Genomic DNA, 120,000 nt, shown 5'->3' on the forward strand with positions numbered 1-120,000 from the left:
AACTTGTATTCTCATTTACATCTTCCTCTATGCTATTGCCTGGTTCCCAACAACCTGAATTAGATGAACCTGTCACTAATGCAAACTTGTTCATTATTATGTAAGCACATGTTGTGGATGGTAGCGTGGCATTGTATGGCAACACTGGTGACAGAAGCTGATTAATTATGCAACACGCTCTTTTTAGAAATCCTGGGAAGTTTTTAAAAGTATTCCTTACTTACTTGTTCATTAAATGAAATGTTCTTTGGTGAGGTAAAGATATATTATGTCCATCTGCTAATCTTTCAAGCTGTTTCCCATCTTTATACAGTGTGTGTGCAGGCTCTGTGTGTGTGTGTGTGTGTGTGTGTGTGTGTGTGTGTGTGTGTGTGTGTGTGTGTGTGTGTGTGTGTGTGTGTGTGCGCGTGTGTGTGTGTGGCTGAGAGCTTCCTCTTTCCACTTCATCCCCTTCTCCTTAAGCCGCAGAGTGTTGCTAGGACAACCACTCGTGGTCCTTGCAGCATCGCAGCGGTCCTCAATGCTAGCACTCAGGGAACCTCCTCGCACTGGGAAGGCAGCATAAAATTGGGATAATCGCCGTCGATTATGGGACACAATGGGCTGGCGCTTCTGAAAGATTCATTCATCCTGGAAAAAGACACTGTGGAGGGAGAAAGAGAAAGGGGCGCCTTGGTCCCTCCGCTGCTCTCCCACGGTGGGCACAGGCATGACATCAGTGGCCTGAAAGAACTGGCATTCTGGACATGCCCACTGCCCTCACCCCCTCGCTATACCCTTATACCCCCTCCCATTCGAACCCCCACCCTTCTTTTCTCACCCCTGCCAGTTTGGATGCAGCGCTTGGCCGGGCGAGTTGGGGCCACTGCCGCTGTTTGCGTGTGAAACAAAGCCCCTCAGAAGGAAGAGAGAGGAAGCAGCGAGCTTCACATGGTACCAGCCAAGAGCAGGGATGGCTGCCTCAGCCTTCCCCTCACAGGCCCCTCTTTTGGCTGAGAGATGCTGGTGTGACCCCAGTACCCCCTGCCCCTCTAGAGTCCCTCTTACTCCCCGTGTAACCCCTTCTTCTCTGTCCTACTCTCTCACTCTCATCCAGAAAATACTCCCTTTTCCCTGAGAGGGCCCTTTCAATGTGTATGACATGTCAGGGGATTTAGGATGAGTGATTTCTCATGACACAACCTTTGCCGACAGGGATGGGATTCCTCTGGCTTTTGTTGTGCAGTTGGTCATTTGTTTGAAGAGGAAATAGCTTTCCAACACATTTCCCTAATTAGAATAATGTGATACTGCTCAATACGATGTGAAGTCCCATGCTGCTGGGAGACTGGAGGGAAATCAGCGTGACACTATCCTCACATGAATCACGTTGGTCATTTGGGCTTTGGAGTTCAGCACTTTGAAGTTTTGTTAAATAGTGGGGATGCGTAAATCTATATGTTGGAGTGTGACCTGAATGTGTGGATCTCACTTTTGGCAGAACCTTTAAAGACAGATATGTTGTCCCTTTTTTATTGAGGTTATTGAGGTCATTATATATCTATCATATCTTTGAATCTAATGATTTGGGCCTTGTTGTGTGTGACGCAACCATTCATCTCTGATCTAAGTTTACCTTTATAATACAGTATACAGTATATGACCACTGCGGCTACATAACTACATAACTACAGAGAGCGGCAAACATTCACCTCTCATCTGCTGTCCATCAGGATGACCTCAGAGCTAACCAGCTGCAACATTAGAACATTAACCTTACCACTCTCATTCCTTTGTCGTTTATTCCCCTCTCAGCAAAAGGGCTACTACAAAGCACTACTGTCCGCATTGTGCCATTAGCAGGCGTCATCATCTCATCTCCCTCGCTATCCCATGTAGCTGGATGAGTCTGGGAGCGTGCTCTCTGGGGGGATTACAGTGCCTGGGGAATGGAGGGTCCCTGAGGGATTTGACTCTTAAGCTCAGATATTGACTCCTCCCTCCACTTCTTATTTTTTGTTATTTATTTATTTCTATGTTTGTTGGATGTGTGTGTGTGTGTGTGTGTGTGTGTGTGTGTGTGTGTGTGTGTGTGTGTGTGTGTGTGTGTGTGTGTGTGTGTGTGTGTGTGTGTGTGCCTTGGTGTGTAGCTGGTTGGTGGAGTTAGGGGGTGGAGGCTGAGGGGGGTTTGCAGACTTTAGGATGGGGCAATTCAAGTTGCTGTCGTCTGGGCTGTATTGACTCTCTCCTCTCTGGATGCTTTGGAAGAGCTGGTGGACAGCTGAGAGCTGCTAGCTGTCAGCAGAGCTCTGGTGTTTACCTGGGACCTTACCTGCTGACATCTGACAACAGCTTTGTATGGAGCTTTGGATGGAGTGCTGATTCACTCTTTAATACCAAAGGCTGGAGAATACCAAAGGCTGGAGATTTGATCCTGGTCAATGTATATAGCATTTACCTCAACTCCAGCAGATATGAAGTAAGTCCATGTATCCCATTTGAAGTTCTAGGCATAATTTTATTTTACTTTTCTCTTCATTGTCTTCTTTTTGATTCATTGGAAGCAATCTTATATTTTTGTAAAAGAGTAAACTATGAAATGCTGTTGTAAATTTAGTGAGCAAATCAGTAAATAGTCAGCTAAAGATATAAGGGAACATCTCTTTTAGCTGTAAAACAATAACTTTTTGAAACATTATAACATTCTTTAGTTTAGATAGTACATCACCTGGGTTGACACCAGGTGTTGTTTTATTAAGACCATCATTAATCCTTTGTGGCTTTACGATCCTGTAATGCAATTAATCTGAATAAGCCCTCGACCAAGATTAACCGGTTTATAAAATGATCCCATTAGAGACTGAAGAGAGTAAACTGTGTGGATCAGTGTGTGTGTGTATGTGTGTGTGTGTGTGTGTGTGTGTGTGTGTGTGTGTGTGTGTGTGTGTGTGTGTGTGTGTGTGTGTGTGTCTGTGTGTGTGTGTGTGTGTGCATCCTTTGAATTTTTAAGATTTTGTTTGACTTTTTGTCAAATCCATTTATGATCACATAAACTTATTTTGCAAGTAACTATTATCATCTTGTTTTTCATATGTTTTATACTCACAGTTTCTAAAAGAAGCAAGAAGCAGCTCAGATACATTTACCTCTATGGATGCAGAACATCTAAGCTTAATATCTTCGATTTATTCTAAAGCAATTCATTCTAAACTCATGGCATATAAGTCAAAGCTAAAATTATGTTCAGCAAGGAGATTTTTCCATCCAGTAAAATAATTCAGTAACAGCAAAACACCTACTAATGTGAAAAACTTTTTTCTGCTGCAGTTAATTACTTTTATTGATGTACAATTTCGTTTCCATCTATCATTGGGTCGCACAAACCCACTCTCTCATCTGTCCCTGACTTGGTGAGAAAAGCACTAATGAGAGGATCACGACAGAATAATATCCGACCTCGGTGATGTCCAACGTCTGCTTCCGCTCTCTCTTAGTGCTAAAAATAATGATAGAGAGAGAAAAGTGTGGAAATTCAATTAACAGCACTCATCACTCTTATGGAATGGGATTACATGGTAATGCCAATTTTTCACGGTTTTATTCCTGGGGTTTTACTAATTCATCCAGCTTTCATCTGAAGTATGGAATAATGGCGGCTACTGTTTGCCTGCTGTTTGCATGTTTTTTTCTGTATTTCACACTTAACTTTGAAATAAATAAGAGGAGACAGGACTGGTCCATCTGTGTGCCTGGAAGCTGACCAGGTGGTCTTCCTATAGCCAAGCTTACAAAGCAGCAATACACAAAGCTGGGGGAGGTGTGTGTAAATGTGTGAGAATGTGAGTGTGTGTGTTTGTGAGTGTGGAAAAATTAGAGACTACTTACACAACAACAGTAACGCCATAAGGAGTCTGTGGTTGTGAGGAAGTTTTCCAAACGCTGCCTATTGATTTGAGCTCCCTGTCTTGCCTTTAATCAAGTTTCAGCTTTGAAAAAAAAACTTGACAGCCGACATGATTAATATCTATGAAGTGTCCTGACTTCATAGTGGACTATGGGGGGAGGGTATGGAGACAAACAACATGCACTTCACCGTTGAGGCTTCCATTAGTGAGTTTTAGGCCATGAACCCCAGAGGTGAGGTGAAAGGTCAGAGCTCATTATTTCTTCTTTGCTTTTCTTTGTAATTCTTCACAGCAGTCATTTGCATGGGCTTATTGGAGATGAAAAGGAACACAGAGACATTTATTTTTTCCTCTTAGACAAAAAAGAGCAAGACAATTTGATTATTCCTGGGATTTGCTGAGGGGACGATCCATATAAAGCTCTGACAGAGTTATTGAACACCTGCCTAATTGGCATGTGACAGACACAGCTGGCTCTCTTCTCGCTCACAAACACATCCACACCTCGCCAGAACCGCACGAATCTTCTCTGTGCCGCCTGTAATGGGAAATCACTTTTCATTCAAATAATTAGGCTGCGTGACAGTCCCCTCTTCCTACCATTGCAATAGAGGTTTTGTGCGCTTCTAAATTTACTGTCACACAATCATAACTGAGAGAGAATGTATAAGTGGGAGTGTATGTCTTAACAGGCAATATGTTTGCTCCCTCTCTTTATAATATGTATCTATATATGTGTGGCTCTCTGGTTGTCTACACTGTGAACCATCTAATTCAGTAATGTATTGGAAAACATACACATGACATGATGCAGTATTTATAATTTGAATATCTCCATCATTTAACTTTGTTTGAAACTTGTCCAATCTGATGTTCTGTGTATGTCAATATAGTCCAGAAAGCAGTACTTTTTCAGAATCTTAAATTCATGCCATTTCTTTGTGCAGGATAAGAACCATCCTGGAAGTAGTTTTAATGTACACATGCCTGTAAATTCTTATAAAACCCCAGACGAGAATTATTTGATCAAAACCCAGAACTTCTTCACATAAATCTTTTAAATAAACTGACTGGAGATGCTACGTGTCTGAAGGATCGCCCCCGAAGGAATACCATTTTAGAAGCAGCAGCTTGTAGTCAGCTTCCAACTGTTGGATGCCATGGTAACCATGGACAGTGTTGGAGTGACAGCTTGGCAACACACTTGAATGCGTAACATGTTTAATCTTGCACTGTTTCCTATCAAATATATCAGACATATATCTTCAGAGATCTGGTTTCCAAATGATGGTTCTGTATTTTATTGTAGATTCTGCAATAATTAGTTATGACGAAAAAAGAATAGCCTGTCATATGTGGTGATATCCTGCTTTATCTATTTTATATCATATTAAACTGAATATATGTGGGATTTGGACTAACAAAGCAAGACATTTAAAAACATTACCTTAAACCTTTTCATTTTTCACTATTTTCAGTAATGTTATAGACCAAACTATTAATGGATTAATAAAATTTAAAAAATCAGCATATTAATTGATAATGAAGAAATTGTTAGTTGCAGCCCCAGTAGAGTCCACATAATGCCTTGTTCTTACTCACAGTGACAGACCATGACCACATTATACTGATTAAAAATACTGTATAGCCAATAGTGTGTTTTTGGAAGGTGTTCAGCTTGATGCATTTTGTAACTGACAGTCTCCCTTGTTCTTTCTCTCTGTCCCAGTGCCAACAGTATGCCTAAACAAGTTGAGGTGAGGATGCACGAGAGTCACCTGGAGCCCATTGAGGCCAGGCCTCAGTCCAAATGTGCCAAAATCTGCTCCAAGTTGTGCACGAACCTTCTGCTCACACTCACCATCCTCGGTAAGTCACCTCGTCCCCGTCATATGTGTGTTTCCTTCTTTCTTCCTCAAGGACTTTATAAAAAGCAGGGCATGCTGAAGACGCACCGACCACCACTGAGCTCAAGGTTTTGTCGGAGCTCGATTATGCAGCTTGCTCGTAATATGAGAAGGAGATGCCATCTGTGCTTGTTCAGTGTACCAGACAGTAAGATGACTGGGTGTCCTGACATTCCACAGCTCCGTGCCACCTGTTGCTATCAAACGCTCTCTGCAGCACTGGACATCCAAACAGCCTGTGGTGGTGCATGAAATATTGTGAATATAGCGGTGGCTAACTGCGCCACAGGGGGAGATTTAATGAAAAGAGGAAAGGGCACAAAAGTAGGGATGCAATTTCTTAGTATATACCTTGAATTAGATTTGTGTTAACAAGCACATATCATTTATAATGTGATGCGTCTGACAGCTATGTGGTTGCAATTGTATATATCATTTTCTAAGCATAGGCTGTGAACCTGTTAAAACTGTATAAATACGTATGAATCTTTCATTTAGCCATGTGTGTGCCTGTCTATCTGTATCCTGCTTGCATGCGTGGACGTGTGTTTGTGTGAGCATGTGTAATGTGTACATCTCACCCCACTTGGCCGGACTCTCACAAAGCAAGTGAGCCAGCATGATCATTGATCATCTGTCACTTGGCAGATACGAGCCTGAATGGGAACTTGCAAAATGGCCAAAGAGAAGGCACAGGACAGGAAATCAAGTGCCATCCAAAACCATTGGGTGTGCAGAATTCACAGGATGCTGCTAGACTGGAGGACAGAGGACAGCTTACAAAAAATGAATACATTTTTTTTTTTGATTCCAGTGTGTGTTATTAAACACTGTCTCGGTCTGTGTGATCTTTGGCAGTGGTGTGGTGGCAGAGGAAGTGCAGCCTAGGGGGGGGGGGGGGGGGGGGGAGTTTTGTGTGTGGCCTGAGATGGACAGACACACATGGCAACCACCGGACCTAATAGGCTGGGCTGCAGGGGGTGTTGGAGCAGATAGAGGTCATCTTTACTTTTGGGGACAGAAACACTGTGTGGCAGGAAAATAACTGTTAGTTGGAAGAGGCATATGTCAAGGGTCAATAGAGGATTTGTTGGGGAAGCGCTCAACCTTCTAGAGAGTGAATGGAGGCCAGAGGATAGCTAAGGTAACAAAGAACAAAGAACTGGATAGCAGAAATATCCAAGTGAGGATTCAGGTCAACTACCTCCTTCTCCCCCTTTTTGTTGAATCCTTGTATTAGTCTCTTTTACTTACCCTGATACAAAGTGAAAAAAATCCTCGAAAACATTTTGGGTTTGCAGAGATTACAGATGCTTCACCAGGGAATCTGACTTGCTGCCTCCTCCCTACTGCTTCAAAGAGATCTGATCTTAATCCTCCTTGAGCTTTACTCTTAGCAGGTTTCCGTTTTATCTCCTTAACCCACTGTCCTCTTTAAGCATGTAACAGACAGCCCCTTTTACACTTCCAAACAACTGAATTTATAGTATAGTAGTAAGTTATTGAGGCTAATCTAAAATCTAACATTTTCCAATTGGCACATAATACAGTCATTAGAAATGCCCTTAATTTGTTTTATTACAATGTAATATCTGATGTTCCCTTTCTTTGACAATATCTGACTTCATTCCCAATTATCTTCTAGTTTGTATTATACATGCTTGCAGTCTCACTCACTCACACCCTTCCTTGCACTTCAGGTGTGATCTTGGGAGCTGTATCAGGGTGTTTGCTTCGTGTCGCCTCCCCGATCCACCCAGATATTGTCATGGTGATCGCTTTTCCCGGAGACATCCTGATGAGGATGCTGAAGATGTTGATCCTGCCACTCATCATCTCCAGTTTAATCACAGGTGCAGTATAAATGATCAGTTATTACATATACACCTATTATCTCAAGAATATTGGATATGTTCAACATTTTACAGTTGATACTATGATGGAACAGCTCATGTGCAGTTGGGCAAACAATTGAAGTCTTCCTTTAAGGAAAACAAGTGCAATAAGTCATGCAAACCTAAGTCATGCAAGTCCAAAAATAGTCTTTTGGCATCCAGCCTTCATGGCCCGTACTTATTAAGTCAACATTTCCATTAAATAAGTCCAAATAATTACCAGGTAAACACGATCTTGCTTGTTTTGGCTGCAGGTCTGGCCGGTTTGGATGCCAAATCCAGCGGTCGCCTCGGCACCAGAGCTATGGTCTACTACATGTCCACCACTATTATAGCTGCTATTCTGGGAGTCATCCTGGTGTTAGTCATCCACCCTGGCAACCCGAAACTGAAGGAGAATCTGGGCCAGGGCGAGAAAAACGACGATGTGTCCAGCTTGGATGCCTTCTTTGATCTGATCAGGAACCTGTTCCCAGAGAACCTAGTGCAGGCTTGTTTCCAACAGGTAATGGAGGGTGACAATAACAAGATGATACACACGACTTAGTGCTGAAGTTTGACTGTCAGGTGCTAGATGCTTAGAAAGTTTGTCTGTGATATCTGAACCTCGCTGTTAGTTTTGGATGAGTGGGATCACTTAATATAGAATATAATTTCTAGGCCAATATTAAATAAGAGAGACTGCCAAGTGTATTTCTCTGGAAATAGGTGGGGTTGTACAGAAAGAGCTTCCTTGGACTGCCTTTATACTGGATAACCAAGGGTTTATTATCAGAGAAATCCAAATATGCATTGGAATGCAAAGACATACCATAGAAAAACAGATTTGCAAACACATCATATCTGAGTCCAGTGTTGGTAATCCAACTCATCACTTTTGTCTTTTCCTTCTTTATCTCAGATCCAGACCGTCACAAAGAAGGTAGAGGTGGTTATCGCGGAGGATATCAATGCCACCACCGTTGAAGGCCTAGTGGCTAACATGACCAAGGAGCCTCAGTTTCTCATAAAGAAGACCCTGCAGTTCAAAAGTGGCATGAATGTTCTGGGTATGTAAGCAACTGAAAACAACCACAGTATGTACAATTAACGTGACTGAGACTGACAGTCTAGAGACATGCTAGCGGCTCTGTGAGGCTAATGCTAACATGCTGATCTTTTGTAGGTACAATGTTTTGCATGTTCACCATCTTAATTTGGCATGTTAGCATGCTAACATTTGCCAATTAGCCCTAAACATGAAAGACTGCTGATGCTAATCAGCATGTTTTGCAGTTATTCAGTCATAATCCAATGTATACAACACATTGACATTTTCGATATATTTCGATATATTTCGATATATATATTTCAGCCTCAGCCAAATTTGTGGACCAACCAACTGATAATATCATCCCTCGGGCCATGCTGCTAGCATGGCAAAACATGAAAGCATTATTTACAGTATTGCATTTACATAATTTCATAGTAGTAAATATCTGGACGTAACTAATGTTTTTGGCTGTAAATGTAAAACTTCTTCTAATGATATCCCCTTCATGTAATAGTCAACTCACTTGTCCACACTGGTATTCAAAGTTTGAAACATTTATGATTTTCTGTCACAGGTATGATTGGTTTCTTTATTGCATTTGGCATCTGCATGGGCAAGATGGGAGAGAGGGCCAGGCTCATGCTTGAATTCTTCAACATCCTCAATGAGATTGTGATGAAACTTGTCATCTGTATCATGTGGTTAGTATCACTTAAAAATCTCATTGAAACTCATTTTGAAACTCAACTATTTTGAGTCAGAAATAACTGATAGTGCCAAGTTATTTCTCAAGCCATTACAGCATTAAAAACAATGTAATGCTGTGGGAAACAGAATTTGTGTCCTGATAAATTTGTTGTCTGAATTTAAAGTATCAACTAAAGCTTTTTTGTTTCGCCAGGTACTCTCCCTTTGGTATTGCCTGTCTCATCTGTGGTAAGATCATCTCCATTAAGGACCTGGAGGTGGTGGGAAGGCAGCTGGGAATGTACATGGTTACTGTGATTGTTGGCCTCATCATCCACGGAGCAATCTTCCTGCCTAGTATCTACTTTGTTATTGTCAGGAAAAACCCCTTCACCTTCTTCCTGGGCATCTTCCAGGCCTGGATCACTGCCCTGGGGACAGCCTCCAGGTCAGCATCAAAATGAATTGATAGTTGTTTGTTGATATGTATACAGTTGACACACAGTATAACCTACCTTCTTTTGTTTGGCCATCCAGTGCCGGTACACTGCCTGTCACCTTCCGTTGTCTGGAGGAGAACTTAGGTATTGACAAAAGAGTCACACGTTTTGTGCTCCCAGTCGGTGCCACCATCAACATGGATGGAACTGCTCTGTATGAGGCAGTTGCAGCAATCTTCATTGCCCAAATGAACGACATCCACCTTGACCCTGGTCAGATTATCACCGTCAGGTCAGGAGACACTCATGATACTTTATCCTTGTACTTCAAACATAACACATTGTATTTATTTATGTCATTTGCACTGTTAAAAGTCAATGTGTGCAATGTCAATATCCTTGAAACCTTCCATTATATTTCAGCAATCTCTGTTCAAGAAAATATATTGTTAGTCATAACAGTAAGACTAGTCATTCCTATTATTTTAAGGGTGTTTCAATGGAGCCCTGGGGTGCGGTTTAGCAAACACAGTTAGCTTTTAAAAAATGAGGACAAACACAGCAGCTGAGTAGAGGCGTTTAACAGTGAACAGAAAAGCCTCTGTGGCTTAAAGCAGCAACTTCAGAGAATATATTTACAGTGGAAAAAATAAACCACCAGGATGACAAACACCAACCAAGTATCTGTAACTATCTCACCCAAATGCTCTTCTGTTAATAGAGAGAGTCAAGGATGGACAACCTTCACCTTGACATTTATAAGGCAAATCAATCCACGAAACCCTCAAATTAAACATGCCATCTGTCACATTTGAACCTCTCTTCATGTGCGATGGAGGACCCACTTTGACGCTCTTCAGCCACTGCTCTTTATACAAGTACGATAGATAATGAATATCTTCATCTGTAGCTGTGTAGCGCAGCAATTTCACGTCTGTTGGCATCTGAGGAGTTATGTCAGGGCGTGGGGTCGGTTGTGGAGGATGTGCTTAGGAGAAATAGGTTTGGATAATGTGGTTCAGTGCTGCTTTGCTGTATCTTCATCCAGTCTGACAGCCACCCTGGCCAGTGTTGGAGCGGCCAGTATTCCCAGTGCTGGCCTGGTGACTATGCTCTTGATCCTGACCGCTGTTGGCCTGCCAACTGAAGACATCAGTCTGCTGGTTGCTGTTGACTGGCTGCTGTGAGTTTTACAAGACAAATGCATATGTTGTGGTTTTATATTGATTCTTCTCTTAGTTTTTAGTTTTGCATGCATCTTGATATCCCTCTTAGTATATTCCTCATTTGATAAAGTGTCAAAACCATGTTTTTATCCTGGTTTCTCTCTTCTCAGGGATCGATTCAGGACCTCAGTCAACGTGGTTGGTGACTCCTACGGTGCCGGCATCGTGTACCACATGTCCAAGGCTGAGCTTGAGGAGCTGGACGCGCACACGGCAAAGTCCGATGACATCGAAATGACGAAGACCCAGTCTTATTACGATGACATGAAGAACCACCACGAAAACAATTCCAACCAGTGCGTCTTAACCGCTACCGCTACCTCTAGTACAACCGCTACCACCACTGCTAACAATTCTGTCATAGTAGATGAATGCAAGGTACAATTAATGCTTACAGACATAGAGACTTGTATATAACCCTCTCTGCTGTTGCACGCTCACCCTGCACATTTTCTTGACTCTTATTTGTTTTTATTCATTGCTTCTCTGTACATAATAATAGAAACACTCACTGTTATTTTAAGACAGAACCGAAGCATGAGAACAACAGATGCATGTGAACGTATGTATTTCATTCTTCTGGAATAGCAGCTTTTGTGTTAAATGAACATCCAGAAATTACAAGCGCTCTTGCCAAAAGGTTTCCAAAACTACACAAACTAAAGAATTATGCAGTGCATGCAAATGAGGGACAAATCGGCTCTATAGTTAGACTAATTGTATGACTCTAACCTGTTGGGGATTGGCTCTAATTTAAAAAGGCAGAGCCAGATAATCCCCATCATGACCCTGAGGAATTATTTAGCATCCCTCCTATCTATCAAAAATTCACATGACATCCCCTTCTCCAAAACAAAATGTCTCGATAGAATAATGTCTTCCCTTTTGTTCAGTTTACTGTCCGGTGCGTTACATTCTGCTTTATCTTCAAATCATTCAAATGTAGGTGATTTAAATTTTATTAAAAGGTTTATTCCCAAAGCTTCACCCAATCCTGTATAATTTTGAAGAAGAGGAAAAGTGTTAGAGCTAATTAGCAGCTCATATATTCCCTACATATACACGTCTACCACGCTGTCAGTGAGTCATTCCCAGCGTTTGCATTTTAACACCAGCTATTTCTGCACATTGAGAGAACTGTGTTGTGAAATCGAAAGCTGTGAAGTAGCTCCCATAATGTAAAACAAAATGCACTTTGAATACCGTCTTTTAATGTATTCCAGGCTTTTAGAATAATATATGGGAGTTCAGAGTGCTTGTTCCCTGACACATACATCCAGGTGGAAAAGGTCTACTGATGAGCCTATTCATTTATTAAAGGACGAAAGGTGTTGCCTGGCAACGCTGGCAACCTACCACACAAGTAGTCTGTCCATCGGAAAAAAGTTAGATCCTCCTTTCTGAGTCTCTTTTTATTAACGGACATTTAAAAACAAATGCTTGCTATTTCAAATATTTGTCTGTTTTGCCTGTAAATAGTATGACTACTTTCTAACCCTTTTTTTAAACTGTAGAGAGTTTGCACAATAGGCTAAAAATCTAACAATGCATTCATTCTGTAGTGTTTGTACCTTGTTTTCAATGTATTTTGTCTATTTTGCATTCATTGTTATATTATTTATTATTTTTCATAAATGTGTGCTGTGTTCCCAGGTCAGTAAAAAGAAACTCCACGCTTAGGACTACCATAAGCATGATCATCAGTGGTCGTACTGGAGTTCCAGTATTCTTTTTTATTCTTTTTTGTATGTTGCATAATAGCTATGATACCTAAGAGGCAGTGTTTTAATTGCCAAAGTACCATCGCTACAGCAGCCAAAATTACCAAAAAGAATTTGTTAAATGGTATGCTGGCTTCACAGTTATACAATGTTTACATCTTTGTGAGTTATCTAAAAGTTACCTCAACGTATGACATTTAAAACCAGAACAAAGCAAAATTGATTGGTAAAGTTGCTTTTTTTGATGTCATAGCAAGCAATAAATCATAGTCAAACATGCTTTATAAGCTTTGTAACTTAAATGGGAGCACTGAATCAATTATTAGTTCTTTTTGATCCAAAGTTTTATAAGAAATGAACTGTGATTTGTGTCTGTGCCTTGGATCTACTGTTTAGATGTCCCTGCTAACTGCTTACAGGTAACCTCAGCCACTAACGGCTCTGCTGCGGAGTGCACGCTTGTTGAGGAGGGACCATGGAAACATGAATAATGGCAGCACAGAGATCCCCTGCTCCTGGGCTCCACAAGCTTTCCTATCTGGTGATAAAAAAGAGTGAATGAAAAAAAAGTCACACGAACAGAACTACTAATTGTTTTTTTATGTAGTTTAGTTTTCTTTTTTTTTATTAGTCCCTTTAAAAGGTTTTTGTAACTGTCTATCTGACTGATATATAATACTAATTCACTTAACCGTGAAATGATAACAAAGGTATACTTAGAGCACAATTATGTCCGTATAGCAGATACTTGCACAACATACTTCAAGGCTTGGGGAGGGAAGTAAGGGAAAAGGTAGATAAGCTATTCTTAGCAATACAACTCGGTTCTACATTTATGAGAGGAGTTATTAAGATAAGAGAAGAAGTGGCTGTGTAACATGGGATGTACTGAGATCATCTTCCAAGTATCATAAAGGTGATTCATTATTCTAATGCCAGAGGATTAGTGGGAGTTAGCATTAATCATGACAACCAACTGTTTGTACTGAACTTCCTTGCTTTACATCCCTGTCAGTACCATCAACATGTGTGCATAAGGTTGCTGCTTTTCCTCGTCTCATATCTAAAAACAACACTTTTGATTCTTAAACTGTCAGAGACCTTAAAGTGCATCTGACTGCATCTGCCCAATGTTACCCTCTATCCCTGAGGTCCAGCAAACTGATGAAAGGGTAGGAGGCAGGGAGAACAGTAATGAGCAGGTAAACCACACTAAGCCTCATAATCTACAAGCACAATACAAGTCACAGTGGAATTGCAAAGCACAAATTATACCATGGACGCCGTTTTTATCCCCTTTTTGTTTTCCTTTTGTTTTGTCTAAAAGGGATGTTTTTTTTCTTTTTGTCACCTGTTGAGTGAGATATACAACTTATTTGTGTGTGTGATAGAGAGAGAGAGAGAGAGAGAGAGAGAGAGAGAGGGAGAGGGAGAGAGAGAGAGAGATAGCGAGAGAGAGATAGAGAGAGAGAGAGCGAGAGAGCAAGAGAGCTGGGGTTAAGAACATGACCAAGTCAACTATAGGGACCAAACAGGCAGAAAATCAATCAACTCACAGAAGCCTTTGATCTGCCTCCATGACGTCACTCACGACACATTTTCCGAAGCATTGATGTCCATTTATAACTGGCCAGCACAGCAGCGGATATTACCACATTTTCTGACAAAGCTTCAAAGCTGAAAAAAAATCACTGCCCTAAATATGAAACTTTTTACTTTGCCTTCCTCCAAAAGAAATGACTTTGTGATGCCAATGAAATTAAAAGAACATTAGCGCCAAAATGATTATTGTCAAAACAAACAATAATTGACATATCTGAATAATTTATAGCACAAAAAAAGAGATTATATAGAGCACAAACAGCACAAATAAAGCCAATGAGGACAATTTTGAGTCGGTGGCATAATCAAAGTCAAGCACGTTATCTTTCATGTCGATGCTGATCATATTCCAAGTTTTAATTTTAGCTTTTAAATACACAATAAGGGACAGCAGAAGACACTCAGGCTTGTATGTGTACTCTTTTACAGGAAAACAATTGGTTTTATTCCTAAAATGTTTACTTGCTCACTGTAGAGCTTTAAAAAAAGAAATGGCCTCTTAACAGCACAAGTGTTGAAAGCATGGTGACAGTTTACTGCAAAGGTCTTTGTTGAAAGACAGTCATTTTATAATATGATAGTATTCTGGGAAGAGATGTTCTGTAGCACATACAGGAAGCACACACATATATACACACAAACACATATTTCAGACAACATTCCAGTAGTTGAATGATCCTCAACCTGAGTACTCTCTGAAAGCACAGACACGGTTACTACTGACAGAGTACACAAGGTGAACCACCACCACCTTAGTGCAGCAGCGCTCAGCTGTCAGATGGATTCTTGGCTTGCACAAACAGAGACAGATCATTGATATAACACTCTTCTGGGTAGCTTGCCAGCCTCTTGTTTAGCCAGATCTAAAAAGGTAAACAACAATATATTTTAGCCACCAGAGCTCAAGACTGTTTCTACAAACCCTAGATGCTGCAGCTGTGTGTCCATATAGGTGCAAAGACATTTTTAGGAAACTCTGAACAGAACAATGGACACTTCACATGCATTATGCCACAATGTTGCCAACTATCAGGTAATAAGAATCCTCTCATAAAACAAAATGGTTTAAAAACTGCAAACTGCAAACACAGAATTAAAGCTAGACTAATGGCTGTTTGTTAAGCCTGTGTGCGAGAGAGGTGAGACTTCTGTGACGTGTCTGTGGATTTGTTTGTTTTTTATCAGTATTGTGTCCTTCTCTCCTGTCTTGTTTCTTTTAATTTGTGCTTAATGACAACCTTGCCTTGAAGACAACAAATGCCAATTAAAGTAACAGTACTTAACAAAAACACTTATCGCAGCACTCTGTCTTTTAGTTCCTGAAACACACTTTTTTTTTAAAGCTCGGCCAACAGAAGTGTGCTTTGATACAACAAAGATTGCGCTTTGTGTTTTGCCTTACACACTGCACAGACTGATGCACACCATACACACAAAAACATGCATGCACAGACAATTTTTTAAATGCACACATATAAGCACACGCACAAACACTCTCAAACCTCGAAGGTCACTATATTCATAATTGTATTTGGCGAGCTGCAGAGCACAGCACTGACACCCTAACAGTCCCTTTGAGCCTGATCTTTTGACCTTGTGATCTTCAGGAAAAGAAAAAGAAAAATCTCTCCAGTAAGGAGACAATGTAACCATAGTGTCATTGATGGGGATTGAGTGTTGGACCACTATTATGTTCAACCTAACGGTATTAGAAGCATGAATAAAATAAAAATGATGATTATTTTTTTGCACCACTATCTTAAAAGCATGATATTTTGAAGTGCCTCCTTGCACTTTGTGTATATATTGTAGGTAACAGATGTTTTTTGTTTTTTTCCTATTGTTTCCTTTTGGGGGGCATTGAAATGGTAAATAGGAATATAGGTTCATTGCTGTGACATTTTTTATGTAATCCTCTAGAAAAATATATATCATCTATGTCCTGAGTAAAATTAGATTAGACAAAATGTATAGAGAGGAAATTGTGTAATAAATTGCTTGTTTTTTTTATTCTCTAATAGTACTTAATACTTACCTGTCACACACCAATATATAAATATCTTTTCTTTTTTAATCTAATGTAAGCGTTTTGAATGTTTGTTCCATGAAGATATAAGCAGTGTGCATTCATTTTCATTGTACATAAATAAATATATAATTGTTCTGTTCAGTGGCGATGCAGAATTTATCGGAAATTACAGTGAACCTGACGCAAACACTGTTTGCATGACTAAGAAAAAGAAATAGAGAGAGAGAAAGAGAGCGAGCGAGGGGACGTTTTTGGTTTGGAAAAAAGGGGGCCCCAACATGAGATATATTTTGGTGGGAATTACTATGATAAAGGTTGCTGAAAAGAGAGACAAACAAAGAAAAAGGTCAAATTTGCCCTCTATGTAGGATAGAGTGAGGAATCAAACACTTAGTAGTTGATTAGAGCGAAAGAAAAACATTAGATGCATTCAGATGCCTGTTACAGTTTAGAGCAACATTCCTCAGGTGACTCATCTGAACCATTTTGTCTTTTCAACGAAGGATACTGGCTTTAGTCTCAGGCATCTTTGTTTACCTGGTGCATGTGCATTTAAATCAGCAAGACATGGATATCTAGACATTTTGGATTCTGTTACCCTGTCTACATGCCACATCTTCACATATTTGACCTCTGACATAACATCATGGAGGTTTTTTAGAAATCCCACTCGGTAAACTGCCTTTACTCCACTTGCCTTTTTGTTCCTTTCTACACAGAAACTTTATGCACGCACAAACACCAGGAACTCGCTGAGCTAAATGGTACAGATGAAATGGAAATTAATTGACACAGTATTTTAAACAAAGAGCCAGTATATCTTCGAGCTTGTCCTTTTCTACTGCAATGTGTCTTTTTGAAGAAACTCCCAAGCAGAGCTGATAACCTGTCTCACTCCTGCCTACAACGTGCTTTCCTGATCTTACTTTTCTAGGCCTGCCCTCTTTGTAAAGCTGTTGTAATTTTGATGTAAAGGCAGAGCGTATGTGTGGGGGAGATACACTACTGAGAAAAAAAAGGACAAAAAAATACATGAATTCTTTACTCGGTCTATGGTATACATAAACAAATCTGTTTCTACATATCAATAAGTGTTGTACCTTTGGTGTACATATACAAATATAACTAATAAATGTTGATTCATAACTAAATACTGGCTTTTTGACTGTGTGATTTTTACATATTGTCACACACACACACACACACACACACACACACACACACACACACACACACACACACACACACACACACACACACACAAATACATATTTAAGGTCTCTTTCATTTGTTCGGTTAATGTTATTATGACTCCCAGACAGTCAGGACAATGTCGTTTTCACTGATGTATTATTCTAATTTCATTTCTGAATGCAGAGCATTCAACGATGCATATTGGAACACTGGCACATGTCATTTATAATCATTTTGATTACTGAGGTAGGGGCTGAACAGATTGAAATTGACAATAAACTGCTTATTGGCTATTTCTAAGCAACTCCAGTCAGCCTTGTCATTTATGCCAAACCACTGAAGAAATGAATAATTATTAACAATTTTAGAGATGATGCACATGCCAAAAAAAGATAGAGCTGAATATTGACAATATGCTGTCATTCAGACCACAATGTATGAACTGCACACTCCAACGCCAATTGGGAGGGTGTATGAAAAACATAACATTTGAGATAAAAGAATATTAGGTATGAAAATAGAAATATGCTCTGAGGTGGAGTCTCAGTTGAATTCTATCATGAGTGATGACACTGTGATGTGCACATTGGATATCCAATTTAGCAAGAACAATATCTGAAAGAGAGTGAAAAACAAGCTTAATACTTTTGTGCTTGGAAGTCAAAACTTGAGCAATAACACACTTGTCAAGCATAATTCTTCACTGCATTATAGTAGATAAAAATATAAATTAATGTGTAATACTTTTATGAAACTATTGGCATTATCGGGGGGAGAAAAAAGAGAGTATGTTTTTATATACAACCATGTTTTCTGCTTGTGAATATATATGTCATTAGTATCCTCATTAGTCCCTACTGCATTACATAAATAACTAATGCAAATGTAGAAATATATACTACAAAATGATGAGTGGGAATCGCAGAGAATGCAGGTGCTTCTCAAAATGAGAATAATTGACTACATATAAGTCATTTGTGTTGGCAGCTTTACGTCTGAGCAGCTTTAGATCAGTGCTTAATGATTGAGCGCACTGTACACTAAATGCATGCTAAATAAGCGGTAATTGTGCTGCTTACAATGTTTGTCAATGGGAACAGCTTGATGCAGTTCAACACTATATGGAAAGATGCCATCTATATCTTTCAAAATGGCCGTCTTTATCTCAGTCTTTGTTTCCCACGTTAACATGCTTTCACATCACGACCCCGGTGCCATGGAAACCTCACTTCCTCTTATGTGGCGGCAATGTACACTCGCTCCCTGTCATGCCATTCACTCGCTCCTTTTTTGTCTGCACACATACAGAGCAATCAGTGAGTGAACACACCGCATTCCTGCCCATCTTTCTATACACATTTATTTTTGTTCATGACTTTACAAAGCTTTTCAGCAACATATTTTGCAAATTTGTCATAAAACCTGCCTACACGAGTACATTTGCTACTTCTCATCAAATTGAATCATAAGAGCAAAAGTAAGAGAAAAAAAACGGAACAAGTCAGAAACAGAACAGTTTGCAATCGCTGTATGTAATTCAGCGTTTTCATACTGAACCAGGAAGAATTAGCTGTCACACAGGGAATAATATTGATATGACACAATGTATGATATATTTCACCAATGAGAAGGTCAGTAGAAAAACTGCAGCATTTTGTTTACATGTGTGAAATGTACATTTAGGCCTGGGCAAGCACACAAGCATCATTTATCACACCCCTCCCCCTCGGGAGCACACAGACGACGTTGTTACAGCCCCTTTCTTATGAAAAAACCTTTACATTGCTATGTGTTTACAGCAAATGGGCCCCCCATTATCATATGTGCCACGTAGTTTAGCATCTAAAGCTAGGTTGCTGTCACTCACATTGTCACGGCAGGAAATGTGTGTTTTGCTCTTACCAATTCAAAAAATGATTAATGTATCCAATTATTAATTTTTCTCTATCTTTTTTCTTAGTCAATGTACACACTGTGTATATAGTATGTATACAGTACATCATCTTAATCGTTCTACTTATCCTCAGGATAACATCAGGGACTTCATATCATCATTTTCCCAACCAAATATAAATGTATACCATAATAACTGACTTCAATGGTGCATCAATTGCACAGTATTGGATGCTATACATCAAGTTGATTCATACAATATCCACTCCACTTTGACTATTGCAAAAATCTATTCACAATTGTTTACATCAGATGTACTGTTTTCTAATTAAATAGCTCTCAAAAAATGACACATACCTTTATTTAAAAAGGAAACAAAGCCCCCTTTCTACCAAAAAACAAAAAGCACTGGCAGCTATTGCTAAGGTATTTCCAAAACATATACTTTATATACAGGCAACAAGAAAAAGGGAATCAAAGCTGCATAAATTATGTGACATCCCCAGTTGTCTTGAAAAAGAAAAAGAAAAAAAACTCCAGTCCACAGGTAATGTCTGAAATATACACAAGGTTATAACAATAAGCGAACAAAACAGAGAAATAAAACATCATGGGTTGTTTTGCTCAAGATAATATTTTTTTCAGTATCTCAAACAAAATGATCCAGTTCTAATCATTGATTTATTATTTCCCATTATGGCTTGAAGGGCCTACAATTTAGGATCCACCAATTCTCTAAAATGTTTTTCATCAATTTGTTCTTTACAAATGTGACCCTCCCCACCCGCTCCCTTTAAAACCCATGTCTATCCAGCCCTGTCATCAAACACAAACACATCAAACACATTCACACAGCCTGCTATGCACCAATGCATGATACCCCACCATGCATGACACTCTTTGACCGCCATTCAGTCCTAGCTAACCTGGCATACCACACAAACAAAATGCTGCACATGTTGGTTTGAAGGACCTACTGAGAGTCAACAGCTTCAGACCCAGTACAATACTTTGTACCTCAGTTAGACAATCTTTCTCAATAACACAATAACACACCCTCACAAAGCAGTTTTTACCCCCAGTGTTTGGAGCCCATAGCCCTAACCCCCCCCAACCATCCTCACTCTAACCCTCCCTATCCTCACCTACTCTTCCCTGTCTACCTCTACACTCATGTCTCATGCCAGCTGCTCTTTCTCTGGCGACTCCTCTAGCTTGATGACGGTGAACTCCTCCGTGTTGCCGTTCTCCTGGATCTTCTCCTTGTTCATGAGGGTCACCATTTCCTGCTCTCTCTCCTGGGCGTGGGAGCTGGATGCTGATGCTGCAGCACCGTTCCCCTCGCCGCCGTCTTTGGATGTGATAATCAGGGTCTGCTTTGTGCCGCACCAGCTGCAAGAACACATTCCGACATTTATTTATTATTGTTTTTCCCCGGTTTGCAGCAAATGATATGAAAATTGGAACACTGACTATTGACTACCGTGCACAGTAAAACAGAGAAATCATATTAAATGAATACCTCTTTCTTTTGGCAATAGCCACACACACGAGAAGAATAGCAGCAACTGCCACAATCACTCCAAGGATCACCAGCCAGTCTGAAGAGAGAAATAACAAGTCATGAGTCGACAGTATTAAAGCTGAGTCAGTAAGAAATTAAGATTGGATCCAAAATTGGAGTGCACTTTTCCCAACACGGTCTTATTTGACTGCAATCACTATGGATTTCAGGGTGTCAGAGGAATATGTGAGGTAACATGGGCGCTCACTCAATGAACCGCCGCTCTCCTTCTGATTAGGCTCAGGCACAGCAGTACCCTGTACCCGTCCCTTGTCATTAGGGTGTTGTGGTGTAGCTGCATGTAAATAAAACAAAAAGGTAAACATTTAAAAACATAAATGCATTTAAAACAAATAAAACTACAACAAATATTCAAATGTATTTGTGGCTATATCACAGCGGATGTGTTTCACTTTAAGTTGCCTTAAATATATGCATTTTCATCTCTCTGTGACGCTGCAGGCTTTGTAGCACCAGGTGCTGCAAGCTGCATGATATGTTTATTTTGCCTTTACATGAGCTGTGTAAAATTTTTTATGTTTTTGCCTGAAAATCAAAGTCCTTTGATTTGAATTTACAACATATGCTAAGCCTGATTGTAATAGAGGGACATAGAGGCAAAACCACTGAGGCCTGTTTTGTAATAAGTCCACAGCACAACCTAACACAAGGGGGCGTCATGTGTTCTTAAAGTAACTTCAGTCCTCCAAAAACCTGTTGCATCCGATGCTAGTGTCCATGCATTTAAAACATGAATTACTTCAAGTATCTGTATTTTCGATTATCACATTTTCAGATATACAGAGGGTAGATGAAATAACACGAAAGTTTCAGTGTAATGCATCCAAGAAATGTTGATTCAGCACTAATTCTCTTTGATACAGTCTCCAAAAACCGACTTATTAGCACCACAGAGGTGGTTTTTATTGCATGGCTATTATAAAGGAATACTTGTACTACTACTTGTGCTTTGTGGCAGGTATGTGTTGATTTGTCCTTGTGTTTTTCTTACACTCTGTTCCGGGCACTATTTCTCCTTTCTGCTGCTCATTTTCAGTGGTAGGTTGTTTTTGCTCTGGCTCTCCTACAGGTGCCGTTGAAGAAGCGTCCACCTCCCCAGAGACGGATGGCATCATCCCAGATCCAGTGGACTGGTCAAACTCTCCAGGTGTGAGAGTGACATTGTCGGTTTCTTCCTCAGCTGTGTCTTCAGTGGTAGCCTCTGGCTCGTATAGACTCAATTCTATGAAAGGAGTGGTGGCTGACAGGGTACTTTCTATTACCTCTTTCCCAGGGGCTGGCGTGGGATCACTGCCAGAAGCGTCCTCGGGTCGTGTGTTTACTTCCTGGCCTTCTGCTGTTGTTGAGGCCTGAGGCTGGGGTGAGCCTGCATCTGATTGGAGGATAAAGAGGATCATGCATGGTTACAGTCACACGTAACTTTTGATATTTTTTGTGAGAACATTTTTTAATCACTTCTTAACGATTAATCTTATCATGCCAGCTGTAATGTTACAATAATAATACCAGTAAATACAAAACACATGCATATCAGCATGCATGGTTGACTTTCTCTGTGCAGTAATGTACAATACCTTGTCAGACAATACAACCAGATAAGTCCTGCTTGATGCACTTTACACCAATGTGTCATTTAGCTCTTTTCTATCTGGATTTTAAATATTAAACATAATGGTTTTAATTTGGTTATGCTTCTTACAAGTCATGTTAACTGAAAAAGTAAAAGCAGGAGTTAAAGTCTTCTTCTCTGAGAAGGACAGTTTTTATTTCAGCGTTTCACTGCATTACTGTAAATGTTGTCAAATCCATGTACATACATCTATTTTTCATTATGAGTTGACAAATCATTATTCTGTAATTCCAATAGATCTCTGTAGGATAATACACAGCGTAAACACCTGCAATGAGGCCATGTAAAGTGTTACCACTGTGAAAGTGAAAATGGTATTAGTTGAGCAGTTTAAAAAGAAAAAAGGTAATGTTGGGGAAACTGAGCCCTCATCAATGTTGTTGTGAAAAGTAACCACACACAGCTGTCTTCTAGTTCACCCAGAGATGATTTGGGTTAGCTGTACTGTATGTCCTACCTCAGGTAACGTTGCTAGGAGCTGAGTGGATGTTGGTGATGAATATAGAGATGAGATCATTTGGTAACTCGACCGAGGTGTTGAGGTTTCATTTATATTGCTTACAATTGTTCAAATACATGTGACGAGGGTTTGTGAGTGACTACATTTGTTTCTGGGGAATTTCAATGCGGTTGTGACAGATATGAATACAGTTTCATAACTTGAAAATTCTGCATGCTTTTAAATGTTGACAATATTACACTAGGTCTAATTAGAAAAACATATTACTCTGCTTTCAATCTGTCATTTTTACAAGTCTTTAAACTTTGAATACATGGTGACGAATGGGCACTAAATGGTTATATTGTACTAACCTGGTGCATCTAAGTTTTTTACTTGAAAGGCTTCTGTACAGTTCTTCTCAGGCCCAGCTGGGGGAACAGGAAGTAGACGTTAACAAAATGGAGAGGAAAAATAACAATAGGTTTATGACTTGATATTTACACTTTTTGAGTAATAATTGAGCCTGCACTGATAAAGTGTATTCCCAGTGGATATAGTCACCTGTTTCATCATAGCAATAGGCATCATTGCCTTCATCACCATTTTCACGTGGATAAATAATCAAGCCAGTCGCGTTCTTTGCACAGTTTTCATGCTGTGTTTGTCTGAGGATGGCAGTGCTCAGATTGCTGGTCCAGCCATTCCTGAATGAACAATATTATTATTAGAAGACATATTTTGACACAATTTGTAGCACATTATGAGTCATTTGTTGATACAGAATGCAACCTGTCTCCAAGTAGCCACGTCTAAACACATTACATCACACAAATAAATGAAGTAATTCACATTGCTCAGAGAAGTAGAGGAAAACTTGGGGAACAGTTGGTGGTTTCTTTTATCGGAAGTCTAGTGATGTATACCACATGACAGCAATGGAGTATCCGTATTGTTAAACTGAAAGATCTTCTTTCTCTTTTCTGGTTTTACATCTGTTGATGAATAACGGACACCAAGTGCATTTATGGCTGAAGTTGAATTGTGGGATTTAATTATGAAGTCTGATTATGAATAAAGGTATTCCCTGTGACATTTTAAAACGGAATATTTGAGATGTTGAAATGGAAAAATCTTAAAAATGTATTTTATTCTGTATTTATTTAACGTTTTACAGCTTAAATAAATGTACGTTGCATTTTACAAACTCTAAAACGATTCTGAAAAAGTATTCAGTAAATTAAAAAAAGAACAATTACTTTTTCAAACTTTTAAGAATGAATGAAAATAAATATTAAACTTGTGGTTTCACCTGCATGTCTCCATGTTTTTATCAAAGGCCTCCTGGACTTGTTGTGGACTCGCCAAGATGCTCTGCAGCTTCTCACACACCTTTTGAGCCATGTCAAAGGTCAGGGAGTGACGGCTTTCCCCCTCAGCCAGAAATACCCCGGCATAGCTGCAGCTGCGAGAATTCACTGTAACGACAGAGAAGGAAAGAAAAATACAAGTTCATTGACTTATCGGATTGAATCATTATTTACAATATATGGGGGTGGGAGTATCCTGCAGTTTACAGAGTATGTCATTGCTTATGTTATGTCGCACTTGAAGTTTTAAATTTAAATCATGTCCAGCCAGGAACAGGGAATTGCAGTCTGACATTTTGATTTTGAATGTTCTGATTTTGACTATGGCTATGAATAGTTTGGGATCAGATGGTTGTTCCAGTCATTCTAATAACCTAACAAGACATTTTTTCTTTTCTTTTTTTAAATCAACAAGACATTTCATTTAATTTCATCGTTTATGTCGTCAAAACTCAATACCTCAAATGCATATTTATAGCCAGCAGATAGTGGGATAGCATAAGCAAAGCACAGAAGTATCATGATACAGTGTGTGGCCCTTTTTTTGCTCGTAACTAAGTGTGCAAACAAGTGTATACACACACAGACATACACACACACACACACACACACACACACACACACACACACACACACACACACACACACACACACACACACACACACACACACACACACAATGCTGTATGCTTAAAATGCCTGTCAAAAAAATATGAAATCCTGCCATCACAAGGAAAAGTTTCATTCCACTTTCCACTACACTAACTGACCTCTTACTCAAAAGAACAAAGAACACAATGCCACAACACATTGCACTGACAATGGTGCGCAGTGTGTCTCTCGTGTAATGCTCAGCACATTTGCTTAAGTTTGCTTGACTAAAGGAGAACCCTTGGGGAATGACTTTGCCTCAATGAAATGAAAACGAAAATGCAAACTAGGCCTAGCAATTGAGCAGATGAACAGGCAGCATGTGTATGTGTACACTGGTAGACCATTTTCAAATAGCCATATGTTTATTACAAAAAGAACGTGATTGGTAAGAAGTAGATTTCAGTTTCAGCACCTGGGCTTTTTCCTCATATGAGCAGGTGATCATTTGCATTGAGAATGAAAGAGAGAGACACCACCTGGGATATGGGACACACCTGTCCCTATGCTGAATATTTACTGTGACTTTGTCTCCATGGGGATCTTTGTGTGGTTTCCCCCTCCCACATAGAAGAAAGAGAATTTCAGTGGAGTCTCCATTTTGTGCAATAACACTAAAATCCCATCATTGCAGATTACATTGGAAATAGAATAAGTCATAAAATGTATTATCAACCCTGAAAATGTGAAAAATGGTAGAGGCTTAACAGATAGTTCTGAGTAAAGTGTTCAAAACAGGCACGAGACAACACGACCTCTCAATACTCACAAAATAAGTGAAAGAAAAAGTAGAATCCTTTACCACAAACACCAGATGTGAAACGGAGATTAATCGGAATCCGTACTGTTTATGCAGATAGAAAACCTTGTTTTGTGTTACCATGGTGAAAGATGAATAGGATGCGAACAATTTTCTGATGCAAAGTCACACGGCAACAACACCTTGTACAGGAAAACACCAGGCATAACATGTAAAGCGTCATTTTAGAATGCTGAGCTTCATACAGGAAAACTAATCTGCAGCCACATCTGACACACAGTTTTGAAGAAAACAAATCCACCAAGTTATCATCTTCCACCGTGCTTATCGTTTCATAAAGCTATTAGAGGACCAGTACAGAATTGTTTAAGACATGTGTTGAAAGTACTCTCAACACATACACTAAACATATAGAGCCTTATGTTTTCTCATCTGGATGATATGTCTCACAGTTTCAGGGGAAAACAGAAATTATAAAGGAAATCTTGCTGGGGCACCACATTTAAAATATAAATAGCAATGTTATTCTTTATTCTTTATTCTAAGGCAAGAATGAAAAGAAAAAAAAAACTAAAATATTGAGAGCATGTATTTAAATCCCACTTGGAGATGCAAGATATGCCTCAACTTTTAATAAAAGACCCTATGTGGCTATTTGCTATGTTGTAGCCATGTTTTACCCTTGCTGTAAAGAGAACCGACTTCCAAAAGACTAGACATACTAATAAAAAAGATTGCTGCACTGGCTGTCATGAGTAAACAGAGCGCTCGCAACAGCAGGAAGTCGAGCTCTCTGCTGTTAGTGGCAGTTGGACAACAAGAGTTAGTGCCAACTCTTGTTTTGTCAGGGAGTTTCAGTGTACTTCTTTCTCCCCTCTCTCTCTCTTACACACACACACAGACACGTGCACACACTCACACACGCACAAACTGAAAGAACCTCGTCACATGCTGCAACATGGCACAGTGTCCCTGAAAGTAAAGGCGTGAATAATAAGACAACAGTCCTGGCCTTGCAAACCTGCCCAGAGAGATCAAAGACAGCTTACCATCAGTGAGCTGAAAAGAGGGCTGACATGAATCTGAGGCGCAATCATTAGTATGCAGAGGGAACGGTCATGGGTGTCTTTATACAGTTGAGAAGCCATGCTATGCCAAGGCAATGACTCTCCCAAAGACCCCATTGTCACCTAATAGAGTTGAAACCAAGGATACTGCAAAGTTTGGGTGTACTGAACCTGAGAGAAAGGGAGCTTTAACACAGTGTCTTGCCAAAACCTCCAGCTGCTCTAGAAGTAATAGACAAGACTGACACTCCACTCCTTCACTGTCTCCCCCCACACCCCCCTCCTTTTCTCTTGTTTTCTCTCATTACCCTCTGTTTGTCTTTTCTATGCCAGCAATAAAGTCCAAATTACCCCCCACATGCAGGTGCGCAAACACACAGACAGATCACAGATGCACACGCACTTGAACGTTGGCTAGTCACTTCTTGAGTCATAACCTTTCTAGGGCCACGGCACAGCATGGAGCATGGCGAGAGAGCCTGTATGCTGTTTCCTGATAAAACACTGGCTTATTTATTATCCTCTTGTATGCATTTTTCTCTTTTCTCCTCATTCTCAGATACACCATCGTGAAAATGTTCTCACTAAAGCTTCCCATAATATCGTGCAGGAATCCCATGCTAGAACAGAAAGCCGACTGTATATGTCCCACTACTACTGTAACATCCTGTTAGCCATAGTTCATCAGCTGGTTTGGAGAGAGACCTTGTCGCCGTCACTCCCACAATGCTCCAGTGTCCTGCATTATCACACTTGAGTGACGTTGCCCACTCAGCAGGTATGTCTTTCCCTCCACTGGTCACAACAAAGGTCCACCGGGCCAGTGGGACAGGTGAAACATGAGATATGGTGCAAGTATGTTTTCACGCGCACGCACACACACACACACACACACACACACACACACACACACACACACACACACACACACACACACACACACACACACACACACACACACACACACACACACACACACCACCTCAAAGTCAAAAGAAGGACTCTCGCTATCTGATTCTCTTTCTAATGTGGCATTTCCTCTCTCACCTCCACCCATTATATACAGTTTTGAAAGCAGCTTCCTTTCAAATAAACAGGCCTGTGCACTTGTTTTCCTCTTAATAAAGGTTAGCATTAAACGATTAAAGTTCTCCTCTAAAGGAAAAAGAAGGTTTCAATGAATCCAACTAGATAATCTGATAAAACATTGACCTTCTACATTAGACTTTAAAACATTCCTGACGGTGCAGAATTCATTGGCTGTTTTTGTTAGCACTTTTAAGCTATGTATTAAACTGATAGTTCACCAAACAGAAAAGCCATTTTCCACCATATTGTGTGCATATTTTCATGAATATCTGTCTTTTGTTTGTCGTTATTCTTCATGTAGCAACCCCATGTTGGTTTCTATGCTACAACACTACTGCCTGAGTCCTAGTTTTGAGTGAATGTCATTAAATAAAATCCAAATAAAGACTTTATTGGGAAGCAGTAGACTATTTGTTATTGCATTTCATAAAAATAGTTGGTTTAGTCCTCAAGCAAGACAACTGGAATGGGGCCATATGTGGATATTCAATGTGATAAGCAAATGCAAAAACTCATTACAAGTTATTATAAAATAAGTAACATACAAATTGTCAAATGACACACAGAGCTAATTCTCTTTAGACAGGTAACATGCATAAAAACTACATCCCAACTAAATAGCGATCGCTAATCCGTTACGTGCTTGTGAAACTTTCAAGTGCTTTGGCTTAGGTTTACAGAATGGCAGCAAATATTAGAAATGGTTTTAAAAACCTGACAGCCATGTGCAAACAGACTCTGAAATGAGCAACTATTAAAGAAAATATTGTTCACTTTATACATACACAAATAAAAAGGTTAAAACGACACTTTGGACATTGCCAAATTAGCTTTCAATCTGTATGCCACATGGATGCAATGGGACAAGATTTTGATAGTCTGAGTAGTATTGAACAATAACGTTTCAGCAGACTTTGGTTTAATGCAGGTAAATAGTTTGTGCGGAGAGCAAAAGTGGCTGAGCACATTTGCCGAAATGCAATTTTGGAACCCATCTACCATCGTCTGACGATGATTTAGCTTTGTAATAGTCTGTAAAGTGGCTACTTGTGAAACATCTTGTCATAGACGTTTTCTCTCAACTCCAACTCCAGTTGATAATCGCACTGTAAAGAATAAGCAGCGCACGGAAAAGGAAGTCTTTGCACAGATATCCGCTGGCTATTTTGCACCTTGCACCTTCAGACTGATAGCCGGTGGGTTCCTCAGTCATCACACCCTCGCTTTAGTTTCTCCAGACTTAACGTAACTCAGTTAGACTTAACTCAACAGAAAGCAAATGACTTTATTTCCAAAAATCTCAATGCCTATATAGTGTCTTGTTTGCAAAATGATAGGATAAGTGACCTCTTCCTTTGTGTGTGTGCTTAACATCTAAATATAGATCCAGTATAATCTGCTGCTATGCCTGATGATACAGTGAGTTTGGATATCATTGCATCGTGAAGGAGGATGTGTGTACATTACAGAGCTCTTTCTGAGCAGTTTTCCCATGGACACAAAGACTTTAGTGTATATGAAGAGGCGAAGCACGCAGGGGGAGAGTAGGTACGAGCATGAAACTCACAAAAAAGAGTTTAAAAAGTAATCCCATGGTTTAACAGCACAGAAAGAAATAGACAAAAACCTGGAATATAAGCACCCCTGCACAATTTAAGAGCAGTTCAATCAATGTCAAAGGCACTGGGTAAAGAAGAGAACAATTAAAACAGGAGAGAAGTTAAACAAGATATTGGTGCAGGGCCATTCGGCTTCAGGGTAGTTGATTTGCAGAGGAGGTTGGTAGAGAAGGCAAACACGTGTCTGAGAGTCTCAGGTGGCAGGAGATGGTACTCAAAGCCTGTACAGGCACAAGCCTTCTTTGTAAGGGCCCAGTCTCAGCCCACAGAGCCCCTGACCACCCCTCACCTTGAAACATAACACTGATGCATGCAGGAGGGGTCGTTTCGCCAAGGAGGCAAATACGGCCACATTTGCAGGAAGTCCAGCGGTCAGGTTGGCCCGAGTGCATTTGAGTTTGTGTGTGAGAGAGAGAGAGAGAGAGAGAGAGAGAGAGAGAGAGAGAGAGAGAGAGAGAGAGAGAGAGAGAGAGAGAGAGAGAGAGAGAGAGAGAGAGAGAGAGAGAGAGAGAGAGAGAGAGAGAGAGAGAGAATGGACAATCTGCACTTGCTATCTATATAGGAAACTCAAAAGATACAATAGCAGTAAACTCACACATAAGATAAAGTTAGTGAGAGTTTTGGATGTGTTGAAAGCTCTGCATATGTTGATAAGACACACATTTGACAATCTGTAACATTTGAAAGATCATCACAGATAATATAACTCTTTGCATTTTAATGATCAACTGAATTATTAAAGTGCAGTAATGAATTTGAATCATACCAAATTGGGCTTTTATTACACTCCTTGCAGGGGACATAGTTGCGTATGATTAATTAATTAATGGATGAAATTAATTCAAACAACTACAGAGGGAAACAATTATTTGAATACCTTTAAGGCATTTTCAGTCCAGTTACCAGTCAAATTACTTTTTTTTCCAAGACATATTTTGTAGAATCATACATGTTCATAGATGCTATCGGTGGGCAGACCATCAGTGTCGTTAAAAGACTCCATACATCTCATCTTGGTTAACTGGTCAGGCCACAAGTCCATGAATCCTGCTCTTAATGGTGTGCTTTATGCATAACACAACCACAGGTTTAAGGTTCAAAGACAACATCTTGACCAGGACACTTCTAGCCAGACACCAATCACTCTCGACACTCAAGCATAGAGATACAAACGCAAACACAAAAGCTCACAACCCCTCAGCACACAAGGTGTCTTAAGGGGGTAAACACACGTTGAAGCACAAGGGGGGGGGGAATCGCCTTTCCTCTTCCAACATACAGTGCACATACAAGCTGTTTAGGCAGCCTCTTATTTGCCTTTAAATACTGGTCAGATTTATGCCCTGATGCTGATCGTTCAAACCTGTTTGATTCAGCACCAACTTCACCTCCAAAGACATATCGCTCCGAGCAACAAATCCAATCAAACCTTACACAGAAAGCACATGTGAGACAGAGAGAAAAGCAGTAGACATTGAGGGAGGGGGGGGGGGCTAGAGCGATTGCTGAACATCCTTTGTGTCAGAGAATAAAGAATTAAGCATGGCAGCACAGACTCTAGCTGTATCAGCACAGCAAAGAAGGGGGAAAAACACCTCTCTATTTCTGCTTCTACCTGAAAAGGACTGCTTGTGAAAGCTACACTGATCATCCAAAAGCCTGATGAATAAGGTTCACTTCCCAGCGTGTGAAAGTGTGTGAGACAGAGAGTGAGCAAGAGCCTCCTTTGTGTCTGTCAGGAGTCTCAGACTGCCAGACGTAAGCCTGTCTGTGCTGGTGTAGCACGCGCGCTCTTGCCGGCATTCACTCATCCATTCTACAAGCAGCAGCAGCAGCAGCAGAGCACAGCCTCTGTCTTACACTGTCTACCCTTTACATGAACGCTCACTCAAATACTCAACAAGGATCAAGAAGGGAAACAAAAAACAATACGGACTGGTCCTAAAATCTGAAAAGAAAGGAGAGTTGCCAGCCAGGCACCATTTAAGCAGAATAAGGTTAAAAAAATAATTTAAAAAAGCCCAAACAAAGAGCCATCCGCTGGGCGAAGGCACAGTCTCCTCACCTTCAAGTTGGTCCGACCTGGAGGAGGCCAGTAATCCAAAGGTGACCCCCAAGAGAAGCGTCCACATCCTGGGCAAAGCGTCTGGTGATGGCTTGTTGAGGAGCTTAGGAGTAAAGGTGTGTAACAGTTCTCCTGTGGTCCTGTCTTCCCTCTGCCACGAGTAACGGTTGGTGTGTGTGTGTGTGTGTGTGTGTGTGTATGTGTGTGTGTGTGTGTGTGTGTGTGTGTGTGTGTGTGTGTGTGTGTGTATGTGTGTGTGTGAAAGGGAGAGAGAGTGAATGAGTGAGAGAGCAGCAAAAAAAAAGAGAGAGAAGAAACCTGTCACTGTGGAGGGAGTTGCTGTGACTGTCTGGTAGCTGCTGGAGCTGACTCAGACTTTGCCCCAACTTTTCTATTCTCTACCCGAAAGAGACTAGTGGCACACACGCAGAAGGGCACGAGTAGTTCATGTGAGCACACACCCTTCTGCCTCTCCCACACTTGCCCCACCTCCCCTCCCGCCCCACCTCACACAGTCTCTCTTTTCCTCTTTCTCTCCCCTCTTCCTGCCTCTACATTTATTAATGGTTAAGAAGAAGGTGATCTCTCCCTCTTTCTGGCTGCTTATCCTCGTCTCCCTCCTTCCCTATACTCCCTCCCCGTCTCCCGCTTCCCCCTCCCACCCCACCTCTTCCTCTTTTCATGTTCCTGACAGGAACAGTTTCTGAGAGCCCATCTGGTCTTTTGTTCAGTCCTCACTCCATTTTCAATTCATCCAATTTTCTTGTCTCTGCTCCTGTGCACTTTCTTGTCTTTCTCTCTTGCTGTATGTCTCAGTGTGATCATGTGCCACCAATTGAAAGAGGTCACATCCATTTCACAGAGACACACCTCATCCTCCAAGTTCCTATTGACACATGTCTCTGTATCTAGCATCTGTTTTTATTACCAAAAGAAAAGCAAACGCCACTAAAAAGTTACTTATTTAAATCTGTGTCTACTATACATAAGAATGACACAAATGATGGTTAGGTAAATCTGTTCCAGTTATGCTTTTAGCTAATAAAGTCATAAAGAACCATGGTCAATGCTATCTGCAAAATCTTCCTTCCTTAACCCCTTCCATCATGAGAAACTTCTCTCCACTTTAAGCTCGGGTAACAGATAAAGTCATTTTAGGTTTCTGGAATCTCCCCAATGACAACATATCTTGTGTTTTTTGCATGATATGTGTCAAATAAACAACTGTGTTAAGAATGTGTGACTGTAAATGTGTTGCTTCCTTAACAACCAACAACACAGAATGTCTGACTGCTCAGCATGACCAGTAACATCATAGTCATGGGGACAGCACTTGAATAAACAGATGTAACCTGGCCTTTTAGGTGAACACAGTTATCATTCCACTCAACGGGTGAAGAAATGGCTAATGGGTAAAGCTAATAATCGCAAACACAGATTACAGATAACTACTTAAGAATAGATATGATTCTCAACTACAAACTTATTAGCCTACGGGCTTCAACTGTGAAACAGAGGACATATAAATGAACAAGACTAAGATTCTACAGCCATGATTGAAGTTATATAAGGCTGTAGGCTACTTTAGCACAATAGTGCCTTGAGCTAAATGCTAATATTAAAATGCTAACATGCTAAAAATCCCAAAGCTAACATGCTGATCTTAAGCATGTAGGCTATGTGTTTACCATGTTTACCATCTTCGCTTAATGTGTTAGCATGCTAATGTTTGTTACTTAGCACAAAGCACAGCTAAGGCTGATGGGACTTATTTTTGCAGGTATTTAGTTATAAACCTAGTTATAAGCCTCTCTCCGCTACATATCTTGTAGCCTACGTGGGCTATAGTCTGGCTCGAATAATATAGCCTATGGCTAAATACCGAGTCTGCCAAAACACTTTAAAATGTATCGTCGTCCATAAAATCTTCTTTATATTTCAAATGCCATTTTTGCTGTTGGAAAAAAGAGCTAGTTTGCAATACAAGCAGAGAGGTCAAGGAAGTTCTGAATGAGCAGCATCTATAGCACGCTCAAGTCATCGCCTAATTTGCATAATTGTACATTTGCATGTAATTGTAGACACTGTAGGAGAGAGGAATAACGTTGTGGGAGAGTAAAAAAAACCTAAATATGTTAAGAACTTCAAATGAACTTTCTTCTGTTGATTCTTGGTTTATATTTTTTGATTTTGCCATTGAAATAGGCCATCACTTCTCAAAATAAAAAGTCGCTAGATTTGTCACTAGTCAGTTTTGACAAAAACAAAATCGGCAGGAGATTTGGAAAGTCGCCAGATTTAGCGAGAAAGTCGACAACATTTGCAACACTGACCCAAAGGCACAGACTATAAAACCAAGCTGAAATAGCACGTAGTTCTTCCTTGCATCGAACCCTTCCCTGTCACGTCAGATTTTGCAGCTTTTGCTTCAATCAAACACATTAATCATCAATGCTGATTGGATCATCTATATAAAAGGTGTCAAGTTTTGACTTTAGGATGCAGCACCTGGGAACCTTTACTGTTCATACAAAAATCTTACCAATCATCAATCAAATAGTTGTTGAGATATTTCAGTCTGGACCCAAGGGGTGGACCAATCGACTGACCAACTGAAAGACCAACAGACGGACATCCCAAGAGACAAGCATTGCTAAAAATACCAGAATACACCCGAACGCAAAGAATGCCATCAGAGCCCCAAACCTAATCACCATCACACAGCTCATAATGACATAATCATGCAGGAAAAGGAACAAGTGGAACTCATTGCGGAACACTACTAAAGACATAAAGACAATGTACTCTTGATAGATCAGGAACAGCCCCTCCACTTCCCTCAACATTCTCAACCAACTCACCTCCGGTTTAAGCACAAACCACTGATTAGAACAATAAGCTATGTGGGTTTTACAAGGGGCCATGAAAAACAGAGAGAACAAAAAGACTAAGATTTAATTGAAGAATGTTTGGAATTAGTTTGGAGAACACATTACAGAAACCTTTAATACTTTCATACTGACTGTTGGCTATGATTTCACACGGATTCAGACATAATTATCTTTTCTGATGACTCAATTCTCACACATCCATGATTTCCCCCAAGTAATAAAGGTCAGAAAGAGAACAGAGTATCAGAAAGATTCACACTTCCTACTCTACAATTAAAAATCACTTCCTGTTTTAGCTGTTGTCATAGTGAAACTTGTTTATGGTTTAACAGCAAAGAAACAGGCATGTTTAGCATACATATAAGGAAACCCATATAAGCTTGTACCTGAATTTGGTTCACGTTTTTTTTCTTCATGTTAACCAGTTAGTGTTTCCCCTAACATGTGCTACATAAATAAAGTTAGCTTTGCCTTGAAAATAAATAGGTTATCTTTGATATAAAGACTAATGTACATTTTTCTAAATTAAAAGGTATTTATCATCCAATATAATATGTAAAGCTGAAAATAAAACGGTACAAAAGTGTCAGTTAAATTCTAGCCGATAAGATGATGAAAAATAGAGTGTAAGAGACGGAGAAAGCAAGAAGACAAAGAGACTCTCAAGACAAATGATTATCCAGCCTTCCTTTGTTTTGGATCCCTCTTTTAGAACAAAGTCTGTCCCAGTTCCTCTCTCTGGAGAAACAACATTGAGACAAACTGCAAAGAGTTTTTTAATAAATAGTTGGGTGAATGTGTAACATTTGCTGTGATTGATAAATCTCTTTTCACACGGTCCCATGTAGGGAAGACTAAATATTAGGGTCAACACTTGAGCTCCGAGAAATGCACAAACCTCTCAATCACTGTCAGTCTGAAGAAGTAAAGTAAACTTAGACACCTTTGTTACACTCAACATGTTTAAGGGGCTGTGTGAACATGTACGTGACCTAATGAATAGGTAGGTCATATGTTTCTTTTAAGTGGCTTTGTAAGAAGATAAAAAGACAAGAGAAATAAAGCCTATTTGTAAGCTAAAAGTGAACCAGGTTTCAGGGTAATTATCTGTGTTGCATGACGTTACAGCAGCACAGAAAAATAAAGAGAAAATATAGTAGTTGAACATCTGTATACTGGGCATGACTGGGGCCTAAATAAACATCAGACTGCTGAGTCAGCCAATACGCATCCAGCTATGAATTGTTTTTTTCCATGATAGCTTTTCAATGAGGACACACACACATACGCTCTCACCAGACGCTCTTGTGGTTGGGACTACTCGTGGTAATGGCCGACTAATGGCACCTCCTTAGCATTCCTGTTAGGTAACGTCCCTTTTTCCTTCCGACCAGCGCAGTCCCTGGATTGCGACGAGAAGAGTTTGCAAGATGACCATATAAGTACAAAGGAGCAAAATGAAATAAACATCCAGCGAATATGAGTGTTTGCACAGATGTGGTGAAATGATGAGAACTACACGGTGTGTAAAATATCAGCTGGTGATAGAGACAGCATTACGTTTCCAAACACTTTAATCTGAGCTTGTGAACATGTGATCTCTAGGTATTTATCAAACAGAAGTTTCTGACAACTTCCTGTCACTACTTCCTGCTAGTTACTACTGAGAATTCAATCAGAAGTGTATCTATGGGGGTTTCTGGGGAGGTCGTCAGAATGGGTGCGTCCTTGTTGTGTATCTTTGGCCGATAGATGAGCTCTGCTTCACCCTGCAGTGTCGTCTCAGGCTGAATGAGCTATCTCGGCGTCACAGGATCATGACTGGACTGCTTCAAAAGGCTGGGCTTTGTGCAACAACAACAAAGCAAGGGCCTCGCTTGTGTTTGGGTGCTGGGACAGCAGAGGGGCGTGTTTGGATAGTGAGTGTCACAAAGTACTGTATAGCCATCTGGAATGTCTTTAGTCATCCCCCATCTGGGTCGGACTCTCAGTCAGCACGGTGATGATCAGCCACAGTAATCTCACCGGTGAAATGTTTGCAGTTTCTGGTTAATTTACACGTGCTTCCTTTCAGAACACTCAAACAGGATGCCTTAAGTTGAGTGGTAAAAGAGGCCTTTTTTAAGAAATTACATAAAGGTTTCAATGTTGTGTAACTTGGACAGAAGAAGGAAATGGAGGTACAAGGTTGTAAATTTACAGCAAGCAAAGTCTGCATCCCTGTTTAAAGAAGACTGAATAGAGAAATGCTGGGAGTAAGGGAAAACAGGGAGACCAGAGGAAATCCTGTCAACAATGGTTGAACAAACTTGAGCGTGAGATAATGTGGATGAGAGCAAGCCTCTCACCAACCCTGGTGATCATTCACAAAGCCTGTTCACACAGGGAAATATGTGTCTCTCTGTGGGTGTGAGACCAAAAAGAGTCATGCAGAGACTCCTGAGAGGCAAATCAGACTAAAATGGGTAATTATTGGATGATTCAATAGTAATACATTTAATAATATAATATATATATATATATATATATATATATATATATATATATATATATATATAATAATATTTCATTTGTATTGCGCTTTTGTAGAGACACAAAGACGCTTTACAATTTAGAAACAAACCTAGACAGAGAGCAGCTGAAACAAGCGGGGTCATGAGATGTGAGGAGGAAGTTCAGCAGGGGAAAGCCATCTTGAAGAGGTGGGTTTTAAGGGCTTGCTTGAACGATAGTAGGGTCATCAAGTTCCTTTGATTAATCATTGATCCTTTTTTAATTCTCCACAACACTGCCTTCCTTGATAAGACAGAGAAATCCATAACAAATCTATTTGATTTCATTTGCAAGCTTTCGGACTGTCAATATATAAATGGCTCCAAGCTTTGATACTGCACAGGAGGACTGGGCGGGGATGCATGGAGGCTTAGGGAAAGAACTACACCCCCCCACCCTCTGTTGACTACTTCTGCAATTTAGACCGACACATTCATCAGATGACCTATCTGAAGGATATCAATATATCAGCACAACAGAAGTGCACATTCGCCCACTTCGGTCGCCATAGCAACTGCCTCTTCTCTGCACGCATGCTGTGTGTCCATGAGTCTGACCTACAAGCCCCCGCAATATCTTCAAGACTCCATGCACAGTTCATCAAAACCTCGGCAGGAACCAATCTGATTCCTTGTGTCTGTCGGCTTTCTCGTCCAGCTCTTTCACATAACAAGATTGCTGGGTAGAGATTGGAGGGCGGCAGTCAGAGGAGTAAACGTCAGACTGTGACAGGAAAGCCAAGGAAATGTCAGAATCTGTTTTGCTGCATTTTCAGAGCTAATATTTGGAAGGGCATTGTTCATCTGCTCTGCTTAACAGTCCCGGCAGTTGTCAAGCTGATAGCAAAATGGGATATAGCAGAGAGGTCTAATAACAGAACTTGATTTCACCATCTTGGCAAACAGTAACAACCGAGGGCACATTAGAACAGAAAGAAGATAGTAAGAATAGTCTACTTCATCAGAAACATTACGCCTGAAGGATATCGCATACCAGTGACACAAAGATGCTTTGTCCCAAAACAAAGATATCATTACGCTATAGGGGGTATGGTAGCACAAGACCATGACACAAGAAATCCGCGTTTCAAAAAAAAAGAAAAAGAAAAGACACGTGGTTGTCACTCGCGCTGAGTTTCCTGTCAGTTTGTTGCTGGGGTTACAGATCTGCCATCTCATCTAAGAGTGTTACACAACTCAAAGTATCTGCACAGTGTATTTGCAAACATCTCCATCCTTTCTGTCATTTTTTTTTATGTGCTTTGATGGCAGTGTGTATATTGGCTTTGCCTTCTTAAGCAGCTGTTTCAATGTCTGCATTTGAACCTGACATCAGGTTGATCCCTGGTGAAGCGACTGTATCTCTTCCCAGCAGCTGGTGAAGTAGTGCAACACAGATAAATACTCGCACAACGCAGCGGATGGATTATGAGGGCTCACCAAGTAATAACACATTTATATTCAATAAGGAGGAGATAACTGGAAGAAAAGGGTTTATTCTGGCTGAGCGGAGGTGTTGTCAGGTGATGGAATATGGTGTAAATAAGACAAACAAATGTGCAAAGATTAAAAAAGCACATTAAAAAAAAAAAATCGGTATGACTGATTAAAGAGTGCAATGTTTACAGTAACATTTAATGTTTATTAAATCACAAATAATAAAAAAAGACATGACAGGAAAACGAAAAACTGCAGGGGCACATCACGGTCTCTTCTCCACATTGCCGTACGGTGATTATGACTCGAGCTTAAATGTTAAAGGGTACAAGGTTTTGTCCTCTTATTTCAGTGTACCTTCCATCACCTTGGTAACTAGCTCTGTGAAACGTGTATGTGTGTGTCTGCAAATGGCTAGCAGAACAGTGGGGATACTGTAGAAAACAGTTGCCAGATGCAAATCACTGCCCCCCCCCTCTGTATGTTTCCTTCCTCATTGCATAATGCGCATCTGATTCTGATTCCACAGCAACCACAGAACATGTCCGTCCTCCAGAGTGACTGACAATGGGTTAAATATGTGAACAGTTGCAGTAAAAGCAGAATAGTAGTAGCATCATAATAATAGTAATAGAAAAAGGCAATTTTTGTAAGTTATCAGTGATTTTCCCTGGCTGTAATAGTATTAATTATTAATGCATATCCTGTACCTCTTATAATTTCATTGCCACCAGAATAATCTACAACTCATATGAGGTTATTTATATCCTTAATAAAACAATTGAAAACCCAACTTTTAAACCAGCAGCAGCTCATAAAGAAGAGCCATGAATTCAAAGGTGTCTCAACAGCAACGTCTTTTGTTATTTATTTCTTTAATGTTTTTTATTGGGGCGTTTTTCCTTTATCACATAGTAGAGCCGAATTAGGCAAAATATGGGATAGAGGGGATGATGTGCAGTAAGGACTAGGCCTCAGTACATGGGTCACCTGCTCTACCAGGTGAGCTACCAGGGAGCTCGAGAGCAACGTCTTTGCCTTGTCAAACTGCACTAATTGCACTAATATTTCCAATGTGCTGCCCTTGTTTTAGTGTTTGGTGTGTAAAATGGAAATCTAAGCCAAAGACATGAGAAAGTATGAGATCACAACTTTCCCCATTTCAGCAGCTTCTTCCTTCATCTCCAACAGAAACAATACCAAACCGTGCTCACGCATATCCAAGATAAGCTCTGCCCGTGTGGTGCGGAAACGTATGTAAACAGCTGTTCTGCCCGCAAAGATAAACATCTGCCAGCAGAGACTGACCTGTATACTAAGCCCAGCAAATGATCCTAATTAGCTTAACACACACACTGTGTGCATGAGGCTGGGGATAAACATGTTGTAATGAGGCACACAGACATTTCAAGGTTGAACAATGTGTTTTATTGGCATCCAAGGAAATCATAACCTAAATGATTGTATTTATTTTGGATACACATGGACTTGGAAGATTAGTTTTCAGGGATGTCACAAGATCTGTTTTTAAATAAGTTAAATGTATTGACTTTGAACAATTAATTAGGTTCTTGAACTCTGTTCGAACACAGGAAATGGTTCATATGGGTTTACTCTCAACGGAAACTGCGTTGCCACTGATGTTCAGTAATAAATATAGTTTTTCTACAGAACAATTTGCATGTGTATTAATAGTAACACAGAGTAGATGCAATGGGACTGAAAAATAGAACTTAAAGTGAAATAACCACTTCATATATATACACACAACACTGGTGTGATATAACAACCACCCCTATTACAGTATGCCACTTCTGTCTTAATATTTGGCACCACTGCAAGAGTCCTCTACCACTCTAGCAGAAGCCCAGTTTAACTCCTGCATCACAAAGCCTGGCGATTTTATATCAGTAGCAATCCACAGATACAAGTTTATACCATGTACAAGCCTACTTTGTAAGCCCTGATCCAAGCATGAACTCAAATGAACTTTTTAAGAGCACAGGCTTCGTTATGCAGATGTTTCTTACTTTGTCCTCAAAAATCAATTTCATACAGCTACCTCACTTTGTATTTCAGGCTAGTGCCATGCGTTGCGGTTTTTCTAGGTTGCTGCGGAATTTATCGAGAAACCGCGAGGCTAATTCGTCATCCACTAGTCGTCCGTCACTGGACAGTGTTACGGTCATCAGCTGCTCGGTGCGCAGGGTCTGGTCATCCTCGCACAGTCGCAGCTCTGACCTGGAGGTCCCGACGGCAAGGATACATGCCTGAGGAGGGTTGATCACTGCGCTGAAGCCACTGATACCGAACATCCCCAGGTTAGATATACTGCCAGCGAGAAAAATGGAGAAGGGAGGGCGGACAGAATGTGAAGAGAGAAGAGACAGTACACATGTTACATCATTAGTCAAGCTCAGCAGGGAAGAAAATGCATTCAAATCAACTAAGCGGGCATAATGGAGACTCTAAAACCAGCTTCTTGATGCAAAAAAGAACATAACCTCGTGGAGAGAGTGAATAAAAAAAGGGGGGAGGGGGAATTATGTATTTTACTAAATAAAAACAGATCAGTAAAGATTATTACAGCAGCACCAAGTCTCTCTCTCTAAATGTTGTTGATGGTGAGCCAGACTGACCCGAGGGCAGGTTGCGGTTTTCCTTAATGAGAATTCTAGCTCAGGGGGATGGAAAAACGAATAGAGTAAGGGCGTACATATATATCCTCAGGAGGACAAAGAGGGCTGCATCTCCAAAGAAATTCATCGCTCCTGCCTGACACAGAAACCCCATTTATGGCTAAATGACACCATTAATTCTAATGAGTTGAAAAGCCTCCCTTCCACTTTTCTGCAATTGATGGCACAGTAACTGATGGTACTTGTCGCCCAAGACCACATTCAGTTGAGGCCTGCATTAAATGTAGAATATGCATAATATATTGAATATCTGTAGAGCCGGATTTGAGTCATAAGTCATAATGGCGGATATTTATGATGGCTATCTTACCGCCGAGAGGAAATTGTGAGATAGAATCAGTTGTTAGAGATTAAAAAGGCCACGCATGAAAAGGCAGTTTATGGAATTGAGTTACACTACATACTGCAGAAGAAAGACTGGAACATATTAAGTTACGCCAAAGAGATGATGTGTGTGTTAGGTTTACCTGAATGAGCCTCCCTGGTACTCCTCAGGTAGAAGTTTTCCATCGCGAGCCTTCTGGGCCAGAGCCTATGGAAACATTAAATATCACTCAAACTCAAGCAGATTCTTAGACAGGATGCAGGATACAGAGAGAGATGAGGAAAAACAATAATATTTGACAAACATGCGAGAGGTCACCAGAGTTAAGCACACACAGTATTGGGTAGAATCTATAGGCGATGGGACAAGATTTTGATGGTATCGGAGCTGCGTTTTGGTCCGAGTAGTATTGACCAATCACATTTGAGCAGGCTTTGGTTGAATGCAGGTAAACAGCCCGTGTGGTGGGAAAAAGAGGCGGAACGCATTGGCTGGGATGCAATGACACGGTGTCGCATTATGTTTCGGGACTGTACCTTAAGTCAGACTTTTTGGTATGACCTTAAATCTTTTTTTTTTTTAAAGATCATTAGAATCTCCACCCAAAATGTTATTGTTTTTGTTTGTTTTGATAATGAAGGTGTAACACAGGGTGGGGCGAGGAATGCCTCTAAAGAAAATGTATGATATAAATCGTATTGTTTTTTTAGCAACATTCCATATTCATACCAGAACATTTGCAAAATAGAAACCCAACCTTACGGTCTTCATGTCAAATTTATCCAATTTATTTATATAGCCCAATATCACAAATTACACATTTGTCTCAGTGGGCTTAACAGACTTCCTAAAAGGAAACCCCACAATTAAAGGGGGGAAAATGGAAGAAACCTCAGGGAGAGCAACTGAGGAGGGATCCCTCTCCCAGGACGGACAGACGTGCAATAGATGGCGTGTGTACAGGATAAACAACAAAACAAACAATGTCCTACATAAAAACCTGGACACACTAAAATACTGCATACCATTCAGGCCTTTTGATGAAAGGTGACAGGGGTCAACTTTCAAATATCATGTTCAAGAAAATTGAATTGAAGAAATGAATTGATTAAAATATCTAATAGCAAGAACACACTGCTGCAGCCACGTTCTGTGAAGTCAACTTCCATCAGAGCTTGAATTTGAGTGACAACCTTGGAGAAAACACAACGTATCTGGTGATCAACTCAACTTTCTCTAAGAGTTTCACTGCGATTCTCTACACAGTTGTAGCACAGATCAATTATGCTACAGACATTGCTGAAACAACAAGGCTACAGTTAAAGCTATCGTTCTAAGCTTTTTCTTTCAGCTGACCCTGCTGGGTGGCCACCGCATCTTTGTTCAACGTGAACTTTATTCAAATGGTAATGTACTTAAAAGGTTAATGCGGGGGCACAACCAACAGAGTCCAAAGTGACTCACAGGATCGTGAGACACAGTGGGATATGGTGGGCACATTTGAGAGAAGAGCTCTTCATGCAGCAGCGACCTCTCCATGCTTCATTCAAACCACATGTTGATTTTAATTTGGGACCAATAAGTAGACAAATGTAGATTTAATTCAAGGCAGTGGGTGGCAAAGCTCATTTTGAAGGCTTAAGTGGACTGCAGTGTTAGTGCCCATGCTTTATAGAAGCTGCTGTATGTGTTTGTGCACTAGTGATGGCAAATTCTCCTGCAGTGATTTGATCCTTAGCACCAACAAACATTACATTATTTAACTTGAAGTCATCAAAATTGTTTAATGAAGACAATGTATAATAAAAATGCAGCACACGATATTTTCCTCCATGGCTCGCCATAGGGGCAAACTAATGTTAATAAGAGTGCATTTCAAAAGTATAGAAGACAAAGATAAAGACCAGAAGAATTTAAATTCTCTGAACTTCCAACTTTGACCTGCAGTCTAACCTACACGTGCACTTTGGTGACTTGGTTCATTAGGAAACTTGATACCCACTAGACGTTATTCTGGAAGCAAAAATTACACCTAAAGTAGAAACAGTAAATGTATGCATTTTCCAAATAAAATATATATTAAAGATTATTTCTTAATTTGTTGAAGAATAAACAATACCACGTTTACTACTATTACAGCTGATCCTGCTACTGTTACTGCTGCTGAGACAGACATTTGATGTCAACGCTGTTCAGACTAATATTGTGTCATCAGGTCAAGAAGCAGTGTTCCAGTGTTTTGTTGCTCACAGCTGTTGAATCACACTTCATATCTTCACTGAGACATAACAGGCATAAATAAGGGCCTTGGACATTTGGGAATATTACACCTGGTCACTGCTGTTGAGAGAAATTACATTCATTACCCTCATTGAGAAATTCATCTATTTGATGTGTTTGTGTATGTGTGTGTGTGTGTGTGTGTGTGTGTGTGTGTGTGTGTGTGTCTTTAATGAGAAAGAGAGTGAGACTAATCATCGAGTGTGTGTCTGTACATGCATATCACATTTTGAGGGCACATTTATGCGTTTGTGAATAAATGCCTGAAAGACAACTGTAAATACAATATCTTCTCGCCAGAAGGTGAGCAGAGCTCTACAAATGCGCACAGAGTTTGTTTTTTCCATACAGTTGGGCTGCAGTCAATCCCAACTCCCTTATTTATTCCCACGTACAAATCAACAACAAACGCCGCCGCAGTTTGAAGTCATAACGAACCAACAGCAAAGGAAGTTTGAAAAACAAATGCCCTTGCAAGAAGGCTTTAGGGGACAACTCTAACGCCTGTGTTACCTCATAGCATATCACAAGATAATGGTTCATGATCTTATTTTTTACCTTAACATTAGCTGAGATCTCCTGGACTCCTTTGTTTGCAGCATCCCTGATGATGGGGGTAATGAGGCCTTTGTCAGTCGCCACTGCGATTGAAATGTGGACTGAATCAAGAGCGCAGGGTCCATCGCCAGACCAGGTCACATTCACTTCCGGCATCTCCTGGGATAGAAAGTCAGAGGTCAATCCTGGTTTAGTCAGATATTAACAATGAAAAATAACAAACAAATAGAGATAAAAAAAAGCCCTTCCTGTTTAGGTTTTACTGTGCTTCCATGCAGTTACTGAGTGAACAAAAAAAGCATTATATTATAGTAAATGAGGGGAAATCATTCATCGATTTGGGGGTGATTGGATACACCTGTTATCAGGCCAGTGAATCTAAAAGACAGATGCACTGCATATAAGGAATGTGTAGAAATCTATGCATACATAATCTGATATATCTGGATGATCTTGATCTTGATGAATCTGTTGTGGTGAAGGCTGAAAAGCTAAATATCTAAAGAATCTTTTGCACATAGTTCCCAGTAAATAACTGGGATAACCTTTCAGGCACAACTAGTGATTTTCTCACACATGCACTACATTCAGGAACATTTGTCTCGAGTCTGTTCACACATGCCAAGGTAATGTCTGAATAGACAGCCCAAGGGACAGTCCAGCAGATGGTTGAAATGCCACATTTATGGATACCAACCACCCTAAAACTCAACAGAAGACAAAGAAGATGGGGCAAGGCCGCAGGTAGGTGTTCGCTGCGGAAGACATCTCTTATTTTCAGGAACACGAAGGGAACATCTTTTTGTTAGGTGCCGATGTTCTTGTAATGTAATTAATATACAACAAGTTTGCGAGACAAGTAGCCCACTGTTTTTCGTGATCAACTTGAATCAGAAACACATCAAAAGAGCTTGGGTGGCAAATATGTCATCAGTGGAGTCTTGTGATAGGTTTGCTCGCTCCACGTGAAAGCGTCTTTCGTCAAATGTCCGTAACCTGTTGCCTGATCCTGCAATGTTACTGCTTCATTGACAACACAGTTGTACCGGCATGTACCAATATCCTTATCGATCCCTGCTTCCATTCACACATGAGCCCAGGAAATGATTCTGAACATGTCAGAGATAGACTGCATGTGGGAAAGGGACTTATGTTGAATTCTTGGGTTATCTGCCTATAAAAAGTACAGTCCAGTTTGATAAAAGTAAATCATTGACCTCAGATGCCTCGAGGGAAATTTACAGTTGCTTTTGGCAATGAGTCACATATCTCAGTTTAGTGCAGAAGCCAATCCACAGAGGTATTGTGACCAGGGACATAGTGTGTGGACTTATGAGAGAGCCATGTGGTGCTTTGGCATTTTACACTAACATTAAGTAACTGGGAATTGTACACATTCCTCACATTTACTGTAACACATGCAACAAACAGCCAGGTTTCTCAGCTGCTGCTTGATCTTCATAGAGCAACGTTTCCTACAGTGTGCTTGGGACAGTCTCCAGTGCCCATGACGTTGGGCTTAAGGCCAACGCAAATTCACTAAAGCATATACAATATTCCATTTTAAGTGAAAAGAAAACCATATGATTAGGATGTTCTTACCGGATGCCCCTGGCTGGAATAACTAAATCACCAGAGGACAATATCTATTTCTATGAACACTTTCCTCAAATCTGACAACAGTATCTTCATTTACAGCAGATGTTTTGTGTATTTCTAAAAGTGCTTAGGGAGATGGATGGTTTGAGAGACAAGACACCAACATTTAGTCTCGTCTTATAATAGCATGACCACCTGAATGAGCTAGCAACGAGGACCACAGAGAGCCCTTGTTGCAGCAGAGTTATAGAAATTAGAGACCTAATGATGTAGCCGGAGAAATCATTTACAATATGTACTACAGGTTGCTGCGTGTGTCAAGCACTGAAAGACATAAAACACCAGGTACTTGTAGGTATACAAGTTGAATAACCATGCATGTGCTTTACGTACACGTGTGTTCAGGGGATGAAGATGAACATGTTAAATGAACAAATGACGACAAAAGAAGTGATTCTGAACAAGACTTACTTTAAGTGTAACAGCAGCTGCTTTGATGATGAAATCATTAACAGACACTTTGATTTGTTCTGAAAAGACAAAGAAGAAAGCCCAATTCAAGCAACAAATGGACATATGGGCTTGTATTCTGTACGAGGCCTGTGAAGTGTGACGCTGTTCTCTTGCAAATGTAAGATTAGTGATATTACACCTTCCCTCAGGGGGAAAACACATCTTCTACATCCCCTATATCTTGTTGACCAGCTGATCAGAATCAGTCCCTCTCTATATGACTCAGTCACTATTTGCGTCTCTCTCCTCTCCGTGTGAATCACATTGGGCCAGGCGGGCTTGGCCTGGCATTGCTGCCAACTTGTACTAGAGTCCATTAGTGCAGTACCAGACGGTTATGAATGCTGTGAGCGGCATGATTAACGAGCTAACCGTGAAATCGCGCTGCTCCTGAACAATGAGAGTCCACAAAAACAACCGGGGAGAGAATCCCTCAGTACACACACAACCTCGCTAATAGGTCTGGAATGGCCGACCCCATTTCCTCCATCACAGAGACAGGACACGGAGAGATTTACCATTTGTTTGACAGCTAGGCAAAGTTTAGCTAAATAAAGCCAATTACGTGATTCAACTAAATGTTTAAAAATAGGAAATTGGCGAAGCACTCTTGCTATATCAACAAACAAATCTCCCTAAGTAAGCATGAGTTACATTTTAAGGAATTCATAAAAAGCAGCCGTTACGGAGCGACTGTTGAGACACAACAATGTTCCCTTTCTCTGGTTGTGGTGTAAACCTCACTTCACCTTCACCACACACACGCACATCCTGATGTGTGTTGCACAAGAAGCTGCGGTTAGCTCAATAACGGTTGCTAAGGAAGTCTGTGAAGAGCAGCTTGCCAAAACATGTGGAAGAAACTGCTAGTATTTTATTCATTCTCCAAATACTCTAGTTTTCAATCCAGTACCAACCTAACTGATACTGTGCGGATGGCCTGATCTCTTTACCGTTGCCCTCACACGTATCCTTTTCTACAGAGGCCTTTAATGCTTTTCCAGAGTCTTTTAAATAATTTATTCCTCTTGAATACTGTCATTACACAACACACCGAGAACAAACACGACAAAGAATCAATTTGAAAGACTTTGAACGGGAGTGAAATGATTACTCTGGTTGAGTGCTCTCCTCCTGTAAGCACAAAGGAACACCTATACAAACACCGTCAATTAATGAAAACCGGTTTCCTTTTCTACCGCATTTTGTCACTAAACTCGTTTGCTGATATGATTTGTTTTATGAATAGGTGCGAGCCATTTCAAGCTAGCAGAGGGACCTACGTGTATGACTTAATGTGGGCTGTCTTATCAGCCTTACATTGAGATGTGCAGTGTGAAGAAAGAGCAGATCGGATCAGTGTCAGATATTTAGCCATTTACAACCCGTACAACATGTGACCTCTCACCCAACCACACCGTGCCAGGTTATTCTTAGACCCTCTCTAGGGGAGAGAGAGAGAGAGAGAGAGAGAGAGAGAGAGAGAGATACTGGTTTGAACCAAAGGTACATGACCACCCTGAGATGACATGCAGCAGAGCTTCTCTCAATGCAGAAGACTATCCCCTTTGTCGACTGAGCAGTCATGTGAAAAACCCTGAAATCCACATCTTCATGGAAAAGTTCCCCTGCAAATGTTACTGTCAGACATTCCCTGCAGGACATGACACTAACATATGCATGTACAGTATAGAGTTAAAGTGTACACACAGTGTTTTATTACATTTTTATACCTTTGGCCAAGTTTTTGCGAAGATGCATGACGGCCGCCATGTCACAGTCAACAGAGGCATAGGCATGGGGGATGGTGGTCTTCGATTGCGTTAGTCTTTGAGCAATCACGCGGCGGATATTTGAGGCTGGGATCTCTGTGAACGTGCCCTGGGGAGGACAAGTGGAGGGAGGGGAGGTAAATAATAGAATGAGGAGAAAAGGGCATTTAGATTTAGAAGGGGGACAAGAAAAGGAATGTTAGTCGGACAGATCTGAGCTGCCATCACTCATGCATGGGGTTAACAATGTGAAGACGTTAATGACAAGCTTGTTTCAATGTGTTAATGATTGGCGAGGAGTGACTAAATGATTTTGTCTCTGAAAAAGGACATTAAAATTGAATATTGGTGCCAAATAACGGACAGATTGATAAAATCTGTACAGGATTGTAACACCAAAACTATCAATGTCCCATGTCCAAGATAGTTTTGGGTTTTACAATCCTCTAATCACAAGTTTCATCAAAATATGATATTACATCGACTCTTTGGACAACTATACGATATTTGCTGATATTCCAAAGTCTGCCAAAATAGAATTTTGATTCAATTAAATTCAGGGGCCTGCGATCGATATGAGACGATATCATATAACACAATCAGTTACATCAACTCACAAAAAGCTATTATTTGACAATAGTATTACTGGGCTCTTTCAGACCTTTAAATAAAAAAACAACATAATCTTTTTAATAAAAATAAAAAGTAAATAGACCTCCTATTGTTAAGAACTTGAAAATAAGAGTGCATCTTGAAGCGGATGATATTCATCGATGTTCAACACTTCGTATCGATGATATTGGATGGTTAATCATTGAATCAGTATATATTGGATGGGTCGTTACACCCCTATCAATGAGCCCAGTCTCTGTGCTCAGAGGCAAACAAATACATAAAGGGATAAGATGACGACTACAGCCGTGGAATACTCAAGATGAGCAAGTATTAATAGGCACTACCACCAAACAGACACCCTGTTGTGGAAATGTGTTTGTGAGAGGGCGATGGTGTGGCGAGTGCTCACCGGTGCTCCTGGTTTCCCTGGTACAGAGAGAGGAGGGATGTTGGGTCTGCTGCCTGGGGGCGGGGGGACAGCTGCCGGGGCGGGGACAGGACTCGGGGCAGCCATGGCTGGGGTTGCTTTCGGGGCAGGAGACGTTTTCAAGAGATTCAATGCATCTCTGTTAAAGTAAAAACAAAACAATAAAAGATATAATGCGAGCATCGTTTTATATATTCATTTGAATATTTATACACAATGAAATGCATACAATAATTTAGAGACAGAGGGGGGACAGGAGTGGTGTGTGTGTGTGTACGTGTGTGGAAATAAAGGGGCAACAAGCTGTACACGCATCCCATTGGAGCATTGGCTCAGAAAACATGTCAGGATAAGATTATATATTCAAGAAGTTAACACATGTTCATTCACAAACATTTACGTAGGAACAAAATATTTTCCAGACTGAAATAATGCTTTTGAGTCTATTTTTTTTGGGCCATCTTTTTTGAAAAAAGCACATGTGAGCTTCACTGATTCCCAGTATTCCCCTGTTTAAACAGATGAACTGTGCTTTTTCAAGTGTCTCGCAAACTTTTTTCTTTTCATCTTTCTTAATTTCTGGAATTTATTAATGATGGCCTAATTTCTACTGTGAACAACTAAATCAAACACTATTTCCTTCCGCTGTTGCTTTGACCATTATAAATGAAATTACAATTGTATGAAAAACAGTGGCATAGCTTATGATGGTACAACAATACATTATTCACGTATACGCTCCCGCTTGGCGAGCTTATGGGTGAATAATGTAGCACTCGGGTATGTTTTATCTGGATTGCATTTGTGTCTGGCTTGTAGAGAGAGGTAACTTTCGGTTATCCTCCAGTGGATGGGCGTCATGAGAATAATTTGCATTCACAAACAAACCCCATCAGGGTAAGGCTAGGCAGGATCAGGTGTCCGCTGCAGCAAGGGTTACAGTCATTCAAAAACCATCCATTGTCATTCCCACCAGCATGGTGAGCCATAGACATCCATACTTCTTAAAACAGTATCTTTTTCCTAAGGCTCTACAATTATTTTTTGCTACGGGCACCTAGTGTTATGCTGCATAGTTAAAAGACACACTTTACATATCCGAATTCCCTATTTACAGATCATCCCACAGCCAACTTGTGGGATTACAACTAACTACAAGGTTAGAGTAAACAATCCAGAATCAGAAGATATCATTTTCTGCATTTCACAGATTAAGGTTTCTTCTACTGCTACACTTTTGAAGGTATGAAAAAGGTAAAGGTAAAGAATCATGATTAAGTAAAAGATCTGCCGTGATTTCTTTTTTTCACCCATTCATTTTGGTTTTAGCATCAAAAGAAGTGGGAGGGGCAAGTATCAGGTGCGCCTACTTGAAGCTCTCTGTTTCATGTTTTGTGCACTGGGGTCCACCAACCCATCCAGTCTTTTGTCTGGGCCAGCTGCCTCTGACCTCGACATGTAGCCGGGAACCATCTGGGCCCCACAGCTATTTTCTCCATGTCCCTCTCTGAGCTGTATGTTTTTATTTCCATAGCACAAGAACTCCTCCCTCTCTCTCTCGCTCTCTTTCTCTCTCACTGGTAGGACTATTTGTTTCCTGAGGGATTGAGGCAATTTGGAAATCCCCCCAGCTAACCTGAGTGGAGCACATTGACGGTTTAATGATTACAGACCAGCATATTAAAGAAAGTGCAGCATAGGTGTATACTGCATACTGCATACTGCAATTTGACTGTTTGTAAGAGAACAGAGTAAGCACATTAACACAAAAGGTAATACAAATTATATTGAACATTACAAAAACAGAAAAAAAGGATCCAAAATGCGGAGTTGTGCAAACACAGTATTATAAATTCAAGAGTCAACAGCAGCCTACAGTGGACACGATGACGCCATAGAGACCGTTTGTGTAGCCGGTTGGCATGTGCTTTTTCACACTGACCATTTACACCCCAACTAACAGCCGAGGCAAAGGAGCCTCTGAAAGACTGAGAGGGCGAGCAGAATATTAAAAAGGGAATGAGGCCACGCACACACACACAAAAGCACCAAATGTACATGATTAAACTTTGTCTTCTACTGCCACCTAGGACAGGCTGAGAGGGGTGTCGTAGTCGTGGGAGCTGCTCTACTGGACTGCTGTGTGCTCTGCCTTTTTACATTTGTGTTAAAGAAAATATAACGTATGAATTTTTAAAAAATATATAAATATAAAATACATAACAATTAAGAGATGAAGACTTTAGTAAAAACACTAGAGAAGCATCACATGTACACAGTACGTACAACTACAATACATTTGCATAGCAGGAAAAGAAAGTTTTGCAGTCAAAGTGTTGCAGCAAGGAGATGTGCTTTTAAAAACAATGACTTTACAAACTGTAGCAACAACATTGTAGGGGGACAATATGACAGACTTTGCCACTAAAAAGGTAGTAACAGTCCTCTTTTAGCAAACGTCAATACTGTTACATTGTGTTTGACCTATAACATGGTGTCTGCATGGTTTTTATGTAGGTCCTGTGTGTATTCTTATAAAGTGAATAAAGTGCAGCTCTGGTGCTGTACATGCCAGAGAGCCCGGGATCAAGAACATCTCTCTTTGTTAGTGAATACCTGTGTTGGTTAAGGTCAAACAAAACTACTCTTTTGAGCCAGGCCCCATTGCTATTTAACCCCTTTTTGTGAGATTTGCCATTCATAGTATTAAACTTCTATACAGTAGGACTCAAACAGTGAAATAAACAGAGATACCACAGTTAAAAAAACATATATATTGTTTTGGTATGTTGCATAGAAATAACATTATATACTGAATATTTACATTTAAGATAGACTTAGTTATTTCAAACCAAAACAGCTGCTTGTAGCCAACAGTAACCGTTAATATTGGACATAAGCTGGCTACGAGAGGCTGACAGCTTACAGCTAATTGACTTCCCTCTTGAAGTTTCAATGTGTATCCTGCTTTAACTGACGTAATACTTCATGCCGAATATGTGAAATATAAAGCGTTATGCTGAATGTATACGGTTATATAGCAGTAAAGAGAAACCTTTCTTTGTTGTTTATAAACAGAATAGCTTTTCACACAGTGAACGCTTTATTAGGAAGATACTTATATACTTCATGGGTTTCTTAAGTGCCATCCTCTCCACATAAATGGAAGCGTTTCAGCTGCATTCACACAGGGCCATACAGTCATTCTGTCAGGAGGACAATACAAACAAAACACTAGTGCTAAAGCCAACGGTGAGATACAAATCATTGAAACCCTTACCCGACATTGGCTAACATTGCTATTTATGACGTTGATGGGGGAGACAAAAAGTAGTAACAGAAAAGTGTTTCTTTGTACCCAATTTGTATTTAAACCTCGTTGGGATTATGTAACATGCTATGATCTCATCCCTGGGTTGCGTGACCTCTTGGTATTCATGCCCACTATAGAGCGGCCTCACTAGAGCAGAGGGTGGAATGGGAGGGGTACCTTTCCCTGCTTTCAGTTTTATCTGATGTACCAAAAGGACAAAGGAAGGGAAATTGGGTCTATTCTGCCCTCTCTTGAAGGAGTTAAGCTTATGTGAAACTATTCTCACCAAGGAGATTTAGTTTCCAACAAGAACAGAACTGTTCAGTAGCACAACATACGTAAGCTATATCCTATAGGTTCAGCTCTGGTGGGACGTCAAAATTAAAATATTTACATATCCAAAAGACATTGGCTAAAAAGGAAAAGGCTTAATCTCACCACCTTAACAATGTTGGCATCAATTGGGTACTCAATAGGTCCCAAATATCCAGGGAACCTTTTAAAAGGATGTTTCCTTTTGGTAATTATATTGGACACTTTTGTTATGGAATTATTAGCAGGTTTCTGACCTAACAAACATTAGTAATGTATTCAACACCCTAGAAATGCACTGCTTTTCCAAACAGAAAAGCCACATGAATAAAGATAAATAATACACCTTTCATTCTCGAGCTAGGTCGTGCATTAAAAGTGACGCTCTGTATACTGTAACCGTTTTGAACAGCAACCAATTCAGAAAGCTCTCTTAGCAAAGATATGCACTGGTTTTTGTTAAACCTCTTGGCGTCTAGAGTCTTTTATCTCCTGCAGAAACTTCCTTTGCTTTCCTCCAGCATAAGCCTTCCTTTCTGAAGACTTTCTGAGCTAATTAACTAGCCTAGGTGTCAGTAAGTGATTTGGAGAGCCATTCATGCAAATCTTGAGTCCAACAAATGGTTTAAAGAAAATGAACTGAGCAAGCATGCCAAATCAAATCATTGGGATATAATTAAAACTGCATTACTAATTAACCAGTTTAATCTTCACAACCTAGAATTCTTGTTGACACAGAACATGCCCATTAACCTAGACAATTACAGCTTAATGACAAAGGAACGAGAGACAAAGAAAATCTGAAACTGCCTTTTCTAAAGAACATTGTACCTTGAGTTTTTAATTTGTCATTAAAATCATTATTCTAAATGGGTTAGATAAGGGTGCATATGAGACGCTTTCCCAGCAACACATTTGTATCTGATAAAACGGGTGTTAGTAAACATATAAATTGTAGTGGTATTAATAAGCTTTAAATGATCCTATTTATTTGCATTAACAGAAAAGGCTTCGTTTAATCTCTACCATGTATTATTCCTTACTGTGTTTGGTTTATGAAGCTTCATATACATTTCCCTTTTACTGTCCAAGACATACATCCCAGAAAACATATGGTCTGCGTTTCCATGGTCACCAGTGGGTTCTGGAGACTGGGTTGCTATGGCAACTGAAGTTGCTTAATGAGATTTCCCAGCAGGGAGTTCGGTGGTAACGAGAGTATTCCATCAGGTCCCCACTGATAGCAGGTAACCATTACAGCGGTGTGTGTTCACAGCTTTCTGTAGTGTGAATTCACCACATAATAGGATAAAAAAAATACAACTTAAAATCTTAACCACCTCAGTCGCATTTTTTCACTTATCTAGTCTCCCCCACATATTCATTGTCATTCACACTGCCTGCACTGTGGCTATACCTTCCCTTGTCCTGACTGACATCTCTTTCCCTCAGAGATACTTCAGTGTTACGATGGCCACAAGGGGACCCTTCCAATCTGTGCCCTTAAGCCTATTACTATGCTGAACAAGCACCTACTGCTACTGTCACATCGCTTCCTGTGTAAAACAATGAAGTAAAACACTTTCAACTCAATTTGTCAACTTTAATTCTTGACCAGTTTAAATTCATCTCAATGGCTTATCTTCTTTTATATAAAAAACTTTTTTTGCAGTTGAGAATTTAGCATTTCTTTCTCACTTTTACTAAATATAAAAAAAGCTTTTCAATGGAATATAGAAACAAGGAAGTAAAACAGGAAGTAAAAGATAAAAAGATAAGGTTAAAAAAACCTTGCTTATAATCTCTAATATATGACGCTTTCTTCAGTCACCAGTGGTACTTTAATTCATGTGAATATTAAGCATGTGATAGGCCATATTAGAAACCATTAATAGGCTTCATAAATCATTACAGCTTTGACCTCAAAATCCTAAAGAAATTAAATTGTATTTACAAAAAATACATAGTCAAAACATTTCCATCAAGAACAAGGCAAATTGTTTTGCTTCTTATAACTTCAGACTGGGCCTAATGAAAGAGATGTCTGCTTGTGTGTTAATGTAATCAGGGAGGTTCTGTATCATACCGGCTTGCATTAAGAGGCCTTAACTAACCCATTCATCCATACTCACTCCTTGGTGATAAGTCCTCTTGGTCCAGTGGCTGTGGCCAATTTTGGGTCTAAACCATGAGTGTCGAGGATATGTCTTGCTGCCGGACTTAGACGTAAGCTGGAAGAGGAAGAGAGAGTAAGCCACAAAACTTTACACTCTAGCTCAGGTCGTGAGTTCAATACCAGGGCTGCCACCATTGCGCCCCTGAGCAAGGTACTTAACCCCCAGTTGCTCCAGGGAGATTGTCCCTGTAGTTAGTTCACTGTAAGTCGCTCTGGATATGAGCGTCCGCTAAATGACCTGTAATGTAATGCACCCAATTAATTCCGGGTCCAATAAAACGTTACATAAAACATTTCGGTCTAACTTTAGAATATCACTGACTAAGTGTTCATAAAATACGTTAAAGAACCTATTGCTGAGCTCAGATACCATCTTTTTTCTCAGTTTTAGTTCTACTTGACCTCACTGCCTTTTAATAGCCCATTTCTGTATCGAGCGCCTGATAACCATGCGTGCTACACAGCACATCCACCTTTCATCCCCGTCAAGCTGATGCAGCCGTGGTGCCAATCTGAGAATGTGGACGGGCTCAGCGTAAAGTGTTTGCATAACAAATAGGGTCTGTTTGTTCTGTGGCAGCTCTTTTGCTTTCCACAAGAGTATTTATTGTGTAAACAGGGATCGGTAGAATCTCACACATTTTGCAATGTGAACAGAGCAAGATCATCTTCCTCAACGTTGTTAGATGGTGGTAAATTCAAGACCTGAAATCAGCATGGCTGTATAACCAAAAGGAATGAGCTTTAATTAATGTATCGTGTCACTTATTTTAACAAGCATGGCCTGATATTAAAGCTAACATTGAACTAGTTATTAGTATTACCTAATGAATTATACTGTGGGTACAAAATCAAGTTTATTTAGGGGTAAAATGATCAGTTTTGAGACTGAAATGGGCTAAAGAAGGCTACATTGTAAGTTTAAATGTCCACGACTGCTGCCCAGAACATGAGACCTTCCATTAGGAAAGGAGGTTTCATTCACTTGAATAATCTATACAGTGTGCGATTTCTGCAGCTAAAAAGAAGGAAGGCAACACTCACGGTCCTGAAGTGGCTCGTTTTGGTGGAGTAGCTGGAGAGGGAGCAGCAGGGGGCACAACTGGGGCAGCGGCTACATCTGTAGCAGGTGGAGCTGCAGATGGAGCGGCAGCATCTGGAGGGGGGATCTCAACCTGCTTCCAGTCTTGCCCTTCGTCCACCATGAGGGCAATGAGAGTGCCCAGGGGCACGTTGCGACTTCCCTCCTCCATCTGTAAAGAGGGCAAGAGTTCACTTATACAGTAAGCAACTGAGTTCACTAGAATAAAAAAAAGAGATGAAGGGAAAGTGAAACTGAAGTTAATCAGTTAACTAGTGGTCATTGAACATCAGATTTTGACAGGCATTATTAGGGGACCTCTTGAAACATCACAGCCTACTCACTCGCATCAATTTCCATCATTCTATTTTCTCCCCTGTTAACTTGACAAATCTTACAAAAACCCTGCTGTGCTGGAATAGGTTTTTGGAGTGCAATCGGTTGTGTTTTCATGCTGTTCAAAGCCGTCAACTATTGATTCACTATCTTGTTGAGGAGTAATTCAAATCCACTGCAAGCCTTATGCTACTCTCCCCAAGCTGCGCAAGGTGTTGTTCCTCAGTCAATAGCGAGTTTAAATCAAAGGCCAGGCACAATACACAGGGTTTGGCTGCTGCACTTTATCTATATAAAAAAGGTATCCACTTAGTGAGCAGCCTCTGAAAAGGTGTAGCTCGATGTCAGTAGAAGAACAGGAAGAAGAAAGAAAAGGAGGCAAAAATATATCTGCTACTTCTAACAATTGACCAGATGAAAAAAGAATGTGCAGTTTCACACTAAAATGGTAAAAATTGAAAACGCCATGAGTAAATCCACAGTAATCAACCACCCCGACCCCCTTCCTCTAGCAGGCTTGCAAAATCAAAAGCTAATAAAAGATAATCATCTCCACCTAACTGGAAAGAAAAGCTGAACATATGAACACCTGCGCTCACGAGTAGAAAGAGCTGCTCTTCCGTGATCATTCTGTGCTAATATAGACATGCAGCTCGTGCCAGTAAGTATCATTGCAAAGCAAAGCACTGTCGTACTGAGGTACATTAACCTAGTAGATTGAATCACTACTTTTGAAAGGTAAAGTCTGTGAAGCGAACATTAACAACCAAAAGGACGGTGGCGAGCACAAAGCTTGTAAAATGCATCGATGACGGAAATTTCAGATAAAAAAGGTATAAACTTTAAACAAAAAGGTACGATGTGTGATTAACATACATCTAAAGAGATCAAAAGACGGGATCCGTAATATACTACATTTATTCATTGCCCACACCAACACCCACCCCCACACACACAGTTTCAGTGTATAGGATAGTCATAAGAGATTGTTTTAAAATTCTAGGTATCAGTTTATCAACACAATATAACACAAATAACATCAAACATTACACAACACGTATTTAGAAAACCCTTACAAAAAGATTCAAATATCCATAAATTGTGTTTGTAAATTCTGTGAGGAAATATATTTGCAAGTACTGGCAGCCCAGCAGAATGGTGCACTACACAATTACTAGTTAGCTTGTGAGTTTAATGCTGTTTTGTTCCGTTCTGACTTTCTATCCTTAGCTTCATCCTCCACCTCGCGGGCTGAGAATGTATTTGTGGTAGTTGACCCCAAGGGAAATATTAAAAACTAAATAAAATACTTATTGTAGTCTAGATCAGTGTCCATCTAGACAATCTGATTGGATGTAAACCTTTCAGAAAACATGGACATGCAATGTGTAAGGCCTATCATATCAGCGTAACAGTTAACTTTACTGGCAGAATGTGTCGTTGAGCAATATAAGAAAACGATTCCAAAGAAGTGTGATAGTGTCAGCAAGTGCATTTCGCACAAACAGGGAAGTTGTGAAAATGGAACACAAAACACAAACTGCATCAAGAGTGGTTTCATTTTAAGACCCACCACACACACACACACTGCACACCTTAATGCTAGCATAGCACTCGGGTAGATTCTGAGTAAAGTCACACGCACTGTAAACAGTATACATGCTGGGAAGTTGCATAAACGGATGTTTAGGACACTGTAGTGGTGTGGGGCTCAACACTGCCATCAAATGGTTATAGAACACATTAAAACCTATTTGAAGTATAAATGATGCTCAGACCTCAGCGTTTGTAAATATTCGCTGTGTGTGGTAAATTTAGTTTCACTTCATGCCCGAGGATGTGCTGCTGAAAAAGCTTATTGTACGATCACATTTTCACCGTGCGCACGAGAACTTAGACAAAACATTTATCACAACTAGAGCGTGAAAGACTTCTAAAACCATTTATGCGATCAAAGGGAACAATAACCTACACCCTTTGGGCCAGATACAAATATTTAATTGTTTTAAAATATTTGTGTATCACTGTGATCAGATTATGTCAACAATTTGCCAAACAGTACATTTTGAATTCTGTTCCATTTAATAATTAAATTTACATTTTATCTTTTTTTTTTTTACATGGATGGTTGATCCCTTCTGAATAAACTAATTAGTTAATGTTTGATCTCTGATCTTCATGTCATGTCCTCACAGCCATCCTTTCTCTGATGCTTAATGAAAATGGGCTCATGACTGAAGAAAGACAGTTAGCCTGATCCAGTCTTTAGCCTTTCCTGTGGCCACATTCTTATTGTGAAACGTTTAACACATCTGAAAAAGGGCTTTTAAGGAACATCTCCAGAGACCATCAGCTAGACTAATGATATTACAAAGTCAGCCCACATTTATGTGGAGGTTTAACCTACTAATCTCCAAACTGTTATCATACAGCCATACAAGCCCCCCCCCCCCCCCCGAGTCTAAACAGCTCAGTTGCAATAAGCTTGGCATGGACAATTATCAACATTCCCTTTAATTTAATTAAGATGGTTGGCTGAGGTAGCTGTAAAGCTTGGGATGTACGTTGTTACAGGGGCATCAGATCATGGTCAAAGTGTCCATATTATTTATTGCTCTCCACTCTCTGTTCTCGCTATAATGTGTCACTTCTATCCCAACCACTTTCCCCAATGCACTGCCGGTCTTTATTTATGAACTGTAAAATAAGTCAGTTCAGCCTTTTTGCCAAAAGCCTAAAAGGCTATTTATTCTCATTTTTTAATAAAAGAAAACAGGTTTTTCAGCCATTTTGACTTAAGATTGCTGCACGGGTAGAAAGAAAAATTGATTTAGAAAACATAGCTGTAATTGTCTCATTATATCCCTTATATGACAGTGTGTGTAGATGAGGACAGGGAATAAAATGGGAAACTGAAAGGTTAGCACTGCAGAATCATCAATACATCCTTATATTCACACATATCCGTCAGTCCCTTCTGCCATGTGATTCATGATATCAATCACGAACTCATCCACAATCAACTCCCTTCTGATGTTCCTATTCTTACATTTCTAGACCAGTATTCTCCATTTAAAGCTCAGCATTCATCTTCATATACATCTAAACACAGAGAAGCCATGAGCATCAATGGTATGTTTCTGCAAACACATGCGTGTCATTTTCCAAAGGCTGTGATTGATTGTACCCAGGGCTGATTTTCAGATTGAAGCCCTCGGGTCGGGGAAGAGCAAGGCAGTAAGAGTATGATGAGATACAGTAATCTGCGTTCATAGTGCTGGTCCCCCTACCCCCACATCCTAATATCAAAATAATCTATCCCTTGTTCGCTCACCCCCAAGAGCCGTGGTTGGAAATTGGTAGAGGGCCAAAGCAGTACTTGACCCCCATAAATAACCCCTGAGGAGCACAGGAAGTCCCACGTCTACTGAAGCCTGCCCAGGCACTTGGCCACAGGCTGGTAATTATGGTCGCCTCTAAATTAGAAAACTGCCTAGGTGCTTGGCAAGCGACAATTACACTACTAAGACCTAACACACTCTATCCCAGACAAAGCGGATGCCACATTGCCCATGCCATGTAATGGTGCACACATCTCTGAAATATTGCCACTAGCTGCTGATTTTTTTCATTAACTATACAAACACTCTCTAACACAGAGCAAGAGAGAGCTTGGGGGCTTATCTAATGCAGACCATCTTTCTCTGCCAGCTGAAGCTCTAAAGCCCCTACCCCCAATTCTTGGGTGGTTGCTATGGAAACTACCTCATCCCCACAGTGGCAAAGACAAGGATGGAGTAAGGGAATGTGAACTAATGTGAAGTGAAAGGCAGGACACAAACAAAACCAGAGATATAATCCTGTAGATTATAATTGACAATCAACCCTCCGGTTATTCATTGATTCATTTAGTTATTTCTAGGTTTGTGGTTGTGCGTGAAAAGAGTATGTATTGTTCATGAACAATGCATCTGTGTGCTCATTCGTGATGTGCATTTGCTGGTGAAGGCTGGCTGTGTATTTGTTTTTTGTTGCACAAAACGGAAACGTCGGCTAATTAAACCCCGCTCCACTCGGGCGTCGCCAGAATGTGAGCATGTCCAAAATGACATGGCTTGGGAACAACTTGTGCTATTAGATAGGGCACTCTCTGTGACATGGAGCATGGGTTTGTGCTTTTGTGCATGCACAGGGATAGACACAGCAATACATCACTGTACCCTTGGTTTTTAAAATAGGGAAGCAAAAAAAAAAGGTTAACTTAAATCTTGCATACAAAACTAGGAAATCCTCCCCCTACCTCCCACTTCACATGCTGTATTCAGATCTCTCACAGATCAGTGAAAAAGCAAAAGAAGATAAAACGAACATGAGGTGGACTACGGATGAAAGAAAACGGATCGCTCTGCCTTTGGCAGCCTATTAAAAATTCAACCGACAAACCGCACAATGGAGGCGGGGAGAAATATTTGTCACTGAAGACACCTCGTCTAAGCTTTGCTGTCACTGTATAGCAGATTTAACAAGCGTAGCCAATTAGCATAGGCAACGAGGAAACACTGAAACATTCACACTATGTGAATATAAACTCCATTCAAAAACATAGCCATTACTATGGCAAATCGCTGACTTTACATAAGTTTGAAGGCGTAATAAATAAAAAGAAAATATCACAATTTAAAATCCTGGTGATGACACACACTTCCAATTCAAAACATTTACATACTCCTCCAACCAAACACTGAGTACACCTGTATTCCTGTATCTAATCATCCGCTGGAGAGGTGTATTTGTGTTTTTGCTCACTCACCAATATCTTTGCCATGATACCATCGTCATTGGATTCCAGGGTAACAACAGCCTTGTCCGTCTCAATCTCACACAGGGCATCACCGGCTGCCACTGCCTCACCTGCAAAAGTGAACAAACACATCCAGGAAATCTAATATCATTAATAATCCCTAATTCCCAAAGCAACGTCTTCATTAAGGGGTTTCTGACCTAAGGTGCAAATGACTAATATTAGCTATGGGTTTGGGTTCACACACACACACACACACACACACACACACACACACACACACACACACACACACACACACACACACACACACACACACACACACACACACACACACACACACACACACACACACACACACAACCTTTTAACCTTCAATTTAAAATGTGTGTGAGAGAAAACATCTGCTCGGGCTTTGGACTACATATCAAATGAAGAGCCTAATCAATGTTTCATGGAAAAGAATGTGAGATACGGAAACGCAGCGTGTCTGAGAAGGCGAGATCGTCTCCCAACCTTAGAATCCTAGTAGATTCCCAGTGGTCCAACCCATGAGAGAGCTGGAATATATTAGCATCTGCTTAGCAATGAAAGAGGATGGCAATTTGGAGCCACTGGTTCAATTCTTCCACGCTCATATATCCATTTTGTGCTACACCTGTTTTGGGCAATAACTTAAATGGAGCTTCCAATGGAATAATACAAAGACACATGGACCTTATTGTCTCCTTGGACAAAAAGAAGAGTAGAAAAAAAACCTACTGTTGTCAGTGGTACAGCTCTGTCGTACAGGAAATGCATTTTAGAAATCAATAGTTCAGTGTTGAAGATACAAAATAATTTGGTTACATTGTAGCCCTCACATGTAGAGAGGCAAGGCGCGGTATGATTGAATCGTCTTCGTGACATATGTCCATGTGTTAAGAAGCAAGGAGGAGATAAGGTACATATGAGATAAAGGTCAAAGGTTATCCAAATCTGACATCTGGTCACATCTCTATCTTCTGGCAGAACAAGCTGTAAGAGGGTGCATCATCTGGGTGGGCATGTAGCATTGGGAAATCAAGGACAGCACTATGACAAAGACAAAAAGGTATCTCGCAAAACTTCAAATGGTTGCCTCAATTGAAAAAGAGTTTGTAAGCTATTTTTAATGTAGAGAGATGCATGGGAAGGAAAACGTAGGAACAGGGTGAGTAGGATGGGGATGGGTGAGGGGAGCGTTGAAAGAGCACAGCGAGTATTGACGTTGGAAGCCCTGAGAGCAGTAGTAGAGTCAAAATTGGATTTGTATGATGCTTTAACACCGTATGACCCCAGGGGTTAGGTGTGATGTGTAACATTAAAGATTAAACAGGCGACCTCGAACCTTTTCCCCTCTGCTCAAAAGAAAGGCAACAAACAATATATATTTAGACTACATAGGTATGCAGATCAGGGTTATGTTAACATAATAAATCTGCACAAATAAATAAGATGCTGAAATTGTTTCAATGCGGGAAAAACTGCTTCATTTAATCACATTCAAGCGAGATGGTTTTATTTTATGTTAAATTATAGTTTCGCTAGCTATAAAATATGTTTTCTACACTATAAAAACATGTCTTCAAAATGTTTTTTTTACCATGATATAAAATAAGAGCTTTTAGCAAGCTCTCTTAAAACCCTATAATGAATTTAGGGGTGTAAAAAGTAGCATCCCGGATGTGTTTATTTTTCTTTCCATTTCTCACTTTCACACTCAAGTACATATCTCACCCCGAGTAACAGAAGCACATGGCAACACAGCGAAGCGTCCAATCAGAATTCAGTTTTCTGCCTCCTGATAAATGAGAGTGTGGTTGAGGCGTCTGGCTGGGCAGGGCTGCTAAGCCGTAATGAATAATGACTGTCGTGTTTCCTTGAGCCAATTAGCCACCAAAGGCCCTCAGGTGCTTCCAGTGCTCAATCCTCTGCATTACAGAGCAATGTGATGTCATCAAGTAAATGACTGGTGCTACAGTTGGTCCATCATTGTGGGAAAAAGGAAATGCAGAGCTTTTTAAACCGATGAGCAGAGATGCAGAAGGTGTTACTGTGAGAACTGCATACCTTTGGACCAACCTGCTGAATCTACTGACCTGCTAAACAGTAGATGTAGCAGATCAATTAGAGGAAGTGAAGAAAAAATGTGTGATAATGACAGCTGGGAAATTAAGTCTTAGGTCATGTGTTTTTTTACCTTCCTTTTTCAGCCATTTGACTATGTTTCCTTCCTCCATGGTGGGGGAGAGTGCAGGCATTTGCACTTTGACTGGACTGACACCTACAGGATAGAAAGAGAATAATACAATTTAAGTCAGGGCTCATCATGCTTAAAACTACAGCAGACACATTTCAATAAAAATCATATTCAGAACCATGCTACGGCCTGATCTTTTGGCATCAACTAGTCTACGTGAACGTCTAAATAAATCAAGCAAGACACCCACAAGTAGTGTTTGGCAGAGGACTCAGGGGGTTTCAACATGTTCAACTGGGCAGCAGGGCACAGGAAGAGACCGTGCCACGATGACAGGAGAACACTGCCAGGCACTTATGTCATTTTGATCGTTGCTGACACTGCACCAGAGGCTGCAGAGGCACTCGTACTCTTGCAGGCCTAAAATCGACCATCAAAGCCCCCCACTGTCACCAGCTGCTGCCACTCAGAAGGCCAGGGTTCAACTGGCTCACAGCACTGTGGTGGACACCGGGTCTCCACTCTCACGGTGGCCAGAGGCATCACTGCTAAAGCCTGCAGTGCTAAAGATAAAAGAACTGCCAAGCGTATTGTTTACATTACACAATTCAAACAGGAACACGCCTTTGTTAAGTGTATTGTATATGCTAAGTTAACTCCTCACATGACACAGACATTTATGATGTATAGAAAGGTATGGTAGTATGGTCTTCCAATTTTACAATGCATGTTATTACCAATCAAATCCAATAAACGACTAATCTCTCAACCCAGCAGGTTCCTCCAATTATTCTATGAATCAGAACATGACACTTTTTTATCTAAGCTATTAAAATAAATAAAATAAAGTAAAACAGACAAAAAACAATACATTTAATTAAAATTACAAATTGAATCTGGAATCAAAGAGGCAATGACTAAGACTTTTTTAAATGATCACATTGTAGAGGCCATGTAGGACTTGCTGCTTTTCATGTCAATAAACCATTTTCAATAAAATAATTGAAATCCTGTGTGTTCTCTGGACATGTTGTGAGCTGCTGCCATCTGCTGGATATTTGGCAATGTCACAAAACAGAAGGCTAATATAATCCAAATATCAATATTTTTGATACTTTACTTTTTTAATTGTCCTCTAGTGTTTTAAGATTAAGAATACTATTAGCCTAACTGTTAAACATGTCTACCTGCCCATTTATGTGTGTGTGTGTGTGTGTGTGTGTGTGTGTGTGTGTGTGTGTGTGTGTGTGTGTGTGAAGAACAATCCGTCCAACTCCATATTTACATATTCATATATCATTCAGACTTAACATGAATCACTCCTCTCTGTCTGTGTGTGTGTTTTATATATAGTAAGTATTAAGTAATATATTTTCCCAGCAGACACTCTGACACGTCATAGTAAGAAAAAGCACAGGTACACTTAATAACAAGGATAATAGCAGCAACTGTGCAGGCTTGCTTACTGGCACAATTTGGAATGGAGCCATATTTAATGTGATTAGTTACACTAGTGCTTTGCCTGCTATGACATGTAAAACTGTCTGCAGTAAAACACCTACTAAAATGATGAGCAGCATAGTATCGATCCAATAGTCATAAATAAATGCCACATTTTAAAAGAAAACCTTTTAAACATTCCCATAGCTCTGGTTCTCAACATTCCTCTCACATTATCCTTTAGTTTAGTCCAACAACTAATTATTTATATCCTGAATTTTTTCCCAGAGCCTATGAATGGGGTTGAATACCTGCCAAGCAGTAAGCTGTTCCCGACTGGTCCTCCCCCTAAAACTTTAGTCTCTTTTAAGACTTTAAGATGCATACTTGCCGTGTATTGTTGTGTAGGACTATGATGTGTATTGTTGTGTTTGGTGTGTGTTGTCTTGCCAATGCAGTGCCAAAAACACATTTCCATTTTATGCATATCTAAGGGATAATAACACAATCTGAATCTGAATAATAACAACCTACTAAAGAGTGTTAAATACAATAATTTTGTGGAACTGACTATTACTTCCCAAACCTGGTTGTGAGTATTACTCAAATGTTTTGTAATAAAGGAACTGGACTCACTTTTGCATGAAACCACAGGTGATAGATGCCATACAGAGAGGGAGAGCAACGCATTGGTAAATAAGATTGTGTGTAGCCTTAACTTAAAAGGCTTTCGGTCAGAGAAAATAAAAATGTGTCACTCGTATTTGTTTTACATTAAAAAAGGATGCAGCTAGCATAGCTGAACGACTTCAACCCAACCCCACACACACACACACAACTGTAGGTTGCGGTTTGGTGACAGTCCACGTCTATCGCAATTTGATTCCCAGTTTGTAACAGGTGTGGTAATTTGACGAACATTTTAAAATGTAGCCTACGTTACATGTTCCCATCATGTATGGACTCCGCTCTCTCGTAATTTGAGGTCAAATAAAGCCCTCATTATTCAGGCAGGAATTCAACACACAAGTCTGCCCCTTCACCAACACTGTTATTACTTATCATGTTATGAAACACAATAACAAAGTAACCTCATTACACGGTGAACATTACTGCAAGTAAAACAAACGATGATAGCAAATGCAGCAGCAGCAGCAGCAGCAGCAGCAGAGAGAAGGACAGCTGTGCTCATAGTACTCTGTCAACACTCACCGAGCATCCATGGTGACCGAAAGAAGTGTCTGACATGCTCCTGACATGGGTGCGTGGCCCATAAACATTTCTTAAAATGAGATAATCTAAGGCCAAAAGAAATCCCTTGACGACCCAGACGCAAGGAGGCCGCCATGTTGTCGTCCTCCGTCGGTGAGAGGTGTCCGTACAAATGCCTGACAGTAAAACAGCGGAGAGGTAGAAGTATAGTTACATTTAATAATTCTAATTAATATTGTGAACGGTATTGATTTACAGAAAACTTTTAAACATTTCTGATGATTTTTCCCCTATTTAATTTACACAGAAAAATGTAAAATGTATTTATTTAGAGATAAATGAGCAGGCTTAAAACAAGTAGCTATATAGGGTCCTGCGAGGTCCTTTTCACTGTAGTTCTATTGTGTTCAAAAGTTGGTCGAAATTTCCAGTACTCAATGATTTACTGCCCTCTGCTGGGGAGATGGTAAAAGATTCTTGTACAACTTGTAAATTAAAATTAATTTCACACCGTTATATGAGTATAAGTGTAATGTTCATAACTGAACTACTATCACTATAGCCCCATTTGTCACTGCATAATGTTTTTAATGAACGTACTTACTGTGCATTATGGATATTGATGTCGAGGCCATGTCAGTAACATCTTATATACATATACATATATATGTATATATATTACAGATGACAACAACACTTAAATTACAAATATTTAAATTAAAGTCTGTATGTACATATTGTATATATATACAACAATTATTGAAGTTAAAGGTCAATAGTGCATGTGTAAAAAAACATTAATGGAAAGGCCAGAAATCTAAGCAGGAAATTGGCTTCACAACGAGACGACTTGGAATCTTCATGAATACTTCCTCATTTTTTATGTGAACACAGTGACTTTGACTTCAGGTTTTTTATTTTTTTATTCTTAACCCATGCTAATTTTATAGCAAGGGTTTCACACACACACACACACACACACACACACACACACACACACACACACACACACACACACACACACACACACACACACACACACACACACACACAAAGTAAAGCGGCATCAGTGTCTGTCTAATCCATCCAAATTACAGTTAGGGCTGAATGCCTCACGGGTCCATTTGAGTGTGAAGAGAAAATGATAAGGGGGCCTGATAAGCTGTGGCTCTGTATCTGCTGAGAAAACACAATAGCCCCACTGAGCAGGCACGGGACACAGACACAAAATTCCAGCTGGTTGTCTCAGCCTATCTGTCATCACTTCCCTGTTCTCTCTCCAGAATCTATTTGATTTAATTAATGCACTACTTTTAAAATAGCCCTTGCCATGGCTCATTCAAATCTGAAAATAGTCTTTCTCACAAAAGAGATAAAGGCGCTCGTGTGCAGATATTGCATATTGTTTTTGTCAAAAGAAAAGCAGCCATTGTTTCATCTGAGCAGAGTACAGAGTGTACTGAGCTGAGTACATGTTTTACCTGTACATACATTTTGTTATCATCTTGCTAAACAGTCTGTGCTATTCTTTTAATCTTTATTGTATCCCTAAAGTTAATCACCTGGATTACATTTCTCTTCTCAGCTGCATTTGTGTGTTTTTGTTCCTTCCCAGATCAATTACAACCGGTTCGGGTGCATTTTTGCCGAGGTGCCATCAGTAACTGCCATAACTTCCCGAAAAACAAATGTTGTAAATAGTTGTTACGCTGGTTTAACAGTGCTTTCCCAAACGACACACTATCTTCTTTCACTTACAGTTGATAAGAACCATTGAAGGCACAGGCAACAGTGATTCACAGACTTTTGTCTCCTCATATGTACTATTTTTACATATTCAAGGCGGCTGATACATGATTTTTAATCAGATGTGAGTGACCATCATGGATCCTCACACACTGAGGGTATATGTAAAGCCTGGGTTTGCATTAGCAGGGCAGTGATCTGTTAGGGAAATCCAGCTTCTGTCTCTTTGTGCTGCAGGTGTTAGATTAGTCTAGACAATCTGTTTAACTGTTAATTTATCTTCACCCAGTCCCATCAAACATGTCCTCATATCGCAGCTCACAGCATCATTCACTTCAGTGGAAACTGAGGCCACATTTCAGACGTCTGTCTGTGTCTCTGATTAGATGTCCATTTCTTTGTGCTTTATTAATATTCATTTACAATGCTTAAATGTGGCTAATGGTATGGTTGACAAATACAATGAAGCATTTGAAGGCCCTGTCCCACAGCTCCATATGGCAGAAACATGCCGGCGTATATGAAAAGTAGCTCAAAATGTGTCAGAGTCCAAATACGTCCAACTGTTCCACAGCGGTGTTGTAGCTGACGTATACATAACGAATACAGAACAAATTATTATACGTATGTCTAACCTATTGATAGCGTATCACTTACCTATTTAAAACGTATCAGAGCATCTGGCCAATGGAGCTGGAAAAGTGCCATTTGGTTCACGTCATGCTGATGCTGGAGAACAGAATGTACTCTTGTCTCAGCCTCTCAGCATCCTCCATGCTCTGTGATGATGGGTTGATGTATTCATCAAGACGTGTTGTGAAGAAGTGAGGATGAGATACTCACAGGGACCCTTAATACTATATTCAAACCCCAATAAGCTCCCAAAACGCTAGCTGAACGCTAGCTGTACTGTAGAAACACATTTAATAAGTTACTCCGTCGTCAGGCATCATCTTAACATAGGGTAGGAATAGGTTATCCACTCGTTATCAATAAGTTGGCTGTAGGATTCACCGTCAGCCGACTTAAACGTAACATACCTCTAACGTAGTCACGTACGTATTCACGTGTGTCTAACGTAACGTAACTTATGTGTAACGTCTGCATAACTTATGAAGCACACGTTGGGTACGCTCAAAACATTTTCACAGACTCAGCATTCAACAACGCACCCCAGCGTAACACAGCGTGCTCTTAACAAATACTACTTGTACCTTACCTTATATCTACGTACACCAGTGCGTTGCTGATATTTTGTTTACACCATATTTTTGTATATCTTATGCATTCGTCTGATACATTTTGTAGAAGTAAGTGATACTCTATCAATAGGTTAGACATGCGTATCTGTATACGTTCACTTTTCCGATCTGATCCGATGAAAAGTTGGACGTATTTGGACTCTGACAAATTTTGAGCTATTTTTCGTATACGTTTCCGCCATACGGATATGTGTGACAGGGCCTTAAGGTAAAGGGTAAATAAAGCTCAAATACTATTCATAACGCTCTACCTCATTTGTTTGGGGCCTGCTTAACAGCTACATTCACACATTCACAATTTCCTGTCATTATATAATGTAAAATGTTGATGTAAAATGTATGCAACTTATAATCAAATTAATGCTCATGATTAGTGTTGCTCCAGAGACGCTACTAAGTGTGGTTTTATGGAACAACTCAGAATCTAAACAATGGAATATGATGGAGATGCACTTCAATTTGAATAGCATTGCTTGCTTGTTTCATGTAATATAACAATATGACAATCAGTAGCTATTATACCAATCCAATCAGGAGCAGTCGCTGTTTATACCATCTCTCTGTTTGCAATCTTCTTTATTTCATTCAATCGTCAATGGGAAACAAACTTATAGCAAACTCCTCTCATCAGAGACGGTTTCCTGCTGTTTTCCTGACACAATCAGATGTTTACTTCTTGATAAAGGACATGTGGTGTAATTTCCTCACATCATCACAGTGTCGGTTAGTGACACTAATTTGAGTGATAGCAGAGTGACAAAACTGAAAGGTGGTGCAGCGGGCACATTTTGTAAACCGTTAGGAAAGATAATAACCGTTCATGGTGTCAATCAATGCCACCGTACTATGTAAAGAAGGGTTACAAAAGGCAGATAAATCAAAGTGAAGATTAGACCATGTTTGCTTGTGAACACTACACAGGCCAAAGAATGGAGCCTTATATTGACACTGATTGTATCTTGTTGGCCACTCTGCTGCCTGCAGGCACCAGCGTGGCAGCTGTGGAACGCCCTAGCACGCCCCGGCGGACAATTAACTATGTGGCATTTTACACTGTCACGATAATACAGAAATGGCCTACACCTCTGAGAGCATGGCTTATCAGCGTCAAGCTTGTAAGAGATTCAGTGGGAACAAGGCTTACTGCTGCGGATCTAAGTAACACTCGGGGGATGGACGCTATTGATCAAGTCTGGGCAAGAATAGCTGCAATTTGGGTGGTAGATTGGACTCAAAATACAGATTGATGTGATGATCAGAATAATACTTCTTTGACTGGTAACAATTGAAAGTCACAGGAAACGTCCTCTTCTTGATGCAAACAACGACACCCAAATTGTACGCATGTAATCCAAAAAAAAATGACTTTCATAAAATGAAAACAAAGAGCTTTATTTGCATCAAACATCAGCAAACATTTACAGACTTTCTTTACATGTGGCAGCTTTTGATATCCTTTTCCTCAGTGACATCTAATGTAACCACACATGCGTGAGAGAGGTTTGACTGTGGTCATGTTGGTCATGTTACAATAAACTATTATTTTATAAGGCACAGTAAAAAACATTTCACAACAAGGGAATGTATTTCAAGAAAGAAAAATAACGAGGCCAACATATAATTATCAACAATGTGTAAACAGTTCAAACATATATATATATATATATCAAACACGGTCACTGACAACTACAATAAAACATTACATTTGCATACAACATCAATGAAAACATAAATAAATTAAAAACAGTCACTTGTCTGACTCCCTCCATCCTCTTGCATTCCTTCCAAACTTATAAACCAGTCTGCGTCCATCTACTCGCTCTAGGATTTCTCTTTTGTAGTAATATCTGTAACAGAGAACAGACGAACACTGTCAGACAGATTCTAAATAAATTCATCACAGATAATCTTAAATGTGTTTGAAATCGTAAATACTATACAAAAATGCAGTGTAATCATTTTCAACTGTTATGCAGTATTCATTGACTTGTGGTTGTTTTATCTTACGTCTCATAAATCTTAATCAGATAAATTACAATTATTTATAGTGTAATATGAAGAAAAGTGTTTTTATATTTAAAGGATAAGTCTGGTGATGTTCTACAGTTTTTGATAAATAAAAAATCCCATGAAAAGACTGAAAGCACCAATGAATCGGTCCTAATAACAAGTGCTTTCTGTGTATCCAAAGCCTGATGTGACCTGATATAACCTATTCCTCTGAGCTATAGAGCTCCATTGTTTTGTACTGTTAAAAAAATAAAAAAATATGAAAAACACATCAATGAGTGACGCAGTTGCACTGGTTCACATGTTCCTTGATTCCAATCAACATGGACTCTATTTTGAGTCGATCCCACTTACACTGTAGTGGTGAAACAAGCACTGCAGATCCAAGGCTACAAATAATCCCTAACAAATACCGAATTACATCTGGGTTTGAGTAATGTTTACATAAACCACAGCTGTTTTAGTCAGTTCCTTATTCTTTTTTTTTTACAATTTTCCTTATCTTTTTTGAAAGATTCATGTCTTCAGTATAGGAAGCAAATGATTGTGAGCTTACAAGCGGCTGAAGTCAGAAAGTATTGACAAGGACTAATGCATTGTTGGTTTGTTTTTTAATGAGATTTGTGAACAATAACAAAAAATAAGGTTCGCCAGCCTTATCCTTTCACTTTTATCATTAAATTATGTTTTCCTTTCACCACAACAATGTATATCATTTGTGATTCCCCCCATTCAGTATGAGTAACCTAAATGAATTGATTATTATGCTTTTATAAAGCAAGTGTATTATAGATACTGCTTTACTCAGATTACTTTAACAACACGGTGTGTACTCAATCCAATATGTAATGAAATAAGAGAGCGGCATCAATTACTCCAGGTTTAAATTTGATTCTTATTTTTTTTGTTTAATACCGTCATGACATGGATGATAGATAACTTTGTCAGTAGAGTTTCTTTGTTGTTGTTTGTTTCTTTCAAAATATAATTTTCAAATTTCCTCTAAAGTTCAATCACATGAATTCAAAATGAAATGAAACTAAGTTAGTTTGGTTGTCATTCCTTTGCTTTTGTTATTCATAACAGATACCGATCTGTTTGGTGATCCCATCAAGCTGCAAATTCTTCTGCTGCATCACAATACATAGAAAATCAGCTTTTGTGGTCACAGTGATAATACCTGCGGGCACATCTTGTAGTTCCCAGTGGTTTGCACGACAATGACATTAAGCTCATTGGATGAGCTGATTTGAATGCTGTGACTATTGCAGGAGCCAGATTTTAAAGAAGGCCATTTCAGTTCATGGTTCAAGAAAAGTAAAATGAGTCCATTCTACTGCAACTAATCAGTGATGGCTTTAAAGGGTTCATTTCAAAGTAGATTTAGTTGTTTCTGTTTCAGTAGCATTAAGTCATTTGGATTAGGAACAATGCCGTGTAAAACTTCTTCCTCATCACAGATTTCACAAGCGTTTGCCAAATTAAAGAAATGCCCTGTGTGCGTGTGGGATGTTTACTGCATTGAAAGTGCAGGAACTTTATTTCTGCAGACAAATTTCACTCCTTCAGGTGGAAAGTAAAAACTTATATGTTAACATTTAGAGGCCATGGTCTCTACTGAATACAGTGCATTAAAATCAATGAGAGCTAAATGTCAAGACTGTCTGATTCAGATCTCTACTCAAATGAACACTTTTAGCAGATTCAATATTTGGATTTGCAGTATCCCTCCAGTGATTTCTAACTTATTATCTGATTTTTAATATGTGTAACTGCCTGTGTGAAAGCTGCAGGTGTACCTCATTGCCCGGCTTAGTTTCTCATATGTCATGCTGCTGTTATTCTTCTTCTTGCCCCATAACTGTGCCACCGCCTCTGACTTAAGGAAGCGGAAAACCCCCTCTGACCAATCCTCCCACTTGATCAGCCCTGGGTTTCGCTCTGGGTTCAGCAGAATGTCCCTGATGAACTCCCACAAGTGGGTCCCCCTTGGGTCTGTGGGGACAGAAAGTAGATTTAATGGTATAAATAAACATACTGTATCATAGCACATATGTTATGTAATAATATGTACAGATGTGTTGATTAAACTTACTGTGTTTTTTGACCTGACGACTGAAAGACCTTTTGATATCTGAGAAAAAGAAAATCTAATTATTGTTAATCCTTTTTTACTTCTTTTTTTCTTTTGTCATGCTCATTTTGCTGTTCCATTAAATAACACGTTGCATTGTGGATTCCTCACCAAGAGTGGAAGGGGTGGGGTAGGCAGCAGGGGCGAGGGTGTGAATCAAGGGATCGTAGATTTCTAAGTTAACAGAATAATAATCAAGTCAACAGTTAATTTATTTGGTACATGAAGCATTAGTATGCAGAAATGATAAAGCAGACTTATACATGAACAGTACCTCCAGGTGGATAGCTGACATCTGGAAATGGACAAATGGAGAAGTTTACTATAAAGGGGAACAAAGATGGACATAATGAATAATCAGATGTATCTGAACAACTGTTCAATCTGTTTAAAAAAAGAAATGTTTCTTTCTTTATTGACTGACAACCAGTTTGAGAGACTCTTACATTCTGGTTTGACTTCCAGTTGTCCTATTTCCACATGGTACTGCCCTGTGCAGGGATGAGAAGGAACAAGGACATTAAATATTAACACAAATTAGGGAATTCAATTTGTGTAATATGTAACGATTGATTATTGACTTCCACATTCATGGTACGCTATGAACCAAATCCTTGCCTAAAGCCTTGGAAGCCTCTTTAGGGCACTTTATTGCACATGAGGCAGATTTAGTAGAAAAAACTATTGTGTTGCTTTATGTCATATGCAGACAGTGAACGGAGAGGAAGGGAAAATACAAAATCTGAATAAAAACAGGTAGAGAAGAAACAACAAATATTGTTCAACAAGAAGGATCATGGGAGCTCTAATGATACCTGTTGATAAACACTGACACTCGCACATTCCCCAGTGTTACTCTTTACTACGGCCTCACGATTTTGTGGTAATTCTACCCATCGCAATCAGTTTGTCAATGATATTTGATGTGTGAAAATGTAACACCTTGTCACAAGAAACTGAGTTATTCTTTAACACCTTGCAGCAACAATAGTAGCATTGTGCTCCAGTTTGTTTCTCTGCTAAAACCTGTTGTGCCTGTTCTCCTGCCATTACTGTTGTTTTAAAATTCCATTAAGTTTTAGATGTCAGATAAACTATGGTGTGATGATGCAATTTGCCACATCATGTTACACAAGTATCATTGTATTGCTTTAATTCCCTATAAGCTACATTTAACACATAGTAGTTATAGTTAAAGGCTCAAATATGAAGCCTATGGACTCTAGTTTCTTTACAATAATCCTAAAACTCTAATTAACAAGCCAGCTTGTTTCTCAGCTTTTCACCCCCTCTGTGCTTTGTTAGGAGACCCACTAGAGCGAGAGCAGACAACAAATCCATCATCTCCCTTGCTTTAAGTGATCTTTCACCCGCTCTACAGCACCACACAGTGCATCCTCTGACTGGCTCTGTGATCCCTCCTCAACAATACCCAACTTGAATCACCCAGCTTCTCTTTTATTGGGACTAATCATCTTCCTTTTTCCCCTTCAGCCCCCTTATCAGACACTGAGACGCACCACTCCACTTGAGCTCTGTGATGCTTTGGAAGAGAATGGGTCCCATGCTGCCGGCAGCATGGATGAAGTCCTGGTAGCTCAGGTTGCAGAGTTGATGGCCGTCCATATCAAAGTTTTGGAAGGGAATGCTGGAGGTATTGATCTGGTTCATGTCCATCACCTGCTGCAGCCACTCCCACACCTGGTACTTACTCCAGAACTGAGGCTGGGAGTCACAAGTCCACAGGCGACCTGTGTAAGAAGACATCCCTGTCGGATCTGGAGACAGACATCAATGGTTGTGCGTGAAAACATTGTAAAAAAACAACAGATTTGTCTACATCAAGGACTTCCTTTTATTTATTGTAAATCTGCATCTTAATAGGGAAACTTGAATTCCTCTACTGAAGGTATTTGTCAATAATTACCCCACAGAGCGGTTTACTGAAACAGTTGTTGAAAGTACTTCTCAGTCGGGAATTCTTAACTTGTGTCTTGTGTTTCAGAGCTCTGGGCTCCCCAGGTGAGCAATATGTTCGTTGCTAATTGTTAAATGCATTTCATTTTTGCAGTTTCATAACCAGTGAGAGAACTGCATTTTTGAACAGAGAGCAATCAGAGTCCTTTCAGCAGAACAAATTAGCATATTTTCTTGAGGCATTTTAGGAATTTATTCCGACAATTTAATTAACCGATTTATTGAGGAGTGCATACATTATGCCAGGACAGCTTCATTAAGAGTGTGTTCGTGTTGGGTCTTAGGCCTCACCATCAGGATAGGAGTTGGTTGGGCCCCAGATTGTGGTCAGCTGGCTGTCCAGGGTGGTGGATGGAGTTACACTCATAACTGCTACACTCTGATGTACCATGGCCCAGCGGCTGAGGCAGGAGATAATACTTCACTGTATGGGTCAATTGAAAATGAAACAATAATCTTTAGGATATCCAACAACACACACAACAACTATTCCTAAACAATTCTATTGCATCGTGATTCCACTTGATTGCAAAAATGATGCAATAATCCAGCGCAATCTTATCACATTTTTAATCTGCGCCATTGTTTACAGTTTGCTCTTTTTATACCGTGTCAGAGCTGTATTAAGTTTCTGCTAAGGCAAACAGCAAACCCTACAAGCTGGAATGCCACAGGAAATGCAATGTGTTTGTCACTGCAGTAAGCACAAAGAAAGATTAAATAAACCATGGCAATTCAATTGTTCAAATAAGTTGATTATTTAAATTTAATGTATTTATCCAATCATTCTTAATAAGCCATTTAAGTGCACTAAAAAGTAGTAACACAAAGGAATTCTATGCCTGCACAGTTTATGGGTTGTGTAAGATGTCCATTGGACATACAGAAATTACAGATGAAAGGGTCAGTTGGGTTTTATGTTTTAACAGAGGCTTATTTGCTGGCGTAAATCTTCCATTTAATCTGTTTGCCAGTTCTGTAATCACATTTCTTTTGGACTACTTGTCGTGTCTACAGTTCAGCAAATGCCCAAAATGTCTTAAGTGACATACACTTACATGCTGCTGCTGTTTGAGTGTTATTATATTTTCTACATTGATTTTACATATTACAGCTGCTTATTACATTGTCAGTTGATTTAGTGTTTAGTAGCCTAAAGGACTGCACTCACACATTTGCAGTTACTTCAGTATACATTTATTGAGGTAAATTAAAGGCATGTTTCAGACTTAACCACAAGTATATTTGCATCCCATGTAAATGAAGTTTGTCAGAATTTTAGCAGCTCCACTGTTTTGCCAAGCAGGATGTGTTGCACATTCACAATAGCAGTCACATGAGTCGTGACAGTCACATGCGAGATACTGTTCACTGCCAATATATTTGATAGGTTTCTGTTCCATGTTAATGGATTCTGAAAGTTTGGGACATGAGATATCCATTTCCAAACGGTTACTGATTAGTTAAGTTATCAACACTGCTGCCAAAGTAGAGGAATGCTCCGTATTCCACAGTAGCTTACACTGTTGTTCACACAATCCACAAGTCTTTTCGAACGGTAACATTTTCCAACATTTAAACAAAGCTTTATTTGTTTTAAAATGTGCTTTAAACTGAATAATAGTTTTCTGTCTATAATGAGAAACGTGACAAAATGTTGTTGTAAATGTCAATAAGTTCAAAATCTAGCTGTCAAAGGTCATCATGATGTGCAACACCTGCTTCATATGGCCTCACAATGAATCTAATTATTTGCACAGTGACATACACTTCACCTGTTCCCTGGAAGATCTTGGTCACACTTTTATGGCAGGTTATAAATAGAATTACACCAAGCCCTGTCATACATACTGTGCAGACATACAGACAGACATACTGAAGCTTAAAGATCTGTCAAATCACTTTTATGACAACCTAAAGTTAACATCGCTGAATGAGATTTTCCCAGGAGAAAGGTGACACATGCCATCATGCCAAGGTAGACCAGCTCCTCAGTTGACAATCTGTAGTCTGTTCAAACACCTTTTACTGTGTCTTAACCCTCACTACTGTCAATACTGTCAAGTCAACAAGGCAGCCAGTAATGTATCAGCGCCTAAGAAAAGAAACATATTCGCAGTTATAGATCAATATCCTATTAGCTGAGCCATAGTAAAAAACCACTCCACTGCATATGACTTGGAGATGAATATTTTACCTGTCTACTGTAAATATGGCTTTTGAAACTATCACATAATTAAAACTTAGGTTGATGCGATGGCATTAAATATGCAACCTTTCTGCGACACCAACAGCTGAAACAGAGTGAGGAAGTTCAGTGTTGACAGTGTGAAAGTGTGCTGAAACATTGCAAGTACAGGGGAATATATTAAAGTTAATGCATTATTTTGCATAGCATTACACAAAACTTATTTTAGTCATTTGATATTCTCTCAGTAAATATTCAAGTGAGGGGAAATGGGTCAGTTTGGTTGCACTTTTTAAGGTTCCATTTTCAAAACTCTACATCCTTTACTGTCTCTAATTTTCCTTTAAAAACGTGTGTGATTGCACAGATAATCAAACTGTTAGCATCTTGCTACAACACAAGATACATGTGAGACACCTGGAGGTTTAAAGCCACTGAAAAAGAAAATGTAAATATTTTTGTACATAAAAATAAATTGCAATATTCCCCCCCCCCCCCCCATATCTTTTCCAGACTTTCCACACCTGGACAGACACCCTGCATGGAACAGATCCAAAGTCCAATGAAAACAAAAAAGATCATTATAATCTTTGAATTTGAATGGCATTAAAACACACTGAACCTATTAGACTTGCCTTTAGTTAGAATATACTGTGCTCAGTCATTTAGAAAAGCAGCGCTGGTTGCCCAGAGCTGGTACGGCAGCTTACCAGAGCAGTAGAATGGGGTCGAACCAGGCCTGACGTAGCTCCACTCTCAACGCGGCTGAATAGAGATCAATACTAATTTCTGGATATTCCAATACTCTAGAGGACTAGTGTTTAGAGTGAGACAAGGTGAGTCCTTTTGCTTCTCAAATCTATTAATTCATAAATGAAAGCATGCAGACACACTAGGTGCTGCCCTACCACAATGGCTTTTTTATCCTCCTAACTTCCTTATCACACACCAATTGGCAACCTGTCCATGCTCATACCGGTCATATTTGCATAATGCACACCCACACACACACACACACACACCTCGCATAACCTTTATATTCCCCTTTGGCACTGTTCCCTTTCACTTGCTCTCTCAAACTAACAAACACACACTCACTCAAGCAGTAAGACACATACACAGGCTTGGATTCAAAACACACTCAATAGTCCATAGAGGGAACATAAAATTCCTTAAAGTCATTCTTAAGTTAAAATAGTGCTTGACCTTCAGAGAAAATGTTGCTGTATTATTATATTGCACAACATTTGTTTTCCTTATTTCATCATGATAAATGAGGTGCTGACAGTTTAGGTAAGAGGCCCTAAGAGAATTTGTTCCTTTTCCTGTTTTGAAAGTTGTTGGAAAGGCATGGTGGATAAATATTAGTGTTTGCGTGCCTGCAAAGACTGTATGAGAAATACTTTCACCATGGTTAAACATTTACAAATGCCTTAAATTGGTCTTCTCACACAGTAGCCTTTCAGCTTTCAATTTGCAAATGAAATGTGCACTTTGCGTCTGTTTGAGGGATGATCACTATTTAGGGCGAGCTTATTTAAGTCTCACTTAAAGTTATGGATGGCCTCACCTCGTCACAACCTCATCCGACTCTTAAATTAGTTTCCACCGACATGCAGTGATCCAGAGACGTCTGAGTGCACACTGACAGATGACAATTAGCTTTGGAATGCGTCCCTTAAATCCCTGAGGAGCAACGCACAACAATGACACGAGTGGACAATCAAAAGCGACTTTATTATTATATGTTGCCACTTCCTTGGCACATGTGTTGTCTTTGAAGAAGACATCAAATAACATTGACATGTTACATCGAGTCAATGCCAATACTGTTATCCTAAAGATAAAATGTTGCTTCTATTCAAATCAGTCAGCGCACACTACATGGCAGTACTACAGTTATGAAGAAAGGGAATGTGAAAATGAAGATGATTACTTTTTTATAGTTTAAAATTCAGTACACTTTTCCAAATCAGAAGCAGATAGATTAAATAAACAGTAACCATGCAGAAGTAAATGTGTCGAAAAAGCATTTTTACTGAACTTTGCCACCCTTCATATCCGCTGTTGACACAATCAGAAGGAGTTCAAACATCCTATTTTTACTTGACGCCAATTAGGGTTTGGGCAAATTGTAACATCTTTGATCTGAGATCTAAATCTGATCTGTTGCCTTGTACCACTACAATACCTCCTGGGACCAGAGGCACTAACAGTATCATGTTGATAATTGAAGTGACTTTGAGCAGGGTTGAACTGTATAATAGGCTGAAGCAGGGAGAAGTCTGTGAGAAAGTGTGTCAGGTTTCTTTCAGAGCTCAAGTCGTGTGGAGGGAAACAAGAGGGGATGCTACACAAATAAAGTCAATTAATTTGCACTTATATAATTTGAGATCTATCAGGAGTTAATATTTAATCACCTCGAGGGGCTGACATTAATGGCCTTTCCTCATTCCATAGATCCCTGTGATCAACAATGTTGGCTTAGTTCTGCGCTCGCCACAGTTTACACCGAGCTCACTTTGAAAGCTCTCACTCTCTCTCTGTGAACGTGTGTGTGTGTGTATGTGTGACTTGGACTCCTGCTCACAGCTCAGCCTCAGAGGTAATGAGGGAATTCAGTGTCAGCATGATTATCTCTGAGAGTTGCCCTCATCTCCCCATGCATGCCAGATCGCTACAGTCCTGATGGTAAAAGCCATCCCCCCCCCTCCTGATCTCCCTGAGACTCTCTGACACCATCCATACCTGCATGGTTTATGGATAAGACGCCTCAAGCCATCCCCACAGCCCGTCTGTTGCCTATTCGTAGCACAGGTGCTATTTTCAGGGATTTTTCTCCTATTTTCTGTTTCTCATCCTCTTTTTAAAGGGTAAAGTGCCCCCAGGGTGTAATTTGAGACCTAAGCCGCGTTTGGTGCCGTCCGACTGTGAATGCCTGCCCAGATTTTATTGCATTAAGATTAATATGCCCATCAGCAGTGAACTGAAGTCACACACTTCCCATTAACGATTTGGCCTGCTTCTTTTCTGTTTTTTTTGTTCTTTCTCTATCACGCTTTATTTTTCTTGCCGTGTCACAAGGAGAGCCTAGTATTTGGCATCTCATTTCATGGATCTTTGTTCTGCTTTTTCAGGGTGGATGTGGGTCGACATATGCAGAAGTCCACTGGGGGAATAGCAACAGAGATAGAGAGGGAGAGGGAGAGTGGGAGAGTGCAAAGTCTGTCACACCAACCGTGTGTGAGTCAGCCTACCAACATTGTGAGAGGCAGTGAAGACATCCTCCCCGACACAAGAAAATGTCATCAAAATGCTAACATTATAGACAGTGTCATCTATTTTTAAATAGAGTCAAGTAGAGGCTTATGTCACCCTCCAATAATAGTACACTACTGATCCATTTAAAAAGAGGCTTATAACTTGCTTAGTGGTGCTGTGAAATATTAATGCTTTATTTGAGGATGCGGTCAAAAGTTTCCCTTTGACAGGAAAAGCTGTCAGTCAGAAGAAACAGACATGACAGGAGGAGGGTACAGTTTGCACGCTCTAATGAACAGGAACTTATTAGCGGGAGTATGTCTATTACTGTCCCACTTGCCTCCCCTCTTTCATTAGCTGCTTATCACGCCAGTTAGTGTCTTCTTTAATACTTCACATTTTGATTAGCATATGATCCGAGGGGAAAGACGGAAAAATCATTTTATTAGTGTCAATTACTGCTACAAATGACATTTTCACTGCCTAAATTGTAATTTCACATTTCTTTCCTGTCAAAGAACAATGGCTGTGTAATTACAGTAATGAGAAGTGCAGGAGAAAAAAATAATTATTCACATTCCTCTTCCTTTATTGTTCATTTGAACTGCGCCATGTCTGTTTGCTTGTCATATGGCTGGCTGTATAAATCATTCTGCTTGGAGAACACGGGTTCTGCATGTATCTCAAGTGATATGTTCAGGTGCAGCAATCTTAGATCTTTGTATGAATGATTTAAAAATACCTTTTTTTACCTGCACAGTGTCCAAAAGTGCTTCACTGCACTTCAATGTGGATCTCTCCTTTGCCCGTAGGGGACACTGTTGTCTCATATACTGCTGGGGATCTCTGAAAGCAAGTTAATGTGATGAGTGAACAACACAGATGTGATATGAGAATATGTAGGGAATGAAACTTGCTCCCTGACAGCTACTGACTACGATGCCAATGGGTTGTGCTACCCATATAGGTTACAGTAACTTATATACACTATCTCGCCCAACTCCTGAGGGAAATATCACAGAGGTGTAAGAAGGATACATGCTAGGTAACGAGATAAGAGAGGAGAAGGCGGGTCAGTGCAGGACCAGTTTGTTGTGACACAGCTATACTGTACAGCCAAGGGCAGCCCCTTGTGTTTCAATTAACACATCTCAGAGATGTACCGCCAGCACAGTTTTTCCTTGACATCAATGACTGCTTAACTACTGCAGGTACATTGCATCAAAGAGACATTTTGTCATTTAGAGGGATAGTTTGGATGTTATGTAAGAGGTACTTATCCATAGTCAGTGTATTAGGTACATTGCTTAAGGAAGCCATGCAATGTAATGCTGTTGACAAGGCTGTATTTTAGCGACTTAAAAGAAAGGCCCACCTAATATATTTAGAATGTTTTCACAACTTTATCTTGCAGTGAAACAGCTATACAGTATATGTTTCCGACGGGGAACTGAAGTCTTTTTCTATGCTCTCGCTAAAGCCACTCAACTTCACTTAAGTAATTTGACCTCGTAGAAAACATGGGTTGCTTTTGCCTTGAAATGGCTGTCTCACGGCAAAGTAAAGCTAAAAAAATGTTCACTTAAACTGATATTTCTTTTAGGTGGCTAAATTATGTTTTGATGACGTCCCCGTCCACAGCAGTACATTTCTTAGCTTACTTCCGTTAACACCTGTCTGGCTTCTCCAAGCCGGGGACATGCCGATCGCCATCTAGTGAAGGTAATACACTGACTAAAATACCTCATACATATACTTGAAAACATCCAAACAATGCCTTTAAAGGTTCAAGGTGTAATTATGAGCCACCTGCTCCAAAGAAATAGGGGGCAGCATTTCACCTCTAAACTGGATCCATACATGTGTAATTTATATATTTTATTTGTAGTAGTTTGGCATATTTATTGTATTCTAATGTATTCTTTATATTGTTATTACAGTTACTCCTTTGTAATGCCTGTCAGTCAATCAGTCAGTGGGCAAGAATACCAACATTTGACCAAACTGCTGAAACTCTGAGAGCCGGTTTTATAATCTTCACGTGGGGCTGATCCATCTGTGTCCAGCTGTAGTCCGTGTAATGTTACGTTAGTGTGTTTATTGGACTAAATCTGGGCCAGCCAGGGGAGCACCCCGTGGGGGAAGAGAAAGGTCGGCAGATCCGGCACTCAGCAGCGGCCTCCGTCAGACGGAGCCTCAGTCAGCAGCCGAAGAGTCTTGAGCTCAGCCAGAACAAGCCCCAGCGCCAGCAGACACAGCGGGCTGGTGGACCTGTGTAACGACAACAACAGAGAGTTTTCAGTTCCCCGTTGCTGTGGCTGAACTCGAGCTGACTGCTAACTGAAGCTACTCCGTTTCGCGGGGCTGCCGACAGCTATACACTCGGCGAAACAGCCTCCTGGCAGCTGTGAGGACGAAGCGAAGGTGGTGCGGGTAGTTTTCTGGTTTCTGCCACTTTGAATGTAATCCAATAGACAAACTATAAAACAGACACGAACATGGCTGTAATATTTACAAGTGAGTCAGGCAGCTGTACTTCTTCTCCCTCTGTACTGAGAGCAGACTGGAGCTACAGTGACTCACTATCGCCTCTAGAGGAACAAGTGGTATTACAAGACTGGACGGGCCGAGTCTAGTCAGTTAGCATGTTAATGTCAGTAGATTTCTCTGCAACACAATAGATGTCTTTGACACAACGTCAACACTGTTACGTCTTCACATTCTGTTTATAATATTAGTTCATTGTTTAATGTTTAAATTCTGGCACATCTTACACATTGAACCTTTAAAACAAGACACTGAAACCTACAATGAGGCTGTAGCTCCAACATGAATATACAGTAACATCTAGAAGACTGTTCATAACTAAAATAATTTATTTGCTAAGAACGTATTGTTTTTTATGAGGGAATAACTCTGTAATGTTTGTGGTTTGTCCATGTAAGTTACAATTATTAATAATTAAAGCTGCTATGATTAATATTTTTGTATTAACAATGGATCAAACTAATTGAAAGGGGTCGTGTGTAGTGACAAACCCACAGATAATTATCACTTGACTTTGCAGTTCCGCTCAGCTTTATAGAGCGGAGCCATCAACAGTGAGTGATTGTTTTGGTTTTGCATTTCCCCAACTGTACTGTTTTGGTTCCCTCTCACCGCGCTCATCAGTCAAACACACAGGCAGCTGTTTTCAGTGAAAAAAATACTCTAAAACTCATTGTATGCTACCAAAAATCAAACAAACAAAGTTTGTAGCGAGCTGGTGAACAAAGTGGAGCATTTAGCATTTAGGATTATTCATCAGGTGGCCAGAAAATGGACTCCAAATGAATGCTAATGTTGATCTGCTGAATGTGTAAATAAGTATTTAACAAGTTCACCATATTGGATGTGTGAAAATATTTTTATTCACACTCTTGGAGGATTGATATTGCTCTCATATCGGTGTGTTGAATATAAAGGGGTGGTGATGGCGTAGTGGTCTAGTGTTGGAAGTGTGGTCTTCCAAACAAAACACAGGATGGTTGTGAGTTCAATACCAGGGCTGCCACCTTTGTGCCCCTGAGCAAGGCACTTAACCCCAAATTGCTCCAGGGGGACTGTCCTTGTAGTTAGTTCACTGTAAGTCACTCTGGATAAGAGCGTCTGCTAAATGACCTGTAATGGAATAATGATACAGTCAGCAGGCTTAGTTAGCAGAAAGACTGGAAACGGGGAAACAACTAGCTAGGTTCTGTCCAAAGGTAACAAAATATACCTACCAGCTTCCTTAGAGCAAACTATTTAACACACTATCTCTTGTTTTTTTTATAAGTAAGAATATTAGTGTGAAAACAACACGTTATGGGTTTATAAGGGGATTTGTGCTGAACAATGTATTTGCCCGCCAGACATGAAAGTGGCATCAATCTTCACATCTACAGTTTCTTTTTGGAAAAAAGTGAATAAGCATATAGTCCCAAAATGTTGAACTATTATTATATTATGATCCTACTAATATTTTATCATTATGAAAAGGCTTGACCATACATGTATTCACAACTACACACCCAGCATTGAGACCAACACTAGAAGAACAGCCGTGGGACAATATCAAACTGGAAATAAAAATGTCTTCTTAATAGCTGAAGTTGCTTCCCTCTCGTAGGAAAATAAACATTCTTCAAATCTCTTCAGTTCTTATACAATTAGTATCGCAGTGCACTTCCAGACTTCCTTAAAATCACTGGGTATTCATTGTTAATAAAAATGTACAGGACCATGAATCATTTGACCTTAAATGAAAAAAGATGTAAACATTCATCAATGAATGTAAGAATTACATGTACTTTATTAGTCAATATGCATGCAAGCAAACAATTTCCATTTCTTTCCTTAAAAACTACCATGAAGTTTCTGATATAAGAGCAATGCAAGGATACTGGCCATCATTCGGGTTGAATCAGTGATGAACACAGCAGTGGAAAGGACATTCAAGTACATGAGCTGTCAGATTGTGTAATTAGTCAGGCGTTGGTAAGGCACGTGGGTATAGTAGTTGCCATAGAAACATACGGTGTGCAGTTTATCTTTGTCCACCAATCATAAATAACACACCTATTTACAGGTTGTCCGCAATCAAGAACTGAATAAAATGTGACGAGTGGCTACATTTGAAATGATCAGTTGTGGAACCAGAATATCACGTGATTACTGGTCTAAAGGTTGGGACATACTGTCAGCTAACCACCTGTGTAGGCAGGGGGCTGATATTCTGCAGGGAATTAGTTGTAGTGCCTTCAGAGCTGTCAACCTTTTCCTAAAATTACTTAATACCCCTTGCTGTGGCATATGATTCTGGCAGTATGATAATTCAGAGAAACCGCATGTTGGAGAGCAGAGTAATCAATTCTGACCCCCTCCTGCTGAGCCAAACTGCTGTTATACTGTAGGATAATTTTGCAGATTCACACTCTTTGCACGTGAATATGAACAACAGAAATCACACATTACGATAATTCTGCATAATATTTGTAATCTTTTACATTTTATAGATGAAAGAGAAAGTGGGGGTCATGATGTTTGCTTTCTGCGTGAGTAGTAGTAGTGATATTTATAATTATGTAGGAAATCTGTTCGCACAGTTGCCTTGTGGGCACTCAAGCCCCATCTGGGGACCTGAAAGCTCAACTCAGGTTTAAAGAATAGGTTCAGGTTTTTTTTTCAAGTTCAAGTCTACAATAATCCCATATTGTAATCCACCGTCTTTGTTGTGATTGCATTCTGAAGTTCAGATGAAGCTAAAGGACTGCCAACTCTCACACATTGACCGTTACCAGTAGTTGGAGCAGCCAAAAAAGACAGAGAAAGACTTGCATATCACCAATCAATTCTCACATTTTATAAAACCATCATTGAAGAAGTTCTTATTTGTTAAAACAGTTTCAATAACAGGCTGATAGGGATGGATAGGGAAAATGTGCACAAATTATATTGTAACATATTGGAAATGTCCTCGTTTTTAAACTCAATCAAATAAATAAATATTTTCCTTTTCAGAATCTTCTTCAGAATGCCTCTGACTATGACCATGTACACGTTGAAGTTATATTAGTACACATTTTATTTTATTTTTTCATTATTTTTTCAAATTCAAGGGAAAAACCCCTCCAAAAACATATACATATATATATGTCATGTTTAAATGCTCATAAAAGATTTTCCTTTAGAGGTTTGCTGAAATGTTCAATCCCTGTTCAGGGTGACCCTGACTGTGACCATGTAATATTTGAAGTAACTTTAATATCTCACTCCAAACTAAATTGAAAAGTTGACAGCCCTATATATTCAATAGTCCTATATATAATAATGCTAGGAGCGCAGTTTACAGCTTTCAGTGGGGTTTTTATGACTCATAGATATATGTTGAATGCTAATGTCCTTCAGCAAATTTATCTGCTATTTTATCTGCTATTTTATCTGCTATTTTATACAATTTTAATTCTTCTATTTTTATAATGGTACTTCAGACTCATTTACATCAGCACTGTGATTATTGTACTGTAAATGCTCTTATTCTGTCTAATCTTGTACTAATTGTTATGTTTTTTCTGTGAAGCACTTTGGGCTGCAATTATTGTATGAAAGATGCTATACACATGAAGCTTATTATTATTATAATTATTATTATTATTATTATTAATGGGACTATGTTCAAGATGGATATGTTTTTTACTGGAAACGATGTGTGGACATCGACAATGAACCCGGAAGTGTTTTATTTTTATCATTACTGCCTACGGGACAATAATGAGACCTAATAGGTAAGTTATGGGCTTGACTGTGAGTGTGCTTGCTTATGTGATATGCCTACTGTACTTGCTGTTGTGATTTTGATCTCAAAACAGTTTATCTCACTAAATAGATGAGATTCGAAGCTTTCTAAAAATATGCGACATTGCGCAATAACTCCAACTACAGCTGACTGGGCACAGCTGCAGTTCACTGTTACTTAATGATTTGCAGAAGAAAATATAATGCAGGACTGGACTTATACCCTTCAATAACTGCAAATACTCAAAAGACTGAGGAGCTATGCGATTACAGTGACCCCTCCCGCTGACCATCACCTCATCAGTACACTCTTTGCTGACTTATTCCCCTACACAAGCAGCCAGCGATGGATGATTGAGTGAAAGGCAGATAAAAAGGAGTGTTGGTCCAGAACATGTCAATAACACATTTGAAATTTAAAAGTGAGTAACGTCTAAGCCCATACGTTTACTATCCCTATGCCTTTCCCTTTATTTTTGTGTCACTCCCACTTTCTCTCTCTATTTCTCTGTCTCCCCTTATGAAGTTAACAGGTTCTCAGTGGGGAAATTTAAACTGTAATTTGAAAGCTTTTCTGAACAACTTTGACAGTCTAAAAGTGGCACACTATGCCACCGCTAGAGCGAACAAACGAGGGAAGGAGAATGTGAGATACGATATAGAAAGAGATGAGCAAGTGGGGGGAGGAGAGCAACAATTACCATTCCTGAGGCTGCATGTGTAACTAATTACGTGTGAGCATTGTGACAGGGAGGCTGTTGAGTGCAGTAATGGAATCCCTGCTGCTTAATGAACATGTCACAAGCTTTTGTCTGAGCTAAAGGAAAGAGACAATGCTTAATGACCAGTAGGTATCCTGTGGACGTTGTGCCGGTTGCATGTGTTTTTGCACGTTGTGTCTGCATGCCTCTGGGCCTGTTGGCTAAATTGATTGGTATGTGTTTGTAAACTCTCCTGCAGAGAACCAGTCATTCTCTGTTGCATTAACATTATTTACGTTCATCATTTTGTTTGAGTGTTCCATTGTTACATAAAGTACCAACTGTTGCATTAGGACTTTTAAGTGTTGATACTGTGAATTATTACCCACAAGAAAGTACTTTAAATTCTGTATAAATCAGTTTTTCTTTTCATAATCAGCATTGTATGGGTGTCAACCACTAAAACGCTATAGAACTATCTTTGAAAGTGTTTTTGTAATTGTTGAGTGAAAAAATTATATGAGCAAGAGTGCACAAAGACATCTATAGAAACAGGAGAAGGTAATGAGCTGTGTATGGATCTAAATCTTGAAGTCTACAGAGACTTTCAGACTTATAAACTTTGCCTTAAATAATGAATGTTAATCTTTGTTATTCCTAACTTTGTTGCTAGCTCTGTCTTGATCGATAATGGTTACATTGTTTGCAAGCACATAATCAATCAATAGGAAGTCAGCAGTTAGTTAGTATTTGGGATCTCATACAAGGAATTTAGTGGTTAAAACAAATAAAACAAAACCGAATTGTTGAAATCTGTAAAAACCACTGGAAGCTCAATCTGGACCAAAAATACTAAACTGCTTTTCCTTCCAGGGAAGGGCTCTCCTATGCTTACTATGAAAATCTGCACCTTGGTTGTTTCCCTGCAAGGAATCTGGGTGTGACACTGGACGACCAACTGCCCTTCAATGCCAGCGTCGCTGCAACAGCCCGCTCCCGCAGATATACACTTTGCAGTATCAGGAAGATATGTTCCCTATTAACCCAGAAGGCGACACAGGTTCTGGTCCAGGCTCTTGTCATCTCACGCCTTGACTACTGCAACTCCCTCCTTGGCTGGACTCCCTACATGTGCCATCTACACATCTACCTCTACAGCTCATCCATAATGCAGCAGCCCGACAGGTCATTAACTTTCCCAAGTTCTCCCACAATACACCGCTCCTCCGCTCCCTTTACTGGTTACCAGTGGCTGCCTGAATCTGCTTCAAGACACTGGTGCTGGCCTACCGTGCTGTGAATGGATCAGGCCTTTTCTACATCCAGGCCATGGTCAAACCAGACACCCCAGCTCGCTCTCTTTGCTGTACATCGGCCAATTGGCTCGCTATTCTAAGTCGCTTTGGACAAAATCGTCAGCTAAATGTAATATTCTATCCTAATGATTTTGGTGATTCCTCATTTCTCAAGCGCCACTACAAGGTTTTGAGATTTTCCAACAATATTGACAACTACCAACAAAAGTGCTAATTAGCAAATGTGATAATGCTAACACTAACATTATACCTGCCAAACACCGGCATGCTAGCATTATATTACTCATAGTGATGCACCTACAGATATTTATCACCAGAATATGCAGTTCCTCCAGGCTTTGATGACTAACAGGAGGCAATTTATTTTATGCTCACAGATACAACTGTGCCTTGGTTGAAAGCAATCCTTAATCTTTTGGTGTTAAATGATCAAACTGAAAACATTTGACACATTTATCAAGCATTTGAAATAAAGAAATTTCTTATAAACGTCATCCCTGGGGAGAAATGCCGCTAATCTACGTTTCCAAAGTTTGACAAGACCTCTTATATGGTAAAACATACACAATGTAGAGAAGCTCCTCAAATACAATCAAGTCACCATAATTCCTTTCTCGAGACGACAGCGAGAAGAGAAAGATTAATGGTGTGGAAGAGCTGGGAGGGAGGAGACGTATTCTTCACCATCTTGCCCCTCTCGCTCACTTCCTTTCAGCCCCCTTCCTTTTGAACAGCTGAAAAGTCTGAGATACATTATTGGAGCTAATCAGAGTCGAATGAGGAAAGCGCTGAGGTGAGACAGCAGAAATTACCTCCCTCCTCAGCCTGCCTGTTCTCTGTGCCCTCTCTTTCACTGAACCTCTGTCCACATGTGCTCTGATAGAGGTAGAGAGATGATGGTAGTGGCGGTGCAGCTGAGGTGTAGTCGTAGAGCTGCGACTATTGCACTCTTAAGTCAAGAGGGCTGAAATGACTCTCTAATATAATGAAGCGAGAATAAAAAGAAATGAAGGTTACAATAGAGGGTGATTAAGACTTAATATAATTCAATTGTTCTTCTCTATTGTCCAGATGGCGGCAGCTCTTGTGGCACAGCCCTTCTAACCAACATACCAATGAGTTTACAACATTTACTTCAACCAGTAATCTTGTAAAACATCCCCTCAAATAATGAGAAGAAATGACCACGTAGACTTTATAGTGGCTGCAATCCTCAATTAGGTTTACATTTTGCCATGTTGGCATCGTCTCTGTCAGCACAGAGCTGGAAATGGATCCAAGCCTCCTCTGTGTTGGGGGTCGATATCCAGAGGTAGAAGGATGACAGGTGGGAAATAATTGAGCCTGTGCCATGGCAGTTCTCCTAAATCGAGGTTTGGGGTCAGGTAGAGTCAGCAAGCTCCTACATGCTTACAGTAAAAACACTGCAAGATTATCCCTTTATCATATCAGCACTTACAGAGAATCTTAACTTCCTCATTCCTGCCTTGAAGATGTGTTTCCTCATTCCCTTGAGTTACAGTGTTGCCGTCTTCCCTCTCAGCAGAGGCTTTCTGATGCTCTGCGAATAATAAGCAGAGTGAAACCGGAGCAGTTAAACTGGATAAAGGGGCTGAATTCAAGGTCTGAAGGCTGATCACAGAGAGGATAGATAAAAGAAGTTTGTGGAAGTTTGCTAATTTGAAGTTTCCACGCTGACAGGAGTCCGAAGCAGAGAAAAATGAAGCGTCTTCAAACGATTGTTTGTGGTGTTTATCTTGTAGCGTGTTGACCAGCCATTAACAGCTAAGGGGTTTGAGAGTAGATAGACGAGTAGACACTTCCGTACTTAGACAAACAAACAGCATCGACCTATGATACGTGCACCAGTAAACTATCACCTCCTCAGTATCTGTCACCACAGAGGATGATCACCAGGTTTTACGAAGCAGTGACAGCCCCTCTGTCCGTTCTCATTGTCGCTGCTGGCAGCCCACTTCTCCCCCTGTCCCCTTGCATTATCTCTTTACACATAGCGCTTCTAGCCTACGGATGGACAAGAGGGCTTAAAAGGTTCATTAGGATTTATTTTTGTTCATTTCGTGATGTGCCTATGGAGTGTTATGGTGCCTCCGCAGCAGGGCTGACCCGGCGGTTCAAACGCTCTAACAGCCCATAAACAGAGACAAGGCCTGCAGATGACAACCTGCCACTGCCCGGGCTTTGTCATCTGCAGCTCACCAAGCCCTTTAAATAGGTGTCTGGGGTGTCATCGTCTCTGTGGGCTGCCTTATGGGGAGGTGTATAATAAAACCAAGACTATAAACCTGAATGTAAGTGGCACAGCCTTGCCTGTGGCGTATACTGCTACTTTTGAGCAGCAGCAGAATACAGGCTGTGTTAGTTGTATGAGAGAGAGAGAGAGAGAGAGAGAGAGAGAGAGAGAGAGAGAGAGAGAGAGAGAGAGAGAGAGAGTAATGAGGAGGAGAGAGAAGTAATGAAAGAGAGGCTTTATGACATTAAGACATGAAAACAGTAAATCAGCATTAATCCCAGACTGATGCATTCTTCGCACATTCTTCATGCATTCAAGTATTTTGGTTGTCCTGTGGCTGTGCTGTATGGTAGATTATTATAGAATCTAGAATCTAGAGGTTTTAAAAAGACTTTTAAACATCTGTATGAACATTTCATTTGAACACAACATTAATTGATTCTGTCTATCAAAACCTCAACATATGTGATCTTACGTCTCAAACCACTGAGCTATCTTGTGTCTCTGAGGTTTACCTAGTTTAAGGTTGTGTTCCACAACAATCAGAGTGCTTGGCAGTTCTTGCAGCCTGGCCAATAATAATGTTTGCTGTGCTCACAGTGTTGAGAAAAGATAGCCTGTCTTAAGCTTTGGTTGTTAACAGAGGGCTTTTTTTTCCACCAGCTATAAGTGTGTATTCGGTTTGATCCAGGGAAAGAATGGCCGGGAGCCATCTGCCAAAACCAGAATATCATAAGCAGCTGCTATGCTTTTACATAATGTTCCTGGTGTCTTGACCCTCACATCCAGATGGAAACATTTAAGTTGCTGGGAAAATAATAACTAAGGGAATGGAGGCTATTTACATTCCTCTTGCTGATTTATGAATAAAAATGCTGTAAAATGGCTGGTGCAGGGATTTAACGAGCTATGGGTTCTGTGTATCTGCAGACGATGAATGACTGATGCGGTTATTTTTCCCTCAAATCTCCTTTCTCATGATGTGTAACGGTGATGGTAAGGGGGAGATGGTGAGGAAATGATGCACTGCATTACACAACTGGTGGCAGATCTGGTTCTCTTTTAACACCCGTATTGTAGCGTACAGTTCACCGTCACATGGATGGTGTTTGTGGTTCTTCCACCATATCTGCGTTATGACCACTTTCCTGTAAAGGGTCCCTGCGAGAGTCATTATCCCTGATCCGAACAACGATGACAGGGGAAGGGGATGGAGAGGACAGATGTAAGATGACAGGCGGTGCTTTCTGATGTCCTCCTCATGTCTCCAGGGGGAAGACTCACAGCCCCCACTGATACAAAGAATCCACAGAGCAACAAAAGTAATCAGGCCTCTTCAGCGTCAAACTTATGCTTTCTTTTCTGGGGAGCCACATATTTACTCACTGATGTGCTCCTTGAAGAGCAGCCTGACAGTTTTGTACAAGATAACATCCAGGTCAATGGGGTTTAGAGGAAAGCTTCCTGACACGCCACATGTTCTATGCCATTTAGATATGATTTTTCTATTGTGAAGGGGCTAAAGCCTTTACGTGACCCAAGGGCTGCGTGCAAGGCTTTGTATGCATCAGCAGGCTTTTTTTTTTTTTTTGTGAAAATGTCTCTTTTACTTTAAATCAAAGAGCACACATAGCACATATATTTGATTGAAAAGTGCTTATTTTAAATGTTGTATAATAGCCGTTACAGAACACAATAGGAGATTGAAATGCATTTTGTATTGTACGTTTTAAACAACAACTTTAAAACCACCAGAATGCTTACAAAGCATCGACAAAACAGAAACATGTACAACTTTAGGATATGGTTTTAGTTGCATTACATTAACCATACCTTAATCATGTTTTATTACTTTGTAGCAATACATGTCAGCAGGGAATATTTTGCAGATATGCACAGTAAGACCATTCTGTTTGATACGTTGATTAAAAAAATGTAATCTGAAAAGGTATTGTATCTCACCTATGGTGATGCAAACTAGTTGCATTAATTTATTGAAGAAAAAACTGGATGAATTATGCCACACTTGAGAGTACAGCTGGAGATGTTTGAGTATTAGCTAAAATACTTTGTCTTGTTTTCTTTTTAGAGCTGGCTTACTCTGCTGTAGGGAGCCATGTTTTCTTATATCAGCCAGGCTGTACAGCCAGGCTGTGCCTGCTGACTCTGTACTTTGTCACAGTGGCTCTGTATTTAATGACATTCTCTATAGGTAATCTGCCACTCTGCTCTGTCTTTCTAGGGCTGCATAGCACCGCATTTTGCTTTGTGCTTTTTCCTCAGTGTTCAAATACATGTTGAAGTTTTATTGAACTGTGGTAATTCAGTTCACTCTCAGTAGTTTGAGGGTCCTGGTGTCAGGAACAGTTAATAGAAGAGGCTTTGTGTAGAGTTTTGTGGTGACAGGAGTTAGGGTCTCTGGTTACCTGCATGTTATGTTATGTTTTCGGTTTGGTTTGTTTGTCTATCTGTCTGTCAGCATGATTACGGGGAAAAAAACCTCCCTCATTTTCATGAAACTTGGTGGAAACATGTATCATAGGCCAAGTAAGAACCCATTACATTTTGGAGGAGATCCGGATCACGGTGCGGACACAAGCTTTACTTTTTAACTTATGAAAATGGCATTGGCGGAGGTCTGCATTGTCCGAGTTCCCCTTCTAGTTTTGAGATGTAGCAATGTTTGGAAATATTTGTTTGAATCCACTAAAATAAGTTATACGTGTTTAATTAACCTCTATTAGTTTCTAGATTCTTTGTATGCACTGATGGTGATGCACATAGCATTGGAAATCGTAATGATATTTAAAATCTATTATCTATTATCTGTTATGTTTGGCCCAAAACATTTGTTCTAGAAAAAGTAGCACGCTCCCTTCTCATTTCTATATATTTTTTTGAAAGGATAGAAGACAGTACACAGGTTTAATTACAAGTTTGAATTTGAATATAAATTGCATAAAATGGCCTGCATGCCATCCTCTGTTCATTCAATGGTGGATGCAAGACTCTCATCAGAGCTCAGTTCAATATATAACGTTATTATAGATTATAGATGGCTAGACTTTTAGTAGCTATCTAGTTTGAGTGTCTGCAATTTAAAAGTATGTAATGTATACCTGAGATCTGGACCTTTTGGGGATTTCATTATTCATTTAGTCTTTCTGTTTACTACCACTAAACTCTTGCTTTCATTTCTCTTCGCACTAATGCCAGACCTCATGCAGTTATTGTATTGATTTTTGGTGTGTGCTTGTGTGTGGGGACTGGGTAAAAAACATTGCTCTCTATAAGCCTGGTCATGTTGTATTTCTTATTTAAGTCCATGCCTGTAAGCAGGGGTCTAACTCTGGAGGAGAAAAGTATTGTTATAGTGAAATATTACCTTGTTTGGGAAAATGATGAAAATATAATTTAGGGGAGCAGTTAGAAGATAAACATTACGAATACAATGAAATTCACTAGTGAGAGTGCATTTACTCTACACTCTTAGAGATGGTGTCCATACATGATTAAGTTCAGTTGCTAAGCATCATGGGGCACTGTTTGCACACTGACCTGAAAATTTAATTATACGCTTGTTTTGTCTCCTTGCTTAATAGCAAGCCATTATCTTGGATTTAGTTAAGAATCTGCAAATAACAACAATTAATGTGAATCATAACAAAACAAGCATAATTAGTAGAGGTTAGCTGGTGACGAGGATTTACAACCTGATCTTTTCTCTGTGTGATCTGTTTTCTTTTCTTCAGCGTGATTAGCCAGAGAGCGCGAGTTGTTGATGATCGGCTAAGTTTAGCTCAGCTGACTATACAGCAACACTTGTCTTATTTGATTGCCAAAGGAGATGCTTCTATCAAAGACACCAATCAGGAAGCTTTGCCCTGCTGAAATCAAATAAGATATGTGTGTGCTTAGTAGTATCTCTGCAGATTAGGCGGCTGAATAAAGAGAGAGCGATGAGGGATTTGCTCACATCACACGTCCGAACACACACACACACACACACACACACACACACACACACACACACACACACACACACATACACACACATATATACTATGTGCACACACAGTATCGACACTATTCTACAAAACACCTACATGTACTCACACAAAATAACACAAAAAAATAATGATAGCCATATGGCTGGATAGATCAGTTGTTGAGAGATGACAGAAGTGGGGGAGGTGTTGCAGGAAGGAAATTGGCCCTCAATAAAAAATATGCATCTGAAGCTTTGTTTATGACCTTGACCGTGACATTGCTGCTTCACCTCACTTGATTCCATTCCCGCACACAAGCCTACAGTACAGTAAAATCTCAATCCATCAAGCAATATGCAAAAGGCTTCTTGTAAACCATTGCAAGGATCTATTTATATGAAACATTAAACACTGCTAGGCTAGCTTATGGTCCCTATTTACCTGCACTTCAGTGTGACCCCAATTGCATTAGGTAAACTGCTGATTCAAACAACAGGCTTTTAACAGACTATCAACAACAGTGGTAATAACCTCGATTGAGCGGAGAGAAGCAAAGGAAAATATTTTCTGCATGATATGCTTGTGTGATACTCTCTGATGAGACATGCATAAATCATGACACATGTCTGTTTCTTTTGTCTCAGTAATGATCATCTTTGCGTGTTTGAGTGATTCATTTGCATTTAATAAATATGAATGTTGGTAAGTACGTTTCATATCTGCTGCATGTTATAATCAGTCAATCGAGATGAACACACTAGACTGGTAATTAATTTTATCCCGCAGCATATGACATATATTATGTCAGCTGTGAAAGTTCAAGTTGTCCCGATGTTAAAATAAATGTTTAAGCTATTATTTCTTCCCTTACAGCTATCTGACAGCTGGCTTCCCCCACAGGTAAAACATGTTAGGGCCAACTTAGGGTTGCAATAGTGGTGTGCAATGACAAACTTAAAGGAAAATAATAATGTAAAACGGTCACACAGGTCTAGAATGATGTGTTACCTTTTGTCTGTCTCTCATTGTGGCACTGAGAAATTCCATTGTCTTTTAATGTGGACAATTCTGCATGGGTCATATGGGACGGCTCAAGTGCTGTCAAGCTGTCCTTTATTTCACACATCAGAGGCCTCTATGCCTTCACTATTACAGGCATGACGTGAATGCTTTTTGGATGCTTGATATATTATAATGTTCATAGATAAAGGTCCAGTGCACAATTGGCTGCACATGAAAAATGATTTAACTATTATGATATCAAGACCCGAGAATAGTATGTCATTTCAGGCCCTGCATCCCATCTATATGCTGCAGAAAAATGCATCTGTGTCAGTTTTTTACAGATAATGTGCATTAGGCTGAGATAAGTGATTGTAACGCATCGTCTTTGTTGCGCTCTCTCGGGGAATACAGTGAATAAATCACATTTTATTGAGTACACCAGACTTTATTTGAGGCCATGCTGTTACTCATTATGCGATTATAGAAGTTAACTTTTAGAGTGTGTGCTTTTCTAATATGCACCTTTTCAGCGACCTTCAAGAGGAAAAAGGCAACACCGCCGTGAAAACGACTTATGATTCCCCTGGCATTGGAAAGTTTCCTCTTTTCTAGAAACACTGCTCTTTTTATCACCTTTTTTTCCCTGACGTGCAAACGCAACATTACTTGGCCATCACTTTCTTTGTCCCTCTCTACATTCCTTCTTGGTTGCCCCTTCTCTGTCACTCCCACTGCAGACACTTAATGCCCTCTTCCTCCACCTGGTGTCCTCAAACATGCACCTGCCCTTGACAATCAAAGTTGCCACTCTTATGCAGTCTTCCACTTCCTAAATCATTGGTGCAACACCTATGTGTGGCTACAGCACACCATTAGTGGTCTCCAGTCGACATGAGCACTTTCACAAGGCTGGCATGGAACTCTGCAGGGAGTTATCCACTGTCGATATGTGTGTGTTTGTGCGTGTTAGTGAGTGTGCTTTTTTCATCCCCTGAGAAAAAGCATTCACTCTCTCTAAGAACACAACACTGAGGGCTGGTCACACCTCATTAATCAACCTGGAATCCTTGTTTTTTGCTGCCATACATCTGTTTCCTATGTAACAATCTCTACAAATCTATCAACACATAAGGAAGATACGAGGACAAGACTGTCTGGTGTGTGAATGCATACACACGCACACGCACACGCACACGCACACACACACACACACACACACACACACACTCACACACAGTGTGTAGGAGTAAGGTGAAACAAGCTTGATTTAACCACAGCTTCCACATCTCTGTCCTTCCCCGTGTTCTCCTGGTGACTATAGTCCAGGTCAGCCCAGATTTATAATTGGGTCCAGGGTGGCAATAGGTATGTAGATAATGGGACACCCCCATCACACACAACCCCACCTTCACCTTTCATCTGTTATCTCTCTTCAAGGCTACACACAACCTTTCTCTGCGTCCCTCATACCTATTAAGAAGAAAGCTAATGTCCCATTATGGTCACCAGTCACAACCATCTATTAAGCTAACGCATGATAAAATGATCTCTGACCATGCCTTGACTGATTGTGTGGTTCAAGGCTCCATCTGTGTCCATGTTCGGTTTCAGGTGAAGCTGTTCATACAACCATCTTATATCCTGGTCTCTCTGCAGCCGCAGCCTAGTCCTCTATTCCCCACTCTGCCGTAACCGCAAAGCCATAAACAACAGGGGCTGTCTGAAGAAGAGAATGAAAGCTGAGTGTGAGTATTCACCTTCAGGTGAGGTGGCACTTTATACAATCCAGCGTGGGAGTGTGTGTGCTTTCCTGTGCGTTACTCGTCTGTGTGTTTGTGCTTGAGTGACTGAATTATTAATACTTGACAAATGACAGCCATTTTGCACAGGACCCTCCACTCGACATCGATTAAATAAAAACAATGAGCATGTGTGAACAAATGTCTTTCTACCACTGCCACTGCAGCTGCAAGCCACGTTTAGCTTGTGAGAGGGATGCAGAGATTGTGGTTGATGGCAGGGGTGAAATTTATAGCACTATGACAGTCACTTGGTATGCAGGGAAGGGACAAGTAAGACAGTTTTCACATAATTGTGAGATATGCTTTTGTTTGTGTTTTTTTTTGTTCTTGTGTGTATCTGTGTGTATCTTTGTGTGTTTGAGACGCGACAAAGCACGAGTAGCAGAGGAGGGGGAGTACAGAGAACATATGAATTTGTGTTTGTAAGAGAGAGAAAGAGAAGTGTTGAGCCTGAGTAGAAATGGAATATAGATATAAGTGTATGACAACACTTTGTTTGAGTGTGTCTGCATGTGTCCATGTGTTTACCTGTCCACGTTCACCTGGGAGAGAAAAAGCTAAGAATGAGATCAAAGGCAAACAACTTTATTGGCGGTCTCCATAATTCAGCAGCTATACCAGGGGTCATAGTCTCTCCTTTGAGGTTGAGCTGCAGAGATGAATCTTTAATGCACTCCTGCCTTGGAATAATGGATGGCACGGGCCAGCTACTGCCCAGCGCTGCTGCAGGCACTGGGAGCAGTGGGGAAATGAATGGGGGTGAGGGGGAGAAGTATATGGAGGACATGTATGGACTGTGGACAGAGAGGGGAACGAACAAAACGAGGGATGTGCATAGAGAGAGCATGAGAGTGAGGATTTGTGTTTAGTTTATAAAAATATGTCAGCTATTGTTATGTGCATATCTTCGTTGCCTGTGTGGATACTGTATGTGTGCACTGTATGCCTTATCACAATGCTTGGCTGTACTGTATGTATATATATATATATATATATATATATATATATATATATATATATATATATATATATATATGGGCTGAATTTCCCCTGATGACAGTCTTTTCACAGCTGCGTAGCTCCGAGGTGCCCTTAGGGTAGGGGAATGATTGAGCTCCACCACCCTTCCCACTGTGACCCACTAAGCCTCTCTGCCCCCTGCGGTCCCCCGGTTGTACCGCCCCTTTCCACCTGCCTTCCCTGCACCTGGACTGGAGCGGCAAGCTCACTCCCACACTATCTCTTCAGGACCTCCTAGGGGAGAATGAACAAAGCTGCGATACAGCAGGTAATGCAGAACTGCAGGTTTTGTGGCTCAACACAGCAGATAATACCAGAATAAAGCGAGTGAGTTAATGTTACTGATAGTCTCTTTACTAAGCTGTGTTTTACAGCTTCCAAAGAGCAGAATCCTTGTTATTGTGCTGTTTCCTCACTGGCATTATAAAAAGTAATCCCTTCAGTTTTTTCTCAGTTTTTATTGTCAATGTCAACATATTGCATGTGTAAAAATGAGCCCAAACAGCCATCTACTGGGCACAGTACGTACAAGGCACGTTTATGTTAATGTTGCGTTACCCATATGTTATCTTCCCTGCAGAATGTGCTCCTCTGTACCCATAAACAGGTCATCCTCTAAGTTTAAGTACCCCATGTTTATATCCCTAACGGCCCAGATGAGCTTTAGTCCTTCTGATGTTTAGAGTGCTGTCAGAGTGGTGTCACGCACTGCACTAACATGCTAACGTACTACATAGCTGTGCCTGAGGGGACAGAGAAGAAAACTATCACAGTAGAATAGCTAGAGTTTGTATTTTCCTCTCAGTGAAGTAGTTTGTAGGTATATCTCATTAAATCATATCCAAAAAATGCAGTGTATTTACTAAAAGTAATGTATTAAAAGGGGAATGTTATATTATTAGAGAGAGAGAGAGTCACACAGTGTTGTGAAACTGGGTCACACGCAGCGAGAATGTGGAGCCGGCTCGTCTGAGCCGAAATGAGGTATAAAATACAAACAAATGAGCTTGCGATGCAATAAACTGAGCATCACACATTGCCCCAGCCCTTTCCCTCTCTTACACACACATACACACACAGGCACACACTTCACATTTCAGCGTGCACAAGATTACATCTCAGCATCTAAGTCAATCAAAACCTCCTATTCCCTCCATCATCTCAATCTCTAACCCAGAGCAGGGTGGAGGCGGGGGTGAGGGTGTGGTAGAGGGAGGAGTAACAGGTTTTTTTGGGTGGCAACAGAGTAAGAGAAAGAAGAGGATAGTGAGAAGGAATGGGGGGGGGGGACAGTTGTTTTTAATCTGACAAGAAAGAGACAGAGAGAGAGCTTAAAATATATTCCACGTTCAGATAGTGTGAAAGCAGGCAGCCGCATGGCAGCAGAATGCTCCGAATAACGGAGGAGAGTTCATTATGGAATGACATTGACTCAGGCTGATTTGCTGAGACGAATCAGATTGGAAAATGAGACATATGCATATTTTCTTTTTCCTCTCTATTCCCATTCCCTGGCGTGCAATGAAATATTAACTCGTCCTATATGGCAGCCCCTTAAATTGCAAGCGCGGCTCACACAAAGGGCCGAGCAAATGTACCATTACCTCGTTTTAATCTGAACCATTTTCTCGGCTGCCTGCCTGCTCTCGCCAACCTAGGGAACAGATTGTTGATCTGAGAGATCGGAATAGGGAACAGAGAGACTGTCTTATTTGAGAGTCTTACAATCCTCTCTCACCTCAATTAAGGACATCCATCTACTCATGCAGATCATGTCTTTTATCAAAAAATGCAGCAAAATATGGGAGATGAGCTGTCAATGAACACGCAGGGACACGATGATCTGGCACACAATGTTCCAGCGTTGATGATTAAGATGTAGATGATTGTTGATCGTATCGCGGTTGAGGTCACATTGACAAATCTGTAGTTAATCTGAATACTTGTCTTTTGCTTTGCTATTTGTATATCCATCCACACTGAGCCTCAAAGCACAATTGAGCACTATGTGCTGTTATATTCAGTGGGTGACACAGTTACTTTTTACAATGACAATGAGTGTATAATTACATAATTAAGTTTGCAAAATACAAGACACTAAAGGTAAAGGTTATATTTTATGAAATGAACTTCAAGTCTTCTTCAATACAGCATGATTTCATTTAGTAAATGATGGTGCCATTTAGAGTAAAATAGACATTAAAGCAGGGTATGCTTTAGGTTGTGCTACCTTGTGATTGAGGGGACGCTGCCACGCCGTTGTCCAGTTTGGGTGTTTTTTTCCGTCTTAGAACTTTAACCCTTTCAAAGTGTATTTTCAATTCATTAAAGTTAATTGTAACATTTTTGAGTTGTACTTAGGTCCACCCTCTTGTGTCACTGTCCAAAAAAACCAAGATGGCAACGGCCAAAATGCCAAACTCTAGGCTTCAAAACGGTTATCCACAAACCAATGTGTGAAGTTATGCTGACTACGTTCACTTCTTACAGTATATGGGTTACAGGTTTGTGGTCATCAGAGCTGAATGCAAATTAACCGTCCTATACAACACCCTGACCATAACATCTGTACCTTTCACTGTGCAATCTGGGAAATGTGTCAGCATAGACAAACAAACAAACAGATCCATCAAACATTGCACCTCAACTATCACAGTTTCCCAACATCAACCACTGTAGTTGAGTCTTGGCACCTCACAGACTTCATATAAAAGCTCTAGTTAAAATTGCAGGTATATATTAACATGTACATATTCAAGAGAGTGTTTCCATATTTTATTAAAGTTAGCTGTCTGGGGTGTAGTAGACAAGTCCGGAGGTCTAGCTCAATATGCTCAATTATTATCCTATACCAACCAGAGATCGTGGGAGCCTTAAAGGAAATATATTAAAGTAATAGATTTTTCCTAGTGCGGAATGTCAAGACGTTAAATAATTTTCTTATATACATAAGTAATGTGTTTACTACGGAGACCAATGAGACAAGATACTGAATCCAGTTCAAGTTCAGTTCGCAGCATATTGTAGATCATTTTAAAAAGAAAGAGACCAAGAATACTAAAATAACATGTGATAAATTAGATGTCAACGTCTATGCATTCTTTCCATTCCGATGCCATCCTCATTGAGAATTGGTCACCTTTTTCAGGACAAATGCTTCTGCTACCTTTAAATGTGGGAATTAAGAAGGATTCCTTGACGTGAAACTTTCTGTAGAATTAAGTTTGTTACCCATGCCGTTTCCATAATAGATTCAAACAAGCCACATCATTTCCCAAAAGTCTATCTTAATTGTATGTTTATTATCTTAACTGTAATACTACTACCACACCTCTGGTTCCTTTTAATGCTTCTCTCAGGGATTTTGCTGGAGCCTAATTAGCCATGTTGATGGATCGTATAGACCGTGTGCTATGCTCCTTATGCAGGGTGCTGGGCTGTGGGCTGTGACAGTCTCTAGAGTCTATGTTAACGCAGTAGTTCCTTTTCTGAGAGTGCTAGCCATTAGAAGGCTTCTCACCCAGCCAACACATGGGGATTATGGGAATAAAGGAATGAGACAGCGTGACCTTGGCCTCACGCAGCCACTCCAGCATCCACGCATCGCACGGTGCGTTCGTCTGCAGCTCTGTGTGTTGTGTGTGGCATATGTTCGTGCAAGTGTGTGTTTAAGTTGGGTATGCATGTGCTGTTCTCTGAGCTGTAAGGAAAAAATCAAGAGAGAAGGGTTCACACATAAACACTTCCTTCAAGGGCAACCTTTACAGCGTGGACCACATATTCTCTGAGAGCTGTATGCTCTCTTTGGCATCAAGTCAAACAGGAGAACAACTGAGATCTGAAAATAATATGAAAGCTCACCTCACTTTGCGCTGAGACACTGACATTCTCCCTAGGATGAGCTGAAATTTCAAGGGGGAGACAACAGGGAATGGGGAATTGCATCTCCGAGTACTCAGCGGGAAGTTGAATTATATCTTTTGGTCTGTCTCTATCAACCTATCAATTAACATCAAAACGGTCGCATGAAAGTTGACAGCCCTGCAGGAGCTTCGTAGCGAGATTTCAAAGTCTCACTGTAGTGTTACCTTGAGAAGACTCATTCCGAGCTGACAATGGCTTTGTGTGCTGGAAAACAGGCAAGCAGACTGAAATGAAAGCTCTTCTTTTCTATTGATGTACCTTACCTGTATATTGTGACCTAGCAGCAGATGATTTCTGTCAAAGTTGATCCATTATGCTGAGCCCTTACGCTCTGCTGCCAACAACTCTATTCAAGGCGAATGACATACATCCATCACCCACTCAGATGAACTGCTGAGTGGCTGCTATTCAATTTCTACCTCTCTGTCAGTCTTATTCGTTATCTTTTGGAGCATTTACGTTCATGCAAACACATGCACACATACACATCCAGTGTGTGCCCAAACATGTACACAGACGTGCAAATATAAAGTTTTCGGGTGCAGATTGTGGTTGCACTGATAACCAGTAGAGGGAAACAAAGCGCTGTCACTTCCCCCAGTGCAGCTGCTGTCATGGTGGCTAGCCCTCATCTGCTGTTGTCATGCATGCAACAAGCATACCATTCAATATACCTTATCAACTTCGACCCACAGAGGTATTTTTTGTGACTGTGTTCATAATTTCAAGCAATATGAGCCCCAACAACACAGAATGCCTTAATATTTTTTGGCAAAACACATCAATTATGATAGAGAAAATCATGCTCCAACTGAAGATAAAACCATCAGTTTTGTCAGACAATATTAAACTCAACTGAAAGTTTATTATGCTGGCTAGCAGTTTCAAACTATAGATTATGTGGAGTAGAGAGGCTACCCTCCACATCAGTCACTGCTGCCCACTAAGCAGTACAGAGGTAGAGGTGATCATTCTCCAGTGCAAAAGCTTATTCTGCAATGCATTTAAAATGAATCAGACCAGATTGTGTGAGATGGAGAGACCCATTCATTATTGTTATCTGCACAATACTAGAAAAAATGATTTTTCTTTCACCCTTATCATTTTCCTCCACTATTTCGTTTTTTTTTTCATATTCACCGCTGAACATACTTTGCACGTTAACTGAAATGGAACATTGTGTGTTGAAGTGTCCTGACCTGTGACCTTGTGATTTGAGCAGCAATAGATAAAGAAGAAGAAGCTGGGCTAATGTTCCCCCTGTTCCCCGACTTAATTTAAATACTGCACATCATCGGAATACATTATTCATACAATCAACTTGCTAATCATCTTTTACGGAACATCATCTAGGGAATGGCTGTTCTTACTTTGCTCATTTCATTCACTTCCAGCTGAGCAGAGAGTGACAATAATAACAATTAGGTGGATGCACAGAAAGTAATAGGTGATGTTAGCAGCAAGGGAGAGAACAAAATAACAGCATTATAATAGAATCCAATGCAGAACAACAACACCCACCACAGCCTCAACAATACCAAACAGTGGAAGCTTATTAAAAGTAATCACAGGATTGATAGGTGTTCCCTTTGTTGTGTGTCCACCCTGTGTGTACAGACATCTTTTTCTATCTGATGCTCATCCTGCGTGGCTCAAAAGTGTGGAGCGGAATGTAAAATACCATCTAGATCTGAAATTCAGAGAAAGTCAGACTACTTTGCACCTAAAACCCCAGAAAGGGTGAAGAATTTTAGAAGATGGACTAATACGTTACGACAGGTGCCAAAGTCCATCATATCACTGTGTTGATATGCATGCTGCTGCTGTAAGCCAACATGTCAGGCCCAGGCTTCCATTGCAGCCCCTCTTCTGCTGACCAATCACTCAGCGTTGACTGCTTAAATTGGCTTTTTCAGCAGGAGGAAAGCCAGTGTGGTTTGGTTACAAAGACATACAGTAGACTCTTAAAACTTGGAACAGTCTTCTGATAATGGCAACATCAAAGTTGCGTTCAGTGTCGTAAGATTCAAGACATCTTTGCAATGATCAAGGTGGATCTGGTTGGACTATGTTCACGGCTGAATCTACACAAACACTCACATCATATAGTCTTTACAAGTTGACATGACATAGCTCAAGGATCCTGATGAAACCTTGAAACAAAGGCAGTGTTGGCGAAGTAGGAGAAGTCAAACATGCAGCATTACTGACAAACTCTTTCATACGCGTGATTGTCTTTTATCAGTTTTTTATGGATTGTTATTTCTTTATTCTGTTTGTTTCTCGGTGGTTGGTGCCAGAACGTGGAATTCTCATTAAATCTCATTGATGGGGAGGGGGGAGGGCAAGGTTAATGCTATTTTGCATTTCATACTTGTTTGATGTTTTCATTTCTAGTGGCTCACTCTGTTTTTCTCACTTTCTGATTTCCTTATTCCTTATATTTTTTCGGTAGGCAAAAGATTCATATGAAGGCTTAAAACAGGCTCTGTGCAGGACAGATAGCAGAAGGAATTAACAGCCATTTCACGCTAGCACCTCGGTCGCCGAGCAGGGCACTGGGAGAGGGAAGCTGCTTGGGTGCAGCCAGGGCACTGACGGCCCCCGAGACACTCTGTAATTGTACTGCTCTGAAGAGCAGGTAGGTGTGCAAATTACCAAATGTGCCGTGTAAGCCCATTTCAGCCAGCTCAATCACTGTCAAGCATTTCCAAGTTTTGAGCAATTTCATTTTTGGTTCGTGAATGGAGCAGAATTTTTCTGTCTGTTAAGGTTTAAACACTACAGAGATGATGTGTTAGATGTGCCCTGTCTGTCTCGCCGGTGGGTCATTCATTTTTAAAATACCAATTAAATCACTTCATCAATTATGCCAATTTAATTTGTATGATCAAAGGAAATGTTTATGTTTAATAGATATTATGATTGCATGATAGCCTGGCAAAAGTTATGATTGGGTTTACTACACATAAGAGCCTGAGTTCTTACTCCCTTAATTACTTATGACTAATGTGAGATTATGACCTTTTTTTTCTTATTCCTTTGTGTACTCAGAAAATAAGGAAATATCCCCTTAACTGTTCATCAGCATTATATTCCTCTCTACTTTCCACACCATCTTGTATTTTGCTTCGCCACTCTGCCCAACTTTTTACTGGACATAAATTCCTTCCCCTTGATGTATTGCCTTTATATAAGAATGTGTCAAAACTGCAGGAATGTGAAGGATTGCAGGGCGATTTGAGGGCGCCTCAGGGTGGGCAAAAAATACCGGCTGATGTCACTAGGGCTTCCGCTAACAGAGCTGCAGCCACTGTAGGCGGCCCAGGTTTGGAGACCTGAGAGGGAACAAAGGAACACTGACCTCTGGGAGTGTGACAATAAGTTGGCACTACAAAGAAAGGGGTAGAATTTACACGGAGTAGACCTGGCACCATGCACCGTGGTTTCTATTTGGCCTTCTCCAAGCATTCGCTGTCATCCACAGGCCACCCGTAGAGCAGGTGCCAGGACTTCCAGGGCACAGGTCCTGTGAGCTGTCAGGTGTGGCGAGTAATGCTGACTGAGCACGAGTTTGGGGTGAATAGTCCACATCTCTGACCCAAAGCACTGGAACATCACCCACATCCTTACACAAAGTAAGCTCATTGCGAATCCTGTATTCAGCACTCAGTACAATGTTTAATATTTGGTTTTATACAAGTGTTCTGCAGAGTATCATTCCAATTTAAAGTAATTTATTGTGCATTTTGGTTGGCATTGTATGTGCATATTATGGCTGCAAGTCTAAGTTCTAGTTAATCATATTAATATGGCATCTAAAGCATAAAGTTTGACACTTTGACATTTGCTTTCTGGTGGAGAGTTAGATGTGAAGATTGATATCATTCTCTAAAATGAGAAAGGTATCGATCTTCTCCTTTAACTCGCTACCAGAGGGTGAATAGCATATCTCCCAAAACCTTTGATCTGAAGTCACATACACATTTTTTAAATCAGTTATTCATCCTAAAAGGTTTGAACATACAGCAAAACCTATATTTTAAGTTTCATTACATTTTCATTGTTACATCTCATATAGTAATACTATTAGGCATTGCAGCCTAATAGCCCATAGGCATGGTGAAATGTAGCATGTTTCTTCTCCGGAAATTGAGTTGAATGTGTTTTCAACTTTGCCTTACAATGCAGGATCGTAGAGGATTTTAATACATTCAAAAGCCCACAGTATGTATTTGCTTGGCTTGGTTCAGTGTTGCAGGCTACTTTGATCTTGTCTGTGAATGGAGGAATACACCATAACCCAACATTTACTTATTATGAGAATCATTGCCGACAGTGTCAACCCATGCAGTCAGCAAATGTGATACACACACAGCGATAATGGGCCTGATGATCTATACTTGCACATTTGTCGACATCAAAATCTTTTGCACGTTTTTTTTTCTCTGCCACCAATCAATCACTTTGCCTTGGGCTAAAACTCTGTAAAATTAATAGTGAGGGTTATTTTTGTATTTGAAAAAATGACTTTAATTTAGATTTAACCTGAGAGAAATTAAATCTGTCTGTAAAAGTGTGCCGGTGTGTGCTGGTGTTCAATAATTTATGCATTTTTTTCAGGCTGAAGCATGAATGACATTTGCAATTCAAAATAATATCCACTGAATTAAATAGGTATACTGTCTGACATTTTAACTGATGTAATTCATTATCGACTGAATTCCATTCAAAATTCATACCTACATGTTATTAGCTATTATTACATACTGGTCAGATTGCAAGTTTAAACAAAAGCAACTTCTGAGGCTGATTTAAGTTTGGTTTACCTATACAATTCGTCTACATTTTCTTAACACTTTTCACTTATGATTCTGTCCATGAAATAGCAGTTGTTGAAGGTGCTATAGGCTTATTTTCAACACTTTTGGTTTCTTTTAATAATTTTACACCACCTTCTGTTATTAAGGCTCTAAATTTGCTTCATAATGAACCTTCTACCAAAGGAGACACGATGTTTTCCAACAATCTCAGGGATCTGGATTAATCAAATTCTGAAACTGTCACACTGATATAATAAAGATAAATGGGAATCGAGACTGCCAGCTTAAAAAAAAAAATCCATCCAAATATTAAAATTAGCATACAAACAAATGAATGTTGTTTATTATTATTTATTTTTTTAATATACCTTTGTCACTGTAGATTTTCTACTCTTTGGGTGTGGATATCCCACATTTCTTCATCGCATTTTTCAACTATAACCCTGTCACAGTGAGACATTACAATAGAATCCCTATGTCAAGTCATGTTGCAGTGATGGCTGAACAAATGCCTCGCCGATAACAACAAAGGATATGGAGCGAAACTAGAGAAGAGAAAAAAAAACACTTACTCCAGCGCCCACATTCCGCCACATTCTGTGGCCTCGGGTGCCACTCAACTGAAGCTCGATTTGGAGCATTGCGGAGGCCACCAGCATCTATGGCAACGAGCGCACCTCAAGTGTAAAATTGGGCAGGCATGTTGACCCAATAGCTTCCGCCGTGGCCGCGGTTCCTCAGTATCCAGCCACCCAACCAGATCAGAAGCAACACCGTCTCCTTCAATCATCTCACAGTAGAGAGCCTCTCTGCCCATTTCACTCAAGTGCTCACAGTGCGCAGCGCAGCGATAAGACAACCTGTTGACGTGTGGCACCTAACTCTATGTGTCATGGTCTACTGTGTTCTTCATTCTGTGCTTGTCACTGTAGTGGGTGGCCAGTTGCCACACTTGATTGGTTCTCTGAGAGGACAGAGATATCTCTGCTGTGTGGTTGAAAAGAAAATGGAAAAAGAAAAACCGTTGAGATTCATCAACAGAAATCCATGTAAGAGAGTGACTTCAGCGGATAGGCTGATCTAGTTGTACTTTGACTCATCACCCAAGCACAAAAGTGATGAATGTGGACTTCTAGGCCACTGTAAACAGACTATTGGGCCCAGGGACTAAACTTGAATAGTTGGTTCTACTTTCAGTCATCTGTAAAAGCCTGGCTTCATATTTTGCCCTTTTAAAACTCCCACCGCTCTAGCAACTTGCGTCTTCTTTTCCGGTGGCATTATTTGCACTGGGAATACATTGAAGTCACGACTAATGAAAATACAAACACAGGACAGTGGGCATTTAGGGCTTCATCCCTCATCCACCGCAGGGAGCCAAATCAACCGGGCTCTTATCTAAATGTTGACATTTGAACCAGAGAGTAATATCTCGAGGAATTATGGTTTTAAGCCGTCCCTAATGGTCGAGCCGATGGATCGAAATCAGCAGTCACCCTTAAGCAGAAGTCTTGCTGCACCGAGAAGCACAGAGAAATGGAGATGCTTGATGAATAATATATCCAAAAGGGAAGGCGATATGACAGCAGGAAATTAAACACACTAATACTGGGAACGGAGGACAGGATGATCAGGACTTAATTAAAGACTTTGAGGAGTAGAGGGCATAATTTAAGGCCACAGATATACTTCTTTCGCGCTGACATCAACAGTGAGCTAAGGATTATGGGGGTACGGCAACTGGGTGCGTTTCAGTAGACCTTGTGCCCTCTTATGACCCTCATAATGAGTTGCTATTTCTGCTGCGGGATAATTACCACCCTCCACGTTTTATCATGATGTAAATGTCTGGAAAAGAGTCAGCTTTCTAATAATACACGTGTTGGCAATAACTGTATTTCACCTCACACAGACCTCTGTTGTTAAAAAGGAAATACACAGAAAGACATTCAGGGTTTTTTATAGGCAAAGTCACTGCTGTTTAATTATGTGCATGTAAGTAGCAGAATCTTTCTTAGTAGAACATCCCTCTTGTTGTATACAGTAGCTATTTAATAGAGATACACTACACACGACAGATGTTGAACCGGACAATTGCTCAGAGAAACTACGGGTACAATCTATTACACAAGAGAAATGAAAGAAAAGGGAAATAAAACTCCACTACTCTCATTCCGATTTTAACAGCTGCATCGTACATCTCTCTGGAGGGGAGGGGGGTGCTGTGGAAAGGTAGCTCTGGAAAGGTGGCTTGGGCTGCTATTCATCTTTGGTGACATGTTTATTTTTATTTACACTTACTCTGTCCGGTTATTCGAGCATAATTTTATTGGCAACAGGCCGTGTTGCCACGGTGTGTGTGGAGGCAATGCGTTTGCATATGAACATCATTTGACCTCATCAAATGACTGATATTACGGGCATGTGAATTTTCACTTATTTCTTTTGCACATGGTCACAGATACTAAGTGAAATCATCAAAGCTAAAAGAGGATTTCTAATGATTTTTTACCCTGGATTGGAAAGTGAATTGCTGTCATGTTTATGTATTACAGAGCGCTGCATTAATAATAAATAGTAGTAGTAAGAAAATATGAAAGAATATGTTTGAAGAAGTACTGTATTTTACCCTGCTGTTGGATCCCGCAGTGATACTTTTACAATCATAGCACTTTTTCCATTTTACTGATGTTTCAGTTTGTCATCTGCTTGTCAGGTTTTACAATTTAAAATATTATGGAGCTCCAGCAGCGGAGCTCAAGTCTTTGAAATGCTTTTATTTGAGGGAGAAAACAAGCTTTTAATACTGGATCAGCTTTTGTTAAAATCTAAATTTTTCAAAAAAAGGTGAAAGCTTGTTGTTGTGGCACTCATTCAGGATAATTGAATAAGCCCTCATAAACATTTGAAGATATTTTTATCAAAGCAGACACAATCACATTTTGAGGCTGAATTAAGCAGCTAGAAACAATAAACAAATGAAATTAGAACTGAAGCTTATCTTTCTCATTGAACTCTCCTCCGGTTCCACATATCTTTCGCCCAACTGGTCCCCTCTCTCGCCACGTCTGTTTCCTACCTTCACTCCCCCCTCCCGTAGATATTGGATGTAAGGTTGATAAATGCAGCTAATTGTTTTATGGCATGGCTGGCCTGATGCTAGCAGCGCAATCAGGCTGAATGAGGAGGCCTTGGGGAGGCCATTACCCTTCCTATTGTTATAAAGGACAGGAGGACGAGGCGAGGCCAGTGCACATTGTGGAGGGACTGGGTCACAGACAGAGACCCTCTAGCACTGTGCACCATTTTAGCCAGTGTCATTTGTGTAATGACTTTTAAAACATTACTTTCTTCAATACAACAGTAGCATAAAGCATGATTTAAAATGATTTGTTTGAATCACACTGAAGTAAAGGGGCATAATATAAAACATAAGGCTGATGGCTTTATACTTACTGCTGCTGTCCTTTGCTGCAACTCAGCAGAGGAACTGCTGGCGCTCAGCAGGGGTCTCCTTGAGCTCTGCAGGGGGAAGCAGAGTCTACTGCAGCTGGGCGTCAGGAGAAACTGAGGTCTGCCGCGGCTGGGCCGGATCAGGTGTCGGCCGGACCGCTGATGCAGGGACTCAGGGTTGCTTGGGCAGCGGAGACTCAGAGACTCAGGGTTGCTGGGCAGCGGAGACTCAGGGTTGCTTGGGCAGAGGAGACTCGGAGACTCAGGGTTGCTGGGCAGCAGCGACTCACGCCGATAAGCAGAACTTGAAGCTGACAGGATGGTGTCTGGAACGGCTGGGTTTCTTCCCAAGAAGCCTGGAAGCCTGATGGAGCCCAGTTAGAATTGTTACTTGAAAGAATTTGAAGACATGCTGGCTCAACGTGAATACAAAACAATGTGACTTAAAACACACAGTGGCTATTCAGATTGACATTCTTCTACAGTTTGCAGTACTTAAATAACACTGTGGAACATATGGCACCAACTTCTCAAGTAATAACTATGTAGCACATTAGGAAATCAAAATAACTGTTATTTGCTGTCATTTAAATATTACAAGCAGGTAGAAAGGGTACTGCATTCAGAGCCATTATGGCCTTCGTGTGCAGAAGGCAGAATTACTTTTTTTCATTTTTTGTTACACATTTCTATCAAGGGTAAAGCCAGCAAAGGAAAATGTCGGGGCCAGTTTCCAGGTGCTTTTGGCTCACAGATTTCCCATGGGCCATGCAAGCTAACTGTGGCCTGAGGTAGAGTCAAGGGTCACAGGCAGGGCTTACCTGGCTTTGGGCGGGGAGACGGGTGAAGCAGTAGAATTGTAAGTGCAGCAGCTAATTTTTCTTCAATCCAGTTTTATCTCTGAAGCACAGTGGAATAACAAAAAATTACGTTCCTTACATTTCACAAAGCACAACTCTGATTTAATAAATCACATGTTATATTGCGCAGATGTGTTGAGAGGCTGTGTTTCAGGATGTCAGACAGTAATGTTACTCATCTTTCTTAAGTTTATTTAACTTAGTTCAGAGAAGAACTGTTAAAGTTGAATATTCGTAAAAATATTTCTTTAGTTATATAAAGACATACGTTATAATTTAAGAGTATCATCTGCCTAACGGGGAACCCAGATCTGTTAACAATATGTTAACAGAGTATAGAAAGTAGTAGGCCGGCGGTGTACTTTTACTATGTTCGGGTCGAGGCAGATTCAGTCGGTGATTATTTTTTGGCATTCATTTATTTTGCTAACTAAACAGCAAAACTGATTCAACTGAATACATCTTAGCCTACTTGGGTTATGGATTGTTAAATGGCGCTAACTGTAATTCCAGTATGGCTAATTTAAGTTACAGGAGTCTTACAAGTCTATTTATGTTATCCGGGATGGTTGATGCTTACATTCAGTGGGGTTGTTTAAGGGGCTATCGTGGCAATCAGCACGATAGTAAAAACGCAATTAGTTTTTGCTCGCAGCTTGAGGCCCAGGGCCAATAACACCGGCTTGCACAAGATAGCCCTAGCTTGCAATGGCACGATAATGGAAAAGCTACTAATGAGGTTTTCTGGGTGATAGAAGACTTGTATTTCCTGACCAAACACATTCACTCTTTAGTTAAGAGCACAGATCTGATCTAAGGGATAAAGTGCACTAGCCTAGGAGTGACATTCAATTTTCTTCAACTAATGTCCGCTCAATTGGCAGCATTGGTCATTTCAAGAAATGTAAGACAGCACATAATATGCAGATGTTTTGAGAGAGCGCCATGGGTACACTGAGGCAGTTTCATCTGATTGTGACTAAAGCCAGAATCAGTTGCCTCTCAATTCTTCAGCAGAGAGCCAGGATGCCATTATTGGCTTTGGCACTTCCCACAGACTAGTGTCTTGAGCCTGTCGAGAAGTCCTCATCTGCCTGTGAAGAACTGGACAGGAAGAGCCACAGGTAGTGGTCTATCCAAATCTAGGTGTTTGCACCTGTGCCACTACCAAGACAGTTGATTTACTGAGAAATATCGGATTGAGGTCTGACCATTGTTTGTGACTTTAGTGTTAATGTGACTTCAAAATCACTTTAAACAAACACATGTGGGGTACTTTAGCTGGAAAAAAAGAAAACCATGATATGAAAACATCAAATAACAATTTTACAGAAATTGAACGCAGCAGTAATTGGACTCAAATTCCAGTGTTTTTTTATTCTTCACCTTGTGTTTTATATCTTGCATTGATTGCACATTTGTATCACTGCACTTTTCAGTCAGCAGGAATGCGTTGTGTATCCAGCCTGCTCAAACCACTGCCTTCTAATGCTCAATAATTTAAGATATTGCTCCATAATGCCAATAGTGGTTAAAACATTGACAAGGTACCAATGTGTATGTAATGTGTAAACGTTTCTGAAAAGAAAAGTAGACTTAAGTGCACACAATTAAACTATCATTGTGAAATGTGTTCTGCTGTCCAATTTTGGCCCTGTTCTTATTACATATCAAATACTGGTATTTGCTATTTAACCATGAATCCACAGAGATTCTGACATGCTGTTCTTGTTTTTCATACTTTGTTCCTGTTACTTGTCGGACAAAGAATAATGTTCTCCTTCCCCAGTTGTGTTCATGTCCTTGTGTACTTACAGTTGCTGCAGAACAATGATTTTGGATTTAACCATGGTAATCTCTTCCCTATGAGACATCTGAACAAGAACATTTTTAGTCCCATTTTGGCATTGTGCTTCAGTGTCCTTCCAGCTTGGTCATTAATGTTTGTGTAAGGCTCAGTTGCATCCCTGTAAACCCAACGCACAAAGTGCTGCGGCTGCCAAGAGAAACACAAGTAAACCACCTTTCTTGGTGCACCAACACTGGATATGCTGAGTTCTGTCCAGCTGTCGCTGCCTATCCAAATCAACACTTTCCCTCAACACAGTTTTCTCCAATCACTGGAGCCGATTACAAACATAGCTCATCAGTTTCACAATGGCACAGGATATGAAGGGAGTTAGTTTGTCAGAGGGCAATCAGTGCCAAATGGAGCCTCTTCACGCTTTGGTTCACCCTTGCCCATTAGTTAACCATGATTGTCTCCTTCCTCTAACAAGTCCCCAGCACCCTTTGGCTCAGAAAACTCACTATGCTAAAAAGCAAAAAAACAGTTACTAATGTGTGATATATATGTTAAATGCAAAATGATGTGGTGGTTAACATGTAAATATGGATACGACTTTCTTAGTGTTTGCTTTTTTTGTATTCATTTACTTTTTTTCTTTTCTGCAGTACTGGAATTCAACATTAAAATAGAAAAATGCAACACCACCAGATGGTGGACACAGGAGTAACACACATACACGTAATAGCCTCAATACAACGAGTTCCGAACCATGGCTTCTGTAATAAAAATGATCTCAGTTTGAGTTGAAGGTATTAATTAAAACAGCTTTTTATTTGTCACACGAGTCCCTAACAGTTGTCAAGCTAAATACAGCCGACTGTGAATTTCCCCTGAAAATGTCTGTATTATGTTAGTGGCTGGAGGTAATTATCGATGGTTCTCTCCCTGTAGACTGATAAGGTGGCCAAGCTGACAGATGGATTGCTGTGCTCTGCATATCTGGGGTGGGAAACATTGATGTCTGGGATTAATGCTGGCCCAGAGGAGTTGATGGCAGTCAAATACTGTTTCTGTAATTATACATGGAACTACTATCTTGAAAGGTGCTGACACGTGCACTTTATAGTTGTACAGCTACTCAGGTGGGAAAATAATAGTTTGTTTTTTTCCCCCATCAACTATTTTAAGATCATTTTGAAAGATGTATCATTATATAAAATGACCAATTCATTCTTCACTAATGTAATGATTTAAGATATTTCTGAAAGATTTTATGGACTTTCTTTGTTTGCCATCACAATTTACGATCCCAGGTGAAATCTCAGCACTAAGCTGGCATCTAAGAGGCAACACCTAATCACTATTTTATAGTCGAAAGGGTTTGCTGATATATTGATAAGCTTACTTTGAAATTCACCAGACTGCTATTTAGGCTGACCTACCTGTTTCAGTACATAAATGTGTCACACTCACCATCATTTTCCAACTATAGCCTGAAGGATTTAAGGCACATGACTGCTTGGCCATTGCAACAGCAAGCACTGAGATCAAAGAGATGGTTTTCGCAAGCCAAATATTATAATGCTGGGTTTGTCCGGAGTGAATGCAGAGATCAGTCCAGGAGAGTTTGTAATCACTGCAGAGCAGGTGCTCTCATCCTTTCTACGAGAGTAGGATGAAGCTGTGAGTATGCCATGGCTTCAGATCCTCACATGGGGATAGAGACAGGGAAAAGTTACATTTCAGTTTTCTCATTTTCTAAGTAATCTTAAAATCCAAATATATCTGCATTTGTATTCATGAATGTTAATACACCACAAGCTAATTACAACAGCTATTTGTGTTCTTAAGTATGTACAATGTTTCATTGAGCGTGAATGTACAATAGATGCTTAACTCAATTAAGATGAAGATAGTGTGGTGCAGTATGAATGCAGCAGAACTGTTGCTTGTGATGTACCAGTTGAATAATTGATGTTGATGTTTGCTTCTATTAATTGGCAGAGGGGCAGCTAACACTGATTCCTGTGAAGGACAATGATGCAGTGGCTAAAGATAAGCCTTCTCAGTAATTACTATTGACAATGCTTTAAAGGTAAGCCACGGCAGAGTTCCTGTGGGGAACTGGAAGAAAGACCATTTCAGTTAAACAACAAGAACAAGAGTTACATTAAAAGAGATCTATTCTGTTCTCTATATCTTTCCTGATAGCTAAACAAGACTGATATCTCTGTGATGATTTGAGTAGATGCCTTAGCTGGAGTAAAAACATCTTTATTTGATATGGACACCTGCATTAGACAATGATTTGAAAGATTGGCTTCAAACCTTTAATATATTTCTAAGATTCTAATCACAGTCTCCACAATGCACAGTTATATTGAATATTTGCACAAATAGGGCCAGGAAACAGGCTCAACAAAGAAAGTCTTGTGAAAGTCTCTGTGGAGCTGTATTCAAGCACTGTGGTGCTTCAAGCTGAACTGTTTGATGATTAGCAATAAACACAGCAGCTAATTTAATTAGTTTTGCAAGTATTTGGTCATAAATTAACATATTGGGCAAAGTAAAACATAAACCTGATAATGGCACTAGAGGGAAGTCTAAAGTCATTAGCATTGATCCATTGGTAACCATGAACGCATGTATAATATTGTATGACAATCAATTCAAAAGTGGCAGATTGACAAATGTTAAAAAAGAGAGAAAAATAAAATAATAGATCCAATACTACTGTGACAGTAAAGTCCAATACAGGGGTCACTAACCCACCGGTCTCTCCGCTGGCTTCCAGCCCGGTCTCCTGAGCGGCTTTGTCCGCCTCCAGTTCGGCCTCTCCGCCGGATTCCAGCCCGGCCTCCTGAGCGGCTCTGCCCGCTTCCAGCCCAGTCTCTCCGCTGTCTTCCAGCCCGGTCTCCTGAGGGGCTCTGTCCGCCTCCAGTTCGGCCTCTCCGCCGGCTTCCAGCCCGGCCTCCTGAGCGGCTCCGCCCGCTTCCAGCTCAGTCTCTCCGCTGTCTTCCAGCCCGGTCTCCTGAGGGGCTCTGTCCGCCTCCAGTTCGGCCTCTCCGCCGGCTTCCAGCCCGGCCTCCTGAGCGGCTCCGCCCGCTTCCAGCTCGGTCTCTGCTGGCTTCCAGCCCGGTCTCTTGAGCGGCTCTGTCCGCCTCCAGCCCAGTCTCTCCACCAGCTTCCAGCCCGGCCTCCTGAGCGGCACCGTCCACCTCCAGCCCGGCCTCTCCGCCGGCTTCCAGCCCGGCCTCCTGAGCGGCTCCGCCCGCTTCCAGCCCAGTCTCTCCGCTGTCTTCCAGCCCGGCCTCCTGAGCGGCTCCGCCCGCTTCCAGCCCAGTCTCTCCGCTGTCTTCAAGCCCGGCCTCCTGAGCGGCTCCGCCCGCTTCCAGCCCGGTCTCTCTGCTGGCTTCCAGCCCGGTCTCTTGAGCGGCTCTGTCCGCCTCCAGCCCGGTCTCTCCACCAGCTTCCTGTCCGGCCTCCTGAGCGGCTCCGTCCGCCTCTAGCCCGGCCTCTCCGCCGGCTTCCAGCCCGGCCTCCTGAGCGGCTCCGCCCGCTTCCAGCTCGGTCTCTCTGCTGGCTTCCAGCCCGGTCTCTTGAGCGGCTCTGTCCGCCTCCAGCCCGGTCTCTCCACCAGCTTCCTGTCCGGCCTCCTGAGCGGCTCCGTCCGCCTCTAGCCCGGCCTCTCCGCCGGCTTCCAGCCCGGCCTCCTGAGCGGCTCCGCCCGCTTCCAGCTCGGTCTCTCTGCTGGCTTCCAGCCCGGTCTCTTGAGCGGCTCTGTCCGCCTCCAGCCCAGTCTCTCCACCAGCTTCCAGCCCGGCCTCCTGAGCGGCACCGTCCGCCTCCAGTCCGGCCTCTCCGCCGGATTCCAGCCCGATCTCCTGAGCGGGTCCGCCCGCTTCCAGCCCAGTCTCTCCGCTGTCTTCCAGCCCGGTCTCCTGAGGGGCTCTGTCCGCCTCCAGTTCGGCCTCTCCGCCGGCTTCCAGCCCGGCCTCCTGAGCGGCTCCGCCCGCTTCCAGCCCGGCCTCTCTGCTGGCTTCCAGCCCGGTCTCTCCACCAGCTTCCAGCCCGGCCTCCTGAGCGGCTCTGTCCGCCTCTAGCCCGGCCTCTCCGCCGGCTTCCAGCCCGGCCTCCTGAGCGGCTCCATCCCCCTCCAGCCCGGTCTCTCCGCCGGCTTCCAGCTCGGCCTCCTGAGAGGCTCTGGTCATGCCCAGCCTCTCCGTCCGCCTCCTGCAAGGCCTCCAGAGCGGATCCGTTCGCCTCGCCGTCCTCCAGAGCGGTCTCCTGCCACGCCTCCTGCAGGCCTTAGACCCTCCTGCAGGCGCCCCTCCAAACACCCTGTGGGATTTTTGTGACTTTTTGGGACGTCTGGGATCTGTCCCTTGAGGGGGGGTTATGTTATGATCTTGGTTTTCTGTTTCATGTTTTATTTTTGAAGTTTCACTCTCCCTTGTGTCATGTCTTGTTTTACTTCCTGTCCTTGTGTTTTCTCTCCCAGCTGTGTCTCGTTCTTGTGATTAGAGTCTGTTTATATATCCCTGTCTTCCCCAGTGTTCCTTGTCAGTTCGTACATTGATGTTACCTGGTGTCTTCCCTGTGTTCTCTCTCGTGTTCTCTCTCGTGTTCTCCATCGTGGCTACCTCGTCGCTACTTCGTCTCTGCCACGGGTTGGTCAGTGTTTCTCAGTGTTATTTTGTTACTTTGTATTTTTGTATTCAGCATTCAGCTTTGTCTCATTAAAAGCTTGCCTTTTGTTATTATAAAATAAAGCTCTCTTTTGGTTTAAATTGTCATCTGCCTGCTGCATTTGGGTCCTCACATTCACTACACCATAACAGCTTGTTCTGCCCCCAGTGATGCCAACTGGGTAGTTAGCATGGTAGCTTCTGTGACACATACCGAAGTGTCTCCACAATGTGCCGCTTTACCGTCGCCCCGCAAATGAGACATAGGCTACACACTTTTCTTTCACTGTTGTAAAAGATTATTCCTCCTCCCAATCATTGTGAAAATAGCTAGTTTTCTTTCGCTTTTCTGCCATGTTTAGCATAAAAAAACACACATAGCGCCCCATTGGAGCTGCTCCCGCTTGCTTGTCTCAGTGAAAAGGGAAATGGAGATTTAGCTTGCGGAGATTTTACCCCAGACATGGTCAGAGTTCATATATACATAAAACATTTTTGTTTTTTTAAATTCTATATCCAATATTGTCATTTTAAATAATTCAAGTGTTATTGATATAAAAAAACAGCAAAACAATTTAGACGGAGCTCCATGGTGACTAGTGCTATTTTTAGAACCTGCGCTGTGAGTGACTCCTGTAGTCCCTGTGGTCCAATGAAATGAATGGAAGAAATAGGTCCAATTAAATACTTTAAGTCAACCATCTGGTCTCAAGATTGTTCAAAGTCAAAAGGCATCAGGGGTCATGGGAAGCTTGGATTGCGTGCTATGGCTTTGTGAGGCTAATACTATTGTTATTCAACAGATAAAGTAAACCTTACTATTAGCATAGCTAATAACTCCAATACTACTTTCCTAAAAGAACGTAACGCCCTCTACCCAAGGATGTTATCGATTTTACCTCCCAAGGGATACACCAAAATCGTAATTCTTTTATAAAGAACATTATATAAAACAATGTTTTAATGTTTGTGTATACTGCACTGCACATATCTCAATTAATGTGATTAACTATTTACCCAATGATGGCCATGCATTAATAATGCTTAATTGTTTTTTAGTTATGTGCTGCGACTGAAGCCTGAAAAATAACCCTAAATGACAACACAAATGCGTATGCTTCAAGCTACATTACATTT

The 120,000-nt window shown here is 40.5% G+C and overlaps 4 protein-coding genes across 6 annotated transcripts in view; 1 reads left to right on the forward strand and 3 right to left on the reverse strand.

Moving 5' to 3' along the window:
- Window positions 1-17,575, forward strand: part of slc1a2b (solute carrier family 1 member 2b) — a 32,209-nt gene extending 14,634 nt beyond the window's left edge. Inside the window, exons 1-11 of one of the 3 annotated variants that reach the window (XM_029434679.1) lie at window positions 2,254-2,458; window positions 5,614-5,753; window positions 7,492-7,644; window positions 7,941-8,191; window positions 8,588-8,735; window positions 9,294-9,420; window positions 9,621-9,854; window positions 9,944-10,138; window positions 10,895-11,029; window positions 11,183-11,368; window positions 13,213-17,575. In XM_029434679.1, the coding sequence (XP_029290539.1) occupies window positions 2,421-2,458; window positions 5,614-5,753; window positions 7,492-7,644; window positions 7,941-8,191; window positions 8,588-8,735; window positions 9,294-9,420; window positions 9,621-9,854; window positions 9,944-10,138; window positions 10,895-11,029; window positions 11,183-11,368; window positions 13,213-13,216 (1,611 nt within the window). In that variant the 5' untranslated portion in view covers window positions 2,254-2,420 and the 3' untranslated portion in view covers window positions 13,217-17,575. Of the gene's footprint in view, window positions 1-2,253; window positions 2,459-5,613; window positions 5,754-7,491; window positions 7,645-7,940; window positions 8,192-8,587; window positions 8,736-9,293; window positions 9,421-9,620; window positions 9,855-9,943; window positions 10,139-10,894; window positions 11,030-11,182; window positions 11,451-13,212 lie in introns of those variants that run through there. The other 2 variants (XM_029434677.1, XM_029434678.1) reach the window with 2 other exon arrangements.
- A 1,384-nt stretch (window positions 17,576-18,959) lies between these two features.
- cd44b (CD44 molecule (IN blood group) b) lies at window positions 18,960-32,273 on the reverse strand. Its single transcript, XM_029434680.1, has 8 exons — window positions 31,787-32,273; window positions 24,478-24,643; window positions 23,730-23,872; window positions 23,540-23,596; window positions 22,088-22,468; window positions 21,284-21,370; window positions 21,034-21,112; window positions 18,960-20,903 (listed from the first exon to the last, which is right to left on the reverse strand). Exons 1-8 carry the CDS (start codon window positions 31,851-31,853, stop codon window positions 20,690-20,692), a joined length of 1,194 nt encoding a protein of 397 aa, XP_029290540.1. The 5' UTR covers window positions 31,854-32,273; the 3' UTR covers window positions 18,960-20,689.
- A 7,798-nt stretch (window positions 32,274-40,071) lies between these two features.
- On the reverse strand, window positions 40,072-66,509 carry pdhx (pyruvate dehydrogenase complex component X). Its single transcript, XM_029434631.1, has 11 exons — window positions 66,347-66,509; window positions 63,695-63,778; window positions 61,483-61,583; window positions 56,300-56,508; window positions 55,212-55,310; window positions 49,437-49,593; window positions 48,374-48,521; window positions 46,599-46,657; window positions 44,529-44,687; window positions 41,833-41,897; window positions 40,072-40,997 (listed from the first exon to the last, which is right to left on the reverse strand). The coding sequence occupies exons 1-11, from the start codon at window positions 66,480-66,482 to the stop codon at window positions 40,742-40,744; spliced, it is 1,473 nt and encodes a 490-aa protein (XP_029290491.1). The 5' UTR covers window positions 66,483-66,509; the 3' UTR covers window positions 40,072-40,741.
- A 4,592-nt stretch (window positions 66,510-71,101) lies between these two features.
- On the reverse strand, window positions 71,102-103,553 carry ehf (ets homologous factor). Its single transcript, XM_029434632.1, has 9 exons — window positions 103,514-103,553; window positions 75,767-75,899; window positions 75,019-75,276; window positions 73,945-73,989; window positions 73,773-73,820; window positions 73,610-73,672; window positions 73,460-73,498; window positions 73,164-73,359; window positions 71,102-71,201 (listed from the first exon to the last, which is right to left on the reverse strand). The coding sequence occupies exons 2-9, from the start codon at window positions 75,864-75,866 to the stop codon at window positions 71,102-71,104; spliced, it is 849 nt and encodes a 282-aa protein (XP_029290492.1). The 5' UTR covers window positions 75,867-75,899; window positions 103,514-103,553.
- Between the last annotated feature and the right edge of the window lie 16,447 nt (window positions 103,554-120,000).

Source organism: Cottoperca gobio, chromosome 6 (assembly GCF_900634415.1).
Source record: "Cottoperca gobio chromosome 6, fCotGob3.1, whole genome shotgun sequence".
Taxonomy (NCBI): Eukaryota; Metazoa; Chordata; class Actinopteri; order Perciformes; family Bovichtidae; genus Cottoperca; species Cottoperca gobio.

Excerpts from the sequence above, each read along its gene's own strand:
- cd44b (XM_029434680.1), bottom strand. The coding sequence starts at position 31,853 with ATGTGGACGCTTCTCTTGGGGGTCACCTTTGGATTACTGGCCTCCTCC. Across the intron at positions 21,113-21,283 it reads GGAGAGCGGCGGTTCATTGA|ACTGGCTGGTGATCCTTGGA; the intron begins GTGAGCGCCCAT and ends TTCTCTCTTCAG. Across the intron at positions 20,904-21,033 it reads GCTATTGCCAAAAGAAAGAG|CTGGTGCGGCACAAAGCAGA; the intron begins GTATTCATTTAA and ends GTGTTCTTGCAG.
- ehf (XM_029434632.1), bottom strand. The coding sequence starts at position 75,866 with ATGGTACATCAGAGTGTAGCAGTTATGAGTGTAACTCCATCCACCACC. Across the intron at positions 75,277-75,766 it reads AACCAACTCCTATCCTGATG|ATCCGACAGGGATGTCTTCT; the intron begins GTGAGGCCTAAG and ends GTCTGTCTCCAG. Across the intron at positions 73,360-73,459 it reads TCGTCAGGTCAAAAAACACA|ACCCAAGGGGGACCCACTTG; the intron begins GTAAGTTTAATC and ends CTGTCCCCACAG.
- pdhx (XM_029434631.1), bottom strand. The coding sequence starts at position 66,482 with ATGGCGGCCTCCTTGCGTCTGGGTCGTCAAGGGATTTCTTTTGGCCTT. Across the intron at positions 56,509-61,482 it reads GTATCATGGCAAAGATATTG|ATGGAGGAGGGAAGTCGCAA; the intron begins GTGAGTGAGCAA and ends CCCTCTTTACAG. Across the intron at positions 48,522-49,436 it reads CAGGGAAACCAGGAGCACCG|GGCACGTTCACAGAGATCCC; the intron begins GTGAGCACTCGC and ends TGTCCTCCCCAG.